Consider the following 144179-nt stretch of genomic DNA (forward strand, 5'->3'; position numbering starts at 1 on the left):
CCAGTCACTATTCTGTGACTTTAGCATATGAATAGGGAACATTTTAACAAACAGTCTGATTTAATCTTGGAAATAACTTTACATTACTTTTATTAATTATTAAAAAGAGAAAATGTTTGTATAGATGACATTTACCAGTCGTTAAATTACTAATTCGCTTGTTATCCTTAATTCTCTAATGTCCAAGTCAGTGATGAGCCCAATAATAAACATAAGTCTATCAGAATATGTATGTTAAAGTTTTCACCTACGACAAAGACAGCGAGGACTGTTATTATTATATTTATTTATTTTACAGCAGTCAGCTGTTCCTTGTCTTGCTTCTGTTACGCACACCAGAGAGTACACATTGAACAAAGAATAGACACTCAAAAAAAGGCCTTGAAACAGCCCCACAGGGACACTGTTTGTGGTAAATGTGACACATTGGTTCAGTATAGACTAATGATTTACTGCAGACGTATTATTCCGTGAGTAGATCCAGCATGAGCAGCAACATTAAGACGGTTGATTAGTGTCTAAAAATGATGACTAAAACTTTTAGTAATGAAGACTTGTATTTGTAAAGGAGTATTTTAGAATGGATTGAAATAATCCAAATAATCTTCCACCATTAGTTGCAGTGGGCGAGAAAGATACGAGACAGACATTTCAAGATTTTGCAAATATTTTCATGTTAACCACTTGCATTTATGACATAAAAGAAACCTATTTTGTGAAAAACTAGTGAGTTTTCTTTACATTAAAACATATTTGCTGTTAAAAATGATTATGACTGATATACTAAGCACTAGCAGGTTTACCAATGGTCACACACACACACGCACACACACACACACACACACACACACACACACACGTACCGCTTACTTGAAGGTATCCATTAGAAAAGGGCTTTTAAAATCTCACAGTCGTAAGCACTTAAAACCATAGTGACTCTGTAGTTTGGATAAAGCACTTTAATAGCAGATGAATATTAGAAAGAAGACATGGCAATGCATGACAACAGTTAGTGTGTTACTTACATGAGCAACATTTGACACTCAGATTAAACTCAAAATTTGATATGTTTCTCTTCAAAAGCACTCTTCCCTGACACAACACTCAAGATTTCAAAAATAAAATCCCTTCCCCGGTATTGCAATTAAATAAATACCTAACACAAGCTAATGTAAGGAGCTGAGCTGGGCACTTCATTTGACCAGAAAAGAATCAATCACTCAAAACACATTTATGATAATGTTGTCATTCATTTCTTATATCAGGTCAGTTGACAAACCCCATTTCCCATCCTCATGCATGCCTTAAGAGTTATACACCATGGCAGACAGATAAATCTGATATATATCCAGTATATGTTTACATACATGTTACAGTATGTTAGTTGGCAAGTTGATCGATTTACGGTCCAGAAAGTCGAGCAAAGCTTGAATGTATAGCTTTATTACTGTACGCAACAATACTTTCAAACAACAAACATACAAAGAGTTAACTCTCTAGCTGAGAATATATAATACAGTTAGAGTATTGACTTTAAAATCAAACAAAACCTCTCTTGTTCAGCTTACGTCTGCTGCAGTTATGTGAAGCTTAGTCTGCAAGGATTTATTTTGTTCAAAAAAAAAGAAAAAGAAAAAAGATGATTCTCTCAGCTGCATCCTCCTGACTGGTTTAATGATCCTTTTCAGAAGTCAAAAATAGCTTATAAAAATAATTGTATTTATTTTGTTTTTTTCATGTGAGTGCACGTCACCCTAGCAATGCAGCATGTTTGACATGTTTGTACACCCTGAAACCTTCTGTATTCTACCCCTCCTTTTCTTCCTCTCGCTGACTGTGATTCAGAGTTGTGGCTGCTATCCAGCCCCTGGCTACTCTATCTGGGCTGATTTATGAGAGGCTTGCGTGAGATATGGAGCCACATTCAAATGTACCAGAGCACGCATATCAAAACTATGTAGCCAACTTCTCTGATTGAATAGAACAAGAAGGAAAACCAAAAGCAAAAGATGATGAGGTGGTTTTTGACAGTTTTGAAGTAAAACATCACATATTTTTTGTTTTTTTTTATCCCTGTCTTTGACCTTGACATGCTTGAACAGTGAATGTCTACAGTCTCTTCACTGTCCTAATGTAATGGCAAGGGTGTAAAAATGAACTGTCTTGAATATGTAACAGTAACCTATTGCAAGGAGCAGACACAGCAAGAGAGAAAAGGCAGCGCAGCAAACAGGTGATATGTAGAAAGAGACAAGATGGCAAAACCTCACAAAGAGAAAACAAACTCTGTACAGAAACAGAAACAAGTCAATACTGAGATTAAAAGAAGGTGCACATAAAACATTCCAAACCACAGAAACCTGGAGGAAGGCCTGCATGAGAATTGGAAAAAGCTGTTGTTTTTTTATGGAGTATGAAAGCACTGGCATATGGGAGGGTCAGGGGTCGATGCAAAAACCACATAGGAGGCAAGGAGCATCAGCACAGGCCATGCAAACACAGCTCCTCAATCTCCATAAGGTTGTCAGTCAAACATTTGGACCACACTGCATACAAAAAGCTATAGATGCCCGCCGCAGCTTTGTGAAACTGTGCCCTCGCAGGGTTCCTCTGTGGCTTCACAGGCATGGCGTTTTAGAGGTGGAGAGTAGGAAGAAGGAGTATCACGGTGGTGCATATATAGATATTTCCGATGGGGCTTTTTTTTGTATTTTGTTTTCTTCCCGATACTTTTTGAGATTTTGTTTAGCATTGTTTTTCTGTCTAAAAAAGGCGTGCCTTCTTCTTCATGTCATTCTTCTTCCAGAGAGCCAGGCGGTCAAACTGCTCCAGGGTCATGCCGAACACTTGGTGAAAGTCCTCTGGAGATAGATGTCTCTGGATTAGGAAATTGTGGCAGAAAAAACATTGTTATTTAAGTGGACAACAGTAATACCAGCAGCTTCTTGTGAACCTTATAACCAAAGGAAACACTGGTGGTGGTTGGCGTTTTAATGATAAAGAAGCAAAGTGGGTGACAAGATGTTCAGACATATTGACCACAACTGTACTTTTATTTATTTTGTACCATAAAGATCTTTAAACTCAGCAAAATAGTTGTCATATATTTGTTTTTCATCAACAGTTTTCTTCCATTTGCACACTTTCTCTAAAATTATAAACTTTTTCTTTCAGAACGATACTGAAAAACTAGTTCATGCATATATTACTTCTAGCCTAGTGTATTCTAGGCTGTGTGGACATCACATTTTGGGTTATTTAGACCAAAATACTAAACCTTTCTCTACAGGGGCCTAATATCCACTTATGCGGACACTATACTGCTACTGTTCTATTGAAATTTTGAATGAATATCCTCATATGTGGCTCTGATTTTTCGTAGAAACAAAATTTAGGTAAAAAAAAAAAAATCTGGTAATTCGTTGTTTTTACATTCAACAGGTCCCAATCAGCCCAAATATCAAAGAGAAATTAATAATGCATGCCATGGAAGAGTTCGGGTCTTAGAAGGTTAAAATCACATAAAAAGTCTTGAATAATGAGAATAATCATCTTATCTTAAAGACCTTATAGTATCAATCATTCATTTTCAGACTGCAGAATTGTGGTTCAAAGGATATCTAAAAGTAGAATGGGACGCAGAGTCTTCTGCTTTCAGGTCTCTCTTCAGTGAAACTAGCTTCCAGTTGGGATCCAGTAAACAGACACCCTCTCTACTTTTAAAATTAGGCTTCAAACTTTCCTTTTTGCTAAAGCATATAGTTAGGGCTGGATCAGGTGACCCTGAATCCTTCCTTAGTTATGCTGTAATAGGTGTAGGCTGTTGGGTGACTCCCATGATGACCTTTTTTCACTTCCTGCAAAAAATAGAGTAACCTGTGTTGCTTGAACACATGTATCATTCAGAATTAAGGGTGCCTTCACAGCAGTGCAAGCTATGCAATGTGCTGCCATTGAGCTGCTCAAACTGATTAATCAATAGAACAATAAAGTAATTTCTAACTGAAGCAGTACTATCTGTGGATCTTGGCCAGCATAATTTTTATTAATCTGTATCAGCTTCATGTCTAAGCCTGGACGGATATATTAGATGGACATCCTGACATGTCTGTGTTGTGCACACACAGTAAACAGGCATAATATTGCCTTCTGTCTTGATGTTTAATACAGTATTTTGAATTTTATCCCTTATAAGTTCTTCCAACCAAAACTCCTATCCTAAAACCTCATGTTGCCAACACTCACTAAGTTCTCTCTAAAAAACAGACACAAAAAAAGCGTAACAAAAACTTGCATGGCATTGATTTAAACCCAGAAACAGAGCGTAGGTAGCTTTAATATAAAATGTTTCCTGCACTGTGCACTGCAGGTGTGTGTTTTTTGTGATCAAACGGTAAATGGCCTGTATTTGTATAGCGCTTTTCTAGTCCCTAAGGACCCCAAAACGCTTTACACAACCAGTCATCCACCCACTGGCAAGCTACATTGTAGCCACAGCCACCCTGGGGGGCACTGACAGAGGCGAGGCTGCCGGACACTGGCGCCAAGTGTCTTGCCCAAGGACACAATGACCGAGACTGTCCTAGCTGAGCTCGAACCGGCAATCTTCCGATTACAAGGCGAACTCCCAACTCTTGAACCACGATCGCCAACTATCAAGAGCTAGGTAAAGCTATTTCTGTGAAACAGCCAATCCCCTGGTTTATATCAGCAAACAGAAGGTTTGGTTTTCACCCCGAGGTAAAAATGTTCAGGTGCCTTAAATTTTTCACCTGCCAAATTGACAGGATAATGACACTGGTGGTATGAAAAAGGAGGATACTCTTCCCCATTTCATATCACAGTGTGTAACTGTAAAACCAATGACTCATGCCATTCAGTATGTTACACAACATGTTTTCTGTTAGCTGTCAGTAGCAAAACACCTGGTGTGACATCACTGAATGGTATTCTGCTAAAGAGGTTGAATCCAAAGACTTTCAGCTTTAATTCAACAACTTTAACACAAGTTTTGCTTCAACTGTTTCAAAATTACAGCCATTTTATACACATTCCCCCATTTCCAGAGGCTCAAGAGTAGCTGGACAACTGCAAGTAGTTTAATGGCCAAGTGAGGCCTATTTCCTTGTAATTGTATAACAAGATCGTATAATCTGGAGATTATGATGAGAATTGTATTTTGTAGCTTTTTGCTGAAATGTCAGTATGAGGTCCAAAGAAATGATTATGATGAAAGAGATGGAAGTTATCTTTTGGTGAAAAAACCAAATTCCACCTCTCAGAGAGGCTGCAAAAACTTTGGTTTTTAGAAAACATGAAGAAAAGAGAGAAACAGCTCATGATCTGAAACATACCACGTGATCTGTCAAACACAGTGGAGGTTATGGCATAGCCATGTATAGCTGCCAATGGAACCAGGAAATAGTATGTATTGATGACATGACTGCTGATAGAAGTAGCCAGATTATTCTGAGGTGTATAGGACTACACTCTCTGCCCAAGGATACTCTGGCATTTATACTGGAGCAGCATGAGATCAAACCAGACACCTTCCAATTACTGGCTGACCTACCTCCTGGGCTATAGCCACTCCAACATGGACCTAACTGTGCGGGTTTACACTTTAACGGGCATCCTTACAGAGGGTCACACACTAGCTAAATAACAGAGTCATCAGTGTTTATCCAGATAATACATGAGCAAATATATCTGGAGGCCTATTTGGGGTTGGCTTTGGCTTAGGAGGTGAAGTGAGTCGTCTGCTATTTGGAAGGTCAGTGGCTCGATCCCCCAGCTCCTCCAGTCTGCATTCTTCAGTTATGAGTGCTTAGGCATAAAAAAAAAATTACTTGCATGAATGTGTGGGTGAATTAGCTTTGAGTGCCCAAATGGAAAAGTGCTACTATCCATTTATTTACTATTTCAAAGACTTGGAACTCTTTTTTCTTGCATTTCTATAATTTTTATATAGCCTGGACTTCAGTTTGTGCTCCTAAATTTACATTTTTCCGTGGCACAAGAACTACATGCGGTGTGTACTTACATCTTTTACTTTTCATTAAGACTACAAGCAAAGTTAAATTAAATCAAAATAAATTTAAAGCAATTAAAAACCTGTCAGTTTGAGGTGTTGCATGGGTCAGGTAGCTTAATTGACCTAATCACAACAGGCTTATTGATGTGAGTTTGAGCCTTTAATTATGTGCAATATTTTTGTTAAATATATTTAACCTCCTAGGACCTGGCGTCCACATATGTGGACATCACATTTTGGGTTATTTAGACTAAAATACTCAATTTTGCTCTACACGGGCCTGATATCTACTTACGAGGACATTGTAGTGCTACTGTTTAATGAACATTTTAGATGAATATCCTCATATGTGGCTCTTATTTTTCTTAAAAACAAAAATAAGGTAAAAAAAAATAAATCTGGTAATTCTTTGTTTTTACATTCATCGGGCCCCAATCAGCCCAAATATCACAGAGAAATTAATAATGCATGTGTGGAAGAGTTCGGGTCTTAGGAGGTTAAAGAAAGAACATTAATATTCTTTACAATGATTCTCTGTATTTTCAGAAATAAATAAATGGAAAATACTTTAAATATTTGGCTACAATAATAGTAAAAGGTACTTAATATAGCAACCCAAGCTTCAAGAGACACTAGCCGAAAAGACACATTTTACAGGCAGTGTATGGTTTAAACGTGCATAAGAATAGTTTTCTTTGTTTTTTTTCCCTTTTCACTTTTATATGTTTCCATCATATAAAAATGGACTTTTTAGCTGCTGATTAGTATGGCTAAACCTAAAACAGTTTGGGGCCAAGGATCAAGATCAGTGGTGGGTAAAACGCAGGTCAAACAGTTTCTCTTCTGCACACACTTTTGACAATAGGACTCCAGTCTGGTATTTCCAACCACAGAGGGAATCTCTTGAGTATCCTCAGTAACCTCAATATGGTCAGACTCCACTTGGGACAATATTTCTGTTAACTGAAAGCCTCACAGTGAACTCTCATAGTGGGGTTACTGAAGACTGAAATGTTTCAGAGGATGTTTTTTAGACAAAACCTCTCTTCCGAGGACTGCAAAACATGAGCTCTGAACCCCAACACAAACCACAATTGGATTTTTTTTAAATGGGTTATTTTAGAGACAAAAACAGTTCATTTTTTTCAGCTGCTCAAACTTAATGAAAGTTTTGAATCTTTAAATGGGTTGTGTAATAATAACAGCAGCAGGAAATTGGTTATTCTGGGACATTAAGTCCAATTTCACTTTATTTCTTTATTATAGTTATAGGACATATATGTGTGTTAAACTTGCTGTGACCTGGCACCAAATTAAATTAAACTACTGCGATGTTGCAGATCTGTCTCCTCTGGTTTCTGATTTTTCACCAGATTTTAAAACCTATCAGCAGCCACAAAATCAAGGTCGGACTGTGCATGTCATTCGTCTTTTTCTCAGCCATACTGGCTCTGGCTTTGGCAGAGTGTTAATGACAGGCATGGCATGTTTGTTTCAAAGATTCATTTGTTTAATTCATCAGTCTTTATGTGTCTCTGTAGTAGTGTTCTGCTTCCTAGTTACCAAAAATAAAAAAAATATAGGTTGATGTTTAAAAAAAAAAAATCAAGAAAGAGGCATATATCCATATATTCCACTATTTCACAGATTTCTGTCTGCAGACATAGACTGTATATAAAACAAGACCTTAACCTGTTTCTAAAAGTCATCGCTGGTGATGTGCCCAGCCCTAACCGTATGTTTTAGAGAAAAGCAAAAAATTACTATTTTAGAAAAAGTATAACTAGTTTTTCTTCTGTGTCAATTACAACGATTACTTACTTTGTCTTGGAGAACAGTTTTACTCTCTGAGATCTATATCATCACTGATAAAGACTCTAATCTTCATCCCTATCATTCTAATGGACACAAATCAAAATCTACACATATTTTTTTTTCCAAAAGAGTAGTTTTTGGTTGTCTAAAAGAGGGTTAGTGTGAGTGTTTGAAGCTAGGATTTAGGTAATTATTGATCATGACTCGGACTCCAAAGAAGTAAATAAATACAATTATGTATCCTGATAGCAAATACACACACTTCATTTACCGTAAGTTACATTTTACTTCACTTCACTTCTAAGCGCCTTTTGTATTTTAGCATACAATGTGTATACTAAGAGAAATCCCAAAATAGTTTATTTATTGTTTATTCACCACTTAAGTGATTGAAGATGGCACCTCTATAAGCTTTTGCTGATACTTTTATCCCATTGGCTGAGCTGCCTAGCTCCTACCCAAACCACAAATTCTTGACTTGACAAAATTCTGTAAGCCAAAATTTCATATTTTCTCAGGTTTGTTAACGACCTACGGATAGAAGGAGGGAAACAACAGAGGGGAAAGTAAGATTAGAGCTCACCTCCAGTCTGGTGCGGTCTACATCTCTGGGAAGCTTCACTTTCACTCTATGCGTCACTGCCAGCATTTCATAAGGGTAGACCTGGCAACACAAAGTAAGCATTGTGGGAGATTTATTAGGGAATACAATTATAATCCAATGTCCTAACAGTGCTGCCAAGAATATGAAAGTATATTTGCAAAGTGGGAGCAAACTCTTACCTTGTACTCTGAGGAGGGAAAAGACAGAGACAGAAGAAATTACTCTGGTGGAACAGTTATCTTTTATTTGAATTCAGAGCTATTATAAAAGCTAGCATAAGTGAGCTTAAAAATAAATTACACTTGCAAACCCAAATCTCTTCAAAAATATTGGGTTTCAAAGGCGTCAAAAAGCATTAGAAATGGTCGCTCTGCTCACATACACAGACTGTTATGAGGTTGGAATACTTTCAACTCAATCTTTGCCTCAGATACAGCCAAGACCGTACACGCACGCACTGGTAAACACACAGCGCTAATTTTTCGAGCTGGAAAAATGACATCATCCTTCCTCGCTCTTACTTCTTGTAACTGATCTGGAGCCAAAGCAACAGGGCTCTGCATGCTTGATCGCAACATATATGTAATGTTATCGGGCATTGTAAAAATAACCTTGATCTGACTCATAGAAAGATGATATGGTCCATTTAGTGTCATTTTATAGCTTGGCTAATATTTTTTAGAAGGAAACATTCAGTTTTTGGGGATGGAGCCTGTGAGATTTTGCAACAGTGAATTAGCAACGTGAAAACTGCATTTAAAACAATCAGATAACACGCATTTAGTGGGGTTAGGTTAATTGGTTAACTTGTGAATAGTGATTGTCTGGCTGTCTGTATTAGCCCTGCAACAGACCCTGTTCAGGGTGTGACCTGCCTCTTGCCCTATGGAGGATGGGATAGGCTCCCAACAACCCCCACGTCCACTGTATCCACCTACATGCTGTTCTCATGTAAGAGAACAACTACAATACCGAAATTCTATTTTAGGTGAATCATCTAGTAATCAGATGACACTTCCTTAACACCTTTATTTAAAAAGTTTTTAAATTCCCAAAGCCAGGCTGTATTCAAAAGCAGATTTACAAGTTAAAGAATGCACTCTTTACAGGAAAGAAGATTTTGAATTTATTTCTAAATTAGTCCTCAAAGTTAAAATAGCAAGTTTCAGCTTCACTCAGATGTTATTAACTGTCAAAAACAGGGAAAATAAATTTTCATAAATTTGCCAGGATGACTCGCTGGTTGTTTTTCTCAAGCAAAACTCAGATAATTTATGTGGTTCCCCAAACTTAGAGGATAGAAAGCATATTAAACGTGTTAATGAACAGACTGAGAATACCAACAGAGACCAAGAGACACCTTGGTATTTTCCATGCTGATGCTAAGCTAGCCCTAGACTGTAAAGAGGATGTTGAGCTGTAGCCTGGTCAGAATGAGTAAGGTGAGAAAGGTGAGAGAACTGTCATACTACTAACCCCTTCCAGTATGGTAGTCTTGGTTGGTATATGATCGTGCATGGTTAAAAAAGACACTATAGACTGCACTGGGTGTAATGTGCTATGCTGTATATGAGTGTTTTGCTGATAAAACCTTTAAAAACTTGATGAGAACTGAAGATACATGTCCGCTCTCACCTCTCATGCCTCCCCAGCTCTGGGAGTCTGGGTCCACTTCATCCTCCATCATCTCAGCAGCCTGCGGGCACACACACATTAAACAAACACAGAGTTAGACCATAATTCAGATATTCTGTGTCATTCCGCCAAGAACACTGCTGCTCTTTATCAAAGCAAGGGTTCATCTGAAAGCCTTTTAGTAAAAGCTGTTGCCCTTGATTTGCTCACATTCTTTCAGAGTTAGCAACGGGAAGTGGATGTGACACGTCTGATAGGGAGTTTGGATTACATTGCTCAGAGAGACTGAAAGCCAACTGATGAGACAAGGAGGGACCGATATTGTAAAGTCTCTGCTGTTTGTCCAGTAATCCATTTTCTAGTGTTAAAACTAGTGAAAAACAAATACTATTCTTTAAAATAAGAAAAATAATTTTTGAAAATAAATCGGTATTCATGGAGCTGAACTGGCAGGGATATTGATATACGATATACACATAAGTGGTAACTGGTGTGAAATGTGAGTGTGAATGGTTGTCTATCTCACTGTAGTAGCCCTGCAACACACAAGCTAAGGGCAGACCACACCATCTAACATCTGACACAAGTAACTAGTTAATTAGCTATCTTGCCTGCCAGGAAGCTAATGGTTCCATGTTAAATTTGTCTCCATGCAACAACATGAAATGCAATATATGCCCTACCATCATGCTTGCAAAGTGGAAAAATATGGTATGGTAGCTAGAAAACTAATATACAGTGTACAGAGAATTTCTTGGTGTCTGTAACTAAACCAAGAGTCAGCCTAAACATCTGAGAAATCAAGCCAAGACAGTATTTCTTGAAGTATCTGGCAGTTCCTAAAATGACCAATTGAGACTCGCTCCAAAGCACAAAGTCTTAAAACTATCATTTAGGAATTATGGTCCAAGGAAAGAGACAAGCAGCCCAAGCATTTACTCAGCCTCTAAAGGTTCCCATCCTGATCTCATTGGGATGTGCCGTAAGACGCCTAATCTATCACTATTAGCTCCCTTGGTACCAGACATCAAAGGTCAACCTCTCCAGGTCTCAAGTTCATTCCTCAACAAGTCAGATCTATTTAGCTACATATGTAGTGTCCACATAATATTTGGCATGTAGCTTAGTTAAAGATCAGTCTTTTGTCTCATAAAAAACTCTACAGAGGAATATAAAAGCTATATTCCCATAATGCAACGTGCAGATGCCAAGATGCTTCTATCTTGCCAGGATATTGAAACTCCTTGGATGCTTAGCTTACTATGGTCTGTCAAAGATGATTAGAGTATGACAGGTAACTATTAAATATTCAGTATTGGAATTCCTATCCTCTCTCCTGAATGCTTTGATATCATGAAATCTTTCCTACTTATGTGTCACCTCTTCTATGTGCATTATGTTCCCGAGAGAGGTTTGTGTACAGTGAGCATTGTATCCCAGCTGTTCTCTACCAACAAGACGATATCATCATCAGAACAAACTTCATTGCCATTCTGTGATCCTGGGGTCACTAGTCTGTGTTAATGGTGTTATTACTATGATTGGCTGTTTATGCAACTGCAGGTAGTTCAGGTTTACCATCCCCAAGAGCCTCAACTACCTTTATTTCTGAGCTATCCGATCGTTCAGTCTGACGTCACTAGCCGTCTGGGCCTAAACTCTGCTGCAGGTCCATATATCAAATGATCACTGTGGCATTACTGAGAGTTAAAACACTGTCTAAAGTCTTTCATCTTTAATAAAATGATCAGCGTTCTGCTCTACCAGGTGTAACAACTGAGTTTAACATCCAGGCATCCATGAAAACGGAATTTATGACATTTAACGGAGTTAGAAGTTAGCAGGAAGTTAGCTCGCTAGCTTCCATCGAAATACAATATCGCATGTCCTGACTGCGGGTGTTATGGCCCTGTCCATAATTTGTTTTGGTGGCTGTTGTTGTCTGTGCCTTTAAGTCTTTGCAGGTCCCGGAGTGGATGAGCTGACGGCTGCTGATTGGTCCCCTGGCCATGTGATCTTCATTCAAATCCCTCACCAGCAGTTGTCCCGGGGCAGCCACTGACAGCAGCAGCAGACCTGACCCTGGCCTCCAAAACCTGAGACTTTTGTGCCTGTGACTTTGTGCGACTTTTTTGGAGTTTTGTATATAGTGTGTACATTAGTTTTCATTGTAAATAGCCTTGTAAATAGCACTGCAACAGAAGGGGTGAGCTGCCTTATTGTTTTTCCTTGCACTGTTTTCTCCTGTTTATTTCAGTTAGGGAGTTAGGTGTAGCGCTTGTCTTTTGTTTGATATTTGATTTCACATAGGGTTGTAGATAACACCTCCTCCTGACTTAGCTTGTTTTGTTTGTTATTTTGGCCTTTGTTCACCCCGGAGCTTCATTTTTGCAGTGCAGAAAAATAAATCACGATTCACTAAGAAATTGGTTTCCCTTTGTGTATGGTTTTGGGGACCAGGGCGGGGCAATTCTTTCAAACTTGTGTTGCGTTCCTGTACCCCTAGACTGGGGCGTAACATAAAGTGGGGGCTCGTCCGGGATTTTTTTTTTCCTTTGCCATCCTTTTTGCTCATTGTATTTTGTGGGTTGTCTGCAGTTTTTGGTTGGCAGTTTTCTTGTAGTGTTGGGGGTGGTCTAGTCACAATGACTTTTGATGTGGATGATTTTGCACTACAACCCACCGTGGATAAGTTGAATCGATGCACAAAGGCGGATTTGTTGTTGGTGGCAGATTTGTTTAATGTTAGTGTGCCTTTACATGCTAAAAAGGCAGAAATTAAGCAGTGCCTGACAGCTCAGCTGGTGGATAAGGGGGTATTTGCGAAGTCGAAACCTCGGCCGGTTGAGGCGGCTGGAGGTTTGGTGGTGGATGCGGGAGCAGAAGCTGCTGCAACCATCCCACAAGCTCCCAGTGGACGGGTGTCGCCAGGGGCGGAGGCTCCTGCTGCCATTCAGATCCCAAACGTTAGCCCAGCCGGACAATCAACAGGATTGGTTACGGAGGATCTTGGGCTCGCCCTTCGCCTGAAAGAGGTGGAGCTTGCGACTAAGTCCAAAGAAGTTGAGCTTATGCATCTCCGCATAAGGGCTATGGAGCTGGATCCTTCCCGGCAGCGCAATGTTACCTCTACCCCAGTGAGTAAAGTTGTGAGTAAATCTTCTGATTCACTCTCCTCTGACCAATTTGATGCTAGCAGGCAAATTGCTTTAGTGCCACCTTTCAGAGAAAGTGAGGTTGACTCTTACTTTAATGCCTTTGAACGCATCGCAACCACTTTGAAATGGCCCAAGGATGTGTGGAGTTTGTTGCTGCAGTGTAAATTGGTGGGGAAAGCACAGGAAGTGTGTGCGAGCTTGTCTATTGATGACAGCCTGGATTATGAAATTGTGAAATCCACTATTTTAAGGGCTTATGAGCTAGTTCCAGAGGCATATCGCCAGAGGTTTCGGTCGTGTGAAAAATCTGCCAACCAAACACATGTAGAGTTTGCCAGGGAGAAGACTCTCTTGTTTGATAAGTGGTTAGCTGCAAGTAAAGTGAAGGACTTTGCTCAGCTAAGAGAATTGGTCCTGCTGGAGGAATTCAAAACGTGTCTTCCAGAGAATTTTGTTGTATATATCAATGAGCAAAAGGTGGATTCGTTGTCTAAAGCTGCTGTTCTAGCAGATGAGTTTGTGTTGACCCATCGCGTTGCGTTTTCAGCTGTGCGCCATGAATGTGCCCCGTTGTCTAAACCTGCGAGGAGTTTGAGGGTTTCTCCCAAGCGTCAACCACGCCCTGATCAGGTCCCCATGACTGTCCGAGAATGCTTTTATTGCCATGATACTGGCCATCTCATTGCCAATTGTCCGTCGCTCCGTCGCAAAGAGCAATCTCACACATGGAAAAAGCCAAAAAGCATTGGTTTTGTTCAGTCAGTTTCTACTCCTAATCCCGTCAGTGATGAACCAGGGCGGGGCAGTCTTTTCAAACTTATGTTGCGTTCCTGTACCCCTAGACTGGGGCGTAACATAAACATAGCACTGCAACAGAAGGGGTGAGCTGCCTTATTGTTTTTCCTTGCACTGTTTTCTCCTGTTTATTTCAGTTAGGGAGTTAGGTGTAGCGCTTGTCTTTTGTTTGATATTTGATTTCACATAGGGTTGTAGATAACACCTCCTCCTGACTTAGCTTGTTTTGTTTGTTATTTTGGCCTTTGTTCACCCCGGAGCTTCATTTTTGCAGTGCAGAAAAATAAATCACGATTCACTAAGAAATTGGTTTCCCTTTGTGTATGGTTTTGGGGACCAGGGCGGGGCAATTGTTTCAAACTTGTGTTGCGTTCCTGTACCCCTAGACTGGGGCGTAACACAAGCGCCCACAAGCGTAAATATGGTGATGTTGACTTGTCTGACTCTTTTCTATGTTCTGAAGCTGTTCCTGAGAAAGCTGAACTGCCTGTGGAAAAAGCTGAAAAATGTGTGTCTGATAAAATGCTACCCGCTACACCTGACCTGTCTTTTGAGGTAAACAAAACAGATTTCATTCATGCGCAACAGAATGACCCGACTTTGGCCAAATGTTTACTCGCCGCGAATTCAAGCGATCAGAATCCCCGTGTCTACAACATTGAAAATGATGTGTTAATGTGCAAATGGCATCCTCCCTCATCTAGTGATCTTGGCTGGAATGTATTTCAACAAGTGGTTGTACCGCAAAAATTCCGACCCCAAGTGCTCAGCCTCGCACATGACAGTTTCTCTGGACATTTAGGAATTAGGAAAACTTACCATCGTATTCTGCGTCACTTTTTCTGGCCAGGTTTGAAGTCTGATGTGATCAAGTATTGCCGTTTTTGCCACGTTTGCCAGGTCAGTGGAAAACCCAACCAGGTTATTCCTCCCGCTCCATTGCATCCAATCCCGGCTTTAGGGGAACAGTTTGAGCACATAATCATCGATTGTGTAGGTCCGCTTCCAAAAACAAAGTCAGGACATCAGTACCTCTTGACTTTAATGTGCGCCGCCACACGCTTCCCCGAGGCTATTCCGTTACGCACTATCAAAGTCAAAGCCATTGTCAGAGCATTAGTAAACTTTTTCTCCCTTTTCGGTTTGCCTAAATCAGTTCAAACAGACCAAGGGTCTAACTTCATGTCCAAGATATTCGCTCAGGTCTTAAAATCGCTATCCATCAAGCATCAAAAATCCAGTGCATATCACCCCGAATCACAGGGTGCGCTTGAGCGTTTCCACCAGACTTTAAAAGCCATGATGAGGAAGTTCTGCCTCGAATCAGGAAGAGAGTGGGACGAAGGTCTGCCACTTCTCCTTCTAGCGGTGAGGGAGAGTGTGCAGGAGTCCACGGGTTTCAGTCCCGCAGAGCTGGTGTTTGGACACACAGTGCGTGGTCCCCTGCGGCTGCTTAAAGAGAGATATCTGTCCGACACAGCTACCCCCGAGCAGAACGTATTAGACTACGTAAGTTGTTTTAGGGAGCGTCTGCATAAAGCATGCGAAATTGCACGCGAGGCTCTTTCCACGTCTCAGGAAAAAATGAAAAGGAATTTTGATAAAAAGTCCGTGCAGAGAAAATTTGAAGTGGGTGACAAAGTGTTGACTCTCCTATCCGTTCCTGGATCCTCTCTCCAGGCAAAGTTCTGTGGGCCCTATACTGTCCAAGAGAAACTGAGTGACACAGATTATGTTATAGGTACCCCAGACCGTAGGAGAAAGCGTCGTGTGTGTCATGTTAATCTGATGAAGCCTTATTTTGTTCGTGATGCAGGTGTAAACTCCTCCTCATCCCCCGCTGCGCTGTCTGCCGTGTCGGTAGTTGTGCCAGCATCCCCGTCTCAGTATAGCCCAGAAAGTGATGGCTTAGCTTTCGTTTGTGCTGAGGGTTGCTCCCGACTCAGAAACTCTGAAATATTGGATAATTTGAAATCTCACCTAGGACATTTAGATGAGGCTGCCCAGACCGATGTGTGTTCTCTGATCAATAATTGCCCATCTCTGTTCGCTGACACTCCGTCTCGCACTACTGTCCTCGAACATGACATAGATGTAGGTGACCACCCTCCGATCAAACAACACGCTTATCGTGTGAACCCTACCAAACGTGCACTTTTTCAGCAAGATATTTCCTACCTGCTGGAAAATGGTCTTGCTGTCCCTAGTTCGAGTGCCTGGAGTTCCCCATGCCTTCTTGTGCCGAAGGAAGACAAAACTCCACGTTTTTGTAGTGATTTTCGCAAGGTGAACAGTGTGACCAAACCCGACTCCTACCCTCTTCCCCGCATGGAAGATTGTGTGGATAGGGTTGGCTCCGCAAAGTTTGTCACCAAACTGGACTTATTAAAGGGTTATTGGCAAGTTCCCCTCACTCCGCGTGCATCTGAAATTTCTGCTTTTGTCACTCCTGACCACTTCCTCCAATACACCGTCATGCCTTTTGGCCTTCGAAATGCCCCTGCCACATTCCAACGCCTTATGCACATTGTCTTAGGTGGTGTCACAAACTGTGAAGTGTACTTAGACGACATTGTAGCCTATTCAGAGACTTGGTCAGATCACCTTGGAACACTCACGGAGATTTTTGAAAGATTACAAGAGGCATCCCTTACCCTAAATCTTGCCAAATGTGACTTTGGTAAGGCCACTGTGACTTATCTAGGGAAGCAGGTGGGTCAGGGACAGGTGCGCCCCCTGCTGGCTAAAATCCAGGCTATCCTAGATTTCCCTGTGCCTCGCACTAGACGTGAGCTTCGCCGGTTCCTTGGTATGGCCGGCTATTATCGTGGCTTCTGTAAGAATTTTGCAGATGTAGTTGCACCTCTCACCAGTCTCACAAGTGTATCAAAACCATTCGTATGGTCCCCCACCTGCCAGAATGCTTTTGAATCTGCCAAAGCTCTCCTCTGCAGCACACCAGTACTTGCCGCTCCTGTTTTCACACATCCGTTTAAACTTGAGGTGGATGCCAGCGCCAACGGTGCAGGTGCGGTACTGTTGCAGGAGGATAGGCAGGATGTTGATCACCCAATTGGTTACTTTTCGAAAAAATTCAACTCCCACCAACAGAAATACAGCACCATTGAAAAAGAAGCTCTCTCCCTATTGCTTGCTCTACAGCATTTCGAGGTCTATGTCGGTTCCAGTTCAGCACCTGTCATTGTTTACACAGACCACAACCCCCTCGTGTTTTTGACCCGAATGCGAAATTCTAACCAAAGGCTCATGAGATGGTCCCTCTTAGTACAGGATTTCAATCTGGAGATCCATCACAAGAAAGGGACAGAGAATGTACTGGCAGATGCGCTGTCACGTGGTTTTCGGAACCCCTAAGCGCCAAACATCTTTAGGGGAGATGTTTGGTCTTGGGAAGGGGGGTGTTATGGCCCTGTCCATAATCTGTTTTGGTGGCTGTTGTTGTCTGTGCCTTTAAGTCTTTGCAGGTCCCGGAGTGGATGAGCTGACGGCTGCTGATTGGTCCCCTGGCCATGTGATCTTCATTCAAATCCCTCACCAGCAGTTGTCCCGGGGCAGCCACTGACAGCAGCAGCAGACCTGACCCTGGCCTCCAAAACCTGAGACTTTTGTGCCTGTGACTTTGTGCGACTTTTTTGGAGTTTTGTATATAGTGTGTACATTAGTTTTCATTGTAAATAGCCTTGTAAATAGCACTGCAACAGAAGGGGTGAGCTGCCTTATTGTTTTTCCTTGCACTGTTTTCTCCTGTTTATTTCAGTTAGGGAGTTAGGTGTAGCGCTTGTCTTTTGTTTGATATTTGATTTCACATAGGGTTGTAGATAACACCTCCTCCTGACTTAGCTTGTTTTGTTTGTTATTTTGGCCTTTGTTCACCCCGGAGCTTCATTTTTGCAGTGCAGAAAAATAAATCACGATTCACTAAGAAATTGGTTTCCCTTTGTGTATGGTTTTGGGGACCAGGGCGGGGCAATTCTTTCAAACTTGTGTTGCGTTCCTGTACCCCTAGACTGGGGCGTAACAGCGGGGTTTTGGAAACAAATTAAAACGTACAGCTTTCTTATCACTTCCAACATAAATGAAGACAGAAAACTAAACAGCAGTGACGTTTGTAGGGTTACTGAAGTTTGGCTAGCTGGTATATAATGATGTGCTACGTGACCGCTAGCGACACAGCTATGTTAGCATAATATGAACAAGCTAACTTTTTTTCCACTCGATAAAAGTTAACGTGAGTGTTCTCGGTGGTCAGGAACAAATGTAATCGCATGGCAGGATGCTGTAAAAGGACCAAACTTCAGCCAGGAGAACAACTGAGATAATCCATCCACAATACGAGGTTAGTCATTCATATACTGCTGCATGGGCTGGGCTGTAGTTACATCCTAAGGTTTTAAAAACTGAGCTTAAATAAATGATTAGTGGTAATAAAAGCCGAGGGAGGTCAACGGTGATCACTGACTGTTTTTAGGAGCTTTTTGAGATTAAATAGAAGAAAATACAAAACATTAAACATGTTAACAACACAAAAGCCATATTAAACGCAGACTACTTTAGACCCGGAAGTAGGATTCGTCACATCATCACTTAATAATCGGATTCTTTGTCCCTTGTGTCCCTCTACACTCCTTGGGGATTGTCCATACTGACTCTCACAGCTCCCCCTTTTCTGCAGAATTTTTGTTACTGTTAGACTGCTTCAACATCACTCAGCATGTTAAAGACACCACGCTCGGACCAGAGTTAACTTCGTCAGACTTGCACTGTTGTTAACCCTGCCAGCTGCAATCATCATGCATTTTTTTCTCTGTTCTTATAACTCTGTGCAGGCAGTGTGTCAAGCGTACCATCTCATCCAAGTCTCTTTATACATCTGGCCTCACTGTGCACCACTAAACTCTCCAATCAGCCGATGATAGTAAGTCTCATTCACTTGATTGTACTTGTAGCACACTAGATCCACCATGTTAACAATAATTTCAGCATGTGAAAAATAGTTCAATATAGTTTGCCATGACTCTATTGTGGCTCTTGAGCTTTCATTTCCTCTTCTGTTCTGTTTTGTCTGCCTGTCCTCTATCCATCAACAAACACCGAGGGAGAGCAGCTATATTGCATCAGTGGCTCATAGACTACCCCCAAAGTCCTAAATAAACCAGAGCACTGCCTGTGTGGACTGAATGGTACTGACTGGCCCTGTGAAATTTGATACCAAAGCTGTGGGGAAAGGGAGGTTGATTTTTAAGGTAGAGCAAAACATTTAAATGGTTTATATCCTACTCTGAGGTTTCCTGAGTTGATTAGTAGTGAGTGGGAGGCTATACAAGGCTGGAAAGTGTTGGTTTGATAGAGCCATGGTGTTATCACATAGAAATGGAGACCCTGAATGGGAAACAGCACCAGCTAGTGGTCTAAATGGCAAAAGCTGTCAGATCCAGACATCTATTTGTTCTATATTTGCTCAATTAAACTATAGTAGAAACAGGATGGCAACTTCATTGCAAGTAGGAGCCATTGTTGGTACTGATTTGAATGCATTTTTTCAAATCTGGTCACTGATCACAAGTAGTTGTGGTGACTGCAATGTGAAGTGTTTGCCAGGTTGCCTGGTAGAAGGCAAGTTGTCTCTAAACAACTATGCTCCGACTTGAGCCGACTGCAGTCAGTATCAGAACCATTGACAAGGTTTTGAAAATTACTGCTTTAATTTAAAAACACAAACAGAATTCCAACACGTTATAGTTAATCTGAGTCATTCTGTGCCAGTAAGCGCAGCTTGTCTGTTTTACCTCTCTTTGCCAGAGGGGACTTGAGTCAGCTGGTATTCCTACATACAAGCAAAGTCTGTCATTTCACAGTTACTGTCACTATTTGTGAAGGAAATTCTGTTTCAGATCTGTGAAAATTTCACTGATCACTGAGCGTAAGTAGTTAATGTGAATTTGTGTGCATGAAATTTGCAACAGACGGTAAAATATTTGTGATTTTTGCTGATTTATCCCAGTCACCATGTTGAGGCACAAAAATAGCTTTGAAGACAGCAATGACTGCGAGTGGTCACAAACCTGGTCTCCATTTTCGAAGTAACCACTTGAAAGGCAACAAAACTGCAAGTGTATTGCACATTGCCACAGTAATTCTGGTCATGCTCCAGTCTCCAATCACTGTTTTCCCTAGTGCGACTGTAGCGTTAATGAAGCACCAAACTATGGTGAGGACATCTCATCTGTAAATGTGAATTGGTTTGGTGCTAGGCATCAACCGTTAACTGTTCAGTGTTCGGAGTTTCCAGTGCTAAGTCTCAGTAACACAGGTCCTGTTAAAAAATTAAACCTGACTTTCTTAGACACTTTTAAAATAAGATCTTTGGCTGATCTACCAAAGATCTGAGATTGTGCATCTTGATGGCAATTCTATATCAGAATCTGTCTGCTCACCTTGTAGATGCCGTTTCTTCCATAGCCAGGTAAAGATGCAGACTTATTGTAAGGGAAATCTAAAAAAAAAAGCAAAGACAATTATTTTCATTTATGTCAGCTCTAGTTCAGCATCTAGCTTGTTAATAGATACTCACTAGGTTGGGAAGTGTCAGTGGGCAGACTGCAGGTTGATTTGCGGGGGTCGATGTCGATCTGACCATCAATCTCACTCTTCAAAATCATCCAACTGGTCCTCTACAAGGAGAAAGTAAGAGACAGAGAGAAAAGGACAGAAAGATGGAAAGAGGTGATGGATGATGGCATAGTATGAGTTAGTAAATTAGTGAATGGATGTACAACATTTGTAAAGTTTAAGAAAATGACTTGAAGAGAGACAGATATGGAAAGACGGATAAAGACAGAAACTGTACACACAGACCCACCTTGCTATCCTCACCATCCTGCCAAGATGTTCTAGAAGCTGTAAAACAGTCAGATGTTACATGACGTGACAGTTGTGCTGGATTATCTCTCTCTCGGCTCCCTTGTGCTGCACTATTAACACCAATAGTAATCCCTGGACCCCTTTGCATGACATCATCGGCCACAGAGAGCATCCACAGGGAGCTCCACAAGCACAATGTTACAAAAATGGAGAAAATTCATACTTTAACTAAAGGATTACACTGTACACCGTGGGACATTGGCTTGTTGACCATCTACAAGTCTAGTCACCATAAAACTCTGTATGTATATCCCTTGTCTCATGAGGATAGATAGAAATGGCTAGATCTGACCCCCCAAAAGCATTTCTTTTACATTTATAACCAGTTTGCTAAATGACAGATGACCATGAACTCTCCTGTGAATCATTACTGTGCCAGAAGAGAATCGTAATGTTGCTTTGACAATCTATCTTACTCAAGAACCAAACTTCAGCTTTCAAATTTATGTGTCAATGGCCGAGGGCAACAATTTCCTCTAAAGAATCAACTCTTTGTATTTGGTGAATTAAATTTTCCAGTCCTGTAGTTAATACTGAAATAAATAAACCATCATCTGGAAGCAAAACACAAAGTGCAACATTATTTTATTACTTTTACTTATAAGTAATAGTATTGTTATATACTTATCCTTAATCTCTCTGTTAACGATTTCACAATTCTGAAAAAAGCAACACCGAATAGCAAAACTTTCAACATGACCTCTGTCAGAAAGGGCTTGGGACCAATTGGCAACCTCCTGGCAATCACAGATTGCTTGGGAAAAATATCTATTGGAGAATAGTTAGTGGAGGCTGCTGTTAGAGACTCAAAAACAGGTGCAACACAAACCAGAATCAAAAGAACTTCGCAGTAAAAGTTAAAACTGTGACGCACAACTTTTACTCTAAAGGCAAACATTCTCTTTTTATTATTTGCGTCACACTTATTATCTCTGCGCTAGTGTTTTCATAAAATTTCATCTTGGTTGGCAGGGCCATAAAAGATGGTATCTAAGCCAGTGTGACTGAGGTCATAGTGAGGAACAGGCTAGTAGCTGTTTTATTAGAATGCATTGCAACACAAGACAATTTCAGGAGTATAGGCACTTGATAGCCCAATGCAGTGTTAATTAATGTACATCTTCAGGTTGTGGGGCCAAGAGAAACTAAATCTTAAAATGTGTTGGTCACAGCCTTGTTGTAAACTTATCATATTAGCATGTGGAGCTATTTGTGATGTTTCTGACATACTGACATTATGATGTTATGTGAATTCATACGCAAGAGTGTGTAAAACATTAAACTTTAGAGATGAGCCCTAAAAAAACTGGATCCAATTCCCACAAAGTAGGTGTAGCCCACTGAAAATGAACTTAAGCTAAAACACATCACAATTTTAAAGGCAGTTAGGAGATCAGTAAAGTTGTTTTTCTTTTTTTGGCAAACAGTACACTTTGGAAGCATTCAAGCAGACATTAGATCACTGACAATCTAGCTGTCAAAAGCCAGCTCAGTTGATTTACATGTCACTGTTACTTGTTGATAGTGATGATGATATCCTTGTGTGGTAGTGGTGACATTAGCTCCTTGGAGTCCCGTGTTCATGCATTTTGGGTGACCCTGTGAAGTTAGACTAGATTTCTTAAAGTATGCAACATAGTCTAGGGTTACTAGAAGTGTAGACCAAAAATATAATTTAGGTACACAACACAATGATTAGGGTAGAGACACACAGAGACACGTCACCATACTAACCGAACAGACTAACACAACATGATTCATGTGCCTGACCATTCACAGTGTACACACAGTTACAGCATCACCAATGAAACCAACCAATGAGCTGGTGGAATGAGTGCACACATGCAGGAACAGGATGAGCAAAAAACACCCATGGGCCCAAATCCCAAACAGCTCCACTCCCACATAGTTTGGATTAGGAAGATGAATAATCAATGTTTCACTGTGTGAGATATTGAAATTAGGGGTATTTCTAAAATTGGTAAAAAAAAAAAAAATTATAACATTGTGAAACAATGTTACCTACAGACCCCAAACGAGAGATAACCTGACATATACTGAACAATGTTGATTTAGCAAATGTGTATATATGTTTGATCGGGACTCCCCGATATTTAACCAGAGATGGGCAGTAACGCGTAACCCAATTACTTTTTTCAAGTAACGAGTAAAGTAAGGGATTACTACTACTGTTACTTTCCCCTAAGCATGCTGCATTACTGCGTCACTAAACTGTGAGTTTGTTTGTGAGAGTGTCTCATGACAATGATGCACGAACATGCAACGTCCGTGGTAACAGACGTGCGCAGATCAACAATGGAGTGCGTGGAAGTACTGATATTACTTTGAGTTTGATTTCGTGAAAAGTGACAAAAACATTAGTGTACACTCTGCGTGGGAAGAAAACCTCTTTCTACAGCGAAATATTAAACTTCAAATCTGAGCGAGGACCAAGCACGCTGCCACGGGAATGTGAAATTCAGAGAGAAATCCCCGGATCCCCCCACTGACATGACTCCTGCTAAACAGCCACCGCTGGGGTGGCTGTAGCTCAGGTGGCAGAGCAGGTCAGCCACTAATCAGAAGGTCGGTGGTTCGATCCCAGGCTGCATCCTGGCTGCATGCCAAATATCCTTGGGCAAGATACTAACCCCATGTTTGCCTACTGGTGGTGGTCAGAGGGCCCGGTGGCGCCTGTGTCCGGCAGCCTCGCCTCTGTCAGTGCGCCCCAGGGCAGCTGTGGCTACAATGTAGCTTGCCATCGCCAGTGTGTGAATGTGTGTGTGAATGGGTGGATGACTGAATGTAGTATAAAGCGCTTTGGGGTCCTATGGACTAGAAAAGCGCTATACAAATGCAGGCCATTTACCATTTAAACAGATGAAAATTGATTTAGGAGCGACAGGACTCTTTGATTGATTTATTTTTTTGCTGTGTTTTACTTGCATCTATTTGAAAGAGTGAGTATAAACATAAAAAATTATTTTATTTTATATGTTGTAATATGCAGAAAATAGGTTTAAATGTTAAACTAATTTCTTCCAGTCAAAGACTGTTGATTATATTTTTTTCTTAATGCAATGTGCATAAAGTTAAAAGATTAAAACTAATAAAACAATTTTTAAAAATACATTTTTTTATTTGACTCCGTTATATATGATGGATTATGTAGAGAAAGTAGAATTGGGCTGAAAGGTCTTTTGCTTTATTACCTATTCAGAGTGTCTTTTTTTTAAAGTAACTAAGTAAGTAAATAAGTAGTAAAGTAACTAATCACTTTTTTCAAGTAACTTGACCAACACTGTATTTAACATACTCTATCCTTTAGGTGCCAGTACCATCATTAAATGGGATAGTTCCCAAAAGCCTGCGGTAAATGATTTCGTTAACAGTGAACACAAGTCATAGAAGTTTTTAAGCAATTTTAGGCAAACATGTTAGCATTTTCTGAAACGCTGGCTAACATAGAGAGGTACATTAAATACTTGTTTCTCCTTAAAGGAACAAAAAGTAACAGAATAATGGAGAAAGGCATTCAAACTATATAGAAACTAAACAGTAAATATCCAGAATAATAAATTATCCTAAATCATACATTTCATTTTTTGTTTGACATTTCAGCAGGAATTTTATCTGTTGTGTTGCAATGAAATGCAAACTGCATTGTTCGTGACCAGAGATGGGCAGTAACGCGTTACTGTAATCTGATTACTTTTTTCAAGTAACGAGTAAAGTAAGGGATTACTATTGCAAAAACAGTAATTAGATTACCGTTACTTTCCCGTAGGAACGCTGCGTTACTGCGTTACTAAAAACATGATTTTTTGCGAGAATGTCTCACGACAGTGACGTAAGCGAGTGCGCTGTTAGTGACAACAGCTGTGTGCAGATCAACAATGGATCACATATCGATTGTGGGAGAGAGTATGAGGGTGCAGCGTTTAAAGCGTGGAAGTACTGACCTTACCTTAAGTTTGATTACATAAAAAGTGACAAAAACATTAGCGTCCATCGTGCGTGGGAAGAAAACTTCTTTTTACAGTGAAAAAAACCCCTAAACTTCCAAGCAAGCACTGAGTGCGCAATGACGTAATGGGAAACTCACAGAGAAACTCGCGGATTGTTCCACTGACCGCTGCGGCACACCTGCACCAGGGTAAACCTCCGCCTACCCAACTCCTGCTTTATAGGTGAACATAGAGCAACAGGACTGCTGAGTCTTTGACTTTATTTATTTTCTGCTGTGTTTTACTTGCATCTATTTGAAAGACTGAGTGTAAACACAAAAAATATTTTATTTTATGTGCTGGAATGTGCAGAAAATAGGTTTAAATGTTAAACTAATTTATTCAAGTCAGAGAATGTTGCATATAATTAAATTTTTGCTTGATGCATAAAGTTAAAAGATTAAAACTAATAAAACAAGTTTTAAAAAAGGAGACTTTTCCATTTGATTACATTTTGTATGATGGGTTATGTAGAAAAAGTAGAATTGGGCTGAAAGATCTATCGCTTTATCACCTCTTCAGGTTGTAAATCGTGTTTTTAAAAAGTAACTAAGTAACTAAGTAATTAATTACTTTTGAAAATAAGTAATCAGTAAAGTAACGGGATTACTTTTTGGGGAAGTAATCAGTAATTAGTTACTGATTACTTTTTTCAAGTAACTTGACCAACACTGTTCATGACACACTGCTTGGATTACAGGAATTCTCTGGGATCCACTGCAATATTCTGCATCTGTAAGCCTTTAAACTAAGAGACGTGTCATCCACACCTTTACACTGCAGAATATCCGATTGGGTTTTAGTAAAAGCAAGGCCATCTGCTCTCAGAGAAGGGTCATACTGTAGGTAGCATCATGTAACTCACACCTAAAATGTTTGATCAGAAACTTTGAGGGTTTTTTAAAATTATTATTATATTTTGTTGTTAAATTGCCATAGCATTGCCCACCATCCAATTGTTCAACAATCATGGATTCTGGGTGAAGTACACCAGTTCTATGCATGTAGATCCATAGAGCCTTCTAGACAAGCGCAGTTCTTAGAACATAAAGGAGGAGAACTGGAATGAATGACATGACTGACGGGCAGCATGCAACACATCGTGCAGAGACCAGACCAGATAAAGAAGCGTTAAGGACGAAGTGGACTGTACCATGCTGTTTGTAGATGGGGGGTTTTCTATAGATATTATCTTTGACCATAGGCTCTGAAGATGGGAACAGAGCAGAAGAAAGAAAATGGAAGAAGCCAACATGGGCAGGGTAGAGAAAGAAAGAGAAAATGGAGAAAAAGAAGCATGAGTTAGCAGTTATTGCGGGATGAGATATATTTAAGAAGCAAACGGGGGAACAGGAAAGCTGATTCAACACAAGTCATTTGTCATTTTCATTTTGGCACCTCAAATAAATCAGCAATTTTAAATTCATGCAACATATTCAAAACACATAAATTTATTGGGAATGGCGGGTCATTTGATGCAGAACAATTGAATGATACTAAAAGATTAAAATCAGCAGCCACACATAATCCTCTGGCATCAAAAAGTCCACTTGTATTAGCAGATTTGAGAAAATGTCAAATAAAATCATTAAAAAAATGGCATCTAAATTAATAACATAAACATTAAACATAAGCCCAAAGTTGAAGGTTTGTTCAAGAATTGTTGCAAACACTGCAGTGCTCGATAAAGGACCTCTGCAGAATGATGAGGACTGTGTGTTATCCCCTAAAGCTGATCTAATCCATCTTAGTGTCAGTGAACCTGTCTAGGCCTCTGATGGAGATGCTTAGTAACGACTGTCACACATTAAGACACGGCAGAAACAGGACTCACAATAAAACAACAGATGCTGGTCATTTCTCTGGATTGTTTCAGTGCCTGTCAGCATTTGAAACAATATCCATATAAAAGCAATGACTGTGAAAGCCATGAAGTGGATAACTTGCTTCCAGCATGAGGGGTTTTTCCCCCTTCTCCATGACTGACAGTATAATTGACAATGGGAATTATTTTTCCATTTCCCTCTTTGAGAAACAGCGAAGACAACACAGTTAAAATGTTACTGCTTTTCCAAATGTTGGGCTCTTGTGTCACTGCTGTTTGATTACCGTATTTTCACGACCATAAGACGCACTGTGCTAAAAGGCGCAGTCTCAGTTATGTGTGCCATTACTGTATTTAACACACACATAAGGCGCACTGGATCATAGGGCGTGTCATAAGGCGTGTCTCTTTGCCATTTTCAGGGTTGTTAAAACAACGATGTCCTGCATAACGCACATACCTGTTCTTTTATACAGGTATGTGCAATAAAGTCAACGCACACACTTCACCCTTTAGCGTTCTCATGGTGTTCTCTACTACGTCCTCCTTACAACACACAGGGCGCACTGCGCTATAGGGCGCGCCGCACTTTTTGAAGAAAATCTAAGACTTTTAAGTGCGCCTTATGGTTGTGAAAATACGGTATTTCTGTGCAGTTATTCTGAAATTAGTAAACAGTAAGAACACTGTGAATTAAAGTCCAAGAGCCTAACAGAACATAAAGAAGTAATGTGCTAAAATAGTCTGCATGAAAAAACCATAATAATCCTGTGAAAATTATAATTAGTGTCTCTCTTATGAGTAAGAAGAATCTTGCCAATGTTACCAATTGCCTGGTCCTCAAAGCCTTCCGTCCAGGTAAAGACAAACTTTCCTCTGCTGTGATGGCATAGTTATTTACTGGTGGCATTCATCAAGCTGATTCGGGCCATTTAGAAGAACCCACTGGCTTAATAGAGACACTGACACTTGTTCAAATAATAATTGAGCTCTATGTCTTTGATCTTCTTAATAGTGTCAAAAGCTTTTCTGTGCAAATTACTGGAAAGAAATTGCATCAATTAATTTCATTTTATATAACTAAATAAATAAATAAATGAATAAGACAAACTAGACACCCAAAGTGTGTGAATTCCACTGGCTGAGATTTTAACTTTGCTGCAGTTAATCTAACCTGCACCTAAGTTCACAACAGATTATTACAGCAAGTTTAGTTTAGTTTAGTTTGATCAGGATTCTATAATGGCTACAGTTAATGATGGCCTATTGTTTAAAGCGGTATGATGTGAAAATTGTAGGCTGAGCTGTGAGCTAAGCAGTCCTGTATGGCCTACCTGGTATGTGGAAATGCCGGGGAGCAGCCACGTATGTAGAAGTAGATGAGGGAGATTTGCCATCGGAATAGGTGGATAAGCTGGGGGTACTCCGACCGCTTTCACTACCTCCAAACGTGGAGGGCATTGAGTATGGAAGGCAAAGGGGAAAGGTTTTGGGAAAGGAAGGGGAAAAAAAGGGAAGGGGGGGGGGGGGGGCAGAAAACAGTATTATGGTAAGGTTACTTATACAGCTCAGACATGCAGCTATTACTATAATACCTTATCCAGTGACTTGATAACCCAGCCATTTACAGTGTCTGTATTCATTATATCCTGAATAATCAAATTTTTGTGGGATGTTATTTGGGTCTTCTACCTGCTAAGTGATGAGATTTATAAATAATTCTTGCTAGCACTTTAATGTTAAATAATCTTACACTATGTTGTTCATCAGCCCAAATGAGATATTTTTAGATATTTACTGGGATTCCCAGGCACAGGAAGACATGTCTGTCGCCTAGTGTACTTTCCTTTCAAAGTATCATTAAGAAGCTAAATGCAAAGTAGAGTTTCAGATGCTCATTTATCTTAGGCCACTTACATCTCAGCCTGTAGGATTCAGATTGGCATTTTCTATTACTCTTTTTTCAGTCTTACTGCCAGCTTTACGCTACATGTCAAATTTACCTAGCATAAAGACATTAATACAAAACTTTATTAATTCAAGAGTTTTCTTTAAAGTATGTCAACGTATGAGGCCAGTTTAAAAGTACCAATTGTGGGATGTCCACAGAGTTCTTTACATGTCTGCCATGTCAGAGGGCTCGCACATTAAGATAGAAAAGGCCTCTTGCAACTCTGCACAGGACAGCAGGAACTTGTTTTTAGTTTGTTTATTCTGATGCCGTAGAAGTCATTATTGAAAACCAATCAAGCGATTTACTTGGAACATATAAAGCCGTCGGAGTTGTCAACCCTATGCTACTCTGTGGTTTCAGAAAGTCCTCCGAAATGTTTGGAAACAGCTGTTGAAAAGCTTCTACCACACATCTACTACAAATCTTTGTTTGAATTATAAGTGCCTTATTATTGTAGGGTCTTTACCTTATAATATAAATGTAAAAAAGACAAAAGTCAGTATCATAGCCTGAAGGGCGGATGACCTCTCATCACGTAACATTTTCCATGTGCTAAGTGTAACAATGTGACATGCATTTTGCTGACTGCATGCATATGGGTGCTGCGTAACCAGGGCACACCCACTGTTACAACACAAGCAGGCTGGGTGATGGAGTCACTGACAACAGTGAAGCCAAAAGTAATAAACACTCTACATCCAGAGCTTTGAGGAAGAACTGAGACTGTGTCTCTGTGTGAGAGTGTTAGCTGACTGAACACACACACTCATCTCCCCTTAGACACAGAGGAATTATCGTCAGGGATCTGGATGCAAGTGGATGAGATCACTGTCACGCAAGTCTAAGTGGATCCCCTTCACACACTTAAACACACACATACACACAATAGTACTGTTAGTGCGGGTCTAAATGTAGGGCAGAACATCCATACAAACATCTGGAGCTAAGAGACGAGGCTAAGAGAGTTTGGGAGGAGATGCATTACAGTTTATCTGAACAGATTACACAATGGCAAAGTCATTCATTAATCAAAAACCAATAACACAAAACAAGATATAAAAGATGGCTTGGGATCATTAACAAGGAATCTGGGGATTAAAACGAAAACATGCATTTTTCATCCTTACAAGGTTCTTTCCTAAATATCCTTCATCAGTGTCACTTCATTTCAAAACACTTTTTGCCCCATAGGGGCCAATCTACAGAGCAAAAACTTCTGGATAACTTGAGTGCAGCTGACAGCAAGTCTTAATACTACAATAAAACATCATTAAAACACAAGTCTGTTGCATAAAGACAAACAGCAGTTCTAAGGCAACACTACGCTGCATGCCACTGCAACTGAAAACCAGATCCCAAATTACAGATCAGTCTGCTTGGTCTGTTTCATTTCTGTGTTACTCCTCTCTTTCATCTTCCCCATAAAAGAGTTCCCATCTCAGCCTCTTCACCCCACTGTGAAAAAAAAAACCACAGCCCAAGTGCTCGTGATTTTCTGTGCAAAATGTGTCTCCACCTCTTAAATCACTCTACAAGTAATCTTCAAATTGCATTAAAAATTAAAACTACTAAGCAAATATTTGAGCTTAATAGTCCTTGTGCAGCCTTTTGAAGGAGTGGGCATTTGTGACCTTGCATGCCCTTCAGCCATCAGTAAACTAGGCTCTCTCTGATAGTGCTAAATGCTGAAACGACTGGAAAGGTCAAACTCATAATGCCATTTTACAAGAGTTTTCTCAAGCTTAAATTTATATAGTTCTAAAAAATTATTAGCAGCTTATCTAATTACCCATTAATTTACCCATTAAACCAATATGGATGTGCTCATAAAACTACGTTTAAAACAGCAGCCAAATGCAGCCCAAGGCACAAGCAGACAACACTGCTAACATGAGTTTTAATGTTCATATTATTGGGTGGAGCAGGTACAGTAGGGCAAAACTGAAATGGTAAGTTAAGTGGTATATTAATATCAATTCATATATTATTATCTATTGTGGGTGATACATCTTTTTATACACGTGTATGATTGCCTGAAAGTGTCAGGGTGGGAATATCTCTAGACTCCACATTCACTGTGCACTAGTTTGTGTTTATGGTTTTATTGCTGAATCAACTGATTACTGGTGGTATTAAGTCAAGTGTTTTTTTAAAACCGTGTCATGGAACATTTTATTGGGTCCTGTTGCGGAAAAATTGACAACATCTGCAGATGCAATGATATGAAAAAGAAAGTTTTCACAGGGCCTGATGCAGTCCTGTGAAAAACTGAACACACACATGAGCACATGAGCACTTTATCACTATCTCGCATTATTAAGAAAAATGTTCTTCTGCTTCTCTTCACCACTGCTTCTGCTCATTGATGTTTGTGGGCATTTGTTCATGCACAGCTCTCTTAAGATATCTAACAGTTTGAGGTCTGGACTTTCACTGGGCCACTGCAACACCTTGGTTCTTTTCTCTTTCAGCCAATCTGTTGGGATCATTTTCCTGTTGCATGCTGTCCATTATGGCCAGCATCTCCACGTTGATCTCATCTGTCCAAACAATATTGTTCCGGAAGTCTTGTGGTTTGTTCACATGCAACTTTGCAAACCCAAGCCATGCTGGCCTGTTCTTTTTAGAACATCCTTCCAAACAAGCCATACTTGTTTAGTGTTTTCTTATTGTACTATTATGAACTTCAACATGTAACATGTTAAGCAAGACCTATAGAGTCTGTGATGTAGCTCCTGGTGTGTGCGCTCCTTCCACTCCCAGATTGTGGTATTGTGTTAACATATACCTGAATACTACTGAACAATAAACTGCCAGAGCTTTGAGTTTTGGACACACTTGCCAATGACCAACTATTCAAGTGTACGGCATTTGATTAGCAAGCACCAAGCTGCTACTTATCCTCTTAATCCTCTCTGACACAATGTAGATCTCTGACGTACACAATAGACTTTTCCAATGATTCTGTGTTAGGAATTTACCCTTTGTCAATCATCAAGTAAGAAAACCTACATTGTCTTCAAGATTTATATCAAATTCACGGTGATAAAGACTGTATTATGACAATGACAATCATTCAAGAAAAATAGCAGACTAGATCTAAGATCAAAGCTAGGCAGAACAGACAAGTGCAAAGATGAAATCGCCCTTAACCATTCTCTAAAAGTTAATACCAGATGTATCAGGGTCACAAACAGGTCTACAAGGAGTTAAACCATGCACAACAATAACCACATTCACAGACACAAGTGAACAGGGCAAGCAGAATGAGAAAAAAGGAGCAGTCCTAAAAATATGCCTTGATGCATCCCATGAAACCTGTTAACACCACAATACCAGAACACAACATCACAAAACCTGCTATCCATTCCACTACAGGGAGAGGAAACACAGAGAACAGAACTGCTATTGTCTTTACCGTTAGGAGGAGGTAAACTGAGATGCAGGGATGTCCTAGGTTTAGGGTCAGGTAGGGGGTCCTGTTTGAACCCTGAGAGGTGAGGGAGATCAGGGGATGAAGGAAAGCGAGCTTGTTGAATAAGCCCCCGGGCAGGGGTTACATTATGCGAGGGAAATGTGAAAGGTACTGGTTTGTGATGTTGATTTCAGGGATGTGTGACACTGAAAACCGCATCAGTGGTTTCATGGCTTTAGTTCAAGAATCAGTGAGAATACAGAATGAAAATAAAGTTTCATGAGTGACCCAAAGTTTACAGCAGTTCACACCAGTATAGTCTATTATGGCTCATAAGTCTATGGTAAATCCAGGTCCTCAAAGACACACAGTGAGAGTTTACAGCACACGGTTAAACTGTTGGTAAACCCATGCGAAGTTGGGTCATTGGTCACAGCACTCCATTCTGTAAGACCTTAGATCTTAGTCGAATACAGAGAGGACTGGTTTGCTGCTGAATCACCAGGTTTCTATGCTTCTTTTCGGGCATCTTGGAAACCAGCTTTTGGGACACGTTAAAGCCTCTTTTAAATATTTAAATATATAGATTTTTAGTTGGCTTTTATTATTTTTCTCTTTTTAAAATTTTAGCAGGAATGATTCTAGCAAGTAGTCCATTGTCTGCATTGGACCATGTCTTTAGTCACTAATACCTCTAAAGTAAGGGATATAGTTGTGCTGCTGCAGCATAGCCAGGGTGGTGGGATTTAGGTGTAAAGACAAGCCTGCACTACCACCTGTTGGTGTAGGTGAGTACTTGCCACAACTACCACCACCACCACTGCTCCCTTCAGCCCCACCAGAATAGTACATGGGTGGGGAGGATGTGTTCCTGGCCCAGGTGGAGGGGTACTTAATGCCCCCCATGAGGGCTGGGGGTAAAGCTTGGCTGCTGTGTCTACCGGCAAGGTATATCTCTGGTCCTAGGTATCCAAGCAAATCACAGGAGAGTACAAAGCATATGATAAACTTATTAGGATACGAAGTTTCTTTAAAGCCTTTAAATCTGTTTGGAAAAGGGGTAAGAAACCACAAAGTAATATATATATATATATATATATATATATATATATATATATATATACACACACACAAAAAAAAAAACAGGCCCGATATACATATACATTACAGAACACAGAAGAAAACAGTTCCTAGGCTTATCTTATCAGACACCTGCAACTACGCTAAACATATGTAATGATTTGATGAAGAGCATACAGGTGGACGCTGGGGTGGTGGAGGGGCTCAAATAGCAAGCAGTGATGCTGTGCAGCAGCATTAACATGTAAGAAAGATGTGTAGCTTAAACAGACCACCAAGTTGGGAGAGTGTGTTTGGTCTATGACGAGAGTAAAGCATGTTACATGTATATGATACAGCGCAGCTTGAGATGTTTGACTAAACTAGCTTGGAGGCTTTGATTTTCTAAATAATAAATAAATTTGGTATTTCTGTCAAGTTCTGTCAAGACTATCCCTGCAGTTTTAATGCACTTGTACTTTACTTGATAATGGTGCAAATGCAAGTTTTGTATTGGGACTTTACTTAATTCTGCGTCGACCGAGTGAAAACAGTGGCACTCTGCAACTTTATTTTTATATAGTAATACAACCAAAAACAACCATTTATAAATTAAAAATAAAAAAGTAATGCACTCAGTGAGCACCCTCTGTCCTATTATTAGTCTAGTGTGACTGAGCCATAAACTGTTGGATCTAATACAGGTTAAACCTGGACATAATTGGAAAGTAAGACCTTTCAGCTTTTCATAAGGCCACAGTGATGTATGGATTATGGGGTTTTGCTAATACCTGGTCGGCTGTAGTTCTGAGGGGAACGAGACGGGGTGTACCGCCCATAGCCCCCCAGGGAGCTGTTAGAGCTGGGGCTCGATGGCCTCCGTTGACGGGGTGATTTTTCCCCATCACCCTGAATACACAAACACAGAAGATAAAAACAGAGTGAGTACATTCTATGCACTCAGGCCTTAATTTCAACATCAGAGAAAAAATTTCTAAAATATTAATAGTGAGGCAGCTGAGTTATGTTGCACAAGTCACACCAAGGAGCGAAGATAACATAACGTCAACATAACAGGAGTGAGGAGAAATGTGTGCGCTTATTGTTATGATTAAGAGCAGAACTCATTTCAAATATGTATCAACAAATGGAGCCAATGGTTTGGATGTTTTTCAAACTTTCAAAACAACATGCATGTTCTATTTTAAAAACAATCTGATTACATATATTTTTATTGCTTGTGCTGTTATACTAATCCATCAAGAACTGAAACTGAAAAACTGTGACTCTAAGAAAATGAATCCTGCACTACTGATATTAGCCTTTGGCAGGGAAACTAAAGAGCATGCTTTACTCCAGGCCTCAGGGACCAGTGTCCTGCAGCTTTTAGATGTGTCCTTCATCCAACACAGCTGATTTACCCCCTCAACACATAGTATAATGTTATCATATCTGCACATAATCCAAAAATTAAAACACATCCCACAAACCATTTAAAACTGTCAATTACCCTAGAAAACTCTTATGTCCCAAATATGGCAAACAACTTGTTTGTGTCCACAAACACATACACTCACACACAAGCACACAAGAAGGCACTGATGAAGTATGATTTACATCCACATTGAGACACAGTGCATCACATTACCTCAGTAGGAGTAGGAGAAAGCAGCTGGGGAGACTGCAAATGAAAATGGGGAAAGAGCCAATGATTAGGAAAAACTCATATGTGAGAATATATGAGTTAACCAACCAGCAATGAGAGTGGGAGTGAGCAATGATGTCCAAATGCAAGGACATTGCTGATGAGTGAATGAGGAAGTTTACAGTTCGGCTTATAAGGCCAGGGCTGTGAAGCTGTGGCTGAACTGCAAAGGATTGCGTCAGTGTGGCATTAATGAATGACTTCACTGCGATGATGGAGGATGAGGAAGGTGAAGAATAAAACGAAAAGACAGGGAAGAAGCGACACAAGGAAGGTTTCTCGCTCAAATTGCATTCATTCACTGGAGTGAGACAGAAAGAAACCTGTGAACAAATCAGTTCTTTAGAGATAAAAGGATGATTGGATGTATTAAATCGTTAGAAAAAAAGACACATTCCTCTGGTTTTCAGTTTAAGTCTGGATATATGCTGCATACATTCAAATTCACCTTAACAAAAAATATCAGGACAGAAACACTTGCTCCATATCGCCCATATTTGGCTAGTCTCTGGCTGACACTCATTAACAGTTAAGCAGGTAAGAATGTGTGTAGTGAATTCCATTTACTCTTGTTACTGTACCAAAGTTATGTTTACTTGCTTTCTGAGCCATTTAAAACCCCTTTAGTTACAATTTTACTGAAACTTAAATTTGTTTTATAGAAGTATTGTTCTACTCTCATAACGGAGTCATGACAAACCATAAGAATTACTAGTGACAAACTTCATCACAGCAGCGAATGAAAATGGAGTCGGAGTTACCTCTCCATAGTGCCTCTCGTCAGATGGGTAGCTGACATAGGGAGAGTAAGACAACATGTCAGGCCTATCTATGTTATAGATGGCCTTGGTCTTTGGAAGGGCTGCCAGGTCCTTGTAGTCCAGCATCTCCTCTCCTAGCTTGGCCTGGCAGCAGACAGGAGACAGATTTAGTTTTTATTTGCATCCTACTGACACTTGGAGGAGCACAGAGGTACAAAAGTCATCTGTTGCTCCCTTAAGGGTGAATAGAGGTGATGCAGTCTTACATAGATGACTCTGCTGGGAGAGCCCGAGGCGCTGGATGCCGGGACTGAGGTGATGCTCTCTGATGAAGTCCGGGTCACCTGGAACACACACACACACACACACACACACACACACACACACACACACACACACACACACACACACACACACACACACACAGCAGTTTTAAACACACTGAATTATGACAGGTTAAGAAAGGTGGCATTCATGTAATTACTGCCATCCATTCAAACTCATGCGTAGTAAGATATTATTAGAGATGGCACGATGCCACTTTTTTATGTCCGATACCGATATCATAAATTGGGATATCTGCAGATACCGATATGAATCCGATATAGTGTGTTTTTTAATCAATAAAACTGTTTTTTTAATATCTTGCTGCTTTTTATATAAGTTCATACTCAAGTAAAAAAAACAAACAAAAAACCCCCCACTAAAGCTATTCTGTTATACCTGTATGCAAAAAATACACTGCACCCAAAATATTTCATAGTTCAGCAACACTGATCAATCTAATAAACTTAAACCTGCACCATCCTCCCTATTCTGGTATTTTAAAGAGTAAGCAACCTAACGAATAGGGTTCTAAACCCCCCCCCCCCAAAATAGGGAACCATCCCCCACCCTCCACCTCATGATGCTTAATTGACGTAATCAACTTTAATTTGATGCAGTGTGAAAAAAAATGCACAGAAATCAATTATTTTTGAAGAATAATTAAATAGATTCAACATATTTCTATGTACTATAGCTTACTAGGGTATATTAGACTTAATAGTTACTATATACAGTAATGGACTTCTATACATTTTACATCAGATTAAATCTTTGGGTGTAAGATTCGGATAATTATTTATTAAAAGCTAGACATTTTAAATGAGAATAAGAAAGAAAAGTATGTCTTTGCCCCCTTTTCCTTGTTCATGCCCTATCGGCCCCCCTGGCTAAACTTTGCTAGATCCGCCCCTGCACAGTTACCAGCCGTCAGCTACGTAGAAAAGGATCCTGGTGTAGAAAGTAATATTAAATAAATTCTAACAACAGATTATCAAGCTTAAACGTGCTGCTGTTGTTCAGCCGCTGGTTTCCTCTTTCTGGCGAGAAGCACACAAACAAGAGAGACGGACTCGCGACAGAAAAGCCGATCAGCTGATCATTAATCAGTTTCATGATTGAAGTAGCAGCAGGAGAGGGAGGGAGAGAGGCAGTCGCTCCATATATCGTTGTTAAGCTTAACGCTGGAATTCTTTATAAACATTCAGAGATGAACTTACACATTTGCTTTACTTCTCTCTGGGATAACTTCCTCGGAGATGAAATGCCGGATTGTTAGCGAGGCTACAAATACGCACAGCTGCTCTATCACGTGACGCACACTGCTGCCACGTGCTACGGTTATGAGCAGAGTTACGCCATGTCGCAAGTTTTGTGAGGTGCTTTTTTGATATTTAATGGATCGGATTACATTTTTTATTTCTCTCCGATATCCGATCCAGTAATTTACGTCAGTATCAGACCGATACCCATATGTATACGTATATCATATACATTTTTTTATTATTCAAAGCTGCCCTTTCTTTTCTTTAGGGTAGTAATGTAACAACACAGAAAATCCTATAAACGTCTTATCCTGAATGGCTGCTTCAACTGCTGCACGTTTTTTCATCATTATTGATAAAAAATAGTAAAAACAATCGTCTTCCCAGAGAAGTGTCCTCTTAAACTCAAACCCCAAAAGTTTTGCATTCACAGTGAAATAAGTCAAGCTAGACCACAGTCGTATCACAGTCATGTTTTAAAAAGTACAGCTTTAAACCTTAACATTGTAATAATAAAAAACAGAATTAAAGTCAAAGTCCAATTATATGTCAACTCGCCCATCCATCCAGATCACCTCTCTACAAAAACTGTGCTCCTTTAAGGTTAGAGTTATGCCCAGCTGTGGACATGGACAAGCAGAAAACAGGGATTACTATTCATTCCTGTTATACTTTTCTCAAGTCTTCTTTAAATCCATCCAACAGCCAATCAGATCCAAGATAAGACTACTCTCCAAGAGAAACCATAACATCTGTAGAATTACATCATGTTAGTCCTGCTTTGTGCCCGTCATAATTTCCATGACCACTAGGGGACACTGTCGTGTCATTATACCGTTGACTAACTGTTACTCTTCAAGTTGCTTGTAATTTGTAAACAGATGGAAATAAGCTCCTCCTTAAACTACCTTTGGGGAACATTTTGTTCGTTTGTTTGATGTACATGGCGTTTACCGTATTGCTGCATTATTGTTCATGCCTTAACAGTCCCAATGGCTTTATATAAATATTGCAAACACTCAAACTTAAAAAACACACTTGAAAGTATAACTGAAAAGATAATATGTGTTAGACACAATATCTAGAAGATGGCAACAAGAGGGAACTAAACCATGGAGAAGGACGACAGTAATGTTAACCCAATGCTGAATATTTAGCAGACAAATGGTGAACTGTAATTCTCCAACACTGTTTTCATGACAATCAACCTGGTTAAGCCGTATCATACACGAGTGTACGTAAATTGTAACAGTTAGCGTTGATGTTATGATCACACTTCAGACTCAGCCGGTTAGCCTAGCTTAGCATAAAAACTCAAAGCAGGAGTAAAAAGTAAAAAGTTCAGAAATATGCTAAGTATCACTTCTAAAGGTTCTATCAATTTTATTTATATAAAAAGACAGTTTGAGGTGAGTTTGCTAGAGAATCTAAATCTTCTCATCTCCCTTTTTAATTCCACTTCTGCATAACTAAATTTTTCTGTTATTACAGGGGCATTTTGTTTAACACAAACAATACAAGAACACATTTTAATTCCTCAAAAATTCAAACAGCAAATACCTACTTAACACAGAGAGCGCAGTGCCTGTATTAGTGAAGCTGTACTGGGATCAGTACCGATGATGTTTAAGTCACAAGTTGAATGAGAGAGAGTGAACTTTCCATCATACGGCAAATTAAATATTTGGAGAATCGTAACAGTTGTGTTTGATATTTTTAGCACGCTGAAACAAGACAGAAGCATCCACTCTGTCTGGCCAAGCTGTGTGAGTGTTGCCCTCTATGGATGGCAACACTCACACTGCCACATCAATCCTAATCATAACTGCCCAGGGGACCATTCTGGGTACATGCGCAGACAGATCCTCAGCTTCTTTAGTCACATATGTCAGCTCTGCATAGCACCAGAGTAAGTAACACATGTAACTTTAACACTTTGTGTTGCTGTGACTGCTTCTCAGCATGAAGAAAATGCAGCACTAAGTTGTGAGTTCTAAACAACCCATGCAGCAGATGGTTGTTAGGCGAGGGGAACTGAGTGGGGTTTTGGTTGCGGGGACGTACAGGAGCACCGACCTTCTCCTCGAGGCCATCATTGAGCTGTATCCGGACCTGCTTCTGGGAAGGAGAGGGGTGACGATGAGGAATGAGGAAGGGAGATGGAGGAAGGGCAGACAATGGCTGATGCAATGCTCAAACCAGAACCTTTTTTTTTTTTACTGACTCAATTACATTTTTCTTTATTTAACTTCAGCTTCACACAGTTTTCTTTTGATGGTGATTCTTGTTATGCATTGTTGTTGGTGACATTTTTGTGTCTGTTATTACTCTATAGTCTGTATAAATTGTTGTACCACTTTAATGACTGAAAGGGACCAGCAACAACAAAAGGAATGACATGAAAATATTCATAGGAATGTTCTTACTGATGAACATTTTTATTTACAATGAAACAAATTATGAAATGTTCAAGTTTAGAAAGCTAAATGAAAAAATGCCAGATGAGTTGCAAAAATGTTCTAAATTATTAATGTTGTTGTTTTTTATTTCAGTAACTATTGCAGTGGACGCTGGGATGTGTTGGTACCTCTACTTTAGGTATTGGGTCTATTTAGGGAAAAAAAAAAAACTTTAAAAACAAAAAAGAACCTTTTAACAAATATTTGTAATAAAGATTGAACTGTGAACTGCGTAGCTTGTAGGGATTAAAAAAAAGGCAAAAAGCTCCTGAAACTGCAGTTCAGCAGTTCATGTTAAGAACTCGAAAGAAACCTCAGTGACTGTCTAACACAGACCCAAATTTTTCTCCTGCTCATTTCATGTACACAAGAAGGGTGGAGACCTCCATTATAATTTCCTGCAACTATGAAAAATTCAGTTTTTGAAACTGTTTTTTGGGCTCATTGTGATATTCCACTTTCTGTATTAAAAGCAGCTAAACTCATCCACTGACTGTGCTATATTCAGAGGTTTTTCAAACTCTTCCTTTTTAACTTCTGAGGAATTCATGACAAGGGAGTATCAGAGCTTTATCTCTTCTGTCAGATATTTACACACATATATATATATCTGTCAGGACTGCCTTTACCACCCACCTTACTCTTCTCCTCCTGCTTGGCTGCTTGTCTGCATGGAGGATGCCAGATAGACGATCCTGAAGACACAGAGACAGACAGCACCATTTGCACTTTCATGTTGTTGAAAGTGGGTCAAATATTACAAAAATGGTTTAGTTTAATGAACTATTTGATTGATTTAAATCATACAGTATGTCACGACTATAAAATGCCCTGATGAGTCACAGCAGGACTTTGCATGAGAACAGCCAGATCCATGGTGGCTGCAGGCTAAAACCCTCAGACCCAAACGATCTGCTGCCAATAACTTGGTACCTGACATCATAGGACACCCCAACAAATCCCGTCTCACAAGCAGAGCCTTCACAATAATAGGCTAGTATTGTGGCTGAGAAGCACATATGCATAACTCATTACTTCATAAACTGGAGTGACATGTTTTATGCTTTTTAAATCAGAAATAATTGAATTAATTTACTGTCTGCCTTGTGTTAATCACAGCAGCAGCTGACAGAATCTCTGTTACTAAACTAATGTGACTCAAGCACACATGTGCCTGATTTATTCACCAACACACACTGGGTTTATGAAACAGAGTAAAAGAGAAAAGAGAACGTGGTGAACCAAAAAGTGATGTCGCGACTAGACAATTAGCTCTTATTGCCTAAGAATAGAAAGTAATGTGCTTTAGTCTAATAATAGATCATGAGTTTTAGCACTGGATCCTCTGTGGTTAGGCAGGAAAAACTACACTGCCTATCCTGACAGGTAGGAGCTATAATAAGAGATATGAAGGCTGCTTCTACCTTGCAGGTACATTTCCTCTCCCTCTGCAAACATCTGCTCACACCGGACACAGCGTGCACATGTGGGGTGGTAATGCTTCTCGCCAGCCTGTTGAAGAATGAAAACACATTAGCACACTGCAGCAGTTACAATTTATAATGTCTCCTAAGAAATGCAGACCAAAAAGACACCTTCTAACAAAGCAGACGAGGAATCAATACATTGCTTTCAGATGGCAACCAGTATGCTTTCAAGCCTGCAGTTTAAATGTTCTTTTCATTCAATGAACGATGTGATTTATTCCCTATGCCTAACACATTCATTGAAAGACCTCTGTGTTAGCATCTATGTTTATATACATAAGCTCTCTTAGAAAATGCATAATTACCTCATAAATTAGTTGCAAAATGAACATTGAGTTTCAGGAGTGTTGCTGAGCTAAAGCTAAATGAGGGACAAAGGGAAACTTAGACTACAAAACTTAGGTTGTTTTATCATTTAGCCACAAGGTGGAGACATTGCCATTCAGACAGAGCACTGCAGGAGTAACACATAAAGTCCTTTTGACAAAAAGGATTTAAAATACATTCATGACATTCGGCTTAATCCTGTATTTATACAAATTCACCCAATACGTTTTCCCCATAAGCACTGTGTATGATGGCCTGTGTGTTAAGCATGGAGCTCCTTGTGTGTTTAGTATGGAGGCAACATGTTATCTCCAGAGCTTGTCAGAATCCACAAAGCGGTGTGATGGGAGGGAGTTGTCACAGTGAGGATGAATGAGTCTGTGATATTGATTTTGAGGCATAGTGTGGATTGTTTTCTTGACTTGTGAAACTGCTAGTCTATATGTGACCTGGTCAAGTGTTGGGGACTGTCTGGGTTCATTTTTGGCTGTGGAAGCTGATTTGACTGATGCTGACACTGTGTGCATTGAATCGTTTGGGTAAGTTGTCTGCTTTCTACTTCCATCCTTAAGAGCAAATATTACATTTGGTCAGTGGCTTCCTCAGCAGGAACTCAGAGGGAGTTTTCCTTTTCTTGACAGATTTTTCAAGCTGTTTCATGGATTCAAACTAGCAAACCTTAAAAAGCATCCCATTCTCTTAAGTTCCACAGTCTTTTGGGTGATTTTCTTAATACCAGATCCTTATTCTGTCTTTTTTCATGGCAACAAAAACCACCATTACTGAAAGTGAGCAGAATTGTCTCATTCTTGGCAGTTTTTCTTGTCCTAAAACACGTGTGATTTATGGACTCAGTAATAAACAAAACAAGGTGGTTTATTGCAATTGAGTCATTCTTTTGCTCTCCATGCAAAGAGATTTCATCTTGCTGTAACAGCAGTTTGATTACGTACAACACCTCTGAGGCTCCTCCACTTTGCTGCGTCATTCTAATAGGGTAGGATACCAGAAAACAGGATGTCAACATCATATTTCTTGGCTAACACCCTGCTTAATGCTTGTCTCAACCAAATGGACAGCAGATGGAAAGAGGAGGCAACCAGGCACAGAAATGTACTTAAAAAAAGCAAGAAGACTCCAAGTCTAGGTGTTACTGACAGAAAAACAAAAGGCCATCTGTTTAAAAACTGGTAGACGGTGCAGATGCTATGCCAGAAGTTCATATTTGAACTGAAACTGAGAGAAAAGAGGAAGCTGACATAGGAACTCAAAGAACTAAGAAGATAAAAGGCTGGAACAGGATTGAAATTCAAACATGGAAAGTATGAGAGAGGCGGAAAGGAGATAGAACTGCTATCAAATCCTTCCTTTCTCAGCACAGGGAGGAGAATGATCGTATTCAGGATCCTGCAGGACTGGCATATCAAGGAAGAAGAGGGGGGCTCAGGAATGGTTTGGAGGGAAGTTGAGACTGAAAGAGCCTAATTTGATTTTTACTTAGGAATGAGGCTGTAGCTGGTCAGCCAGGGTTGAAGTTTGTGGCTGAATCTCATGCAGAGTATGGCTTTAGATAATGGGAGAGCTGCTTTTTATATCTTTGCTACCTACAGTCCATATGTTTTCTCAAAATTATCCTACCTCTAATGCTCTCTCCATTTGCTCATCTCGCAATTCCAGGAACCAGTCAGGTGAGGAATGTGATTCATTTAGAAGGCTGGAATAAATTTGTGGCAGTATGAACACACAGACACACAAACATGGTCTATGGTCTGCAATCCAGTTGATTGCACATACATCAAGCTCTGTGTTGCATCACAAGTTATTAGAACACAACAGCAATGGGATCTATATGCAGCTCATGATTTTACAGCTCAAAATACTGTAAGAGAAAAGTACTGGCACGAATGCTGCGTCATCTGATACTGAAATCAAAAGTTTACCTCAGAATATATTCAACTTTAAAGTAAATGGACTGACATCCCAGTCTTACCGACCACTCAAAGTGCTTTAGAATACAAGCACTTCTCATCTACTCATTCATTCAAATACAGAACCTTATTAAAAAGTGACATTCATATCTCCACTGCACCACAAAGTGATCTTGAACACTGAAACCAAATGGTTAAAAAATACTGAAGCCTTGTTTCTGATGTTGAAGGTGTTTCAAACTAACACTGAACTTAATAGTCAGTATGAACAGTGACAGAAATAAAAAAGCCAATGAAGCAAATTAGGCAATGATCAGTAGCACAGATGCTTGGCTGACAGCAGAAATACTTAATCTCATCAGGTATAGTTTGGGTGTTACATATTGTTTTCCCTCAGCTCAGTAAGTTTAAACCTTTCAATAATGTTTGTGTAGGTTCTTAATCATCCAGGTCATGGCAAGTGCTTAAGTCAAATGAGCTGAACTACCTTGGGCTGCTCATCCAAAATGTTTCTTCATTTCATGTCCTTTCATATTCCTGCATCGGCTAAAGATGCAGAATACAAGACAATATGTCTGCCATCCTGGTTACATATGTTTCAAGTGCTTGACTCAAAGGCATCTAGACTTCTTTTAGGTTCTTGGTTCTTCTTCATCTTTTTGTTTTACTATTCCCAGTATTTCCAGTTACACATCACAGTGTCTACTCTCACTGTTTCACTGACAAAGTGACTGACTGACTAACATCTTGGATGAGAAATAAATGCCATGGCAAAAGGAACACCGGGCAACAATAAACATAGCTTCAATTCCATTGCTGCTATCTGCAGTTACTGACTCAGTGCAGTATGACCTCTGTGTGCTCTTTGATCTCAACCAAATGTCACGGCATTTTGAAAGAACAGTCTTTCAGTTACTATTTCAAAGTGCAGCCTTGCACAGCTAGCATGAGACAGCATCATCATTCAACCCTGAATGTTGATGATAAGACAGTAATAGCCCAGCTAACTATTAGCTAGCTGAAGTTGTCTTTCTATGGTAGATCCTATGGACATTTATAACTTTATTTGCAATTCCACCTCATGCTGCTAACTCTAGCAAAGGTGTTAAAATAAGGATCACAAATGCCATTGTTCTGTCCCACATATCTGATGACACACTTTAAAACATGCACTGCGTCATCACGCTCACCGATGAAGATGAACCAATGGTTTCAGTCAAAGAAAGTGATCATTTGAGGACACTGAGGTGAGAGGCAGGTGACAGTGTGCAATCTGTGCTATAGCTCCATTTCTAAAACATGAGACTCAGTCAGACTGCACTGAATATTCAACAACAGAGCAGATCCTGGCTGCGTGATTCTCTGCCACTATTCTTTTATTTGTTATTGCCGTGTTCCTTCTTCCAGAATGGGGATCATTCCTTCAGCACTTATCAACGCACGCACCATCTGCATCTGCTGTTGCAATGTCATTAACTTGTGTTACATCATATCACCCCGGAGATTCAACTCCCTGTAGTTTTCATGCAACAATCAGAAGTCTAAGCTTTGGCAAACATTTTATTCTGATATGGGTGTTTGTTTTTGCTGGAGTTATGAAGCTTGTTATGGAACCACAAAAGCAGCACTTCACTTTAGACTACGTGCAGTTCAACCTGGATATTAAGTATATGTTTCCTGGAAAGAGACGCACCCTTAACAACTATATGCTCAGTAAATTGTATGCTCAGTAAACACCAGCAATTACAAGAAAACTAACACACAAAATACCTTTGGCTGTTTTAAGGTATGTGGTGTTACTGTAAACCCCCATGACAAGAGGTAATGTATTTGCATTTGCAAATATGATGAATTTTTAATGGTCTCTTTGGGGAAATGAGGTCAGTCCTGGAATCAATTAAGTGGAAATATGAGCATGAGAAACATGTAAAATGCAACTCGCTGTGTTTTTCTGTAGCCTCTTTCTCTGTCTCCGATCACATACTTACCCACTCTGTTTTAAGCTTATAGGGCGTCGATGGACTGCTGGGGGTTTCTCTCTTTTATATTATAAAACGCACAATAAAGCATCATGAGGCAACTGTTGTTTAAATAAAAGTGAACTGAAATGCACTGAATTCTGCGGGTAAATGAGCTTCCTCCAAAGGGTGACTGGCCTCTCCCTATGAGGAGTTCAGCCATTTGGGAGGGGCTCAGAGTAGAGCCGCTGCTTGATCTGCCTCCTCACCTCAACTGGCTCAGTTGAGGTGAGGAGGCAGATCAAGGACACACTGGAGAGATAATATCTCTTGGCTGGCCTGGGAACGCCTTGGTGTTCCCCCAGACAAGCTGGAGGAAGTGGCCGGGAAGAGGGAGGATGCTGCCCCTGCGACCTGGCCCCGGATAAGCGGAAGAAGATGGATGGATGAATGAGTTAAACTGATCTGAATTGAAAACCAGTCTAAGTAAGCCATTTAATGATGACTTTCTATTAATAATTCTTTAGCTTGTGTACAGGTTCACTGTCTCATACTGAACTTTATCTTAAATATGTGCCCTATGACAGAACTACCCAACAGAAACATCACTACAATGACCTGCAGAATCATATCCTCCAGTTCACACTGGCATACAAACACTGATATCACTCATTTAGATGGCAGTTGTGATTAAGTTGTACTGTCAACTAGAAGCTTATTTAATAAATTAATTGTCGGGTCACTGAGAATTAGACAAGAAGCGTTTGAACAAAGTAGGAAAAAATACTGCAAGCAATCTGATTTTAAAAAATGAAGGTTATCAGCACATCAGTGCTGTATGGTTGGCCAAGAGAAGGAATGGCCAAGTCTGAGGTTTAACTTCCTATAGCTGTCCTAGAAATACCACCTTACTGATGATTTAACTACTGTGTAAACCAAACACTGAATAAACTGAACCAACATTCTTGGATTAAGTGGGATTATCGATTCAGATTATTCAGTGTTTTCAACAGTTATTCCTTTTGTGCATTTATATTTACTGTAATTCCATTATTCTTCTCCCTGTGCATGTTCATATAGAGTAGACAACAAGTAAGTTGAACCACATGCTACATGCTAACAGCCAAAAAAGGTTTTGTTCTTAATGGAAGCCAGCAGTGCTGTACCTCAAGGACTTTCCCTGTAATGTACTTCTTACAGCTCTCACACTGGATGCCAAACATGGCGTGGTAGTCCATTTCACAGTAGGGGATCCCGTCCCTGTAAAAATGACACAAGACAAACAAGCAGGTTAGAGACAGGCGCAAGCATCTAGATTAAATCTAAATAACAGCATTAATGAAGTATTATGATAATGAAAGTATATTCAGCCAGACGTACTTGCTGATGTACTCGGCATTGAGCACCTTGTTGCAGACTTTACACTTGAAGCAGCCCAGGTGCCAGTGCTTGTCCAGTGCCACGAGTGACTGTTCATTCTTAAATTCCTTTCCACAGCCACAGCAGTCTGTACAGAGAACAAAATAACAAAGACTAGGTCAAATTCAAACACTAGAGTTTGCTTTCTTTTAGTGGAAAAGTTCTTTGATTTAACTGAGTTGAAGGGCAAAAGAAACTTTGGACATTTTGTTTTCTATGAGGAAAACACAATTTAGGAAAGTGCCAATTTAAGTGAAGGAACAAACAATCCGAAGTTTACTTATGGCATGAGTTATGCTTTCAAACAGGCAAACAGAGGAGAAAAGCACTGACTGTGGACAGCCTGTATGGGTGCAGGGCTGTTGGCGGGAAGAGGCTGGGTACACTTTTGGCAGATACACTCTTTCCCATTAAATGTCACTCGGTCACCGGCTGGAAATGGCTGTCTACAAACAAAGAGAAAAACAGTAGATGATCAGAGGGGTTTGACAGATACATTACAGTTTGTTCTACTCTGAAATGAAATTTGGTCCATCAGGGTGCATAAAAGGCTCCTCAGAAGGCCCTACAGACCAATCAGTAATATCCTCCAACCCCTGAAAGTATTTTTATGCTGATGACTTTCACCTGTAAGGAGGATCTGTCATCATATCTTTCACAAGAAATGCCAGAGAGCGCTCTAGAAAGTTAGAAATGCTGAGGTCATAAGCCCAAGCTCTAAGCCTACTACTCAAAATATGTAACTAATTATTGTTACATGTTCTGATATAACTTAATGTATTTATTTACTCTTCTCTGCTATTATGACTAAATGCAATCCCCTGAAGACTGATGTAAAACTGGTTTAATAGCCATTAAAAGGAAAACCTAAATCTTTCAAAAGAATTGTTTATATATTAAGCTTGTCAGCTGTTGTTGGATATTTTTATTGGTTATTTACATCAGGTTCAGTCGTTAACGCATATATTTAGAGACTTAAGTCTCTAAAAACCTGCTGTATTTTCTTTGCCACTATTTACTTAAACAGGTTCTGCCTGACACAGTGGAGATCCTCAAATCCCAGTCATCATGCAGTAATCCAAGGGAATTTAAGAACAAATGAGAAACAAAATAATTGCGATCTCTCAGGCTGGAAAAGGTTATAAAGCCATTTCTAAAGCTGTGGGACTCCATTATCTACAAATGGCGAAAACATGGAACAATGGTGAACGTTCCCAGGAGTGCAGTGACGACTCATCCAAAAGGACGCGACCCCAGAACAGCATCCAAAGAACTGCAGGCCTCACTTTCCTCAGTTAAGGTCAGTGTTCATGACTCCACCATAGGAAAGAGACTGGGCAAAAATGGCTCCAAGACGAAAACCACTGCTGAGCAAAAGGAACCTAAAAGCTCGTCGCAGTTTTGCCAGAAAGCATCTCGATGATCCCCAAGACTTCTGGGAAAATACTCAAATGACGAGACAAAAGTTAAACTTTTTGGAAAGTGTGTGTCCCATTACATCTGGTGTAAAAGTAACAGCATTTCAGGAAAGGAACATCATTCCAACAGTAAAATATGGTGCTAGTAGTGTGATGGTCTGGCAGCTGTTTTGCTGCCTCAGGACCTGAAAGACTTGTTGTGATAAATGGAACCATGAATTCATGAATTTTAGACCTCTCTGCATTTAATCACACTTGTTATTAATCTCTGTCTCTCTTCCACAGCATGTCTTTTGTTCTGTCTTCTTTCTCTCACCCCAACCGGTCGCAGCATATTGGCCCCGCCCCTCCCTGAGCCTGGTTCTGCCGGAGGTTTCTTCCTGTTAAAAGGGAGTTTTTCCTTCTCACTGTCGCCAAAGTGCTCGTCCATAGGGGCTGATATGACTGTTGGCTTTTTTTCTGTATGTATTATTGTGGGGACTATCTTGCAATATAAAGCACTTTGAGGTGCATGTTGTTGTGATTTGGTGCTGCATAAATAGAATTAAATTAAATTCTGCTGTCTACCTAAACATCCTGAAGGAGAATGACGGGATATCTGTTCATGACCTTAAGCTGAAGTGTACTTGGGTTCTTTTTAGGAGCACTATCCAACACCTACGGGATAAAGTGGAACAGTGACTGAGTACCAGGACTTATCACCTAAACGACAGCCTTGAATCCCACTAATGCTGATGTGTCTGAATGTGGATAAATCCCTGCAGTCATGTTTAAGCATGTGCTGGAAAGACACCAGAAGCCCAAAACCTGTAACAGTGGGCTGTCAGTGCATTGGTTTTGGATGGAGATCTTTGTTTTGACATCTCATGTTCAAATCTTTAAATTTCTACTTTTTCTTGTTTGTAATATCTAGTAGGAAATGAAAGAGGTGCAACACGGACACTGGCTTCACTTACAAGCCAAAGACAAATGCCATTATACAGCTAAAGAGTTATTGCAATGACAATGAAACAATGTTAATGTCTGCTGGCTGTTTGTGCAGTCTGCTTCACAAACAGCTGCCGTCGTCATCGAGTCAAATGCAGAAGGAATGATGGATCCTTGGCAGAGCTGGGCTCTGACTTTCTGCCACGTGCAGCTTCCTACAGCTCTGAAATGTGATATTAGGAGCTGCTGTCACACTGACACAGCCAGCTACTGAGGGAGGAAGACATCCTGGCAGACTGTGAATGGCTGAGATTAAAGATGACTCATGCATAAATAGACAAAAAGTTATGTCTTCAAACCTGACATTGTGAGTTTTTGTAAGTCTTGCTTACAGTTTAATTCTTGGTATTAGGTTGATGGAAGCATAAAATCTGAAACCCATCAACCCATTTTCCCTCATTGCTATTGGTTTATTACTGCATTAATGTCATCATATTACCATGTTTATGTTAAAATATTACACAAATATCATTTTATCATTTTATTGGTAGCAGGTTACTGTCTAAAATACACTATTTTAGTGACACTATTTGTAAATGGTTTTGACTCATATGTAATTTTAACTGCCATTCATCCACACCAGCAATGCTTTTTTTTACTCATCATTATATGTTTGAACAGGAGAGTAGCATTTTGTGAGTTTTATTTACAAGATGCAAAGACTACCTGCTTACAATACCAGACTGCAGGACATTATTTTAACATTAGCTGCACCTCCTGTTCACACTCACCTTGGAAAAACTCCAATATAAACACTTAGCTGCCCACATTAAACTTTTAAACCGTTGCATGTGGAGAGACACAGACACATAAAGAAAATCCAGACAGCAAAATGAAAAACAGCTCGATTACTAAATAACTGCCTTTCACTGTGACATACATACGAAAAATATACTAATCACAATATGATGTCTCATTTCAAGCAGCACTTGTCCTATTAGCCTCATTTTTATATTGCTCACAAAAGGCCCGTGTGATTTACTATCACAAAGGCACCATTTGTTGTAAGGGAACTCCAAATACCACACTGGAACATTCTGATCTCAGGTTCAGCAACGGGATGACCAAAGTATGATCGGATGAACACACACACACACACACACACACACACACACACACACACACACACACACACACACACACACACACACACACACACAGAAAACCCACCCCCAGCTCAAAAGACACTTTACACTAGCTGTGGGAATGGGCAAAGTGGCTGCACTGACTGACCACACACTTAAAATTCCTGCCTGCGAGAGGCTTCCATTACCTTTCAGGGCCTGGAAAACAACACTCTCACACAGACACACTATACAGGAGACGCATGCACGTAGATTGAAAAAGGTGAGTGCAACTGTTTGGTGTGCAGTGACACGTGTGTCCTATATTTATACACGTATGTCTATTATAGCTTTATGTGCTTGTGAATGACACCAAGAGAGATGTGCGAAACATACTTATGAGATGTCTCCATCTGTAAAGATCGATTTTGAGTTCTCTTTATAATGGGAGAGTGGAATTCTGAAACACAATATTTCTCCAGTAAATAAGATTTAAAAGTAGTTGACCTGTGGGTACGGTGGATTTGTAGGGCTAAACATTTATTAATTTTTTATTAGTCCTTTTTTTATCCAGGTAAAAAAAAAATCTCATTGAGATTAAAAATCTCATTTCCAAGAGAGACCTGGCATCATGGCAACAAAAGTCAAAATACATTTACCACGTAAGTATATAACATTTAAAACAAATACAATATCCCATACCAACATGTGTAAAATATACAATAACAGATCAAATTAAGAGTACATTAAAAACTATCACACTGAGTAAAAGAGTTATTCTCTCGTTCCTTTAAGACAGACTTCAACTCTCCCAAGGTAACCAATTCTGATCATTTCATTTCCTTCTGCAGATTATTCCAGGAAGCAGGGGCAGCGTTTTAAAAGCCTTTTCCCCCAATTCTGTTCTGATTTTTGGGACAATCAATTGTATGATATTGTGAGAACGAAGGCTGTATTGGTTGTGGTTTTCCCCATTACCAACATAATGGGGAAAAAGGTCCTCTTACCTTAAGAGTATGTAAAAAGGTAAGTGTCTTCAAAAGGGTGGGACTGACCTAAATATGTGTGTCATATATTCATCATGTGCATGAATGTCATGGCAATTTGGAGCTTTTAATGATTTCTCTGAATGGTTCAATTTTTTTTAAAGTTTCCAGTTCTTGGCAGGCTTGAGCCTTGGGTTGTTCCTGAACACCCTAACCAATTTCCTCTCATTTCAGGAAACAGTTTTGGGTTTTCTTCTAGATTTTTGGCAAAGTGTGGACATATACAAATAACTTGTATTTGTAACCAGTTGAAATGAATTGAGCCAAAGATCAGAATTTACAGATGTTTAGAAATGACACCAAGAGACCTTCCCAAATGGGAAGTAAACTTACAGTTCTACGTCTTAGATTTTCAACGAGTTACTTGGACTTTCCTCTTGTTCTGCATATTGGTCAACCCAGCGACTGCTATCAAACCAATCCTTTATATGCTAGCAAAAAGAAACTACCGGTTGTATTCACTCATCGCCACTAAGAAATGAGCACTTGTCCCTGTCAAATTAGAAGATATTGTAGAACCTTTAATCTACTGAAAGCTAAGAAGCAATTAAATAACTTAAAACTGCAACACTGAAGAAAGAAATATGTTAAACAGTCTTGTTACTGCATACTGTATTGTGCTGAGTACATTAATAATTCGTCACATTAAAGGCTGACGGTCTTCACTCTTTATCACTTTGTATTTGTTTTGGGTTTGAAAACTAAGAAAAAACCTGTCTGTATATAAACATATGTCCATCCATCTCTTCCTTAGCAAACTCCACATCTGCGCTTGCTATTCACAACATTACAGATTCTTTAGTCATTTGGTTGAACTATTCTCATGTTTTTGCTAAAAAACAATCTTTGTTCCCCTAGACTGACTTGGCCCCTACTTGGGGAGAGGGACATACACATGCACTGAAATGCTTGGAAGGACACTCATTGCAGTTCATGCAATCTTAAGCGTCTTAAAGTTTAATCACCACAAATCCTTATACTAAACCTAGCAAAACCTAGTTCGTCACTGCCTTTGACTTAAGCGCTAACTCATTATCCACTTGTCACCTACATCCAACGCTTAAAACAACAAATCCTTAAGAAGTATTTGATTGAATGTTTTTAAAGCACCATTTTTATATAAACTGTTCTGGTCAAATGACTTTGCTTATGTTAAGTCAAGGCCTCTGATGATGCACCAGAATGTGCAGGACACCTTTTCACGTTATTGTATGCTTTCAAAAACACATCTCAGTTGCAAAGTCTCAAAAATTTGGTTGCTTTTGTCAATTTTCTGTTAATGTCATGAAAGTCAGCAGAACTGCAAAGTTCCTTTTTTAAGTGCCGCAGGCCCGATTTATTGACACATGGCTTAGTGGTGCTTAGAAGGTCACAGTATATTAATGGCAGCGACTTTATGTGCTTAATGAATAAGCTGCTCTCAAAGCCATGTTTCTCCCACTTGCTAGTTTTAGGAAATACCAAAGTAAAAAATGAAATCTGTTATTTGCATTCTGCTCCACATGCTAATTTCTTACTTGCATGAGGTGCAAACAAAGCAGCGTGGGTGGTAGGTCTTGCCCAGCGCGGACACGACCTCCCCTTCGATGAAGTCCTGGCAGCTGAAGCAGCGAGTTCCATACAGCCGCTGGTAGTCCAGAGTACAGATGTAGTCACCCTGCCGCACAAAGAATCCTCCCTGGGCCAGCTCACAGCCACATACTGGAAAAAGAGAGAGAGGAACAAAATGCTATCGAGTTAGCAGGACGCCACACACACCGAGCCGACAGGCTAGCAGATGACTCCGGCAAGACCAGAGGTGGAGGTTTGTGCATTTATATTAACAATGCTTGGTGCATGAACTCCACTACTACTGAGAGTCACTGCTCACCTAATGCGGAGTTTTTAATGGTCAAATGCAGACCTTATTATCTCCCCAGAGAACTCACTTCGATCATACTCACTGCCGTGTATATCCCCCCCGACGCTAATGCTAGGTTGGCCATGAAAGAACTTTCTGCAGCCATTAACAAACACCAGAATAAACACCCCGAGGCTGCTTTTATTGTTGCTGGCGACTTCAACCACACCAACTTAAAGACAGTCCTCCCCAGATTCCACCAACATGTCTCCTGCCACACCAGAGGAGACAAGACTTTAGACCATGTGTATTCCAACCTGGCTGGAGCCTACAAAGCCACACCCCTCCCCCACATTGGACAATCGGACCATCTCTCCCTGTTCCTCACACCTCGGTATTCACCACTCATCCAACGTGTGAAACCTGCTGTGAGGACAATTAAAGTGTGGCCAGAGGGGACAGACGCAGTGCTCCAGGACAGATTTAAAAACACAGACTGGAATATGTTCACCCACACAGACCTGGACCAGTACGCCTCATCTGTACTGGATTACATCTCCGAAACCACAGACAGTGTCACCACCCAGAAACGGATCACCATGTACCCCAACCAGAAGCCTTGGATGAACCGGGATGTTCGTCTCCTCCTGAAGGCCCGCAACACTGCCTTTAGGTCAGGAGATGCACACGCCTACAGTACAGCCAGGGCTAATCTAAAGAAGGGCATCAAAAAAGCCAAACACCATTACAAAAAGAAGGTAGAAGAACACTTCTCCAACTCCAACCCCCGACGCATGTGGCAAGGACTCCAGACCATCACAAACTACAGGACCACCAAACCCTCCCCCGCATCCTCTGATGTCTCCTTCCTCAACGAGCTCAACAACTTTTATGCTCGTTTTGAGCGAGGGAACCCCACAACCACAACCAAAGCAGATGTGACGCCAGACCACCAACCTCTGACTCTCTCCCCCACCGATGTAGGAGCGGTGCTGAGCAGGATCAATGTCCACAAGGCTGCAGGCCCTGATGGCATCCCCGGGCGTGTTCTCAGAGCGTGTTCTGGGGAGCTTGCAGGAGTGCTCACAGACATATTCAATCTGTCCTTGGCCCACGCTGTGGTACCGGCCTGCTTCAAATCCACCTCCATCGTCCCGATACCCAAAAACTCCAACCCATCTTGCCTCAATGATTACCGCCCAGTAGCACTCACCCCCATCATCACTAAGTGCTTAGAGCGACTGGTCCTAGCACACTTCAAATCCTGTCTCCCCCCCACCCTGGACCCCCACCAATTCGCATACCGCCAGAACAGGAGCACAGAGGATGCAGTCTCCATCGCAATGCACTCTGTCCTCTCACACCTGGACAACAACAACACCTACGCCAGAATGCTGTTTATAGACTTCAGTTCAGCATTCAATACAATCCACCCCTCACAACTCATCAGGAAACTGACAGATCTGGGCATCAGTTCCCTCATCTGCAAATGGTTACTGGACTTCCTGACCAACCGCCCCCAACATGTCCGGCTGGATAACCACTGCTCATCTACCATCACAATGAACACCGGTGTACCACAAGGCTGTGTGATGATCCCTTTCCTCTACTCCCTCTTCACCCACGACTGCAGACCTGCTGATGGTTCCAACACCATCATTAAGTTTGCAGATGACACCACGGTGATTGGCCTCATCAGTGACAACGATGAGGCCGCCTACAGGGAGGAGGTGGATCGTCTGGCTGAGTGGTGCGACAGTAACAACCTGCTGCTTAACACCGAGAAGACCAAGGAGCTCATCGTGGACTACAGGAGGAATGCTGACCCACATCCACCCATCCACATTAAGGGGACGGCTGTGGAGCGTGTGAGCAGCTTCAAGTTCCTGGGAGTCCACATCTCCGAGGATCTCACCTGGACGACCAACTGCTCCAAGCTGGTCAAGAAGGCTCACCAGCGCCTCTTCCTTAATTATCAGTTTTTAAAAGCAAGCCAAATGAATATATAGTGTATAGGTTTAATTCAACAGACATAGGACTGTATAGTAAACAAAACAAAGATATGAAAAACAAATGAATTTTATACTAGAATTTTATTGCTCACAGTGAAAGAGGCAGAAGATATTGCCTTGTTATCCCTTGGCTATTTATTTAAAAATAACTTAACCTCAGTTAGTAACAGCTCCACAAAAGGCCAAAATAAACAACCGTGGAAACTTTGGATGATAGTGAATGAATTTGCATTTTTCAGAGATCTAAAACAACATATCAGAAACCTGTTAGGCATCCACTTTATTAAATGCTACACCCTAGAAATACAAGAAATGTGGAGAAAACAAAGTAGGGGAATTAACTTTAAAAAAACCACCTCACTGGGAAAATACACATCAGTCACATGCAACACACCCACCAATCAGCTGATTCACAACCTGTGAACAACCCAGCAATGAAATTAGGGCGCATAAAAAAAACAAAAAAACAAAATCATCCAAACTGGTGGTGGATGCAACACAAAGTCTTCCTAACTTCAAAATGTATGCTCTATGCTCAATGACAAATCTGCATGCACCATTAGAATGGGAACTCCACAAGTTAGTTTAAGAGACGAGGGTAAAGTTTTAATCTAAATCTAGACAGCCACTTCTATACTTTTATAATTAATCTCTTTTATATTACTTTTATAAAACAAAGTCAGAAAAATCCACAGAGTTTAAAGTAAAAGAAAGACACGGTATTGTGGTACGCAGAGCCAGTTTGAGACGTCTGATTGTTTTCTTCAGTAGGGTCACGTGAGCATGGGTGTGTTATTAGCCCGTGTGCAAATAATGAACCGTGTCTGTTTGTCTGCCTTTGAACAAAACATGACAGGATCTCACCCTGATTACACACAGCAAACATAGCAACCATATGACATCACAGAGCTGCTATGCCCTGAGGGAAAGCTTTGCTTTGTTTTTTCTCTCCATTAGCAAAAACAAAACCCCTCCTGCCTTTCCCCCCAATTCTTTCTTTCTGGAAAAAACAACAGGAAAGACACATGATAGAAGTTTGTGCTGCTTTGTGTCATGCCTGGACACTGCTCAGTGAACCTTTACACACTTAAACTTGCAGGGATGTCCAAAAGTTCACTATATGGACAAAAGTGCCACACCTCTTTATCTTTGAATTAAGGTGTTTTGTAAATTCCATTGCAACAAAAGAATGTGAAAGAATGTTTGGTACTAAAGAGCTCACTGAACTCGAGCGTGCCACTATAATAGCAAGTCAGTTTGTGAAATTTCTTCCCTCCCGGATATTCCATCATCAATTGTAAGCAGCATTGATGCAAAGTGAAAGCTTTTAAGGACCAAGTGGCAGACCACGTAAAGTTGTAGAGTGATGTTGCTGAGTACAGAGGGACATAGTGGATGAGAAATAGCTAATGCTCTGCTGACTTAATAACTTCTTCTGCTCTTAACATCAGCACAAAAACTGTGAACCAGGAGCTTCATTGCATGAGTATTCATGGCTGTGCTTTTGTCCATGTCTCTAGCGCATGCTCTTAGCACAAATTCACACACATACTTGCATGAACATTGGAAGATGTGTGTCAGCAAACTTGCATAAAAACAGTGTTGATGAGTTTTTCCAGTGGTAATTAAGATCCATTTCACTGGTAGACAGGTCAAACCAGTAAATTTAACCAAGCCTAAGTTTCTGTCATTAACTGGTTAATGACCAGCGTCCCTCATGTGCTCAAATCAGTATATGTTTTTTATTGTTATCACATAAATTTAATCAAAATAAACATATTAAACAAAAAAATGTCTGCATTCATTTTGCTTTTTAAAAACATTAACAAAAAGAAAAAAGTATCCTCTGTAAATCGCCACCTTAGTGTGGTAGAGGTGTGTCCAAGTGCTACTAGGGGCTTTTTGTGGGGTCTCTCAAGGCAACTTTGTCAAAAAAAAACAAAACAAAAGAAGACTTTTTCACATGACCCTCTACGTAAATATCAAAGGATCCAGGAACAGGGATACCAGGGTCCCACTCTGGAACCAGGCCTGGGGATGAGCTTGAAAGGAGGTTTAGCCCACTGGGTACAGCAATAATTTTCTTCACTGACATACATTAAACTAAAACTACAACCTTTTACTGTGATTCTGATTCTGAATGATACGTTGGATAACTTTTGTGGAGCATTTGCACAATTTCTCTTTTTTTCATCAAGCTCTACCAGGGCTTATGATGTGCTAATAAAACAACAATACAAGCAGGAATGTTTTCGCAGGAAGACAAACTTTTCCAGCAGCTGCAATCAATTCCCTTTCATCCGGTTCAGAAATTTGGCAACCTGTCTACAATGAGATAATGCTCAGATTTGATGGAATAAACACCACTACATGGTAACTCTGAGTGGATGGATAGGTGGAGTCATGTTTCGAGGAATAAAATATAACCACAGAAACAATAATTCAGCAAAGCCTCTTTTGAAATGCTCTGAGACAGTCAGTATAAAATTTGGAAGCCAAGTGCCCACAAAGACACTACACAAGGAGCTTTTGTCCTTTTCGTCCAACACCAAAAGGACAACAGGACTCAAGTAATTCTACGAACATTAGGATTTAGAACAGGTTTCGTGTGATTCAGTTAAATTGGGAAAGAACAGCTAAGAGACTGTTTATAAATGACTTAAGACTGCTTTTAAAAGACTTCGGACTTGAGTCTTCAGAAATGATGTGGACTTCTATGAGACATTTAAGGTTTAGGAACTCAGAATCGTTGAGACTTAATGTAAATGTCCTTTAATACACATGAGGCTTGATTCAGAATTTTTTCAAATGACATAAGTCTTGAAGTAAGACTTTAGACTGACAGACTTGAGACTGTGAGAGAAAATAAAACAAGAAAACAGCTTTGCTATTAAGCAACATAGAAAGAGACATAGTGGGCAGAAACCTATAGAGAAACAGACGTCCTCACTCAGTCCTAAATGCTGTTTCCCATCAGCTCATCTTTCAATCCCTGTGTATTTATACCTACACTGCCAGTTGGCACACAGGCTTTTCTCCTCTCTGTATCATAACTTTTTTGCTTAAGCAGCTCAACACTTGAGTCTTTATGAGCTCATCCTTCATGGATAACTCTTCCACAAAACATTAAAGGTGACAGCACACTAAATCGTTGTATGTTATTTGTTTAATGGGAAGCAGAGTAACATAGTTCATATATTGCAGATTACTCAAAGTTACTGTAAACTTGCCTCTAATGCAGATCAAAAGGTTTTTGCCTGACTACATGACATACCGTCTCATTGCAAACTGGAATGTGTATTACGAATGCAGGGGGTGGGGCATATGTTGAAAGCCAAATAAAGTTGAATAAACTCAGTAGACATGGAAATAAAAATCAGTAAACTGATTTGTCCATATTTAGAATTCTAACATCAGTGGTGTACTTGGTAAAACTGTAACTTGTTATAAAGTAATACAGAAATGCTTTCCATCTTTTTCCATGGAGTTAAAGAAAAACTGGTGTTTTAATTGATGTGACCAAAAATGTAAAAAAAACAAGAAAGTGTTAACAGCCACATGAAAGTGTCAGAATTAGCCTTGAACTCTGAACTCTGAACTCAGAAGAACAAAAATGGTGTCATTTTAGAATCATCTAATCTCCATGACAACAGAAGGTGAGTTTGTGGGTGTTTTCACTGGACTCGGACCAAAGAAGACGAGATCACGATGCATCTTATTAGACACGTTGTCCTGAGACTCAGCTGATAAGAACAGAACATGTCCGGGCGCTGAACTGCAAAAACAAAAAACTGCAACAAATACAAGAGGTTTTCAACTTTTTAGCTCGGGCTACACAGAAGTGCGTCTGTTTGCACATTAATCCTTTTAATCCTCTGACACACCACACACCATAAGCATGGAATATCTATGTCATAATTAGAAGCAATAACAACATCAAGAAAGCTACCTGCTCTCAATATGTCAGCGTGATGTAGGTTTACGGGTTACACTACAGTAGAAAGATGCTTACAATGTCTTCTGGCTGACAGATATTACTTTACAAAAACAAGACTGTTTCTGTCTCTGAAGGCTTATCTCATGCACAGTGAAGGCACTTGCGTAACTCCAAATGACTTGAGAGGAATTCAGTGTGTTGTGAATGTGCTTCCCTCATGCTAAATGAGGTCTGTTTAGCTTTTCCTCGAACGGAATGGATGGATGTACAACCAACTTACCCTGTTGTGGTCTATAAATAAAATATGGTGCATCTGTTTTCTCATGTACAAGTGAGGTCTAGTGAGAGAGAAAAGTAACAGATTTAAAACTCTGGAGAAGAAACCAAGTCAAAAATAATGCTGGGTATCCTAAAAATATCCTACTAAAAATATTAAAAATGTCCTAAATATATTTAATTTTGACACAACGAAATAAAAGACGGCTAGCAATGGCAAACTGACTCGCTAATCAGATTGTGGTCTTTTTTTGACTCACTTCTGATTTGAAGCTGCATTGTTGATATAGATATGAAATAACATTCTGCTTATCTCCAAAGTTGATTCTGTTCATCTGGACGTAGTGTTTTCAGTGGGAGAAACGTTTCGTCACCCATCCTATGGACTTCTTCAGTCTCAGCTGACTGCAGGTTTCCCCAATCTTATAAACAGTACATTTTGTATGTGTGTGAATGGGTGAATGACTGAATGTAGTGTAAAGCGCTTTGGGGTCCTTAGGGACTAAGTAAAGCGCTATACAAATACATGCCATTTACCATTTTACATTTGCATAATGACTGAAACCAGCCCACTGAATGAACAAAGCGACTGTTTAAATCTTTACAGATTTTACAGTTTTGTAAGGCAACTTTAACCTTAACCTTTGTTGGCTCATCGTTTAGTTGTTCAGCCCAACTCCCCACTGTTTTGGTTCACCGGCTAGCAACAGCCGCCTCCTAATTAAGTACAAAAAGCTAAGCTGCATGCCACAAAGTAAAAGATAAAAGAAAGAGTTAACAACTACCATAAAATCTTAGCTGTATATAGTGCAGCTAAGAAGGCAGATATTTTTCTCAAAGGAAAAACAAACAAAGCTAACATTTATGTGTCAAGAGCACCTGGCTGCAGCCACTATGGAGCTCCACAGTGGCAATAACAGGTGTGGACCTCCACACACAGTATGGTTAGGGTTCCATGTTGGTTTTTTTGGGCTTTTTACAGCTTTATTTGAAACGGTAAATTGAAAAATGACAGGAAAGCTGAGGGAGTGAGAGCAGGGAACACAGACGGCCATAGGTTGGATTCGAACCCAAGATAGCTGCTCTCAGCCATGCAGCATATGGCTGACTCTGTCCTAGCCTTTACGATAGACTTGCGCGATTTCCACTGTATCTATTCAGGTCACATGTTTCTGCCTACTATGGAGCTCCAGATTGGCTGCAACCCTTCTCTTATGTGTTCTGGATATACTCATGAACTCTTCAGCAATCGGTAAACTAACATTGAAAACACTAAGCTTACAAGACCTGTAATCTTTTGATAATTTGTGGTTTGTGTTATTTCAATGAAGCTCAAAATAGTATCAGAAAAGATAGCTTTCAGTCAAGATTGCATCCACTTATTGCATTCACCCACAATATTTTTTACAGTTTGAATTAAGACCAGTTTCAAGAAAATCCGTTTTCAAATGTTCACAAGTAATGTACCCAAGTACTGTTTTGGGATTTTGTGTGTGTGTTTTTCCAAAAAAAATTAAGATGTTCTATCTTTATACATCCTTCATCCTCAGAGGCCCTATATACTGACATGCTGTGTCGTTACAAGAAGGTGACCTTGACTCTTTGTGTGTGATCAGGGTTAAATATACATGTGGCATGTGCTCGCTGCTATAAATGTAAGACCCTGACTGCAGCTTGTGTTTTACAATGAATCACCACTCAATTCAACTTTATTTATATATAGCGCCAAATCACAACAACTGTTGCCTCAAGGCGCTTCATGCACACGTGTGGGGTGGGATCGTTGGGGTGTGGGTAGGACATTGTCAATACCAATCCATTTCACAACCTTAACTATAGCATCTTCAGTCTGCTTACACTGATTTTTTTGCAGGCTAATTGAATTGTACTTGGGAAAGAAAATCCAAGGTTGATTATTCTAATACGTTAAATGCTTGCTGTACAGACGAGGGAGGTCTATTTTCTACTTGAAGGTGAACACTTCCACACCGTCCGTCCACCCTCCCAATAGCACCCCTAATACACATGTGCTTGAGGTCAGCTCCCCCAGCCATTGGGCCGGTCATTGAACTGATGCACACACACGCACACACTTCCCCTAAATATGTTCTGGTTAGTTGGCTTCCAAGAAGGAGACAATTCAATAGCCAACACCCAACTGAGAACATCACAACCATCTGCTATTATAACATCAATGACTGGACTGCGAGGACCTTAACATGTGGCCAGCACCGTCTATTTACTTCCAGGAAGAAGCACAGACTGGTTGGGTAATTGTACAAAAAAAACAATGCAGTCCATAAATATGTCAAAACACTCTGCGTAAAGGCTGTAATTGCATACAACACAGAGTGGAAACCCCATTGTAACCTGCTTCTTAATGACTTTGGACTCGGTTTATTTATTCAAATAATGATATTGGTAAGCAAGTAGTTCATTTTTGTAGTAATAGCCGGAGCTAGCTATATGATAACCCGACGGGCGCTGCTGAGATAGATTTTCGTCGCCCGACCGGAGATATCGCTAGCTCCGGGACGTCGGGGTAGCGATTTTGCGATCCCTGCTGTTGGTTTATTCTGTAAATCGAATCTTTCACTAAGTTCTATGTTGTATACGACTAATACTATTTAAATTGTGTGTGTTAGACAACACAATGCACACTTGAGGGCATTCTCATTCCCAGTGCATAACATACCAACAATTTGTCACATCCCGAGGTGTCTTATAGTTCCTATGACACGCTCCAGATTGTGGATGGAATCCAACAGAATGACACTTGTGGTGGTAACACACGCTCCAGCCGTGTATTTCAGCCCTAACCCTAACCTTAACCATAACCGTAACCGTATCTCATAGTGTTTTCCAAAGCGATTGATGATCAGAATGTAAAATAAATGTAGATCTCTAGGTTCATTCCAAACGGTTCTCATGTCTCTGAATAAATAACGTGCAGACATTTTGTCCGCCGAAAGCGTAACATACCAACGATTTGTCACATAGTGTCGGTATGTTACGTTTTGGGATGAGAACATGTTGGCACACATTGGGACAATTCGCAGTATATGCTGGGAAACTATATACTACACAGGAGGTAAAATAGACCCTAAAAGGAAGAACTGCAATGGGCCTTAGCTCTTGCAGATTTGATACAGAAAAAAGGGAGAAATATATTTAACATTTACTAGAACTATGAAAAAGTTTGAAAAAAATGTTCTGAAGCTACTGAATGGCATAATTTAAAGCAAAAAAAAATTTCCTGTAAAGCACATGTTCAGTTTCCCTCTGTTTCTTAGCTGCGGACTTCCTAACACTTCTCATTTATCTGTTTTAGGGTGTGTCCACATATTTTCACATTTGAGTATTCCCCGCTGTATTCAAATGCTGTTTGGATGATGTGATGGCCATTCAAGCGAGTAAAAACAGAAAGGGGATAAATGTCTGTCTGAGCTGTTCGGCCAGGTCGTATTGTCTGCAGCTGTCTGCTGTTGATGGGGTCTCACTGCTAGATTAAAGATATATGAGACACAGACAAAACAGGATATACAGAAGGCCACAGTCTTCACACTTCCTCAAGCACACACTTAGGTGTTGCTGGAAGCTACAATAAAAACACCAATTAGTGCTCATCACTAATGAAGGGGGTGGGTGGTTGGGATGTTTGTCAAATGTTTATAATAAAATAAGAAAGACAAAGTCCTTTTCTTTCTTTAAAAATATATTTAAGACGATTAAAGTTCTATGTGGGACTTTATCCCACATATGCCACATATGATTTTCAATGATTCATCTTCAACTTGGAGGGTTACGTGAATCCAGTGAAGTGTTTCAGAAAATTAGCTTATCTGGTCCAACCGCATTCAATTTATTTATATAGCAACAAATTACAGTTTCCTCAATGCGGTAAAGACTCCATAATAATACAGAAAAAAGACTACCCCAATCAGCCAGCACTTGACGATAATGGGAAGGAAAAACTTTAGTTTAATTCTTACAAATTTTAACAAGAAGAAACCTCCAGCAGATTTAGGCATTGGGAGGGGCATCTATCACCAGCTTGGGTTGAGGGGAGAGAGACAGATCCAATATGAGACACAGATTTCAATTCAGTTCTTATTTTGTTTCTAATATTTTTCTGTTTTTAGTCTAATGCAGTCCCCAGAAGTTGTTATATTTTTTCTATGTCAGTTGTTAATAATATTTTGATGTTGATATCTCAAAAAGTATATTTTTTATATGCTGTCAGTTGGTTTCTATCAGTGAGTGATGCCACATGGTTCTGGTTATCTTCTCATTCATTACCCTTTGAGGCTTTTGCAGATGTTTCCTTTTATGTAATGAAAGCTCTTGTTTGTGATTGGCATTTGGGCCTCACCTGGTTTCTATATATTGTCACTCCTCTTTGTTTCAAATTACACTGATGATGTCTTATCTTTGAAACCCGTCTAAATATAGTGAAATACATTCATTAGAAGGTACTTGTACTGTCTTAATCACTTTAGTAAGTAACTGCTGTCACTTGAAAGCACACTGTCAGTTGTATATGTTGAATATATGTTACTACTATGTATATTATGATAAACATGCAGAAATCTTGATATATTAAATAGAGCTAGCTGAGCTTTGAGGTTTCCTTGCTTCAGATCTGGCCACTGTTAACCTCTTGGCTAACACCCAGGCTAAAGGCAACTGATGATAATACTGTAATAAAATCAGGGGCCATGATTCTCTTCCATGAAGCATGCACTGAGAGAAAAACCTAAAATCTTAATGAGCATTACACTTTGTTGAATTAAGCTGCTACCACTCCTTTGGGTGTCTCCTCTTTTCTTTGATGTTAAATTTCCAACTGCGGATTGACAAGCGCCATTGCCACTAAGCCTGCTATGGTTTATTTTATTGGCATACTCAAACGTTTCAAACTCCTATCATTCCACATCTGGAAGTTTTAATAACTAACCGAACCTGACTCCCCACCTAGGGCTCACAATGCTGGGATAATCAGCACATTTAACAGGCCAGATTCGTTGGAAATCGAATTACTGTGGTCATGCTTTAGATTTATAGATGGGAGGAACCGCCAAGCACTTTTGGGTGGGGTAAAGAGAACCCTTACATAGCTCCTCTGACTGTTGTGTGTTGGTATTAGCATACTCACTGAATACTTGGCATGAATCACCTCAATTTGCTCATTTTTTTCAAACCAATCATAAAAGCTCTTCATGAAGGAACAGCTCAATCAGTAAAGCGTGACAGCTTAATAGATGCTGTCATTATTGACAAATCAGACTTTTTAAATTAATAGCCACAAAGATGACATTTTTATTAACTATTTTGTGCCATACAGGCTATAAATACAGTAGTCTGTAGCATGCACCATAATATGCAGTGTTGGTCTACACAACAATAATGGCCAAAACTATGCTACAACTAAATGCTAAATCTAAGCTACAACTTGCAATAAAAAGGAATCATCTGTTAAGTTAAACAGTGCAGTACACTTATAATCTTGTGATGGCACTGCAAACACTGCCACTTTATCACCTGATAACAGAGTTAAAGATGGAGGTAGTGGTAATGGCGGGGCGTAAATGTACAGACAGGGAGTCTGCTGGTCAGTGTAAGATTAAACTCCAGGAAGCTGCCGACACTTTAGCGACCCCAACCATTGCCTAGCAACCGGAGCGTGTGTTGACAACAACAGCAGTCTGACATAAGAATCGAGCTGGGAGTCTGGCCTGGGAGTGGTGAAAATACACACTCAAAGTCACATGTGAAAAGAAAAAACAAAAACATCCACCACCCACCCACAAGCACACACATACACACAAATGGAACATGCTCACATTTCAAGTTTCTGACACTTGCAGCTACCCTCCCAGATTATATGTACAAAGAAAAAATCCCCTCACTCCCACCCTACCCCTCAATTACACACACACACACACACACACACACACACACACACACACACACACACACCCCCACAGCTGGTTAGCTTTGACCAATCCATTAATAATGACTGTATTGCTCAACTGTAGATGTGCTATCACAGTACATAGAAAAACGATAAACCAATGCTTTTTTATTCAGTCCTCTAAATCTCAGCCACACGGTGTCTAACTAGATACTATTGCTGGCATTACCCTGGCCTCCAGTAATGCTGTGAGGATTCTTGGAGTGACTATTGACCAGGATATGTGCTGCAATATGCACATTAACACACACAATATTGCAAAAACATTTTTGTAACATCCCATCTCATTGTGCAGTTCATGCATCTGCATTATGTCTTGGCTGTGGCTCTGATTTGGTGTTACATACCTTTGCAGATGAAACACTTAATGTGAAAGTGTTTATTCTGAACTCGGAGTGCCTCCCCTTTGCAGGGCTTTCGACAGTTCTGGCAGGCGACAGGTCCTCCACTGCTACCCTGCTTCTGTTTCTGCTTCTGTTGCTCCAGAGGGCTGTGGACAGCCTGCTGCTGAAACACTGGAGGGGGCACACACAGGGACACAGAAAACGATATTAGATTATACTGTAGAAGATATGTGTTTGGAGTAATACTCCTAATATATGGTAGAAAACTGCTTATAAGGTTGATAAAATCCAAAGTGATTTGTTTAATTTCTATGAGCCCTTTATTCATATCTTATACTTGTATCTCATGACTAATAAACACCTAAAAATCTTATGTGCAATGTCAGATTTCATTGCTAAAATAGAAAACAGTGCTTTGATCCAAAAATATCCAACTCAACACTCTGACTGTGACACAAAGATATAAATATAACATTCTCATTTGTTTTTCTTTGTTCTGAGTCTCAACGCTGAAACAGGTTTTAAATTCATAATTTCCTGGCAGGTAGGATTGTCTTCTTACTCTACTCTCTATTGAGCCATTTGCTATCTTGAGCAATATGAGGGCATACAATTCAGTGTTTCAAATCATCAAACAAATCATATTAGAGTACTACAACCTGAGTCAATACTAACAGGGACTTCATGTATTAAGGGGGAATAAAATCCAAACCTACCTGGCCCTATCTGAAAAAGTCATTTTGTGATCTTATTGGTCAGCAGTGGTTTTAACCTTGGAATGCTTCCATAAATGCAATTTTTGCTTGGTCTCTTTGTTGTTGCTGAATCATGAACACTGACACCAAATGAGGCAAGTGAAGACTGCAGTTCTTTAGATGTTTTGGGTTCTTTTGTGACCTTGTCAATGGGTTGCCAATGCAACATAATAATGGCAGGCCAACCACTCTCGGGAAGGTTCACAACTGACCACAGGTTGTTCCAAGTTTCCTCAACTTGAGGATAATAGCTCCAAAACCTTAGAAGTGGCTTTGTAACCCGTTCCAGACTAATATCAATAACTCTGTTTCTCAGCAGTTTCTTTAGACTATGTCATGATGTGTTGCTTTTAGCCTACTTTTAGCCTACTTTTAGCCTACTTCAACTTGATCTAATAGATCTGCCAGTAATCAGGCCTGAAAAACTACTATTAGTATGTCGGATGGGACAAATATTCCTTCATGGCATGTTTTGCTAACAGGCACACAGTAGAAATCATAGAAAGTCTAAATAAACCCTATAATAAATGGACTTTACAACTTCTTTCTTCTCTTTGTTTGTTCCACACAGGAAGGAGGGAGTGAATCAAGAGATTTGACACCAGCAAAGAAAAACATCAAACCAGCCACAGTAACAAAAACCAAAACACAGACACACACACATTGTAAGACCCTGACATGTCCATCCCAACAGTTCTATCAATACACCTCACCCCTTTGCCCTTTCATCGTAAGCCTAGCAGAACAGGCTCGCATGCTGATCTGCCTTTCAGTACTGACTGGGAGATCAGCTAAACAAAAGGCCCTTTGTGTTCTCAGGAAACATTTGTGTCGTCAGACCGGTTTCATCAGGCCTCCATGGTTACCAATAATTGGGCTCCGAAAGGGGAGTTCATCAAATGAATTGATTCAGAGAAAGAGAAACAGAAGAAAGGTCACGGATAATAACAGTGAGCCACGCAGAGCTACTTTTTGGAAGCTAACCAAGAACTTGTTGCTGGTAAACATTATCGTTCATCCCACTTTACTCACTTCATTGGATGTTAATTAGTTGTTCTATTGGGATAATGTTGTATTAATGCTACAGTGCTTTTTAGTTCAACTTAACTGTGTAATCTAGTAAAATGAAGCCAGAAAAAAACATTTCCATAGAAAGTCAAAAGAAAACTTTTCAGTCGAATCCAAATAATTCATTTTCTGTCATTCTTTATTGATCTAATAAAAAACTCTAAATAATTAACTTTGAGAATGACATGAGAAGATTAATCTGCTTGCTGATAAATATGAGGCTCGTATCAAACACACAAAGTAAGTATGGCACTGTCTTATAAAAGACAACCATTTATGTGATAAGAAGCTTGTCTATATGACTAAATCTTTATGAACACATTTGTACATCTGTCAAGTACTGCTAACAAATTAGTAGACTGCAAGCTAGAGTTAGGCATTGTTCAGTAAAAGTCACAGACATTAAAATATAAAATCTCTTAAATCTTACTGAGACATCAAGAAACAAATCAAGCAACTTTCATCTAAGTTGAGTGGGGATCGAAAACTACTTGGCTAGAATTAAGAAAAGATCATTGGTTTATTAGGATTAAAATACAACCTTTGGCTTCAAAAGCCCTTTGGTTTAGGTCAAGCACACCTTCTGCAGCATTAGTTGGTACAGAAGTGTACCCAAGCGCCATTACTATAGGGATGATTATCACTTTTAACAACCAATTAATGGCCAGATATCATCTATAGCAGTGTGTGTGTGGACTTACAGTAGTGCTAAATGTGAGCAATAGGACATCCTAGACACTAACCATTTCTTCTTAGTTTAAAGAAAGGACATTCTTTAACTGGATCGCTAACTTGAAAATGTGCTGACACCCAAAATGAATAATGGGAATACTAGAGATTTTTAAAATGTTGTCATGTGCAGGAAGTGGGACTTTATTGAAGCTACCATGCAGAGCATATATGGGCATGGCAACCAATAAAGACAAGAATTTAGGAGGGGAAACTCTTGAGTCTTTGTTTGAAAAAATACATAAAAAGGTCCAGGACCATGCTAATTGGAACCATCTGGAAAAGACAACAGCCCAAAAGTGAGAAAGTGTCGGGAGGAGGGAGGGCAATAGGGATTTGCCATAACAGGGAAGCCTGGAGGGGTTCTGCCTTCTGATCTGACCTGGCATGTGCTGCTGAACCCTTGCACCTGTTGGGAGGGATCCAGTGTCCAGTGTCACTACTTCCTATTCAAATAGCAAACAGAAGAGGAAGGCAGGGGTGAGGAAGAGACAGGAGCTGATCATTTTTACCAGATGTAAAATCTGGCAAGTTGAACCAGGCATTCAGGCTGTCAGAAGACATTTGTAGCGGTATGTGATAAGGGTTCAATATTCTGTCTGTGCAGGGATTGAGCAATTTACTGTTTATATTTGATGCAGTTAGCTGACAAAAATAAATAAAGAGTGGTCTGCTCCATCCATGTTAAATAACTGCTAAGATCCTTGATCGGTTGCTATTTTCATCTTCGTGTTTAAAAATGCCAAATAATCAATCTAACAATTAATCATCAGTTGTTTTGCAGTAATTCTATTTAGCCCAGTTTGATAGCATGACTGCCAGGAGATACTACCATTTTTTGTAAAAATGAAAATGAAACTATTTCTCAGAATGGACCACATAATCCCTCATTTAACATCACCCAATGATTAAATGAAAAATAAATCTTAAAAAGAAATTCACAAAGTGCACTCGTATATATTTCTGACCAAGTCATTTCTGTCCCTGCAAGTAACAACCACTGCAGAGGTTAAAGGTTGAGAGTGGAAGTACGGGGATTTTGAAATAATTCATTTGTGAAAATGTAATAAATTTCTATTCTGTGAAGGAAGACAGAAAGTTACTATGCTGTGAGTGGAGAGTCTTCCCCAGGAGTCCGCTACTCCTGCCAGTATCTGATCTTCTCCAGGGGGCCAGTTGTCCCCATCATCAATCAGTTAGTGAAACTGATTGATGATGGGGACAACTGGCCAGTGAGGTGCCTGCGTTGGCTGACAGGCGCTACTGATGCTGTTATCCCAAAGGTCGCGGTCGGGTAGGAAACACTATCTGTGCAATGCAACACACACTATATATATATATATATATATATATATATATATATATATATATATACATACATACATACATGCATACATACATACAAGCTTTTCTTTGGCTGTCACTTCTTCACCCTGACCTGTCTTATTTGGCTCAGCAGAACTGAAATGCTTTTACACACTCACTCACATAAGCTCAGCGATTCTCTGCGCGATCAACCTCTCACATGTTTAAGCTTGCTGCGGGAGATTTCACTTGTCATGTTTGCATAGTAAGCTAACGATTAATAAGACGATGTCAGAGGAATTGGTGCACAAATTATCATCACTCACAGATCAGTGCTGTCGCTCTCTATACACAGTTCGCACGATTGCAAAGTGAAAGCAAAAAAACAAGCGCAAATTCAAACGCGACTTCAATATGTCACATATTGACAGTGGCTCACCGATGCCAATGACATAATTACCCAGCTACATTTCCGAAAGAATGCAAAAGCATTGACATATATTTTTCCTACAATAGCCCGACGGGCAGGGAAGAGATAGATTTTGGTAGCCCGACTGAAAAAATCGCTAGCTCCGGGACGTTGGGCTAGCGATATTGCAAGCCCTGTATCTGATTGAGGAATCACTCATCTTTGGAAAAGAGAGTTTATTACAGAGAAATGTCTCTTTCCAAAATAAAAGCTATACTATCCGCTTCTTCTGGGCTATATTCTCAGCAGCATAAGGAGAATCATGTGCTAACAGCTGTCTAAATGACTCGGCTAAAGTTAGTAGCATGCTTGCTTTTTTTTGTCTGCTTCCACTTGTCTTTGCACTACGATGATGTCGGTGTAAATGTGCAGTCATATTCGTTGTGTTCCCACTAGTGCTTTCAGGTTAATCTCGTTGAAATTACCTTAACGCCACAACACGGCAAATCTCCATTAACGAGCTACCGCCGATCACTCCATGCATGGGGCTAGACGGCCAACACGTTAACGAGCTAACTGCGCTAACACACTAGTTCACACCAATGTAATTGAGCATTGCATGGCACATTCAACATACTGTTTTACTTTAGTCCATGACTCGCTCATACGTCACATGAAAACCAAAATAATTCCAAACGCCAGATCTGAATGACGTTCAATTTGCCTGTTGCAAGGAGAGCTTAACTTCTGTCTCGCTAGCTTGCCCTGCGCTCTTCCTTCTGACTATGCTGTCTGTGTTGAGCGCTCAGTGGATCTGCGCTCGACAGTGCAGCCTAGGCGGAGTAGTCGAACACAGATTCACTGAGCGGCCAACACAGACAGCATCGTCAGAAGGAAAATTGATAAAATAAATTACAAATGTTGTATTGTTCGATACATATGCGTACCGAACCGAAAGCACTGTATCGAACGGTTCAATATCGATACGAATATCGTTGCACCCCTTATATATACACATACACTATATATATAAATAGATATCGATATATTTAATATGTGTGTATAATACGCAGAGGCCATTGCTGCCACATATAAGCGCCTTATCTCTAATGCCTTTTCAAGAAGCCATGGTCCAGCTCCTAAAAATAGTGCTCCCTCACACTCACAGGGATCCCATGATGCTCTGCAGCATTCCTTGTGTGAACCATCTGCAGAGGCAGCAGGGGTGGGCAGGAGATCATTATGTTCACAGAACCACAGCAGTAGTACTTTGAGGTTGCTGAGCTGCTGACCTTGGGGACTTTTCATTTTCTTCTTCACACATTTGAAAATCTTTGTAAAATCTTTGTAAAAAGCATGAAAGGATCAATGAAAATTCTTTCAACTATTACTGTCACGGTCCTGGGTCATTTTGACCCAGCATTTTCAGTTCTTATATTCCTTTGTATTATGGTTTGTATTCTGATCCTTTTGTCATGCTTTGTTTATTAGTATTATTCTATGTGTCAGTTATTCTTTGTGAGGGATTAGTTCTTAGGTTGTGTCTCTCGTTTAGTATAAGTTCAGTTCAGTGTCAAGTCTGTGTCTGTTTCTTGTTTCCCGTTTTATTGTGAAAGGTTGTGCCTCATCTCAGCGGGTCTAGCTTTGCTCCCCATGTCTCGTTAGCCCAAACCCTCCCAGCTGTGTCTCCCTCCTGTTTTCCATTCCCTGATTACTCCCTGTGTATATAAGCCCTGTGTTTTCCTGTGTTCCCTGTCGCATCGTACCCTCAACTAGCTGTGTTTTGTCTCCTGCGTTTCGTCTCCTGCTCCAATTTAGTATTTCTTTTCCAGTGTTTCAGTCCTCGGTTCCTCTGTTCAGACTTTTGTTTGTCTTTTGGTGAGTTTAGTTAGTACGAGGTTTTTTCCAGCAATAAAGCTGTGCTTTAAGTTTCACTTCCGTGTCTGAGTTCTGCATTTTGGGTCCACCACTCCTGCTTGCCTGCCTGCCACACAGCCATGACAATTACTTTAAATTGTTAGAACATGCTAAAATGTACTTAGGATGCTGCAACGCATCTTCTAGAAAATCTACGTAGCTACCCAGGTGTTCACAGATTGACAGTGTTTTTTTAGGTGGAATATCACGGTGTCAATAAACTACGTTTCTTTAATGAATGTGGAACATTTCTGAAGTAATACAAAATCAACTTTGCATGACAACAGAGGTTTAAGAACACTAGTGATTGTTACCAGATTATTTCTTTTAGTATTTGAATAAAACATTGACTATGTCAGAATAGTCTCTGCACCAGAGGTCTAAGTGTCAAATTTCTGACCAAAGTGGTAAGTGCTCAGAAAATCCAGAATAGCCCGGAATGTTTAGGAAACCTATTAAACTAAATTCTGGAATTCAAATACTTTTATTGGGTGTATTCACATCCTCTTAAAGTTACATGCCTAAATAATATGATCAACAACATGTGAGATTTTCTACGGGCTGCTGACACCTTGCTTTACTTTGAAATTGCCATTACTTCATTGCTAAAGAGTTTCCTGTCCTTCACCCTAACAGAACACTCCCTCCATTATCTCACCCTTGTTAGAAGCCAAGAAAAAGACGCAAGGCAAGCGTCATTGGCAAAGTTCACTGAATACAACCCCAGTGGTAAAAAGAGGAACATGCAGTTTTTTTGAATTTAGTCAGACATTATGATTTAGGATTTTCCCTGCTTTAAGCCGTCACATCCACCTTTGCAATGGTGCCTGCAACCTGACCCATGCGGCAGTGGATCTCTGACCATGAGGTCAAACACTACAAAAAGCAGACCTTCAACCTCTCTGGCAGATGACACCAGAATACTTTTGCTGGCTTAGTTAAGGCAAACAGAAAAGTACAAGTGCTGACTACCAGTTTTCATAATGCTATGTATTATTCAAGTAACCAGAATAACCACCAGGACATTATTTAAGCAGTCATAAACCACCATAATGGCACAAAGCAGAGCAAGAATAGGCAACTACTATGCTTTCGTCTGAATGTGGCCTTTGTGTGAGAGCATATGATTCTTTGCCCTTCCTGTGACAGCTGGCTTATTCCACGTGGATGACACAACCCACCGATATGATCCCATGTGTTACTGCAGGAGGCTGCACTGTAATATGTCCATGAATTTGCCTCATTATAAAACAGTGCAAGGTAACGAGCACACTGTGTGTAAACTATATGTAAGCTTTATAGCGTACCTCCAGCTTGTCCAAAGGTTCCATCTCCCATTTCATGACTTTGACCTTAAACAGCTGAGGTCAGTTTTCTTGCCCTCACATGTCTTCAGTATGAACCTGAAGGCTATTGAAGTTGAATAAAAAAGTTCTTAAAGAGGAATATCTCACAGAGTCAGTGAATAATCTACTGCCTCTTTTTTGATGGTATTTTATTATATTTTTAGAAAATTTTAGAAAATATGTCATTATTGATAACAGAAGGGATCCTTGATTGGCAGACAACCTGCTGGTCTTCTAATCCAGAGACACTGTCTTCGATTCCCATTCAATTCTGTAGAGGCAATCAAGACAGTGCGTCAACATCCAGAGCCTTGAGGAACTCGAGAATCTCATCCATCCTAATGGTCCAGCCACTGGAGAGCTTTTTGATCACTTCAGCAGTCACTAAACTGCTCAGCACATCACCATATAGGTGTACACAGTATACTCATATGTTAACTCTGGAAGGAAACTCTGGACAGGATGAAAGACTTGGGATAAAGGAAGGATAAATTATGGTCACAGCTTGAAGATGTGTTTGAGAGGGGAGCAGTAGTTGGGCTCAAACCTGTTATCACAATCCACAGGACAACTCTACATTGAACTGCACGAATGTAAACATAGTCACTGAGTGTGCACACTGATCTCAATCACACATGATTCGCCTGTTACTATACAATTTCATTGTAACGGAATTTAAAAGCACTAATTGCCATAGTTGACCATGTGTTGAGTGAAACAACAATTTAAAACCAATACTTAATATTTCTTTGATAACACTGACCAGACGGGGTCTATTGAGAATGAAAGAACATAAAGTACACCGACTCTATCGTTTTATTAACACCCCCTTGCAGAAGGTACCAAACAGGACAGGATTTTTTTTTTAAAGAACATTGAGTAAAATCAAAAACCTTCTAGAACCAATCAAGAAACAGTCTGACAACTCAGCAGCCATTATGGATCGAATCTGAAAAGCTACTTTTAGACCACCATTCAAAGGAGAGAGCTATAACTTTAATTTCAAGGGTCACTGAGACACACAAACTGTATGTTTAAAGTGAAGTGAGACTGATCACTGTTTTAGTCTGTGCTTTTATGGCACACTTACTTAAACATAGAAGACTAATTTTTAGCTAAAGAATCAGATCTTTTCTCGGGGACTTGGTGGAGACCAAATCCAAACTAAAAGTAGATTTAAGCAATTTTTTTTTCAAGTAGAAAAAAAACATACAGAGTGAATGCTAATACTGTTTCCTAAGTACTAGGAAACAGTAATAGTGCTACAAGTAATACTTCTGATCAGTATTTAGTTGGCATCAACAGACCGAATAAAAGAAAAAACACTGACTTTTAATAAGAAATGCAGATTTATATTTTTACCAATGACTTAAACTTTGCACTTATGTTTATCTAAGGCCCATGTGATAGAGCTCCATTGTTGGAGTGAGTCACATCCCACATACACCATACTAGCTGACTACATTTATATTTATACACAGCTGAAAACAGTCTTCAATAAATGTGCTATTTTCCACTTGTTATATAAAAGTAGTAAGCCTTTTTAAAAAATGCACATTTTGACACATTTAACAGATTTATATTTTCAACAGGAACCAGTGAGGTTTAGAGTGATTTGCACATACTGGTTACTAACATGTGAGGCGCTAGGGTCAGGGCAGATTGTGACAGAACAGAAAAGAATAACACCAGCTTTATTTGACCTTTGTAATTTCTGGTTTTATTTCTTATTATGAAATGTCATAGTAGTGCTAGTAAAGCGACCAGCACACAGATGGTTTGTTTACTGGCAAGTCTGGAATAGTGACAGGCGTCGTTGTGACTGCTGAGAGCAAGCCAACCATTACATCACACATCCAGGATACACTGTCCTTGGTGGGGACTGAGACACAGCCTAGAGTGGAGTGTATGTCTGTTCCTACTGACTCAGTGTTTACCTCTCATATCTGTAGTGCATTCTTGTGTACATGTCTTCTACATATATGCATCAATGTAGAAATGGAAGTGTATGTGTGTGTGTGTGTGTGTGTGTGTGTGTGTGTGTGTGTGTGTGTACCCTCACCATCAAACTTAACAAGCTTTGTCACATTGTGATGGCAATGCAGCTCTATACAAAAAAGTAGTGCCTCTGAGTTAACAAAGCAACACGCTTTAGCTGAATTTGGAAAAGAAGGCAGTGGAGAGCAGGAGACATTTACAGGGTGTTTATGAGGAATGGCAGTAAGGCTTCTCTTTACAGCCAATTGGGTGGAGGTCAGTAATGAAAACTATATTTACTCCAGTACTTAAGCTTTGTTGTACTGAGATACTGTAGTAGTATTTTATGTTTTTGCATCATATTTTAACTTCATGACATTTATGTGATAGGTATAGCTACAAGTCAGTCAAAATTAATCAAAAACACGAACAAACAAAATATTCTAGTCATGTCATATTACCTTACATAATAACATACAGTATCAGGTTTAAATTGGCTTAAACTCAACAAGCCAGTTACAGGGAGCCAAAATCTTGATGCTGTTTCAGAGCTGGCCACGCTTATAACGAGTTCTGTTTTTGTTTTTTTGTAAATAAAACTTCTCAAAATGTGACATGTTTCCGATGCTTGTTATTAAAAGATAAATATGTAGCACTTATTACTTGAATTTAACCAATTTTATATAAAATCCTGGAGCTCCCATCTCAATATCCATAATGATATCTTCAAGTTTGTCTGATATATTAGGTTGTAGTAAAATCAGCTGAATTGCTCTGTTTTACCTGCGTCTGAAATAGCCACTTGGCTCACTATTCTCATTCTTTTGATTTAGATCCATTTAACCAGTGACTGTGTAATGTTTATGTTTTTTGATAACAGCAGATAAAACTGTAAATGTGATATAGCTAAGGTCATGGTACACTTCCTCACCATGGGCAGGTGAGGAAGTGTACATGTCTTTTTACCCTGTAGGTACTAGCTTTTCTTAAGAGATACTAGCGGCATCTTTTTTGGTGAAAAAACCTTTAACGCTGCAAAAATGGGCATTGACTCAGCTTTGAGCTAACTGAGGTGCACACGAATGAGAGTGAAGCTGTCACTTGCATGTATGTATGCATGCTATACATTTAAAATGACCAAGAAAAGGCACACAATGTAAGCTCACTTTCTTTCATTGAACTCAACAATGAATAAGAAGCTTCTTTAGCTCCTTTTTCTTTACTGCTAAATTTTAAACTTTATATATTCAAATCTACTATTAATATAAACATGTGTAATTTATCATACTACTTGCAGATAAGCTTGTTTTGAACTCTCACTGCAAACTATAAGTCATCATAGAGACATGGGAATATTAGTAGATGATTTACACAATAAAACATAAAACAACACAAAAGATGACAACTCTATAATTTGGTATAATACCAAAAACACTGTAAATACGTATTGGAATTATTATAGGGATTTCTTCTTAGCAACCTGCCCTCAGACCTTTGTAAGCAGCCCAAATGGCTAATGTCCCAGAGCTTGAGATGCGGGAAATGGACCAAAACAACAGTGTTGTTGCCAGGGATGTTGCAGGCAGGCTGCATATCAACCTGCAGTATAAGCATTCAGCTTGCTGCCACAGGCTTGTTGTCGTTCACATTCACATTCAAAGAGAAAGTGCCCTAAGCTCCAGACCAGGATTGCATAACATGAGGGCGGCTTGGTTGTATTCAAAGTTCATTTTAATAGAAGCACACAAACACCCTGTATCGAGAACTAACTTAAAAATTATGTTCTAATGTCTGAGTTGCTGTTATTAAAGTAAAAAAACCCCGATAGTATTTAGTATGTGAGTGATGAGTCCGCATTCCAGTGGTTGTAAAAGGTAAGTGATTATTAAATACAATCAATTCTGGTACCGGCAGGTGAACGCATCACAAACGGCTCATTTAAGGATATTAAAGGTCATTATTACCTTTCTCCTCTGGCATTGTCCTCCAGCTGTCAGCCCAAATGCAATATACTGTTACGTCCTTTGCTGATAATAATTACAGACAAAATCCCAGAAATCTGTTCAGAGTACACTGACAGTGTTGCAACACATCCTCTGAACACGCTGCAGCTCTGGTGAAATTACAGATGGAAGCACAGAGTGAGCGTGCTGCCCGTCACTATCTGTGGAATGAGCAGTAGGTCATATGACTCTCTCTCTCTCCCTCTCTTTCTCACCTCTCTGAGGTATTGCAGCTATCTGTTATAAATAGATGTGGAGGTTTAAGAGAATGACACCTCTGAATGGTAATCTGTCACTGGGTGTGTCCCAGTCTTTCCAGTACACACCAAAATAACTTCTCACAGCTCAGTGATAAGCTAACTGGTTTTCAGTCTGTTCGGTGGTAAAAGATGACGTTTAACAAAACAGTATTTATTATTATATCATTATATTGTTCCCCACATATTTTTAGGTTGGTGATGCAAAGGTTCAGAATATTTTCTATAACTGCTCCTGCAGATTAAACTAACACTTACTTAGTTGTTGTTAGTTATATTTGGAAACTGTCTTTAACTCCCCCAGTTAATCTGACCTGGTATCTAAACAATATCCAAATAAGGTTTTATTGCTGTCGATTCAAACCTGCTTTATAGACAGACACATAGGGACAGATCTAATGTACTGTACAGAGAGATAAATGGATAAATAATGTAAACATAGCATTTAGCTAGCAATATTGCTAATTAAGGACAACTTAGATGAAATGTATTTAGTTGGTGATCTGCAACTTTTACCTGCCTGACTTGCATAAACACTTTTTAATGACTGACGACGTGTAGCGTGACTTAACTCTCTGAATGATGCTTCATGACTCCATAAACAATACTTTACTGCCAAAGCAAAATAGTTGCGTGATATAACTGAACAATGTATGCACAGTGTAAAGAAACAATGAGGTCATTCTTTATTCAGCAGGTGTAGGGTCACCTTAGGGTAATGGTAAGGATTTTGGATCCTCTCCATGTTTTGGGCCTCCATAAAACAATGGCCACTTCCTCAGTGGTTAAGTAATTACTCATTAGGTACTAAGCCAGGCGTTTATAATACAACTGAACCACCAGACGATTTGAGAGGAATATTCTGCCATTATCATAATAACTTTTACTCTGGATGGAATTACCTGGGCCTCCGGTAACACTGTGAGGAATCTTGGAGTTGTTTTTTATCAGGACGTGTACACTACGTGTACACATATAGGGTTTTGAATAATCAGGTCCTATCTTATCTTAAAAACCTCATATTACTGCATCACTCCATTAAAGCACTACACTCACGCCCAACTAGTCGCGGACGCCGCTCCCTGAGCGTAGTTCTGTTGGAGATTTCATTCTGTTGAAAGGGAGTTTTTCCTTCCCACTGTAACCAAAGTGCCTGCTCATAGGTGGTCATATGATTGTTGGGTTTTTCTCTGTTTTATTTGTATTATTATAGGGTTTTTACCTTACAATATAAAGCACATTGAGACAGTTGCTGTTGTGATTTAGTGTTACATAAATAAAACTGAAATTTAATAATACATTTTCTTAAGTTAACATTTCTTAAGAGTTTAATGAATGTTTGGCAAAACATCTCAACATCTTGCATCTGAGTTCTTAATTTGCAATAGTGACAGGCATTTTTAAAGGTTTGAGTTTTCTCTGGCGATCTCCTAGACTTTACATATTTGCAACATCGAAAAGTCAGGATAAAATGTTCTGAGTGAAATGCTGTGACAGTTAGCAACATTAATGGTTCTCCTATAATGAATCAGTGTGACTTTTTTTGGCATTGGACCGAGTTTATGATTGCAACCTGCTAACCAAGCTAACTGGCATTAGCTGATAACTTAAAGTTATCGCTTTTATCCTAAATACTGGCTTCAAGTAACCAACATGGTAACACCAAAAACTAATGTTAAAGCTTCAAAATTAGGAGTCCAACAGCACAATGGGTGATGTCACAGTGGAACAATGAAATTGTACAATTTGTGCCTATGAAGGTACTGTATTCATGAACAGTGCACAAATTAAATGAAATAAAAATGTTAGTTCAGTTCACCAGAAGAACTCTCATTATTACCTCTGCTTTTACAGCTACAACAGCACCGTAGAGTTTTACTCTATGGTGCTGCGGTCACTCTTCTGACCTGAGGACATTATCTAACCCAACGGTCCCCAACCTTTTTTGCGCCACGGACCGGTTTATGCCCGACAATATTTTCAGGGACCGGCTTTTAAGGTGTCGCGGATAAATACAAAAAAATAAAACTAGTACCGGTACCGAAAAAAGAAGATTTACTGATAACACACGTGAAAAGACCCAGGAAAACCAAATTAACGATAAAAACGATAACAAAATAACGCTGAAAACCGATAAAAACCCTGAAAACCACACATTTCACACCTGAGCCTCAACTCTCGCGGCCTGGTACCAAATGACTCACGGACCGGTACCGGTCCGAGGCCCGGGGGTTGGGGACCGCTGATCTAACCCCTCTGGTTGATGACATAATACTTGCAAAACTGACAGCATTCCCATGAGCATCATGTGAAGTGCTAATTAACAAAGTTAGCACACTAACATGTTATGGCCACATGGTGAACATTCTCAAGATCTTGCTAACATCACCCAGCATGTTAGAACTAGCCCATGGTCTCCTGCTTGATCAACCTTTTAAGAGTATTCAGCATTAGCTTAAAAACAATGAATATCACTTGAACTCTGGTACAATTAGGACAAGCACAGCATGCATTCAAATCCTTGACATGACAGGTGAATGCCTGTCAAACAGGACCAGCTTGAGCCCATAGAGGAGGTTATTAAAAAAAGTACCAAAAATAAAAGACCGGATGTACCAGAGGACTGCGTAACAACTGAGCTGACTGTCAGTGAGCAGAGGCATATGCCAGAAATACTGAGCATTTAGTGTGGCCTCATTTCTTCTCTAACATTGGCTTTATTGTTTCTCACATATCTTTTAAAGGTGCCTTCTTTCTTTCCCTGACTTTTGAAGCTGTGATGGGTCATCACTGGAGCTCAGTAAATGGTAGAAAGCTTCAGGGCAACAGTGTGTATGGTGGACTGTGCCATGTGACTCAGCAGCAGGCACTGTGTGTCTGTGTTTATGCGAGAAAATACACAACATCTGCATTGCAAATTATCCAGTACTGCCTCTGCCAAGTGGCATCTACAACAAATTCAAAGGGAGACCAAGACAGAAAGTGGTGCTGTGCAAGTACACAAATCCTTCAAGCTATGAAAGATGCATTTCATAAACTTTTACATTCTGCAGTGGGTTCAATGAAAATCTTCACATAACAGAAGTTATAACAGCAAGAGAAATCCATTTCTTTGGATTTGCTTAAGCTCAACTCTTTCTGCTAACCAACTGCACTGAAGTCTATCTTTGGCTTCTTAATGACTAATTACTTGCCTCAGGACTGCTAATGAGAACGCACTGAGTATGATCAATAAAGCTGGACATTCTTTTGGGGCCTTTGAATCCAGTTTATCATACCCGGGGTAGAGCAGGGTGATATAACCAAAAATATTTGTCACGATATACATTTGAAAATTTGCGATAACAATATAACTGACGATATAATTGACACTAGACAAAATACTTTACAACTCCACAACTTTATTAGTGCAAAAAAACCCCCATCAATGTATTTTCACTTAAACAAGCAGCTGTTTTTTAAGTGCATTAAACTTATATAAAAATGAACAGTGCAAATGCAAATTCCTTGCTGACAGTTTAACCAAAGGCATTTCCAGTGGAAATTGGCCGACATATCCTCAGCATAACCACGTATAATATCCACAAAACCTAAATACAATACGGTAATATTATGTTGAAGCACAGTACGTATCACTCCGCGAGGCTCCTGCCTACGGTAGCCGTAATGCTCCGACAATCCATCAAGGAGTGGGTTTGTAGCTTAGCAAAGTCGTACTGAAACATTTGACAGATTTTCGAGCGCCGTGAACATAAAATCATTTCGAGGTCAGTAAACACAACCAGAATTCATACATAAGGCACACGGGATTATAGGGGCACTGTCGATTTTCAGAAAAATCAAAGGATTGATTTTAAGTGTGCCGTATTTTCCAAAAAACACGGTAATAACGACGGCCCGCTAGCATGTGCTACCAAAAATAGTGCTTTGTTGTGTATCTGACGGACGAAAGCCAACCCAGTTCCACACCACTGAAGTTGCAGCATTTTTACAAACCAATCCTGGTTCATCTGTTTCATTCAACGATCCACTTTCACCCTTCTCATTCTCCATTGCCGCCATGCTTTTTCCGCCATGTGCGTATGAAAGCAAAGGCACTACGCATGTGCGTTTTACCCATATTTTATCGCGATACTTCATTTTCTTATCGTTGCCCAACATTATACCAGTATTAACGTGAACGGTATGATATGGCCCAGCCCTAACCTGGGGTATCTGATATCTGTTATCGCCTACCTACCCTATCCTGATTGCAATCAGCAATCAGGATAAGCAGTCACACAAAGCTTTTTATCATTTCACTAAAATAGCCGAGGGTTTCCCCTGCAGGCTTACATGAATATGATCAATCACAATTATGGATAGGATTGCTGGAAGCAGAGTCGCTAATTTTACAAAGAAAGATAAAACCATATTAGAAAAATGGCAAGCAGTAAAACACAGAATACAGGTTTGAAAGCAATACAGCTGCTATAGACAAAGGAGCAGTGTCAGTGTGTGTGAGGGGAAAAGTACTATAGAGTAGTTTAGTATTAAAACCGCTGGTTGAACTTGTTTGTGCACTACAGCCCCATTGCTTGGTAAGAGTGAAAAAGACATTGACCTAGGACCTCACCATGAAACTTCGAGGGTTCAAAGTTCAGTTGGTTGACTTCACTGGGATATATGCATTTTTATGCCACTCACAGTCTGTGTATATAATAATATTAATAATGTAATAATGTAATAATGTATACTTTTTGGATCCCCGTGGGGAAATTCATCTCTGCATTTAACCCATTTACTCAGTGAAGCAGTGAATATATAAAGTTGCTACAAACAAGTTACTAAAATGTAGTAATACACAAGAGCCACTCTTTGACAGCAGGTACGCAGATAAGATATGGGAAGAACTGAGACCTTGACCTTGACTTTAACTTTCTGCATTTTCCTAGATTTGTAACCAATTATATCACATATGAACAAGTATTTAATACTCTATGCTGCAGTTCTGTAACTCTCATAGGAAAGGTTAATACCTGACTAGCTCACAGCACTAAAGTGAACTGTGCTATCATAAAGAGCTTCACATCAAAGGTTTAGATGACTATAAAACTGGGGGTACTGGAGGGGCAAATAAAGGATAATGCCACAAGAAAGCCCATTGAGGGATCATAGAACCTCCTTCTTTCTGTCTGCAAATATGTGTGTAAGCACCCGTGTGTGTGTGTGCCTCTGCAATGCACCATCTCCCATTTATAAAGAAGAGTTAAACTGCACTAAGCAAAAAGTAGTTCCCCTTTAGAAACCCAAAACATGTCCTTCCCTCCAAGATGCAAGACATTAAGACAAATGTGTGGTCAGTTTGTGGGGACAAGATGAAAGGAGAAAAAACAAACAAACACAAGAAATATGGCATACTACAAGGATGATCTTGACTTCAGCAATAGTCAAAGCTCTGCAGCTGTTTTAAATTGTTTTAATGTGTAACATCTCGAGGAAGTGTCAAGTTTCACTAGACAGGGGCTTAACAGGAAACGTCGGGGAAAACAGCTGAAAATGTTCTGAGTGCGTTGTAGGGCTGGGCCATATCATACTGTTCACGGTAATACCGGTATAATGCTGGGCAACGATAAGAAAATGAAGTATCGCGATAGAATATGTGTAAAACGTGCATGCACATGGCCTTTGTTTTCATATGCACATGGCGGAAAAAGCATGGCGGCGACGCAGAATGAGAAGGGCGAAAGCGGATCGTTGAATGAAACGGATGAACCAGAATTGGTTTGTAAAAATGCTGCAACTTCAGTGGTGTGGAACTGGGTTAGCTTTCATCCATCAGATACACAACAAAGCACTATTTTTGGTAGCACATGCTAGCGGGCCGTCGTTATTACTTAAACACAATCCTTTGATTTTTCTGAAAATCGACAGTGCCCCTTATAATCCCGTGTGCCTTATGTATGAATTCTGGTTGTGTTTACTGACCTCGAAACGATTTTATGTACACGGCGCTCGAAAATCTGTCAAATGTTTCAGTACAACTTTGCTAAGCTACAAACCCACTCCTTGATGGATTGTCGGAGTATTACGGGTACCGTAGGCAGGAGCCTTGCTGAGTGATACGTACTGTGCTTCAACATAATATTACCGTATTGTGTGTGTATAACCTCTTTTTAGGTTTTGTGGATATTATACATGGTTATGCTGAGGATATGTCGGCCAATTTCCACTGGAAATGCCTTCTGGTTAAACTGTCAGCAAGGAATTTGCATTTGCACTGTTAAATTTTATATAACTTTAATGCGCATAAAAAAACAGCTGCTTGTTTAAATGAAAATACATTGATGGGGTTTTTTGCACTAATAAAGTTGTGGAGTTGTAAAGTATTTTGTCTAGTGTCAATTATATCGTCAGTTATATCGTTATCGCAAATTTTCAAATGTATATCGTGACAAATATTTTTGGTCATCTCTAGTGCGTTGTCGTTTTAGCGTGACACATGATGAACAAACTTAAATGATAAGTTTTCAAATTTTATAAACGATTGAAGGTTTAAGTTTTAACATGTTGCTATGGACCTCCCTCTGTCCAGTCCAGCTAAAGAAATGGTGTCACTCCCTAGTGGGCAAAGTTTTTATTTCAATGTCTTGTAAGACACAAAAACTTTAGTACGACAAACTGAAAATGTGCATGCCGATGTACAAATACTCTGCAAACCCAATTGAAAATCCTGGTGAATACAAAACTGGCATTTAAAGTTCATGAATCCAAATTCCAGTGCAGATAGTTAGAAATCTGTGGGCTTCAAACCCAAGCCAAAATCCCTAATCAGGATCAGGGGTTTTCACAGACTGTAATAATCCATAGTTAGCGTTTAGTGCCTGTTAAGATTTCCCATTGAATTTTAGTTTTAAATCAAGCCTTCCTGGATACAGCATACAAGGTAACACAATATTTATTATTTTGTGTATCTGTATATTGGAATTTAGAGACCTATAGTCTGTATCTGTTAAAGTGGATGAATGGGCAGAAATTTAGCGATACCATTTAGCATCTTAATTTCCAAGGTCACAATTTCTCTAATCTGGGTTGCAGGGTTGTTCAGCACTCTCTTTGTGAGCCTGTAGATAGATTTGTGTTCAACTGACACGCCGAGTCAACAGTATATCAGTGATATTTAGTTCTGCAACCGAAATGTAATAAACAGTGCAGGAGACAATATAAACTGAAACCTCCACTGATGGAAAGCTGCTGTTTGTAGTGTACACTTGTGTGTCTTAGTGCATCTAAACATGTGGAAACACCCATCAGATTATATATCCGGACAGATGAAGGCCAGAGGAGGATCTAAAACCAGCTCACTACAGCAAATGTTTCTTGACCTCTTTTTCTTCCCTGCTTTAATAACCACACAAGAGCTGCTACTGGCACTAACATAGAGGAGGCAAACCCTGTTTAAGGGCAATAAAGCCATGTTATACTTATCAATTTGCTGTATCAAGGTTCTCCTTTTTAAAATAAATATTCTTTCCGTTTACTAAGTGCGGTCATTCTAACTGCTTTTTTTCTTTTCCTTTTTTGTTAGCATGAAGTTACAATGATAGTCAACACTATTTGTTTAAGGCTTTTAATCTTAAATGTCTTCATATACTTTTTGACTTTTCTTAAATGATAGAACAAACACAAGATATGCTTTGGGATCAGAGCTGTGACATGATTGATTGTGGCAATGGGTCACACTTTCAATTCATCACACAGGGATGCTTGACTTCACTTTGAAATGAAGCAGGTATGAATTATTTTTCAACATGGAGGGTTAATGTTGTGAGGAGCAGCTAAACCCAACCAAGTAGTTGGTAAGAGGCCAATTTAAAGCAAAATAACAAAGTAAGAGAAACTGAACCAATTCAAGATATAGATGATTCCCTAAGACTGATCTTAACCAAGCAAAGTCCAACCTTTGCATTTACCATTGCAATACGACAGTGAAAATCTGTAAAGGTAACAAGTGAAATGTGCACAAAGGTGCACATTATAAATACAAAGTCAAATTGCAGATATATTAAAATACCCTCTCTCTGGATATTGAGATTGAACCAGACTCTGTATTAGGGTTAAAATATATAAAAGACCTTGATTATGATCTTACTTAACATCTTGTATTTATTGGGCTGCATTTCAGAAATGTATAAACACTCAGTTTAATTTACTGTATGTAAGTACTCTGTGCCTGTATAAGTTTAAGTTTAATAAAGAGTTTAATGAAGAAAACACTCAAATAGAAGAATGTTGTGAATATACACTGACGAGTGTATAATTACATCTTCAAACAAACTGAAAGAATTCTCATAAATGTAATTAATTAATTAGAAATACATATCAGCAGGTATGTATTAGTGGAAGCAGCCATGTTGCCGTACCATCTTAAATACAGTGGCTAAGATGGACCAACATGACAAGATGCTAACGCTAATAGTGTTTTATGTAAATGGCGACTATATATGCAGCATGCCTTATGAGTTACATTTAAATTAAATGTTACATTAAATTAAATGTATGACAGATTTTTTTAGGTAACTCTGGGGTAAAAAATATCAAATACCACAAAATCTTTAACTGACAAATGTCTGTCTTTTATTACTAATTTATTTACTAAGTAATGATATTATTCAAATATGTTAAAATATATTGTAAACAATATGTAATATGTAATAATTTATAAGTGCAATATATACAAACAACTGTAGAAACAGACTGCCTGGGTACAGCTGTTGTGAGGAAATGGAAAGCAGCTTGCCATGAGCCTTATGAAGTACAGTCTAAATTTAACGTTTTTGATCACTCTTGGCTGACTAAAACACGTTATGTCTGTTCTCAGTCATCAAGGTCATCGTAGTCTAAGGAGCTTGGAAAGAAACGCGTCCGGTCTTCTTTCAGTTGTTTGAAGACGCAACTTAAAGAAGTCCAGATGCTTTTCTTTCCAAGCTCCTTAGATCTGACTAAAACACGTTTGTCCTAGAGCAGCCACCATAGCTGGGATTATGCATTTTAATTGGGAGGCATAAAAACCTATTTTCTTACACCTTTTCTTCTTTTCTAACAAATAGAATAAGAAATAAAATAGAACAATAGCCCTTTATTGTCCTTGCACATATACAATGAAATTACGGATGCTCCACGCCAACTGTGCAGGAGTAAAATATAATTAGTTAGACAGTTAGATAGTCAGGAGGACTATTTACTGCACCCTAATACAAAGAAACCAGTTGACTGCAATCTACCGAGATCTAACTGTGAGATTTTACACACTGTACCTTTCAAGCTTTATTTTAATTCATATCGTTGGTTAAAATAAATAATTTTGAATAGAAGGCATACATTTTTATTACCTTGGCTCTTTGTGTTTGTATATTTTTTTATTGTTAAAATATATGCATATTAATAGCATAAACATCCTCCAGTTTAAGGCCACCCCATGTAGGGCTGCCACGATTTGTCGACTAGTCACGATTACGTCGACTATCAAAATCGTCGACGACTGATTTAATAGTCGACGCGTCATTTGAAGCTTTGTAAGATCACAAAAGACGCAGGAATAAGTGGCAGGATTTAAGAGTGTAATAACGGACTGAAACAGAAGATGGCAGCATTGCATGTACAAGGATGTCAGCTACCGTTAAACCGCGAAGAAGAAGAAGAAGCAGCTGTGTCCCAGAATTCATAGCGCGGCCCAGCGCAGTTTCCAACAATGGCAGCAGCTAGTTAGTTTTAATGTTACTCTTATTATTCTTTCTGGGTCACAAAATAAACGTTTAACATATTTTCAGGCGAGAATGTAGCTGTGTAAACCTCAAATATCTGCTCAGTTTATCAGGACACCACATATTTTCAAAAGCGCTCCGACGTTTTCGGAGACATCTGTTACCCACTAGCTCGTTAGCGAGCCGGGGGCTAGGCTCACTAGCGCCGTGAGAACACCGGACTCCCCGCAAATCGTTTTCAAACCCACCGCCGTCTTTCACTACTCAGGTTAAATATATATGAGTCACTTAGATAACTTAAAATGTTATTGTTTGGCTTTTTTTTTTAGTATTTTATTTGTTCCTGAGTAAATCAGTTTGTCTGAGATTAAAGTTATAGTTTTTACACAGCTGAATAAACGTCAAGCAGACAGCTGATTATCAGAAGTGTGAGATGCTGGAGAATATACTCCAGTGTCCTGTTATATTTTAGATAGCAAGGAGTTCATTAAACTTCACCGAAACAATCTGCACATTTAATTAGAATTCAATTAACTATCATCTTGTCTTTATTTTTAGTTAGCACAGACCTTAAACACTTAAAGCTGTAAGCTAATGATAGTTATATAAGAGCAGATGCTGCTGGTGCAATAAGCTGTACTTTTACGTCCAATGGATGATGATCTGATTAGTCGACTAATCGCAAAAATAATCGGTGACTAGTCGACTATCAAAATGATCGTTTGTGGCAGCCCTAACCCCATGCAATTAGGGGTGGGGTTATTTAGCATAGCAATATTTAGATCTTAAGTGAGTACATTGCTATCCAAGTGTGGTCCTCATGATCACACCCAGTAGAGCTCAGACAAAGACAAAGCACTGCACCCTAATGCTGATGTTCAGGATTAGTGATCCCCACAGAAGTGCAACTTGAAGAAAATCTCTTTCATCACAGTATTTTTCCTCCAGTCTACAGCAGAGAATTGCCAGCAGACAAAAAAATCACTAATCTAACCCATTTAAGGTCCTCCTTTGAAACTTCTTCAGAAAAGCATGACCCATAATGCGAGTCTGGTTAATTAGTTCAGTCAAGGTGGAGTCTGAGAGATACAAAGGAAATGGAAGAAGAGAGAAAGGGAAAGAAAAGAAAGGGGGAGAAAATAGAACATGTGAAATAAACAGACTGAAAAGGTAGGAAGTAGACAAGTCAAGAAGGACATGAAGGAGATAAGTGGTAAAAGGAGGATGGAGGAGACATGAGGAAATGACATCAAACAGACAAAAGAGGGCAAAAGGGTTAAAGGAGAAGAAGGGGCAGAGGAGCAAAGGAAGTAAAGAAACAAGAGAGAGGGTAAAGGAAAGGAAGGGAGAAGGGAAACAAGGATATAAAAACAGGAAGAGAGAGGGTGGAGTTAGTTTTTTGATGCTGCTGAAGAAACAGTTGGGACAGGAATAAAAACATTTTGTTTTTCTTCAGCTTGCGCACAAAGATACTGCAGACCCTGTTAAAGTATATTTTATATCCATTCACAGAAATGTGACCAACATTTGTCAGCCAGCAATCCAGCAATGATCAATCACAGCATAGCACAACACCACACACACACACAAAGGTGAAAGTGAATTGATCTTTGTCTTTCTCCCGACATAGCAGTAATCCAATCCAGGACTTTGGCATCTAGGTTAATACACACAAGTGCAACACACCCAAGTATGTGCCTGGACAGAGCACACACAAGGAAGCACACAATGTGCATTTGTTAGCTGTAAAAGCATCAGAATATTAGCAGGAATCTTCTGGCAATGTGACTGTATTGGATATTTGCTTGGTTGCATACAACGCTGGGTGCTGAATACGCAGTGCATATGTGAAAACACATTTTCTACAGTGCACTAAAAGTATTGAAAGTCACAGTTGTCTATAGTGCCCTAAATAATTCAGTGGTATGGACAATACCAAGTTCACTTAGTCACTAATGGGATAGTAAGTTAACACAACTTATTCTGAAGACAGTACAAATGCATCCTGTCTCTTAATTGTCTGCAAATTGTGGATTTTTTTTGGAGCATCCCACACTTGGCAGAGTAGTGTTTCATAATAGTAAAACTTGCAAGCTCCTCTGTTTGGGGTCAGCACGACATGGTTTGCTAAAAAAAGGCTTTCATTGATTTCCTTTAACCCATTGAAGAGATGTGGAGTAACCCACCAATGATGACAGTCGAGAGTTTTCCTACATTTTCTGCCACTTCCAAAGAAAATAGTAAAAGATTCTAGACTGTAGATTTGCTAAATGAATTTCAAAAAAATGTCTTGTATAGCAAGAAGGTCCTGAGTTCAATTTCATCATCAGGCCGGGGTTTTTCTGTGTGGAGTTTGCATGTTCTCCCCGTGTTTGCGTGGGTTCCCTCCGGGTACTCCGGCTTGCCCATAGGTGTGAATGTGAGCATGAATGGTTTCCATGTGTTAGCCCTGCGACAGACTGGCGACCTGTCCAGGGTGTACCCCGCCTCTTGCCCTATGACAGCTGGGATAGGTTCCAGCTCCTGCGACCCTGAAAAGGATAAGTGGAAGCAAACGGATGGATGGATGGATATCATACAAGGACCATACATCCACAATGGAGAACTGACACAGTGACTGTCACCACAAGATTATCCACTGCTGAGGTAAATCTAATCAAATCCACTGCAGATCTGCGATTTACAACTTTTTAACTTTTACAATTTGTTAGTTTAAAGTTGAACAAAAATAAAGTTTGCATCTTGTCACAAATGAGAGTAAAATGAAGAATCCTGACTATGTGGCTTGGCATGCTGTCTGCAGAGGTCATGCTGGCCTCCTAAGGGGGAAAAAGTCAGTCTTTTACTGATACTGTAAATCTTTGCAAGGGTGCTAGTTTCCTTTCAAATAAAAAGTCACTTTACGGTTGCAGTTGTATACAGCAGCTCTCTTCTACAGACTTCACAAGTGTTGTTTTGTTTCTCGATTCCAAGATAAACTGAGATTAATATTTTCATTTGTCTTTTCTCTCCAGGTACTCGGGCTTCCTTACACAGTCCAAAGACATGCAATTAGTGGGGTTGGGTTCATTAGTGATTCTAAATTGCCTATAAGTGTGATTGTGAGTGTGAATGGTTGTCTGTCTCTCTGTGTTAGTCTGCCATCAGACTGGTGACCTGCCAATGGTGTTCCTTCTCGCCCTATGGTAACTGGAATAGACTCCAGCATCTAATATAATACAATATAATACATTTCATAGAACAATTTTAAGTATTTATCCAAAGTAAAAAATCCCCTCCCTTAGAGATAGGGTGAGAAGTGAGCCAACTAGAAGGGGCTCAGAGTAGAGCCACTGCTCCTCCACATTGAAAGGAGCCAGAGATGGTTCGGGCATCTGACAAGGATGCCTCCTGGTCAACTCCTGGGTAGGGATGGGTACCGGTGTCCGGTGCCATGATGGCACCGGTTCTGACATAAACGGTAGTAACCAGACCGAAAAGCAGCGCACATTTCGGTGCTTTATTTCGGTGCTTTTTTTTCCTGAGCTGTGATACACTTCTAGCCAATCATTTTACGTTTCCGAGGATAGTAGGCGGGTCCAGGTACGTACGTTCTTTTAGAGCAGAGCTACAGATTAAAAATGCCCAAGGCGAAGCGGTCAAAAGTCTGGCTGTACTTCACAGCAAAATATGCAAACTCAGCAGCCTGCAACAAGTGCTTTAAGCTGATACTGTCAAAGGAGGTAACACCTCAAATCCGATGAAACACCTGGCGACGCATAGCGGTTTTTTTAAAAGCCCAGAAATGCGCCGTATTTGATAGCTTGCTGCGAGACCTCACACCGAGCGCATCTACTGTGCGTGGGTTGCCTGTTATCTGACCCGGAGTTAGCAATATTCCCCAAAACCCCCGAAGAGGAGAGTCCTGGCCCGTAGCCCTGCCAGTGTAGCAGAAATGATGATGGATGATGATGGCAGCAGTAGCCGTTCTTCTCTGTGTGAGTAGCTTAATGTTGTTCGTGTGTAATTTACGTTGAGTAGGCTAACCACGTTATTACATTAATGCATGTAAGGTGAACTAGCAAACATCATCATAGCTACATGCGGCTGTCTTCTTGTTTGATGGCAGATACTCCCTTCACCCTGGCCAAAAAGGCTAAAATGACCAAAGAAAAAGTGGAAAACAGTTAAACATGAGAGGTTTTGGACAAAGTTTGTGTTTTTTCCATTGTTTAAGCACTGCTTCCAGCCAAGAGTGATACCATATATGCCCCATAGCTGCAGAAAAGGCTAACATTTTTATCTTTTTACAAAAAACCAGCTGAACATGAGAGGTTTTTGGACCAATTTTGTGTTCTCCATTCTTTAAGCACCGGTTTGAGCACCGTTTGAGCACCGGCACCGTTTCAAAAGTACCGATTTGGCACCGGTATCGGATAAAACCTAAACGATACCCATCCCTACTCCTGGATGAGGTGTTCTGGGCCCCGGAGCAGATCCAGGACACGCTGGAGAGATTATATCTCTTGGTTGGCCTGGGAATGCCTTGGTGTCCACCCGGACAACTGGAAGAGGTGGCTGGGGAGAAAGACATCTGGGCTTCCCTGCTTAGGCTGCTGCCCCTGCAACCCGGCCCCGGATAAACGGAAGAAGATGGATGAATAGATAAATAGATAAAAAAGGCCAGGGCTAACTTGGCTAGCTATCTGATCAAGTTTGCATTTGGTCCAAATCTATCTGTGTTCACTCTATTTCACTTTTCACCTTGAAACTAAATAAAGTTGTGGAATTGTTCCTACTGAAGTACAAGAGTAATTTTTACAGATGTAATATTTGCGCTTCGATCCGAAACACTGAACTAAATGTCTGTAGAGTCACACGGAATAAACAACCAGCCATTCCTGCCTTCATCAAAGGCCCACGTAAAACAGCAGGCTGCAGAGAAATGCCACAAGCTAACACCACACTGCAAGTTTAATCACTGCTCTGAAGCCCCAGGTCAGGGGTTTAGCACCAAGGAGTTCAGCCAGTATTTATCCCAGTAAGAAGAGCTATGGTGTCTCTCTAGATCAGCAACACAGTTGCTGGGTCAACTGCTTTTTCATCCAGCACTTCTGGGTCACCATTGTAGCAGCAAGAGCATGACCACAAGCGATCTTTCCCAAAACACATAAAAGGCTATTGCAGATTTGTTACAGTTACATTTTGTTACAGGTGACATAACTGTATAAAGCTGCTTCAGTATCACTTGAAAAGCTCAGAGCCATTACTTATGTTGTTAGTAACATCTGTAATCTTCGTACAGATGTGAAAAGGGTCTGAGACATGTTTGTGGACTACAGCTTTGATCATGATTTACAATCCACCATGAGCTGTTCTAAATACTGCTCAGTGGTCCCTCTTTACTGTTCTCTGCAATGGCAACAGTTTTTGTGAGGAAGTGAACTTTCTGATCATTTAACAATACTAATTTGGTGATTATAAAAAAATTAGATTCAATGATAATTATTTAATTATCATTATTGCGATCTATCACAGTAACTAAATCAGTTACTGACCTATACTGACTCATATCCCAGATGAAACAAATTGTTCCTATTTATATAAACACATATGCATGCTTGTGTATCATCTCCACATATTAAAACACTTTCTTCTTCTCCACTTGCAGAGGAAAAAACTTACTGAAAGAAAAAATGATATCCCCATTCTCGACACACAAACAATAAACTGCACACACACACACACACCCTGGAGGCACATGCCTCAGAGGGCAGAAAGCACAAAACAATGCTGCACCTCCTGTCTTGCGAGACACATTATTTAACTGCACAGAGGAAGGCGGAAGCAACGTTTCTGCAAAACTGTGACTAATGCCAAAAATTATAATTACACATGTTTGCTCATTAGCTTGTACTCAAAGTTTCCTGCGCCTTAGCTGGTGCCAATGTTATTTTTCAGTGGTAAGAAGATTTTGAAATATTCTGCAATGATGCACAGTGTTAGGTGTGCAACAGCATCAGTTTGCATGAGTTTGTGGAGATTAAAAAATAAAATAAAACATGTAAATAAACTGAAACAAAATGTTATCCATGTTGCCACTCCCACATAATTTGGTCATAGACACAATGGTAACCTCTGTTACAAGCAGGGCTGCAGACAGACACACAGCTCCTCAACTCATTAACAGCTCAAGTAGTTAATGTTCATGTACACCAAGCATGACTTTAGGAGGAGTTTCATAGGTCAGGTTTCAACAACCTGGCCTGTGCACACATTAATGTTAGCCACTTAACTATTAGTAATTACCCGACAGCCACCTGTTACCCATGTGTTACCATGAACATAGCGGCTAGTATACTGTAGTTGGAATGACAGAGCAGATTACAGACACAGAGTGTGGAGAACTAATCTGAGCAAAGAATAGAGCAAATCTGGAGCAGAGCAGCCAAATCAGATGGGTGAAGCTGAAGAGCTGAGCTGCAAAGAGCAGAAGACTGAAGTGGAGCAATGTGAACTGTGGATGAGGGACATTCTGCAGGCAGATGTGGATAAATGATGAACTGTTTTTCATTGTTGTAGCCAACTTTATCCGAAGGTTCCTGGTAGCGTTTCCACAATGCTCTTCTTCTACAATTATGAAATTATTTAGATATTATGTATTGTGTTGTTTGTTATACTCTTTGTTTATTCGTAGGTTCTAAATGTTTAAAATTTATAATAATTTTTTTTTTTTTTTATTGTAAAACCACTAAACTTGAACTGAAATGCTGAATTTTGTTAAACCTAACTTATAGTTGGGGAAATATATTGGAAACAGACCCAAAGAAAAACTCTTACTAAAACAAAAACAATTGAATATTTTTCTAAAAGATTTTTAGTTTATCAAGTCTTGGAAAAAATCCTGCTATTTAAAGGGAAAAGCAGCTAGCTCTGTAGGCTAAATGTAGCTTAGCAGCCTAGCTTACAGAGCGCAGCCCAGTGTAGCACAAACATCAGACTAACAAGGATCTAACTCTGAAACAAAAAATAGGTTAATTCATGAAATACAGAACGATCTCACTAAATTCCGCTATAACTAAAGTTAAAGTGCCAGAAGGCTTTCCCGATTTGGTTTTCTAATTTGTCAAGGGTGGTGCTGAAAAGACACTTGGTTTTGAGCCTGTGTAGACTGTGGTCATAGTTAGGGTCACTAAAATCAGTGAAAGTTCAGCCTAGAAGCAATTTCCACTAGCCATAATGTGTTTTGATAGGACTATTTCCATAAACTTGTTTTAGGTTCTGAACATTTGGCCTTGAGGATATCATTAAGAGGTCAGCAGGTTCATATTAGGAGAAAACTGTAAGAAACAGTATTGATTAGACCTCTCTTCATGTGACCTGTGGCGTAATCTGAGCTGTAATTAACAGGCAAATTCACCGATGTTCCATCCCTCTTTGTCACTGATTCCCCTGTGGTTAGGGGGATCAGTGCTGTCAATGTGTTCCAGCTTAGGAAATACCTTGATTACAAGGCCTGGAAATAACCTAATCTACTGTAACTCTGAACCTACTGTACCTCCTTCATGCATCTACTTGTATTTTTATGGAACTGAAAGAACGCAGACTGATCTGAAAACGAAAGACTTTCTGTCAGGGTATATTCATCATCTCTAAGAGGTTTATTTTAACTTGGTCATATCCCGAGCCCAAGAATCTTCATAGTGTCAAATTCAAGTGTTACTAGTAGGGCTGGGCCATATCATACCGTTCACGTTAATACCGGTGTAATGCTGGGCAACGATAAGAAAATGAAATATCGCGATAGAATATGTGTAAAATACGCATGCGCAGTGCCTTTGTTTACATACGCACATGGCGGCGACGAAGAATGAGAAGAGCGAAAGTGGATCGTTGAATGAAACGGATGAACCAGGATTGGTTTGTAAAAATGTTGCAACTTCAGTGGTGTGGAACTGGTTTGGCTTTCATCCGTCAGATACACAACAAAGCACTATTTTTGGTAGAGCATGCTAGCGGGCCGTCGTTATTACCGTGTTTTTTGGAAAATACGGCACACTTAAAATCAATCCTTTGATTTTTCTGAAAATCGACAGTGCCCCTTATAATCCCGTGTGCCTTATGTATGAATTCTGGTTGTGTTTACTGACCTCGAAACGGTTTTATGTACACGGCGCTCGAAAATCTGTCAAATGTTTTAGTATGACTTTGCTAAGCTATGAAGCCGCACCGCTTGATGGATTGTCGGAGCATTACGGCTATCGCAGGCGGAGCCTCGCGGAGTGATACGTACTGTGCTTCAACATAATATTACCGTATTGTGTGTGTATAACCTCTTTTTAGGTTTTGTGGATATTATACATGGTTATGCTGAGGATATGTCGGCCAGTTTCCACTGGAAATGCCTTTTGGTTAAACTGTCAGCAAGGAATTTGCATTTGCACTGTTAAATTTTTATATAACTTTAATGCACTTAAAAAAGCTGCTTGCTTAAGTGAAAATACATTGATGGGTTTTTTTTTGTTTGTTTGTTTTTGCACTAATAAAGTTTATTTATAATAAAGAGTATTTTGTCTAGTTTCAATTATATCGTCAGTTATATCGTTATCGCAAATTTTCAAATGTAAATCGTGATAAATATTTTTGGTCATATCGCCCTGCTCTAGTTACTAGACAACCGCACTGTGGATCTCTCTTTCCTTAGTTCTTTATTTTTTCTTAAGAACATTACCTGAATTGAGGCCTGGAACTTCATCTATGAACAGTCCCATTGGGTCACACTGGTTCTGGAAGGACAGTGTGGTTTGAGATAAAGAATGAATCAGGTTTGTCTGTTTCACTGTTTGGTGAAATGTGACCAGTACCTCAGGATAAAAGAGTCAAAAATGCTAAACATACATATGTAATTAACACATTAAAGCTGGATTATGATCTTACAGCTGAAGGACATTTAAATATGTTGCCTATTGAGATCTGCTATTTGGCAGCTGCAATCCCACACACACACAAGAAGCAAGAAAACTAGAGAACTATTCCTGAAAATTAGTTAAAGAAGAATAAATGTGGTCATACCAAGACTTGTACAAACCCTGGTTTTGCCTTCTGTACTGTGTTTCCAATGATATTTGCACATGGCTCAAGAAATTGTTGCACTTATCACTTATTTTCCCAGAAAAATATGAAAAAATGAGGATTGGCTTGAGACTTTTGCACAGTAATGTAGGACTATGGCAGGGCCAGATAGTAGACTTGGAATTCTTAACATTATTTTACAATGAGATTAAGATAAGGGGAAAAGTCAGAACAGGACAGTAACGGGATTGTGATCTGGAAAATATCAAAAATCAACTTAATCCAGTGAAAGGAAAATATCTCAAAACATAACTTTCGTTTTCCAATAACATGCTCAATCATCAAAACAAGCTGCCAGTGCTCCAAGCTTCCTTGTTTTCAGAAACACCCTCTGTAAAGATTAATGAACACATCTCTTCGAAATAGACTTTTTTTGCTAGCTAAACACACTGAAATACAACAGCACCTCTTCAACAGATAAAGCTGTTTATCAGAAGCATACTGATCCTGTGTGTGCAGACCAGCTGTCAGCATGCTTAGGTAGAGATCTGAATCCCTAATCACATATTTTACCAACATTCTTCATCAGCTAAAAAGTTACATCTATCAAAATGCATCACACAGAAAGGTGACAAAGTCGCAGAGTAATGCCATCTCAGGGTTGTCTCTTTCTCCATCAGATTATAATGGTGTGCACACTGCAGCACTCTCATTAATGCCTCCAACAGCCACGGTTTCCTCATTGAAGCTGAGGACAGTCCATTTTCCTGTCTTGAAGAACCCAATCTCTTTCCCTACTAATACTCACATTTCTACTTGTTTTGGATTGGACAGCCTCAGATTCCAAGTTTTAAAATCTGACATCTGGTAAAAGACATCAGGAAACAGAAATGGCGGGGAAACATGTATGCATCATCAAACGTGCATCTTACTAGAGTCTCAAAATAATAATTATTTATACTGGCCCTTGGTGCAGCTCCTCATTTCATCAAGAGTCATAAAGTGAGCAATTTTAGCTCCTTTCTCTTAAAGGCCAGTCTCCCTCCCTCTTTCCTCTGATTGTCTTTGCCCCCACAAACAGTGTTTGAACAACAGCTGGGTGGGACTGCTGTGCTTACAGCCTTTCACTGACATAATTAAAATCCAAAAGTAGAAAAAATATGTTGTAGTCTGAATCCTAAGTGTTTACTCATTTCTTTAAACAATTTTTAACATGAGTACACATCTGCAATGATACTAACTCACTGGCCACTTTGTGAGGTACAGCAGTTTAGCTACTCATTATGGCAAATACACACACATGGCAGACAGTTCATATGATCACAATGACCTGCTGAGGTTCAGGCCAAGCATCAGAATGAAGGAAAGGTGCTTTGAAGTAACGTTAAACATGTCATGGTTGTTGGTGCCAGATGGGCTGGTCTCAGTATTTTAGGAACTGCTGATCTACTGGGGTTTCCCTTAACAACCAGGGTTTACGGAGAATGGTCCAAAAAAGTGAAAATAGCCTGTGAGCGACCTTGGCCATAGGTCAGAGGACAGCTTTGAGCTGATAGGAGGGCTACAGTCATTAAAATAACCACTCGTTGCAGCCAAGAGCATCTCTGAATGCAACACAAATTATGAACCAGATATGCTGCAGCAGCACAGGCGTTACTCCTGCCAGCTAACAACAGGAAACTACAGTTCACACAGCCTCACAAACTTCAACAAAAGAGGAAAAAAACATTTGGATGATAGGGTCAGGATGGAGCCGTCCTGCTGGCATCAATGGCTCATGCTGTGGAGGCTGAGCTGAGTTTGAACACCACTGCCTACCTGAGCATTGTTGATGACCTTGTCCATCCCTTTATGAGACTGCCTACTCATCTTCTGTGTGTTATTTGTGAGCTATAACACATCCATTTGTAATTTACCCTTAAGCAAATTTATGTCTTAACAACATTTTATTTACTGCCACACCTCATGCCGAGGAGCTTTCTCGCATTAGGAACTTATTATTGTGGAACTTGTGTTGCAAGTTTAGCCCTTGGATTTATTTGCACAAGCAAACCAGAATGGCACTTAACTGCCTAGTTGACACGACACACAGATTTCAAATAACGATCAACCTTTTTGTGCCACAGCTGGCAGCACCTCACCAGAAGTCAGGCCTGCTGTAGACACAGAGGCATACAGTCAATGCAGAGCCACATGATGAAAAGAGCCACCAAAGCCACTGTGGGTGTAGCTGCAACCTAATTAACCCACATAATATCATTTCTCAAAGGGATTAAAGCTGAAGCTTTGTCTAAACTTCAGATTCTAGTCTTTAATGTAGAATCTGTTATCTAGGTGCGTTCTGGTGCCCCTTTTGCAGCAAAGAGAGGGAATGAACTATTTTTATGTTTTAACCGATTATAAATACACTTTAACCATATATTCCACACCTGATCACATAATAACAAACAAAAACAAAAAAGCACCATTACCTGAGACAAAGAAGAAAAGACACAGTATTGATCAGCTAACTGGATTTTATGATGATCCTTTTAAAAGATATTATAGAAGATATTATTGGAATGTTTCTATTAATACTAAAACATTTGCGTTTGTGTAGTTAAAAAACCGCAGTGTTTAATGTAAAATAGTCTAATCGGTCTTACCCGTGCTGCTCATGGTGCCAGTCAGATATATTCTCCAGTCAGATGATGCACAGTAAACAAGTCACTATCCACATTAACAGTACATGGATGCAAAGCGCGCAAGCTTCAGTGGCAGCCAGCCGAATGAATGACAGAGAGATGTTTACACGGGAAAGTGCAGCAGAGAGTCCGGCTGTGCCTGGCTGCTGACGCCGCACAGATTTCCACAAACAGCTGCACCGTGAGGACAATGTCCTGCACACACTGCAGAACTGCGCTGCCTCTCCGTACAGCAGACGGTGCAGGTTGGGTGTGGGCGCACGGTGCAGAAACGCTAATGTCAAACTCGAAAGAAGAAGGGATTGAGCAGTGTCCGGTGCGTCATTTCAAAATAAATGTCAGTTTGAACGCTGACGGTTAAGTAGCGTATCTGTGCTCTATGTTATAAAATGTAGCAGAAATGCGACCTTTATATCTGGGCTACTGGGAATCCCAAAGCTACTTTTTACTCTCTGTTTGTGCGAATTTGATCTGAAAATATAATAAATATATGGAATATATGTATAACAAATAAATACTGGCAAATGTTTTTGTTGGAACTTGTTATTCTGTTTAGATTTTAGGGGTAAGCGTCTCGGGAGAGTTTTTCCATCACTCAAATAAAAGAAAACATTTGGAGAGGATCGATTCCTTCTTATTTCACTAAAATGTATTTTACTTTGAAGACATAAACTGCAAGCTTCCTGTTTGGATTTAGGTAACAGCGGCCGTGTTGTCTCTTGAAGCTTCAGCATCCAGCTGACAGCGCCACTGCGCTCATGGCTCGGAATTTATGGGAATTGTATTTTTCTTAAAGAAAACCCGCCGTGTAATGACAGAGTATCCAGCGGTGGACTACATTCCTCCTGGTATAAAGAAACCTCATTGTAAAAGTCGTCTTTGTTTTTGAATACTTATTTCACAAAAATTCATTCTAATTTGAAAGAAATCTATTGCTAAATATACAGGTAAGGAAAGGGTTCTGTGGTTCAACACTAATATATTTAATGATTTTTTTTAAACTACTGCTCCTTGGACAATCAATGTCCAATTAATTATAAAATAAATTATGATTTTGCATGTGAATTAAAGTCACTCCATACAATAGCATAAATTCCTAAAATATATCGATAACACATCGGATTTTATCATGATCTTACTCCTATTAACCACTACCAATACAATTAACCCCACACAACTGAAATTCGTAAATTTTGACAACAATTTCAGTCATCATCAAAGTAAACTGGACCAATGAGCTTATTTCAGCTTTTGTTTTGCCTTCTGCGACAACGTGGTTGTGACGTCATATCTCCGCGACAAGAAAAGGGCTTCATGGGCACGCCATCATGTTGAAAGGTTTAAAGCTAAACTTTGTTGTTGCATAAAATCGACAGAATGGATGTAAACGAGGAATATGGCAACAGTTACGGAATAGAAGTTATTCTCGGTGAGGGCGGGAAAACAGCCCCGTGTTGTTCTCATGGTAAGTTTACTTAGAGTAAGCCAAACTGAGTTTGATGTCTTATTTTAAAGTTGCTTAGCCTTTTTATTGATATACTTAGAACAAGATTGTCTGTGATGATATTATACATGTAATCAAGGTATTTTAATATATCCTGCCTATAGTAGCTAGCAGTAATAGGGGTGTATTTCTGAAAATGAAATCTACTACATGTGTACATGTGTATATAGTACACACGCTTACAGGTGTCGTGCCAAGGAAGGCATCTCCGACAGAGTTTGTTTACCCTTCGTCTCCAGCATCCACTGGGTTGTCCAAATCACGGACAAACGGTATCTCTCATTCTTCATTTTTAGTTCACAAACACTTCTTATAATGACTAACTACTCCTGAAATTTTGGAGATGTTAGCTCTTTATACAGCAAAGTTACAGCTCCCCACGCTGGGGGAACAAATTCCGTCGTGGATACGTACCTTGGTACGACCGGTTTGGACTTTCTTTTTCAGTGATCAGTGGTTGTTGATCAATGGTCACGAGAATTTGCATAATTATGACCTTTGTTCCTTCAGTGGGCTGGTTTCAGTCATTATGCAAATGTACTGTTTAAGTCTGGGGAAACCTGCAGTCAGCTGAGACGGAAGACGTCACTTGGATGATGACGAAACGTTTCTCCCACTGAAAACGCTCCGTCCAGATGAACAGAATCAACTTTATGGGACTTTCTTTTCCCTTTAAAATTGCTTTGATTCTTTGTGCCACACATACTGCAGGGTGCAGAACAGGGCCGTGCAGAGAGGTTTAAAGGGGCGGGTGCTCAAAGTTAAAAAGGGGCACATTGAACCAGGCTGAATAACAACAACACACATTCATCAAGAATCTAATATGGGAAGGGCAGGGCTGTGTTGATCTGAGACTGTAGACATTAAAAAGTCCATAGGAGAGATGGTAGCTGATTAAACAAGTGTCATGAGATAATAACAAAATGCAAAGATTGGTGACAGCGCTTGGAACCATAAGGCAACAAAAACTGTGAGAAATAATTTAGGCTCTGCCTGTGAATCACTCTTTGCTTCTCTTCTTCCTTCCATCCCATCATTTCATATATCACTCTGCACTTGCTGTCTATCTGAGAACAAGGCACAACTTGCTATTGCAATAAACTATAATCTAATTATCCACACCTAACAACTCCTGCACTTAATCTATAATAAAATGATGACAGAAAAATGTTATAGCCCTGCCTTTAGTAGCCTCACACAGCTCCTACTGTTTCCTCCTCATGTCCTTACCAGGCATGTCTGGACAATGTTAAAAATCCATATACATAAAACACACACATGCACACACAGTGACATTTTAGATCTTCTTCAGAATACTGTATATACTATGGGCATCACTGTGCTGATTCAGAATCCTTACATTATTATTTATTACTAGAGCTACAATAATAAAGCAATGAGGAGGGGGAAGTAATAAATATGAAATAATGTATTTATGATGATTCCATTTGTTTCACTATCCACTCTGTGCAGGGGCAAAGCTTATTACATTTTTAAAACTGTAGAGATACAATAATTTCACTACTGTAAAATCCAAATTTTGTCTTATTTAAAATATAAATCTAATATAATCTGCTTCTTAATGTATGTTCTTTAAAATACAGCTTGTGTTTTTAAATATATTATAATAATTATTATGTGGACATGCATATTAGATCGTTTTTTAGTGAAATATAATCCCTCCAGAAAGGCAGGAAAAGCTCTGTAACTTACTTTAAAACTAAATATGTTTCTAAATACTTTAAAACTAAATATGTTCTAAATACTTTAAAACTAAATATGTTCCCAAAAACGGTGACAGAGCTACAGACCCATGACAGCCTTACACAGGTAGCCAGCAGCTATGACCAGCACTACTTGTGCAGTTAATAAAAGGACAGGTAATGTTTGTCGCGCTGTTGCACACACAGCACGCTCGTTTGTTTCAGTTCGTCAGTTGCTACAAGACAGCTTACCAACGTGTACGTAATAAGCCAATACTCCTGGGTGCTATACACTACAGTGCACGCTGTACACCTACTTACTGGTTTTGTGGCATCAGTCTGTGTCTCTCCTACAGCTCCGGACAGCAGAGTGAAGCTGACCCCCCACCCACTTGAAACGTAAAGGCAAATAGGTGGAGCGGTTAGTGCTACGTTTGTGCAGATTTGTGCAGGTAAAATTAGCGTTTGTGCTGCTACGGTTTCCGAGATATTAAACTTTATTTTATAGGTCATTCAAAGGTCACCATCCCCTCAGACTGCTCCAAAACGGGCCAAAATGGTCTACTTTTTTAGTGCTACATTTGTGCTGATTTGTGCAGGTAAAATTAGCGTTTGTGCTGCTTCTGTTTTAAAGATATTAATGAAAATGAAAAGGTCAACCAGCCCCCCCACATTACCCAAATCCAACAAAAGTGGTATCAAACGTTTGTGCTACGTTTGTGCTGGTTTGTGCTGCAAAGATTTTCGTTTGTGCTGCTATCATTTTAAAGATATTAATAACAATTTCTAGAGGTCATCAGAGGTCAACCAGCCCCCCCACATTAATTAAATCAAACAAAATGGCTGTCAATCAACTGTGCTACGTTTGTGCTGGTTTGTGCTGCTAAAATTTTCGTTTGTGCTGCTTCTGTTTTAAAGATATTAATGAAAATGTAAAGGTCAAAAGGTCAACCAGCCCCCCCACATTACCCAAATCAAACAAAAGTGGTATCAAATGTTTGTGCTACGTTTGTGCTGGTTTGTGCTGCAGAAATTTTTGTTTGTGCCGTTATTATTTTAAAGATATTAACAAAAATTTCTAGAGGTCAACCAGCCCCCCCATATTAATGGAATCAAACAAAATTGATGTCAAACGTTTGTGCTGGTTTGTGCTGCTAACATTTTAAAATTTTTAATAAAATAAGGTCTTGATGCGTGCTTAATCATCCAGGTAAGTAAATCCCAAAAGGTTGATTCTGTTCATCTGGACATTTTCAGTTGGAGAAACGTTTCGTCACTCATCCAAGTGACTTCTTCAGTCTCAGCTGACTGCAGGTTTCCCCAACCTTATAAACACCCGTGAGTGAAGTTGCCCCCCCTACCTTCTTCAAATCGAACAAAATTGATGTCAAACATTTGTCCTGCAAATTATTTTGTTTGTGCAGGTTATGTTTCCCTAATTTTATAAACAGTACATGTACAGTGAGAGAGAGATGTTACATCTGTCTTCACTTGCATCCCAGTTGGAGGTCATTCATAAGAGATTACAGGATCATCCCAACCTCAGCAACAGGACCACTCTCGGCACTGATCAGTTGTGTTTGCTTTTGGAACTGTGTCTTAATTCCACCTATTTTGCATAAGGGTCAGTACAGGCAGAAATCTAGGTGTGCCATGGGTTCCCACAGGCCCCTGCTCAAAGTCAACAAACCAGTTCGTAAGCAGGTACAGGTGTGGCCAGAAGGGTCCTCAGAGGGACTGCTTTTCCACCACAGGCCGCCACACACGACAACACCACAGACTTTCAGGAATATACAGAAACTGTCACTGCCTACATCCCAAAATGCGTCGATGATGTCACAGAGACCAGGACTATCACTGTCTGGGCCAATCAGAAACCATGGCTCACAGGTCAGGTTTAAATGCTCCTAAAGTTGAAAAATGCAAGCCTTCAGAGCCGGAATTAGGTGAGTCTAAGAACAGCAAGGGCAAACCTGTCACGTGGCATCAGTTACAGCAAAGCTTCAGCGACAGCAGAGATACTTGGAGGCAGTGGCAAGGAATACAAACCATCACAGACTACAAGCCCACTCTACAGACCGTGGTGACACAATCCCCAGACAGTGTGTGGAGATCCCTCCACCATCATTACTGAACCCAAGAAGTCATCTATCTCCTGCTTTAAGGACTACCGTCCTGTCAAACTCACCTCCATCATTATTAAGTTAAGTGCTTTGAACGGTTAGTCATGCATCAAATCAAATTATTGCTTTCCCCCAACCTGGATCCATTTCAGTTCGCATACCGGTCAAAACGCTCAACCGATGATGGAATTTCAACTGCCCCTCACTCAGCTCTCACACATCTGAACCCACGACGAGATCTACTACAGGGGTGAAGTTAACCATCTGCCAGAGTGGTACAGCAACAACAACCTGTCCCTGAATGTGGAGAAGACCAACAGCGACTCTACTTCCTCTGCAAACTGAGAAGCACAAGAGATTCAACCCCCATTATGAGCACCTTTTACAGAGGCACAGTTGAGAGTATCCTCACCAGCTGCATCACTGTGTGGTATGACTCCTGCATTGGGTTCTGCAGGAAAAAATGACAACGGGTAGTGAGAGCAGCTGAGAGCATTGTGGGGACCTCTCTTGCCTCCCTCCCCAGGAGATCTACTGCACCTGCCTAATCTGGAAGTTCGTCTCCATTACAGGTGACTCCACTCATCCCTTCAACAGCGTCTTCAGTTTGCTGCCATCAGGAAGGATACTGAAGAGCCTCCGGGCCAGAACCAGCAGACTGAGAGACAGCTTCGTCCATCGGGCTGTCAGGATGCCGACCATCTCTGAATCGAGAAGGGGGGCCCAAGGGTACATCTTTCGCCATCCTACAATGCTGTGATTGCAGCCATTCCCCAACTCTCTGTGAATGGTACTCATGGCCATTGATCAATAGGCTTTGATTAGTTGTCATTGATCAATGGTCATAAGAATTTGCATACTAACAATCATGGAATTAACCCCCCGGCACATTGTTCATTCAGTGGCGCTAGTTTCCTTCACTATGCAAATGTACTGTTTATATGGTTGGGGAAACCTGCAGTCAGCTGAGACTGAAGAAGTCACTTGGATGAGTGACGAAACGTTTCTCCAACTGAAAATGTCCAGATGAACAGAATCAACCTTTTGGGATTTACTTACCTGGATGATTAAGCACGCATCAAGACGTTATTTTATTAAAAATTTTAAAATGTTAGCAGCACAAACAAGCATTTTTGCAGGACAAACCAGCACAAATGTTTGACATCAATTTTGTTTGATTCCATTAATATGGGGGGGCTGGTTGACCTCTAGAAATTTTTGTTAATATCTTTAAAATAATAACGGCACAAACAAAAATTTCTGCAGCACAAACGTAGCACAAACGTTTGATACCACTTTTGTTTGATTTGGGTAATGTGGGGGGGCTGGTTGACCTTTTGACCTTTACATTTTCATTAATATCTTTAAAACAGAAGCAGCACAAACGAAAATTTTAGCAGCACAAACCAGCACAAACGTAGCACAGTTGATTGACAGCCATTTTGTTTGATTTAATTAATGTGGGGGGGCTGGTTGACCTCTGATGACCTCTAGAAATTGTTATTAATATCTTTAAAATGATAGCAGCACAAACGAAAATCTTTGCAGCACAAACCAGCACAAACGTAGCACAAACGTTTGATACCACTTTTGTTGGATTTGGGTAATGTGGGGGGGCTGGTTGACCTTTTCATTTTCATTAATATCTTTAAAACAGAAGCAGCACAAACGCTAATTTTACCTGCACAAATCAGCACAAACGTAGCACTAAAAAAGTAGACCATTTTGGCCCGTTTTGGAGCAGTCTGGGGGGATGGTGACCTTTGAATGACCTATAAAATAAAGTTTAATATCTCGGAAACCGTAGCAGCACAAACGCTAATTTTACCTGCACAAATCTGCACAAACGTAGCACTAACCGCTCCGCCTATTTGCCTTTACGTTTCAAGTGGGTGGGGGGTCAGCTTCACTCTGCTGCTCCGGACCGCTAAAAATGCGCGTGCTCTTTGTGAGCTCGTTCCCGGCTCGTAACCAGCGCGTTCTGCCGTCAAGGGCGATCATTGGTTAAATGTGATCATGTGACTGATGCAAGCCAGATCCTTTTATTTAGCAAAACTGTGATTAATAGTTAAATATTATTGTTGAGGGGCACAGACAGGACTCCGCACGCACACACACACACATAAAAAAATAATAATAATAATTTTTTTTTAAAAAAGTTGCCTCAACAAAAGGGCACTTTGGGCACCCATCAGGAAAGGGGCGGGTGCTCAAGCCCCTCTAGCCCCCCCCCCCCCCCCCCCCTGCTCGTGCCTGGTGCAGAAAACATTTCTCACATATTTTGGTTGCAGTCGCAGTTGTCTGCTATACATCGTTTGACCACATCTCTATGGTGCTCTCGGGCCATTTGAGTAGACTGAACTCATTGTGAGGTTCAAGAAACCAGTTTGAGATTATCCAAACTTTGTGACACGGCTCGCTATCCTGCTGGGAGCAGCCATAAGAGAATGGACAAGGTGGCAGAACTGGAGTAGGCTGTGGTGTTTAAATTATCAGCTGGTACTAGGGAGCCCAAGTGTGCCAAGAAAATAAGCTCCCACATCATAACAGCAGCAGCTCCCTGAACTGTTGATACAAAGCACATACACCCATCACTTCATGTTACTTACACCAAATTTTGCTGTCCAAACATCGCTGTAGAATTCTTAAGTCATCAGACCAGCCAATGTTTTTCCAAATTTGTGAGACCATGCTCAAAGTTTTGTAGACTCACTTACCTGTTCTTAGCTGAAAGGAGAGGCACCTGCTGAGGTATTATGTTGTGCATTCAGACATGCTCTTTTGCATGCCACGGTCAGCTAAAAGCAGATTAACTATTCTTCTCTGGCTTCAACGCCATCAGGGAAGCAGTTTGGCACAAAGCACTGACCGTTTTCTGTAAACCCTAGAGATGGTTGTCTCAGTGGGAACACCAACTATGCTACATTCAAAGTGACTTAAATTACTTTTCTTTACGATTTTTATGCTCAGTTTGAATTTCAAAACTTTAAATACATTTAGTTACTGCCATGCTATTGGGCGATTAAATATTTCTGTTTAATGAACAGGTGAGCTGAAGACTTTAGCCCATGTTTGTGTGACCTTCCGGGGTTAGAAATGACCCATATTATTCTTCTCTGTGGAATATAACAAACTTTTAACAACTTTGTATATTTTGTCAGGTCCTACCTTGCTGTTTGAGAAGGTTTGTAAAGGAGGAGAAAAAAGTCGGAGGTTTTATGCATGTTCGGCCTGTCGAGATAGAAAAGACTGCAACTTCTTTCAGTGGGAAGATGAAAAGGTAGGCTTACTGGAAAATTCCAGAGCTCATGATAAAACGATGTAAGACATCGATCAGTTTGTTTCAATTCACTTGCGTCAAAGGTTTCAGAAGCCAGGCTGCTGGCCAGAGAAGCAGAGAGCCAGTCAACGAGGCCCCCTTTCCCCCATAAGGAGTACTGCAGCAGGTGAGATTTTATACTCATTTTGCTTATCTTAGGCTGTTTATAAAGCTTCATTTTATTTATTTAATGCTGATTTTGTATGGGATGACTTTTAGGATATTTGTATCTTGTCCTTCAGATTTCAAAAGTTTGTCTCGCTCCCTCTGGACGAGAAGAAGTTCTGTCAGGACTGTCAGATTCTGCTCCTGCCAGACGAGCACAGCCTTCACTCTGCTCACATATCCACTCCCATTACTGCAGCACAGCTGAGGAGGCCCAGTGCACTGTTGCGTCCCCTGAACAACAAGAAGAGCAACGCACAGTACCTTTTCACGGACCGCAGTGCAAACTTTCTCTTGGATACTTTAGCAGGTCTGGGATACAGGAAAATACTGTGTGTGGGCACACCCAGGTGAGACAGACACAAGTGTGACCTTTGAATGTATCAGAAAATTTGTCTCGGTTATAGTGAAGCATCTTGTCTGAACTGCCTCGATGAATCAGTTCATCTGGTGACTTAAAGCAGAAATGGAGCCATTATGTAACCTAAGGTTTCTAATTTGACTGTGACGAGCTCAACTATGATGATGGAAACACACTAACCAAGTCCTCTCTGCTAATGTACATCTTTCTGTACAACTACACTTTGTGATCTCTACACCCTTGGAAAAACACTACCTTCTGTTACATCACATTCTCAAGAAAGTGGCAATGTAGGATTTTGAAATTCATACCATAGGTGCATCTACTTAATTTTGGAGAAGTCTCTCTGTCTATTCCCACTGCAGCATGATTTTGCCTTCACCGTGGGTCACTGTAGGTATGGCATTTGACAGGTGATACATCAATTATGTGTAACTGTCATATACTGAAGGCTAAATATTTTGATTAGTCAAATCTCAGTTAAATGCTTTAAATGTTTAACGCTTACAGATGTGTTTTTCATCAGTAATGAGATTGTTGCCTTTTGGGTCAGACTGCAGGAGCTGATCAAGCTGCAAAATCTGGAGCAAAAGCTTGAGCCAATAAAGAGTCTCTTGCTGGACATTGACTTTAGGTAAGTTTGCTAATTTATGCATCAGTTGCTGCTTTCCTGTATATAATAAAGCGTTCCAGGTGTTTGCACATAGGCTATTTTGTGTATATAAAATCAAGGTGAGAATGAATTAGACTGCATTTCACTGAGTCTAACATGTTTATTCTGCAAACCCTCTTTGTGCATTTCAAAGAATGATAACTGAGCAGAACATGGTGGCATTTGAAACCGATGCTAATGTTTCATAATGAGAGAAGATTTCAGGACTGACTGAACGAATATATATGGACTGGCAGTACGTTTCATGACATTACAACCTGATCATCAAGGCCAATTCCAGCTGTCATCAGCCAGTTGAGTAGTGTAGCTTTAGTTACTATGTCTCAGTCTAAATTCTGCTATGTAGCTTTTCAAGGTACTTGTATGAAAGGTTGTGTGTTGCTTTATGGAGAAGTTACCACTATGCTTCTGTGGAGGAGGATGTGGGAATCTGAAGTTTAGCCATTCTTGAAATACTGTTGAATGACAGCCAGTTGTTGACTATATACAGATACCATTACAACTATTTGGCTACTTGAGAAATACTGGTTTTGTTTAATTGGACCTCCTTAAATTTTAATTGAATACCTCTGGGCTAGATGTTCCACATTGTTATAGTGGTGTGGTCAGACTTTTTCATGTTCTTATCATGGGCATTGAATGTCAGGGTACTTTTTAAAAAAGATTTTATCGATCTTTTCTCAGTGTGAAACCATTGTAGAAGATACATTTTTACCCCTTAATGCCTAGTGTATCATATGTGATACAAATTAAAACTCATATGTTCAAATAAATATTTCATTTTTTTATTGCCAAAAGATTAAATAAACACTCCATAAATCTTTTTAAAAAAATTAGCAGTTATTTCATGGATCAGGCTTCAAAGGTCAAAAGCATATATACAGGCACAAATATGTACTTGTGTATATTTGAGCCGATGACCCTGGAATCAGATTTGGGGATGATTTCATCAGACTTTCTGAACTTGTGTAAATCTATAATCCTTTGTAGAACCTACAGTTCCAAGTTTTCCATTGTTCTAAGTTTTGGTCTCATGAGTGCTGTCAAGAGAATCCTTTTTTTATGCTGGCAAAGATAAACTACCAGTTGTAGTCAATTGATCAAATTATTTACAGGCCCTGTCAAGGTAAAAATAATTTCAGTGCCATCTGTTAAAAGACTTAAGTGTATATTTGAGCCTTTAGTCATTAAAGCTTTTATGCTGTACAATCGTTCTACGTAGCTCAAAGATATAGCATTCATAGCATTCATCACAATGATGAGCATATGTAAACTTCTAAGCACAACTTTATGTAGAATATGATAATGGTATCACAGAAACTTCTGGGAACAAAACTCCAAGTGGTTTGGCCAGACCTGATTGTCCGGTGGTCTCAGGAAGCGTATGGCGGGGTACAGGGGTTGAGTGAACTGGTGATGAGCTCTGTCGAACACCGGTGTCATGGCTGCTGAGAACTTTTGCAGGACAACCATGTTTTTTGCATCGTAAAATATCAGCTGGCCTTTATCATAATTAACCCACACTCCCACTTTTCTAATTGGAGTCTGCCCCACTCCTTGACATGATATGTGCCGGTTGTTGTGCCACGCGGTCAGATTGCGGTTCTGAAACTCTACGCACCATGAGTTCCTGTTTCGGCCCAGCTTGGCGCCCTTGTCATTGCCCTTTCTCTCAAGGGTGTCATAGGCTACACCCACAGCCCAGGCTGAGCAGCAGCGGACATTTACCTCCCAGTAACTCTGACCTGCTGTGATGGGAGAGGACCCCAGAGCACAGCATACCTTATCAAACTGAAGGGGATGTTCTGGAGCTGGGCAAGCAGAGCCAGAGAAGGACATGCCCCGCCCCTCTGATGTCACTCTGATCAGATTATGGCAAGACTGCCTGTCGATCATTATGGGGAAAGAATCTGAAAAGAATGAAATAATTTGTTAATGAGATTTTGATCTTTTGTTATTATCAGAGTTACTGTAAACAAATTGTAAACAAATGTATTATTACTCGTGATTGTAGCAGATGGCACCGCATATTTGATTTGACAGGTTATTAGTGTTACAGGGTGGGGATGGGGGGAGAGGTCAAATTGCTTAGGAAGTGGGCTACTGGAGCACAGCATACATGGAAATGGACTGACAATATGGAATTGATGGAATGCTTCTAATGAGAGAAGACCAATGCATGTGGGAACTATGGATAAGTAGAAAGCCAACATCCACACTTATTAAGAAGCACCTGGTGGCTCAGTGCATTAGCATCAACAGCTCAGCAAACAGCTGATATTGGCTATTTGGATCTACTAAGTTGAGAGTTGATGGATTTGATGCCATGATCATCAATACCTATAGTTTGACCTAAACACCATCCAACCATTTTTTCACACAATGACTGATTTATTTGTATATGCAGCAAATGAGTAATCTGGAGCAGACATTTACTGTAGATTGCAGGGGTTTGGTGTTATTTTAACCAGATAAAGCATCCCTTGGTTGGCCTACTTTGTTCTGTCATGCTCCCAAAGTACACCTAACTTCACTCACTCTGCTGCTGTAAATGAGTTAGCCTGATAGCATGTAGATGTAAGCATCTTAGTACCTAAGAGTAGAGTCTTCCTCTGCAGCCTGGCCTTGAGGTTTTTGGAGATGGAGGAGAGTGTTTTTAGAAGCCTCTCGAATCTCTCTTCATTCAGCCTGATTTCCTTCTCAGACGTGTCTGGCTTCTTAAGGCTGGAGGAGTGGTGACAAAGATCAAAGTGAGGCACAGAGGTGTGATTTAGACCTGTACGGGGATGAAGCAGCAAAGGTAAAAGGTGCAGCGATTTACCTTGCAGTCTCAGAGTGACCCTTGAGATGAGACATAAGCAGAAATACTGGTTAAAATAAAAGAACACTACTTATAGCTTTGTTATTGAGCTGTATGTAAATCAGACCTGCTCGCCTTCCTTCGCTGTGGTGCTTTTACTCAACGTTCTCTGTATGCTGCTCATGCTCTTGGTGACCTGGTCGTGGTAGTTATCCCACTTCTTTAGAACCTGGTCCAGCTTGGTCCTTGTATGCCTCAGGTCCAGCTCCAGGGAGTCCAGGATCACCTGTTCATCCTGCTTCAAAATGCACCGCATGTTCTCAAAGTGCTCTCGAACCTGCTGCTTCATGACCTCTGTGGTCCTCTTCAGTAAGGAGCGTGATTAAGAGGACATGTTATTAGGGATTTATTATATATCATTGCTCTGTTTGCAGTCCTTGGACTTGGTGGTCAGAAATGTATTAGGTAATTTTTCAGTGCTGGTAGTTTTAGGTTTTTACTTACAGAGAGATCGGCCTTGCGTTTCTTCAGAGACTGGATGCGCGCCTTAGTCTTGGACGTTTCAGCCTGCAGCTCCTGGATACGTCTGGTTAACTGCTCCTGCAGACAACAGGACACTTTTTGTATCATAAATGATCTAAATGATCGGTCTTTGGCACCTGATGATTCTATGATCTATCTATCCCGTCATACTTGTTAATCAGTTCCTGCTGTTCTTTAAAGAGTTCGACACTAAACTGAGATTTATATGACAGTATTCCTTTTCTTTTTTTGGGGCTGCTGGTTGCTGAGCTCTCGAATAAAGAAAAGTTTTATAGAGAGAAAATGCACAGTGTTGCCTTGATTAGGTCACAGTCATTATGGCCTATGACCCATGAGTAGATAGTGGTAAAATCTCTAAAGTCTGTGTGTAAGAATCACACAGTAAATACTTCATGCAGCATTGCATTCGCGCCCTGGAGTTCCCCCACCCCTGACCTACAAGATGTTAATCCACAAGCCGGGTTTATGTAGATTGGCAGCACTAGAGCGACTTATTAATATTTAGCAGCTAGTTTTAATGCTATAGCCGATTGGTGTATGTTCCAGCCAATCAAAACATCTGTACCTGAGAGGGTTGTGCGGTTTTGGCAGCCTTACGCTGTAGTTTGGGTGAACGAGAAAAAGGTTGAATAGTGCCGTCACTGCTGGCGTCCAGTGGAGTGAAGCTCAGCCCGTCTTGCAGTAGGCTGTGGATGCCTTCAGAGGGCGCTAAAAGATTAGTGTAAACGGCTGTTGACGTTCCATTACCGAGGGAGCACGACTCTCTTTCTGCCATTTCTGAGGACTGAACAAAACAATAAAAACAGATTACATTTCTACATAAGTCATTCTCTCATTTACCTTTTATTTAAAAAAGCACTTTCTTGGAATTAGCTTCTGCTGTGTATTTGTGTGTGTATAGATTAAATTAACTCGTCAGGGCTATGAAAAGTTCGAGAAAACCTGTCATTTCATGCCAAGCCTTTACCAAAAATCTATTCCAGATCAGAGTTCCAAGTCTGACCTACTGTAATAATTTAAATAAAATAATAATAATTAAATCCAATGTTTGTTTTTTTTATTCAAGTTTCAAAGAGACGAGTCTGTTCTGTTGTGTACTGTTTAATAAGGCAGCATATCTGGACTAAAGGATATTCTTTAACCATTATCAAATAATGTTGTTTTAAGAACTTCTTACCTGAGTTCGCTGCTGTTTGTTTCTGTAACGTTGTGCTAGAAGTGCAGGATGGGTATGTTCCTGGGTAACAAGCTTCAGCTTGCAGCACATAGTCAGACACCTTATCCTTCCCTGCTGTGTTGTTACCTAATGTGCTGTATACCAGTCGTCAATAGGCTCAAACTTGTTCTCTTTTTTTTTTAACCAGCGTCCGGAAGCACTGAACAGTCTGTTGCATAATAAAAAGCCAAACAAAATCTTTCTGTTTCAGGTATGCTCAGTTCTACAGTCAAGATGAGTTCTGTCATTACAACATGTTTAACCATCACTTCTTTGGTGGAGAGGTAGGAGTTGAGCTGATGTCCTGCTAGTTCAGTCAAACTTTCCATCAACAGCCGAGTTTGATAAAGCCTTCTCTCTTATCAGTCATCCATTGCAACCCTGAAGAACTTCCTCAGAGAGTCTGACGGGGAGAAGGTGGCAATGGTAGCCGACCCTCCGTTTGGTGGTCTGGTGAAGCCCCTGGCCAACAGTTTCTCTCTGCTATCTCACACATGGAAGAAGTTGCAGAGCTCTGGTCAGCACCGCTGTGGAACTTTCAGAATTAATTGTTTCTTTTTATATTTATGACTTGTGTCTTTTTTTTAATAGGTATAAGATGCAAAAACAAAACTTTATGCTAAAATGTTATCATAATTTAAAGTTGATATGGCTAACATGTTAGCAGACACACAAAGTGGAGCAGCATTAAGATACATTTAGAAGCTCTATTGGGTGTTGGAAAGGAGGTTGGTTGAGAAGTGTAAGACTTTAAATTATACAGACTAACAGCAAAACGAGCTAAAAGAAGCAAAGACTGTAGATTTGCTTACAATCCTTTTCTCTGCAGGTTAGGGTTAAGCTAAAGTTATAGTAGCAGCAAGTCATTGCATGGCTCAAGGAAAGAGACTTTTTGTTTACTATTAGAACTATTACTTTAAATGAAGAAATCTAGTGTTTGACTGTAGCATGCATGTTGTGTTTGTGTGTGCAGACAGCAGTAATGCTAACATGCCCATGATCTGGGTCTTCCCTTATTTCTTTGAGCCTCGGATACTGGAGTGTTTCCCATCATTCAGCATGTTGGATTACCAGGTAACAGCAAGGCAGCAGTTTAGAGTCATCAGCTAATATTACTCTCTGCGTACGTATAGCTTTAGGTTTTTCTAAACTAATAACATTAAGTGATGCGCTATAATATTTACTTGCATAGACACTCATAATTTTGTCGAATGAAAAGTTCCACTGACTCGTACTCTACCCCTTATTATTTATGTTTATCAATCAAATGTGACATAGAGACAACAATTTATGCGCATTCTTAAATTGAAGTTATTTAAAATGTGTTTTTGGCTCCTGCTTCAGCTGCAGCATGCTGACTCACACATAGTTACTGTTATTAGACTACAAACCGAATCAAGGCTATGCTTTTTATCAATGCTCCACTTTCCCTAGATCCTCGAGCTTACTTTATTTATTAAATATTTCAGTGCACTTTACAGTGGAATATTATGGCCACAAAAACAAATAAAAGATTTAGAACTAGAAGTAATGAAATTTCAGTTTTAAAATTTTCAGTTTTTCTTTTGAACCAGGTGGACTATGACAACCATCCTCTGTATAAACATGGAAAGATGGGCAGAAAACAGTCTCCTGTCAGACTCTTCACTAATCTTTCACCCAGAGACATCATCCTTCCCAAAGAGGAAGGTTACAGGTTACTACATGTTCACTCAGTTAAATTCAGACGTGTTCAGAAATAATGTTGGAGATGAGAATGTCTTAAAGTATATGTGATAAAACATTTGAATAGATTGTTATCGGTTTGTGATTTGATGTTAACTAAAAGGGCTTGAGCATAGACTGACCAAAGTCATGTTTTTGGTTAACTGTGGAGAATAAAAATCATCTGTTAATTTTCTCAACTGTAAGAAAATCATCGCCATAAAAAGGGCAAAGTTATGAGCTACATTTAAAAGTGTTTAATTAAAGATATCACATTTAGCACAAAGTTAAGAAGGCAGTTTAATGGGGAAACTAATGGATGCATGAATTCATTGGTGTTATTTGTCATTAATCCCTCAGCTTCATTTTAAAAATGGGGTTGGCGTTTTTATTTTGGTATTTTCAAGACTTTCATATGTGAAGAAATGAACAGCTCATACCGCCAACTCCAGGTTTTCCTTGTGCAGTTAATAAAATGCATAAACACATGAGAGTTTTGTGAAACACAAACTGTCAGACGTCTGTCTGTCTTTTGTGTGTATTTAAGCAACTCTGCACATTTGAATTTAAAGTGTTTAATTTGTGAATGACCCTCTCGTTTTTAGATTTTGCCCTTTATGTGAGAGATATGTCTCATCCCTGAACAAACACTGTGCGAAATGCAACCTCTGCCCATCCAAGGTACGAAACTCGTGTGACTGCATTTTATTTTTAAACTGAAAAGGCACTGCATCAAGTTTCCGTTGAATCTTTGCATGTCACAACCTGTATTTTCTGTGTTTGCAGGACGGCCGAGAATGGAAGCACTGCTCAACCTGTGTGAAATGTGTGAAACCGTGTAGGTCGATTAATCACAGATGCAAACTGATGTGCAGTTACTGATTTCACGTCACACTTCCCATATATTTCTTGTGAATTTATTTAAATATCTTTCCTGTAAGCCTGGGAGCACTGCCAGTCCTGTGGCCGTTGTGCCCTGCCAGACCACCCATGTACCACCCGTGAAGGGAAGGAGGGCTGCTTTAACTGCGGAAGCCCAGAGCACAAACGTAAAGACTGCTCTGTCAAACACACACACAGGTTCAACAGGTGAGCCAGGGATCTGTTCCTGTTAAGGGATAAATCTTGTCACTCCACTCTACCCGTAAGATTTAATATTTACACGTCTTAACTTGCTCGTCTGTGTTTTACTACTCCAGACATCGGACCAAAGCCAAAGTTGGAGGAAAAAAAGGATCCCCCCAGTCCCTCCTCAGACTTAAAGCAAAGAGGAAGTCTGGTGCAGCTCGCAGAGCAAAGTTGTTGGCTGGAAAGTCTCTGTGACTTCAGTAGTCAGGCAGTACCTTCTCAGCTGTGCAATCCAAAGCAATATTTTTTTCCTTTTCAGCATGGTTTTTTTTGGCAGTGGTTTAAAGTGTTGTAACAGAATAAAACTTGAAGGGAGAGTTTGGTTTGTACTTTTCTTTAAATGCTGAACTGACAAGTAAAGCTTTCTGTGGAGGTTTCCAGGTCCACAGCTAAATTTCACATCCACATAATATGGCTTTGTATTCAAGTGTTCTCAAAATACTAGCTTATCACCTTCAGCCAGTACAGAAACAAAGAGCAGTAATCAGTCCTTTTTGATCTGTAACGCTGCAGGTTTTTCCAGGGCCAGCTAGTGTACAGTGCAACCTATAGGTGCAACTAAAGCTTTTTGCATTGATTGCCCATATAATGTAGATTGCACCTGTTTATCATTTTGACTTAGTCTAATTCAGACCAATTTCATTTACAACTTAATTTCCTACAAAATTAAGAAAGACCCCAACAATCAGACAGTCAACAAGATGCATTTAGCATGTTGGGTGATTTAAAAACTCCCTTTTAACAGGAAGAGACCAGCACCAGGCTTAGAGAGGAGCAGCTATTGGCTCAAATACACCTCCTGAAAGACGTGAAAACCCAAGAGCAGCAGCAAAATGGATAGAGAATATGCTGCAGTTCACTAAAATACGTGTCCTTGTGTTCACTATAGGAAAAATGGCTTTTCTCAAGTTTTTCAGAGCTCTGGACTTAAACCTGTAGGCTTGTTTCTGCCCTGTTATTCCCTTTTCACAAGCTCTTCCTGTGAGAGTATTCTGACATTAAAGATTTTATGGCTCAAAAAATTTCAGTGCTCTTCTGAGTATTTCAGCAATTTTGTAATTGCAGTTAAGAATGGCTTTATAATAGGTTTACAGTCCTTGGCAGGTGTCTTTGCACATTATAACCACTTTCTAAGAATGAACAGCAGGATCTTATGCATTTAATAGATCATCACTAGCATAGTTTAATTTTTCCTGTAGTTTAATTTTATAGCATTCTACTGTTGCACCACATCTTGAGTTCATGTTTGGCCAGCTGATGGCAGCATTGTTGAGGTTTACTTAAAAATCTTTCCCACCAATCATTACATTTCTTTAAGTGTGATTTCTCCACACTGCAAGTCGGAGTACAGATATAGACATTGTTTGGGCAAGCTCTAATAGAACAGGGTATACAGCACATCCTGCCAAAATTATGCACTGAACCTGACAGTAATGGTTCTGGTGATGATGAAAAAAAGACAGGAGTCTGACACTGCTGCTCTCAGTGATGTTTACCCGGTTCAAGCAGTGAAGGCTTCCAGACCCAAGAGCACTTCCCTCTTCACGGTGGATGTAAACAGTGACTGATTTTATGCTTTTATTCTGACAGCCACCTTTGATGGAATGATCCTGTGAAGCCAAAGTGATTCTTTATGTATCTTACTGTAGACTCACTGCTGAACATAGTTGGGCTCATACGATGTAATTCCTAATCACCCAGCAATCAAGTGGCTAGTTTTGTTATTCTGTATAAAACCAGAAGTCCAGGTAGGGGGAGTCCTCAATTAAATTAGTTAGAAACTGTAGGATATACTGATGATGACAGGTCAGAAAAGAAAAATAACACCGGGTACATTAAATAAAAACAGGCTTATGTTGCTGTCTAAGTGAGGAGAGTCAGATTTGGTGTCGAATGAAAGAGTGTCAAAAGTGAAAAGCTGGTATGTGCCAGGATGACTGTTTACCTTTTTTTGGCTTCTCTGTGTAAAATGCCATCACATTCGCAAAATTAACTTTATACTTGTAATTACCAGTTTTCAGTTTTCTTTGCTGACCCTGTTTTGTTTTTTTCAAAAAGTGAAAGAAATCATCAACTAGAGAAGAAAGGTGGGAAGTTAAAGCAGAAAGGGGCAAAGGTCAGCGCAGGATTTAAAGCTGCTAAGCACTGCTGTGTGATTCAAATGCTAAGCAGGCAGAGAAAGACTTTTTTCTGATAGCCTTCCTCTATGAAATGTAAATTAGATGGAAAACAAGGGGGGGAATCTAAAAAAAATAGAAGCTTCCCTCATCTGTTCCCATGTATTTTAAATTCACACATCAAAACAGTAGACCAGGAAGGTAATGATGCAGGTATATGATGAAGCAAAGGAGCAGGGCTGTTGTTCATAAAAATGAGCTTCACATATGCACTAAAACTTATTTCCTTCTTATATTATTTTATTAAATGATCAAATCAATTTAAACTTCATAATATAATGATATTAAACATTTTGTATCATGTCAGAGGCGAATAAACATTGCACATTGTTTCTTACAGAGAGATGCATTCTGTGATAATACCAACATTTGTGTTCAGCAGATTAGCTTAAATTGTAAACTTAATTTAAAGGGGGTGTTTTAGTTGATGAACCATAGACTGTATGAAAGAATGAATGTAGCCTCCTGGTCTGAAAAATGGAGCCAATGGAAAAGTGTCATAAACTCGCCTGCAATGTAATACCCAAAAGTTGAGCTGGATTGCTCACTTAATATGTATGTCTATATGTCTATCAGCACTATTATTCGATTTACCACACGTCACTATTCTGTAGTGGGCTATTTATCATTATTTAGTACTTTAATACTGCTTTTTGATTGCATTACGTTTTATTGAGTTTATTGAGTCATACAGCTACAATCCTAATTTCAAATACAAATAAAAATAGTAAATACATTAATCCATATTTTATTCACAATAGCACATATAAAACATATTAAATGCTTTGATTAATAATTGGCAGAGGTTCACTAATCTGCAAATTAGCAATCTGAAGACTGAATATGTCATCATCTATATGATATTATCAAAAGATTCTGAGACTCTGGAAAAATATTCATCAGTGCCTCAGGAATTGGCAGCTTGCACATCTGGAAAGGCGCTATCACTGCTGAAAGGTATATACAGGTTTTAGAACAGCATATGCTCCCATCCAATTAGAATCACCCAGCCTAACCTCACTAACTGCATTTACTGGTTATGCTAAATTGGATGTAGGTGTGTATGACTGTCAGTCTCTATGTTAGCCCAGTGACAGACTGGTGACCTGTCCAGTGTGTACCCCACCTCTTGCCCTTTGGTATCTGGGATAGGCTCCCAGATACCAGATACCTGGAAAGCCTGAATTGGCTAAGCAGTAGAAAACAGAGATCACAAGTGATCACCACAGGATGAAGCGCTGCATGTTTGATTTGGCAGAGTTTAATTACCGGATTTCCTTCAGGACACAACCCGAAGGGGATTATTTATGGCCTCAATTAAATTCAGTATATTCAGGCAAAACTAATATCTGGTGGTAAACACGAGCCAAAAGCTTCTTGAACTACTCTCCTTCATCCCAGTATACTGATATACTGGTTTGCGGAGTGGCCAAACTTTCCTGACTACACTAAATCCCTCGACAGGGTTTTTCCAGTGTGGCATTCAGCGTGCTTGAAAAATACTGAGATACTTCACATGCTCCGAGGATCAAATTTTTCCTACAGGAACAGGTATGCTGTTTGCATTGCTTCTTTTCTTGACAGATTTTTTTTAAAATGTATGGAAGTGTAGGCATTGCAAAAGAAGAAAAAGAAAAAGAAAAAAGAAAGAATTACTGTATAAAAATGGTGGGAACAAAAGGCCCGCTTAAAAATAAGCCTAAATCTGATATTTAATGCCAACCTCCTCTAAAGGAACAGTTGGCATCTGATGTAGGCTATTACAGTGCTGTGGTTAATTTACCTGCTTTTGTCTGGACTGTTCTGACATGTATTGGGTTACAGTGTGTCCAATCTTATGGGTATCCCCTCAGAAGGAATTATGTATCTAATAATAATAATAATAATAAATTTTATTTATGAGCGCCTTTCAAGTCACCCAAGGACACTTTACAATAGGATAAAACACTTAGTAAAAACAATGGCAGAATAAGAACAATAAAATAAAGCACAAGATAAAATGAACAAACAGTGGATTCACAGTGAATATGCAGATTTGAACAGATGAGTTTTGAGTTGGGATTTAAACTGGGGGAGAGAACCAATATTTCTTATTTCAGGGGGCAGAGAGTTCCACAGCCTGGGAGCAGAGCAGCTGAAAGCTCTGCTTCTCATGGTGGTGAGGCGGAAGGAAGGTACAGTAAGCTGGACAGAAGAAGAAGAACAAAGTGAACGGGCAGAACAAGTGGTGGTTAACAGGTCAGAAAGGTAAGAAGGAGCGAGGTTATGAATGGCCTTGAAGGTGAGCAGAAGAAGTTTGAAAATTATCCGGAATTTCACAGGGAGCCAGTGAAGTTCCTGAAGAACAGGGGTGATGTGCTGGTAGGAGGGGGTTCTGGTGATAATGCGAGCAGCAGAGTTCTGAACCAGTTGAAGCTTATGGAGGGATTTTTGGGGGAGACCATGCAGAAGAGAATTGCAGTAGTCAATACGGGAGGTAACAAGACTATGTACAAGAATGGACGTAGACTGGGTGGAAAGAGAAGGAAGCAATCTGTTAATGTTACGTAGATGGAAGTAGGCAGAACGGGTGAGGTTATTGATGTGTGATTTATAAGAAAGTGTACTGTCTAGGATGACACCAAGGCTCTTAACCTGAGGAGAAGGGAAAACTGTGGAGTTATCGATGGTAAGTGAGAAATGGTTTGCCTTCAAAAGGTTGGATTTGGTGCCAATAAGGAGGATCTCAGTTTTATCCTCATTGAGCTTTAGAAAATTAGAGGTAAACCAGGATTTTAACTTGGATAGACATTCTGTAAGGGAAGAAGGTGGGAGGGAGGAATCAGGTTTGCAAGAGAGATATAACTGGGTGTCATCAGCAAAACAGTGAAACTGAAGATCAAATTTGCGGAAGATGGTACCTAGAGGGAGGATGTATATTATAAAGAGAAGAGGGCCTAAAACTGAGCCTTGGGGTACACCAGAGGTGACGGGGAATAGGCGAGAGCGGAATGATCTTAGTTGAATAAACTGGGAACGGTCGAGGAGATATGATTGAAACCAGGCGAGGGGTGTGTCAGAGATGCCGAGAGAAGAAAGTTTGCTTAGAAGGACAGAGTGAGAAATGGTGTCAAAGGCAGAGCTCAGATCTAAAAGGACGAGAATGGTGAGAAGACCAGAGTCAGCTCCGATTAAGAGATCGTTAGTGACTTTAAGTAGAGCAGTTTCGGTACTGTGACATGAGCGAAAACCAGATTAAAATCTCTCATAGATGTTATTATTAACCAGGTGTAAATGAAGTTGAGCTATCTGTAGTATTGCATTTAGTACATATTAGCATTCTGTTTTTAGATTAACCTACATTATTGGTAGTGAGCTCAAAGGTGCTTTAGGAATGGCTCACCGATTAACCAGCTGACAGCTCTGGCAGGATCAATGCTGCACATCCACATGGATGCCCAGCCAATAAAGTTAGGCCACTATTCACTCCACAGTTTCACTATACCCCATATGGCCAGCCATCGGGTGGTAATGAGCCACCAACAACTGGGTGTTTTCCAGCTACCCTCACCTACCTACTCTAGCTTTGAAGTCCAATTATTGGAGATGACTGCATCCACGACCACACTCTGCGTGGTGGTTTATCGACCGCCTAAATATAGCAAATATTTTATCACGGACTTTGCTGATCTCCTAGGCTCCGTTCTTTTTAAGTATGGTTGTGTTCTCATTGTCGGTGATTTTAACATACACACTTGCTGTAAGGATGACTCATTTGCTAAAGACTTCCTTGCCTTAACGGACTCTTTTAACCTGGCTCAGTGGGTTAATGACCCAACGCATGTTAAAGGACATACTTTGGACTTGGTTTTCTCATATGGTCTGGACATTTGTATCAAGGATATAAGTGACGCTGGGATCTCGGATCATTTCCCAGTTATATTTGATACTGGCTTATGCACTAATGAACTACATCCTGCGGTTCCCCTTCGCCCGCTACGTGTAATTAATGCTGAAGCGATGTCAAACTTCTCTATGTCTTTCTTGGATTCTGCATCTGTCACTCTCGACTGTTGTTCTTTTCACTCGGTTGATGACTGTGCTAATTCCTTCCTATCGCTGATTTCTTCAATCCTTGATACTGTTGCCCCCATTAAGATGAAGCACCCTAGAACCTACTCTCAGTGTTGGCTTAATGACACACGCGCGCCTTACGTCGCGTGTGTCGGCGCGCTGAGAGAAGGTGGAAAAAAGATAAACTTCAGGTTTCCCATGACATGCTACGGACTAGCCGCTTAAAATTCCAAAGTGCTGCTTAAACGGCCAAAGCGTCCTTCTTGTCCAAAATCATCCTGGACAATGACCATAACCCCCGTACCTTATTTAAAATTTTTAACTCTGTGGTTAACCCTTCTCCGGACATGCCTTTAATTCATTCTCAGGGTCTTTGTGAGCGATTTCAAACTCACTTTTTAAAAAAGGTCTCATCTCTTAAGTCCTCCCTTCCCCCTGCTTTATATCCTCTCCCCATTTCTGAGTGCATTTCAACTTTCCACCAGTTTGAGCCTGTGTCACTTTTGACTCTTAAGCGGCTAGTTGCTCAAATGAATAACACCAATACTGTGCTTGACATTCTTCCATCTTGTTTAGCTAAGGACTGTTTTGATGTAATCGGACCTAGTATCCTATTTCTTATGAACTTTTCCTTGCTCTCAGGCTGTGTTCCTTTGTCCTTTAAGCATGCTGTAGTCCACCCGATTCTTAAAAAAAGAAATTCTGACTGTTATGACCTTTCAAACTATAGACCGATCTCTAAGCTTTCGTTCTTGTCCAAGATCCTGGAGAGACTAGTTCTCTCCCAGCTCCAGGCATACTTGGACACGAACAATATTGCTGAGAAATTTCAATCTGCCTTTAAGCCATTGCATAGCACTGAAACAGCATTGGTTAGAGTTCTTAATGATATTCTTGTAATCACTGATACTGGACGCTCTATGGTCCTAGTTTTACTGGACCTCTCTTCGGCCTTTGATATGGTAGACCATAACATTTTATTACTAAGACTTGAGCACACTGTGGGTATTAGAGGCACTGCCCTCGACTGGTTTAAATCATACTTCGCTGATAGATCCTTATCAGTTCACTTAGGCACCTTCTCCTCTTCCTCCGCTCCGGTCTGTTGTGGTGTGCCTCAACGATCAGTTTTAGGCCCTATTCTCTTCTCATTGTATTTGCTCCCTCTAGGTGCAATCTTTGAAAAATACAATATCGCCTTCCACTGTTATGCCGATGACATACAGATCTATTTTGAACTTACTGACGACCTTGCTGTGTCCCTGCACTACTTTCAAGAATGCATGCGGGAGGTCAAAGAATGGTTCCTGAGTAATTCCCTCGTTTTAAATGATAAGAAGACTGAGATTGTGGTGTTCAACAGTAAAATCCCTCGTGCCCAACTCTGTGCTGCCCTGGGTTCCTTTGCTAGTTTTTCTTGTGACTATGTCAGTAACTTGGGTGTACTGCTGGATAGCTCGCTCAAACTTGATAAGCAAGTGTCTGCTGTAGTGAGATCTAGCTTCCACCAACTGCGCCTTATCTCTAAGGCTAGGCATTATATTCCACATGAGGACCTGGAGAAGCTTATTCACGCTTTTGTGACCTCCAGGTTGGATTATTGTAACTCCTTGTACTATGGTCGTCCTTCTTCTCTTCTTCTTAGACTGCAAACAGTCCAAAATGCAGCAGCCCGCCTTTTAACTGGTACCAGGAAATGTTGCCATATTACCCCTGTCCTAGCTAGCCTGCATTGGCTGCCCATAAAGTACCGTATTCAATTTAAAATATTACTTCTTACTTTCAAAACTATTAATAAATTAGCGCCAAGTTATCTTAGTGAACTTCTCAAACCACATACTCCTGCTAGAACACTCAGATCTGCCATTCAACTACTTCTGACCCAACCCAGATCTCGACTGAAGTCTCGGGGTGACCGTGCGTTTGCTCTGGCTGCCCCGGTACTGTGGAACACCCTTCCTCTCGACCTCCGCGCATCTGATTCCATTCCACTGTTCAAATCACGATTAAAAACCCACTTATTCAATCTTGCCTTTCCCTCTAGTTAATATTTCTTTTATGATTTTATATCATGCACTTTTATGCTCATTTAAATTCTTGTTTGCTCTGTACCTGTTGCTTTCCTATGTATTAGTGACAGTTATCTGCTTGCATATTTAGTACTTGCTTTGGTCCTATTTCTATTATCCTCCTCCTATACTCTATTTTACTTGTTAAGCACCTTGGCATACCCTTGGTTTTTAAGTGTGCTTTATAAATAAAGTTTATTATTTATTATTATTATTCCAAACTGATACTGGCCATTGCTAATCAATACAAAATATAGGTAGGTCAGTGTTGTATCAGGGCACATCATGTGACCATCAGTTTTTTTCATTTGGTCAAAGGTTGAGTATAGGGTGCCATCCCAAAACTGCTCTAGTGGCTGACCCTCACAAGAAGGTCCTGCAGTCTCCTCCTCCTCAGAGTCATAATCGGATGACCTCGCCTCCCCACTGTGTGCAGCACAGACACTACATGCCATTATCAGTTGTGAACGCATCCGCACACAGTGCCCCAACAGGTTATTAAACCTCGCACAATCTGTCCCCAGAGGAGGCTCTTTACCACCATGGCACCCCAGAGCCTCCTCCACAAAGCTGGAATGGGCCGGCTCACAGCTGGGGGTGGCAGCTGCCTGCTACCTCCTTTGGATGCTCTGACAGGTACCCCTGGCCAAGGTCATGGCCAAGCTGATGAGCTGCTGGCTTTGGACTCACTTTGTGGTTTCTGCAGGGAGCTATGTCAACGATGTGAACTTCCCCTCTTGTATGGGTTCGGGTCCACATGGCTGCATCAAAGAGCAACCTGGTGAAAGGCCGGTTCTCCAGCCCCATCTATCACTGTGGGAAATGCCAGTGATAATCCTCTGGCATGAGGCACAATTGACATCACTCTTTTAGTCACTTCTGTTTTAATATCCTAGTCAGTGTTGTTCATATTCATCTGTCCAGTGGATTAAAATAGACAGCCATGGTGAATCATAGTATCGCACACTTAACTGAGGGTGAACATACTTATAGTTGATTGAACTTACTTTAATAAGCTGTTCTGGAAGACAAAGCTCAGAGTTGCTGATCTCAAGGACAATAAAATAGAAGCCAACCCAGTGAGGTCATAAGCAATGCAAATGGAAACTATGGATGAGGAGAAACCCGACATACATACCGACCAAGAAGCAGCTAGGATCTCAATACAATAACATCAAGAGGAGACAGCTACTATCAAAGTGTTAGAGGCAAAGAGTTAGAGGTTACAATACAGTGGGAACAGTAATGAGCAATATGGAAATAATCTGAGAGTAATGAGACAGGACTGCACCTGCACCAGAGTCTGAAGTATGGACATCAATGAACTGTAGTTTGGGGTCAGACTGCATGAAACGCCTATGAAATGTACATTTTTTTTCAACCTTTCAACATATAACTCATTCTCAAGGAGTCTTTGACGGATCTAGCAGACACAACAGCGATGCTCCTTTGGGTTCTTAGAAAAAATCAAAATGGCATCAAGGTAGATGAACAAACAAATTTGGGAAATCTCTGAGCACATCATTCACAAGGGCTGGAAACACTGCTGGAAATATGGACCCACTGGGGCAGAAAAGGGATGACTGATTCAGGCTGCCAGGAACTCCCAGATGTATGTCTCCATAATTTCTCATTCTAGACGGGAGATGTTGTACAGCTGGCTGGTGGCTCCTGGGAGAAGATCTATGGCCCCCAACATAGGGGCAGTGTTGGGGGGGGAGAGAGAGCTTTGTCTTTATTGAATATTTGGTGAAGGTCATGATTCTCAGTGGTAACAGAGGAAAGGTCAGGTGAGTGTAAGGTTATTTTTATTTATATAGCAGGAAATCACAACAACAGGTGCTTTATTTTGTAAGGTAAAGACCCTACAATAATACAGAATATGCGTCTAGCTTAGCATCTGAAAGAGTTTACGCTGATCTGAAATCTGTCAAAGGTGGGCCCAGAGGCCAGTACAAACTCAAGTTACACAGGTTTTTATTACGAAACACACAGGTGGAAACAGTACATGAGGGGAAATGTGCGTGGAATACTCGAGCGCAAAACTAGTAACAAAGGGAATGAGCGTGGTGTGCAGAAACTCAAGCATGGGTCTCTGAAACAGAGGGCGAGAAGAATTAGAAGGGACCATGGAAACTGGGGACAAGAGGTAATAATGCAGTCAGATCTTATATGCCTTACTTTGCAGGCAGGTGGAAAGCATCTAGGAAGGTAGCTGTATTTGGCTGGGTGAGCATCCAGAATAAAAGAGTGTGAGCTGTGAGTCCAGCCTGAAATGATCCAGCGATCCAGGATAGCAGTGGCAGGAAGGCCTGCAGATAAGGAGTTATGACCCCGTGATTACAACTAGCAAACAGGCTTTTCCAGGGAATGACAGCATCCAGGTGAGTAGAAATGCAAACTGCAAATGTTGAGTATGGTGAATCTTTATTTAACCAGGGAAAAAAATGATTAAGATTAGAAAATCTCTTTTACAAGGATGTCCTGGCCAAAATGGTAAACAAGTGCAACAATGTATAAAATTATTCACATTCACCACAAAATATGAGGCAGTGGATAGAAAGTGGACCCAAATCCTTCACTGATGTTGAACACATGGGACCTCTAGCTCACCTTCACTGATGAAGAGAAGAGGAGGTTGATACCCCAGGGATGCCTCGAATGGTGAGACTGCGGTGGGCGTCGACATACTGGGATTATGTGTGTAGTCCACACATGCCACCTGGTCACTCCATGTGGTTTGGTTGGAGGAGGCGATACGGTGAAGAACGGCTTCCAGTTCTTGGTTGGCTCTCTCAGCTTGGCCATTCGTTTGAGGGTGAAACCCCGAAGACAGACTCACTTACCCTCCCAGCTGGAGCAGACGCCTTCTAAACCTGAGACGTGAACTGGGGCCCGTGATCGGAGACGATGTCCTGAAACATGTTGAGTTAGTAGTAGTATTAGTCTCCGAGGCAGTGGGCAGCTTGGGTAATTCCACAAAGTGGGTTGCCTTGGAAAACCTGTCTATTATGTTGAGAAATGTGTAGAATTGTGGTGTTACCTGACGACGGCAGGAAAGCCCGTCACAAAGTCCAAGGCTATGTGTGACCATGGCCACCTAGGGACTGGTAGCAGTCGGGGCAGGCCCACAGCAGAGGTGTTCACGACCTTCTTCGGGGCACACACTGGACAGACCGCCACATACTCCTGGGTGTCTTTGCTGAGAGAAGGCCACCAGAACAGATGTTGTAAGAATTGAACTGTTCGATTCTTACCCAGATGGCACGAGAACCTGGCCGTGTGGGCCCAGTGGAGTATCTTCCCGTGGACCGTTGTGGGAACATATAATCGACCAGTGGGCCCTGTCCCTGGGTGAGGTTCCTGTTGATAAGCTTCCCGGATTAACCTCTAAACTTGAGTGCCCCCACAACAGACGTGGGCGGCAGAAGAGTTCTATACCTTTCTTCGGGTTCTTGAGCTGGAGCAACATGGTGAGATTACCAGAGGTAATTAGTGAGACGGGTTCAGTTTGATGTGGGAAAACGCTTGTTTGTTTAGGGCCTTAGCTTGGATGGAAAGTTTGAGCACAAGGAGCGGAATGTGTAGCTGTTTAGCTAATCCTATATCAATGAGGTTGTGCTCGGCACCGGAATCTACGACAACCTGAAGTGGGTGAGTGATCTGGCTGGCATACTATGACACAGGTAGCAAAATGGGGCTTAGCACCCACCCATACCCCTGAGCTTACTGGCAGGCGGAGCCTTTTGGCTGTTTGGGACAGAACGCTACAAAAGTGACCTTAGAGCTGCTAAAATTGTCATTTCTGCTGCTTCTGTTTTAAAGATATTAATGAAAATTTAAAGGTCAAAAGGTCAACCAGCCTCCCACATTACCCAAATCAAACAAAATTGATGTCAAATGTTTGTGCTACGTTTGTGCTGCAAAATATTTTGTTTGTGCTGCTATCATTTTAAAAATATTAATAAAATAAGGTCTTGATGTGTGCTTAATCATCCAGGTAAATAAATCCTAAAAGGTTGATTCTGTTCATCTGGATGTAGCGTTTTCAGTGGGAGAAACTTCTTCAGTCTCAGCTGACTGCAGGTTTCCCCAATCTTATAAACAGTACATGTACAGTGAAGAGAGATGATACATCTGTCCTCACTTGCATCCCAGTCACGGAAACATTGGAGGTAGTCCGTAAGAGATTTCAGGATCACCCCAACCTCAGCAACAGGACCACTCTCAGCACTAATCAATTGTGTTTGCTTTTGGAACTGTGTCTTAATTCCACTTATTTTGCATAAGGCTCAGTTGTACAGGCAGAAACGTGGGTGTGCCATGGGTTCCCCAGTTTCACCCATTGTGGCCAATTTGTACATGGAAGAAATGGAAAACTGGGCTTTGTTGTCTGTCACGGCAGGTTACGCGAATGTGTTTGGAAACAGGACACAAAAGCAGATGCTCAACTTAAACCAAAAGAGAGCCTTTATTAGGCTGATGAAAGAAAAAAAAAAACACATACCATGAACGCTGAGGTAAAAACAGAAACTAACTACTAAACTGAGAACAGGCTATGACAACTATGAAACTGTGACCAAACTATAAAAACTATGAGACTATGGTGTAGCAAAACAGACCACCTGACAATAAAACACAGAAAACAGAGGACTTAAATACACAAGAGGTAATCAGGGGAAGTGAGAACACATGGGGAAACAGGTGACTGAAATTTAAAATAATGATGTAACAGGGAAGTGAACTAAACACTGACAAAAACACACCAGACTCTTTCAGAATAAAACAGGAAACAAAGAAAAATACAATAATCAGTGAAATAAAACAAAAATACACAAAACACTGAGTCTTAGACCCAGTACCGTGACAGTTATCCTACTCTGGAACACCACCAAGTCATTGGTTCAGGTATGTGGATGACACCTGGGTGAAAATCAAATCTCAGGACATACGAAAATTTATGGATCACATTAAATCGGTGGACCAACACATCAAATTCACCAGGGAGGATATGAAAAGCAGCAGGTTAGCCTTCTTAGACTGTGAGATTTCCATCATTAATAGGGGACATCTAAAAGCTGATGTGTACCATAAACCTACGCATACAGATCAGTATCTCATCATCAACTGGGTGTCATCAGGACGCTACACACAGAGCAAGCACCATCTCCACAGACACAGCGGCCAAGGAAGCAGAAGAACATCACATCAAGAAGGCCCTGAGTAAATGTGGTTATCCCAGCTGGTCTTTTTTCAAAGCTGGGAAGGCTCCTAAAGAAAGCTCCAGCTGATCCAGGAGAGAAGGACAACCGCTGCCTAAGCGAAAAACCGTAGTGATCCCGTTGTCATGGTACTGGGTCTATGACCCAGTGTTTTGTGTGTTCTAGTTTTATTCTTTGCTTACTGTTATTTTCTCAGTGTTTCTTGGTTTATTTTGAAAGAGTCTTGAGTGTGTTTTTCGATGTGTTTAGTTTCTCTTTCCCTGTGGTGTCATTATGTTAATTTGTGTCATTGTTTTTTGGATAATGTTTTCACCACCCAGAGAGGAGATTACAAAGGCCTCTCCCTCCCCCACCTTGGTGCCTCTGATCACATCACTGTTATGCTAATGACAGCATACAGGCCCCTGGTCAAAGTCACCAAACCTGTTTGTAAGCAGGTACGTGTGTGGTCAGAAGGGTCCTCAGAGGCACTGCAAGACTGCTTTTCCACCACAGACTGGGAGATCTTTAAACAGACCATCATACATGACAACACCACAGACTTTCAGGAATATACAGAAACTGTCATTGCCTACATCCCAAAATGCATCGATGATGTCACAGAGACCAGGACTATCACTGCCCCGGCCAATCAGAAACCATGGCTCACAGGTGAGGTCTAAAGGCTCCTAAGGTTGAGAAATGCAGCCTTCAGAGTCGGGGATGAGGTGAGCCTAATGACAGCAAGGGCAAACCTGTCACCTGGAATCAGAGACGAAAAGGCAGTACTCCAGGAGGGAGTAGCGACAGGAGAGATACTCAGAGGCAGTGGCAAGGAATATAAACCACCACAGACTACAAGCCCACTCTGCAGACCGTGGTGACACAATCCCCAGACAGTGTGTGGAGATCCCTTGCCAAAATCAATACACGCAAAGTTCCAGGTGCTGATAACATCCTTGGACGAGCACTGACGGACTATGCTGTGGAACTCACAAATGTCTTCACAGACATCTTTAACACATCATTAGGGTCAGGCTGTCGTTCCCACATGCGTTGAAGCCTCCACCATCATTACTGTACCGAAGAAGTCATCTACCTCCTGCTTTAACGACTACTGTCTGGTTGCACTCACCTCCATCATTATGAAGTGCTTTGAACGATTAGTCATGTATCAAATCAAATTATCTCTTTCCCTCAACCTGGATCCATTTGAGTTCACATACAAGTCAAACCGCTCGACCAATGAGGCAATTTCACCTGGCAAGATGGCGCTGGTGTGTGTGGCTGCTCGTCTGTCACTGCCAAGTTTGTTCCTGTTTATGTTATTTTTAATTTGTGTCATCCATGAAACAAAGTCTCTGCTGAGGTATGATCGCCAGACACTATTGGACCTCAAACCTGTGGTCCAAAATATTGTGTCCTTTGGAGCTGGTGGGCAGCAACCCCTGCCCCCATTTGCATCGGAAACCCCGGGTTACCTGTACCGGGTTCCCACGCTACCTTCCCGGCGAAAGCGTCCTCGTCGCCGGGGTAAACGAAGCGGTCGCCTGGTGAAGCTAAAGGTTTACCTAAAGAATTATTCTGCTGTTTTCCGACCAGTGCATGGATTCTTGCCAAGGTTGTTTGCGTCTCTGCGTTTTCTGGATCCTGTTGATGCCTGTTTGGTGCCTGTGGTCGGCTTTGATGATGATGCTCCTCGGCCTCGCTGCCCATGCCCTCCCAGGCTAAACCTCCGCTGTCAACATTATCGGAATCTGAGATCGCTGCGGCGGGTTTCTGGACCTCCTGAACCCCGAGCGCCAACTCCAGCTCCCGCTAGGATTGGCCTGGTGAACGCCAGATCACTTTTAAACAAAACTTTTATTCTTCGGGACTTCTTCAGTTCCCGTGATCTGGATTTTCTGTGTGTGACTGAGACGTGGCTGAGTGTTGGTGAGTCCAGTGTTCTATCTGAACTTTTACCTGTGGATTGTTGCTATTTTAACTCGCCACGGACGTCAGGCAGAGGTGGAGGCACAGTGACTGTTTACAAAAAGGATTTTAAATGTAAGCAGTGTTTTCTACAGCCTTCGTTCTCCAGCTTTGAACTTACCTCATTTGAGGTGAGTCGTACAAACCCGATTTTCTGCGCTGTCATCTATCGCCCCCCGAAATACAATAAGAACTTCATAAACGACTTTTCTGATTTTTTAGCTGGGATTATGCCCAACTATGATAGTGTTCTTATTGTTGGAGATTTTAATATACATGTATGCTGTCCTGATAAGCCACTGGTAAAGGACTTTTTAAGCCTTACTGACTCTTTTAGCCTGGTACAGTCCGTACGTGGCCCTACACATGAGCACGGACACACACTGGACCTTGTTCTGTCATATGGTCTGCCTGTCACTGACTTGGAGATTTGTGACTGTGCACTCTCAGATCATATGCCTGTGTTATTCAACGTTGGTTTGACATATACCGCAGTTAAACCTGGCGCTGCTACTCGGTGCTGTCGGGTTATTAACCCCGCCACTGCTGCGCAGTTTTCTGCTGCTTTTAATCAGCTCGGCGGGCCTTCTGACTTTGTTTCCTCTGACACAGAAGACCTACATTCCTGGTTTAATTCTTGCTGTCAAAAAATCATGGACTCTGTGGCTCCTTTAAAAACCAGGCAGCTTAAGGCTAAACCTGAGCCTTGGTTTAATGAGAGCAGTCGTGCTGTTAAGAGGGAATGTCGTCGAGCAGAACGGAGGTGGAAAAAGGATAAACTGCATGTATCATTTCAAATTCTCAAAGACTGCTGGCATCGCTACCAGAACACTGTTAAAGAGGCAAAAAGGGAATATTTTGCAAATATTATTTCTTCCAACTGTCATAACCCACGTGTGTTATTTAGGACCATTGACACTGTTCTTAATACTCCTTTGAATGTCTGTTTGGAAGTTTCTCCTGAGATTTGCAATGATTTTCTGAACTTTTTTATTGAAAAGGTTGTCACCATCAGGGCTCTTATCACAGCTCCTGACTCTGACCCCTCTGTCTCTGTCCCTTGCGCTGCTGTTTTCACTCAGTTTGAGCTTGTGACGCTCTCCTCTTTAGAGGATGTGGTTCGCCATATTAAGCCCACAGGTTCCCCACGGGATCCTGTCCCTCCACAATTCTTTAAAGAAATTTTTCCTAGTATACAACAGTATGTCCTTGACATTATTAACAGCAGTCTGTCTTCTGGTGTGGTTCCTGCAAATTTCAAACATGCAGTAGTACAGCCACTGCTTAAGAAACCTGGCCTTGATCACACAGTTTTAGCGAACTATAGGCCTATTTCCAAGCTGCCTTTAGTCTCCAAGGTTTTAGAGAAAATTGTTTTTAGTCAACTGAAAGATTTTCTAGATGAAAATGGAATCTTTGAGGTTTTTCAGTCAGGTTTTAAAACCCTTCACAGCACAGAATCTGCATTACTAAGGGTTTTTAATGACATCCTTCTGGCATGTGATTCTGGTAACCATGTTGTTCTTGTCTTGCTTGACCTAACTGCTGCCTTTGACACAGTAGACCACAATATTTTAATTTCTCGATTACATGATGTAGTGGGTATTGGTGGCACTGCACTCAATTGGTTTAGGTCTTATTTGTCAGATAGAACTTTCTCTGTCAGCCTTCTCGGTTACAAATCGTCTTCTGCTCCTCTGTCATGTGGTGTCCCACAGGGCTCAATTTTAGGGCCACTGCTCTTTTCTCTGTATCTACTGCCTCTGGGTTCTATCCTTAGAAGGCATGGGATCTCATTTCACTGTTATGCCAAATTTATTTGACACTAAAACGCAAGGATGCCATCTCCATAAAACCTCTCTTGACATGTCTAGATGACATTAAAGCTTGGTTGGCTCGAAACTTTTTAAATTTTAATAAAAAGAAAACAGAAGTGTTGGTGTTTGGACCCAGTGGTCCCTGTGAGTCCTCCTCTGTTGTTTTAGGATCCCTGGAAGTCTATTTTAAATCTGTTGTTACTGACCTTGGTTTTAAGTTGGACAGTGATTTTAAATTGGACAACCAAATCAGAGCAGTGGTGAAGTCCAGTTTTTATCATTTAAGGCGACTGGCAAGACTAAAATCTTTTCTTTCGAGGCAGCACCTTGAAACAGTGATCCATGCTTTTATTTCTTCCCGCCTGGACTACTGTAACTCACTTTATGTGTGGGTCAGTCAGTCATTGCTCTCACGTCTGCAGCTGGTTCAAAATGCGGCTGCACGACTCCTAACAGGAACTCGAAAAAGAGAGCATATAACCCCCGCGCTGGCCTCTCTGCACTGGCTGCCTGTGTCTTTTAGAGTTAATTTTAAAATTCTTATGTTTGTTTTTAAATGCCTACACAGTCTTGCCCCGCCTTACCTCTCTGAGCTTCTTCATCCCCACATACCCTGTCGGTCTCTCAGGTCAGCTGACCAGCTGCTCCTGGAGGTACCGAGATCCAGGAGGAAGCTCAGAGGGGACAGGGCCTTCTCTATTGTGGCTCCAAAATTATGGAATAATTTGCCCATGCATGTTAGAGAGGCCCCTTCACTGTCCACTTTTAAATCACGTCTTAAAACCCACTTTTATTCCTTGGCTTTTAACCTCAGTGAGACTTAGTTTCTTTTTTTTAATGCAGTAGTTATTTAATTAATGATTTCACTCTTCTTTTATTTGTTTTTTATTTATATCTCATGTAATTTTATTTTACAGTTCCAATGTACAGCACTTTGTGTCAGCTGTGGTTGTTTTAAAGTGCTTTATAAATAAAGTTGATGATGATGATGATGATGATGACCTTCACTCAGCCCTCACACATCTGGACACTAGAGACTCATACGTTAGAAAGCTGTTCTTAGACTTCAGTTCAGCATTCAACACCATCATTACCTAGTAACTCATTCACAAACTGGATCTGCTGGGGATCAGCACCTCACTGTGTAACTGGCTGCTGGATTTCCTGACAGGAAGACAGCAGACAGTACGGGTCAGCAGCAACACCTCCAGCCCAATAACACTGAATACGGAGGCTCTCCAAAGATGTGTGTTGAGCCCCCTTCTCTTCACTCTGCTGACCCACGACTGCACACTATCACACAGCTCCAACTTTTTCATCAAGTTTGCAGACGAAACATCTGGGTAGGTCACATCAGCAATAATGATGAGATCTACTACAGGGGTGAAGTTAACCATCTGGCAGAGTGGTGCAGCAACAACAACCTGTCCATGAATGTGGAGAAGACCAACAGCGACTCCCTCCGCAAACTGAGAAGCGCAAGAGATTCAGCCCCCATTATGAGCACCTTCTACAGAAGCACCATTGAGAGTATCCTCACCAGCTGCATCACTGTATGGTATGACTCCTGCGCTGGGTCCTGCAGGAAAAAAATTACAACTGGTAGGGAGAGCAGCGGAGAGGATTGTGTCGACCTCTCTTCCCTCCCTCCCCAGGAGATCGTTTGCCTAATCCGGAAGGTCCTCTGCCTTACAGGTGACTCTTGATAGGTTTGTAGCTTGAACCCATCCGCTGGAACGTTGAAGACAATATAATTACACTGCAAAGCAAGACACAAGTAGGCAAGCTTCTTCATGTTTCTCGTGCACGGGAGAGAACCGGACAGGCACCGTTCCTTCGCTTGACCCCAGTTGCTCTCGTCCGTTCTCCCGTACCACTGTTCTTTTATTGAGGTTACATGAATATGCATAAGTTCATTAACATATGACGTCTACATACACACAAAGAGTACCTTGCCTGTGTGTGTGTGTGTGTGTGTGTGTGTGTGTGTGTGTGTGTGTGTGTGTGTGTGTGTGTGGACTGCTGATCAAAGGGTCAAACATCCTTGGTCAGGAAGAGGGTAGCCTCCCCCTCACCCTAGATGGTTCATCCTAGATAACACGGTGAGGAAGTCCTGCAGTTCATCTAAACAAAGAGCACTTAGACTAGAACAGACGCAACTACGTTAATCCTACCATAAAACAATAAGACACGGTATGACCTCTCATGCTCCCAAAGTGCTGTCTAATACACACAAAGTTTGCAGACTATCAAGGATCAAAACCTCTACCAATCTACAACTAATTACAAAACTCTAAGCATATATAAGTAAATATTTCTAAGCATAAATGACAATCAACAATACAAATCTAACAACTCTCCTCATCCCTTCAACAGCTTCTTCAGTTTACTGCCATCAGGAAGGATACTGAAGAGCCTCCGGGCCAGAACCAGCAGACTGAGAGACAGCTTTGTCCATCAGGCTGTCAGGAAGCTGACCATCTTTGAATTGAGAAGGGAGGCCCATCTTTCGCCATCTTACAATGCTGTGATTGCAGCCATTCCCCAACTCTCTGTGAATGGTACTCATGGCCATTGATCAGTAGGCTATGATTAGTAGTCGTTGATCAATGGTCATACGAATTTGCATATTAACAATCATGGAACTGACCTCCCAGCCCATTGTTCCTTCAGTGGTGCTAGTTTCAGTCACTCCACAAATTTACTGTTTATAAGATTTGGGGAAACCTGCAGTCAGCTGAGACTGAAGAAGTCACTTGGATGAGTGACGAAATGTTTCTCCCACTGAAAACGCTACGAACAGATGAACAGAATCAACCTTTTGAGATTTATTTACCTGGATGATTGAGCACGCATCAAGACCTTATTTTATTAATATCTTTAAAATGATAGCAGCACAAACAAAAATATTTTGCTTGTATGTGTATGTGTTAATGAGAACAAATTAAAATTTCATGGAGAATGATTGAAATTTGCAGTGGCACCGTGGATGCACCCTTTGACGAAAACTCAAAAGCAACACAATTTGCAAAATTACAACACCTGGAAATGGCAGACGTCTTGTTGGGTTAGTGTCAATGGGTCCCTGACCCTTTTTGCACTCTAGTTAAGTTGCACGGGTACAAAATTTCATAGATGTAGCTCAAACTATATGCCCCTAGTACTGCATAATATCCTGCACAGGTGGTGCTCTAGAGCCATTTTGAAACACTCATGTATGAATCGATTAAAATACAGAAAGTTTTGCCATACGATTACAGTAAGGCCTTCACACTGCGACTACGCTAACCCCCAAAAAACAGTGTCCAACAGACACATGTAGATTCAGAGCTGGTTTTGGTAACTTCTTTAAATATTGCACTTTCTAACCTTGGGGCAAATTTGCCATGGTTTCCAAATGAGTGCATCAGACCAGCAAACTTCCAGTTTTGCTTTTTAGTCACATTTGCTGTTAATCAGTTAATCAAGTACATATGATTAGCAGCATATGATTGTATATTCTTTTTTGCCTTTTGATCCCTGTCATACATGCATATGCCAGTAAAGTTTGCATTTTGATATCGAATAAAGACTCTGTTCTGGCAAGTGTTACTGCTTTAATAATTAAATAAAATGTTTTATGGTATTTACTCAATATGAACCTTGTTTAAAAACAAGCTTAAGAGCTTAAATACAATTTTTTTTTAAGTATAATTATTATTTTGGCTCCATGGTGGTGCGGTGGTTAGCACTATCACCTCGTAGCAAGAAGGTTCATGTGGAGTTTATAAGTCAATATTCCTCAGGGTACCCCGGCTTCTAGTCTAAAGACATGTCCTGTATGTTATGTTGGTATGTGAATTTGTCATGTATGGAAGGTATAAAAATACATCGATACTATGAATTCAATGAATGAATTCATACTAAAGAGAAACATCAGGAAATGTCAAACAGCAGAAAAATCTGTTTAGTATCTGAAATGATATATCTTCCTACAAAGGATGTTTCAAAAAGACCAGATGCTTTATTCTAGCTGAACTAAAGCTGTGTTCTCTCCCCCCAAAAAGGAGCTAAATTGAAAGAGGTGGTTGCTGGTTCCATTTCCTGTCTGAACCTTCACTGACCTTTTAAAGCAAAAGAGGGTTTGTTTTTTTTTTGCATCTGCTTTGATCTGCTGGGAACAAAGACAGAATGCTCCCAACCACTACAGCAAATGGCTAAACACACACAAACACACACATACAAACCTGTTGGACAGAAACAAACAGTAGACACTTGAAAGCTAAAGTAGATTTAGTTGATAGGTATCATACAAGAAATGCAAATCCTAACACACATTGCTGAATTTTTATTGTATTAATTTCCTTCATGCTCAACTTCAAAGCAAGTCTTCACCTCAAAATGTGTGATTCACCTTATTGTCCTTAGTTACAGCTATTACAACAGCTGTTCAAACAGACTCACAGGAGTGTGCACACAAAACAAAATAAAATAAAGGAATAATTACATGGAGCTTGGGTTCACCTGTAGCATGAATCCTGCTGCAGGTGAACCCAGTACAACACACATTATTACTTATTATGGTTATTGGATACGTGGTTTATTATAGAATTTTATTATATTTATTTTATTATTTTATTATAGAGTTTTTATTACAGAGTCTGAGCTGCTGTTATTTCAGCTTTGCCTAGCTTGTCCAGCTCTGCTCATACTTCACCCCTTGCCAGGTCTCAGTGTCCTAGTCAGATAGGGGAGGCATGATTAGATGATGATGATCTGCTGTGTTGGCCAGGCTCTCTGACACTGCTCCCTGAAAACAACCACTCCACCCCTCCCAAGCTGAGCCACTGACCACAAACCTGCAACATCACCTTGAACTTGATCTGAACAGAGGGTGAATGGGAGTCACAGGGGGTTATAGCAAAGAGAGTCAACCATCCACCAAACACTCTTTTAACAGTGCTGTACTGGGCTTCCCGGTCTGACAGTTTCCTGCTGATGAACACAACCAGGCGGTTGGCCACTCCATATCTGCTGGAACAAAAGGCCCACAGCCCTCTGCTCGAGGCGTCAGTCTGCAGGATAGAAGGGAGGGAATGACTTTTCCCTCCCTTTTATCCTGCAGACTGACGTGTGAAGGAGTGTGAAGCAGGTGTGCTCCACAGAGGGCTTTCTGAACCTGTAGCACTGCTCTGGTCACTGGACCAGATTTGGGGCACATTTTTGGGTGCGGTCAGTTAAAGGGCAGGTCAGCTCAACGTAGTTCGGCATAAACTGGCACTAACAGCTGGCCAGTCCCAAAAATGGCCTTACCTCTGTTTTGGTCTTGTGATGTGGGCTGGATGTGGTGGCTGTTGTTTTGTCTGTCTGTGGGGGCACTTCCTCACCTCAAAGCGGTACCCCAGATACTGTACCTCTCTCCATCCATAAGTCTGTGAAGGTTCTCAGTCATCCAGGCCATCGTAGTCGGACTTCTTCAAGAAGTTAAGATGCTTTTCTTTCCAAGCCCTTCTCTGTCCATTAGCACACTTCTTTGGGTTTGCTGTGAGCGCTACCTCTACCTTGAGCCCGGCCTTGAAAGGTGACTGGGGCTCTGGACAAGCTGAACAGAAGTGTGATGAATTGGTAATTGGTATTTTTTTCCTTGGACTCTGGGGCAAGGGAATCTGCCAGTAGCCCTTGGCCAAAACCAGCACTGTGAAAAAGTGAGTCGTGTCTAACCAGTGCAGAGCAGAGCTCATCGACCCAGGGCATGTGGTAAGCGTCAAAATGTGACACCTCATTCACCTCACGGTAGTCAACACAAAACTGTCCTGACCCATCTTTCTTCACCACAAGAACTATGGGCTACACCATGCACTGTGCCACTCTTCTATCACCCTCATCTCCAACATAGCAACCAATTCTTTCTGAACTATTTGCCACTTATGTTCAGTTAATCTGTAGGGCTGTGAATGCACCATCACCCGTGGGTGGGTTTCAGAATGGTGCCCTATGAGAGTAGTGTAACTGGCAGGGCTAAATCCTGTTGCAATGCAGCAACATCCACTCTCTGGGCTGGTGTGAGATGGTCATCGCAAAGGAGCGAGAATGGAATATTAGAATTTGGCACCTCAGACCCCAACTTTTCTTGATCCGTAACCAGGTTCACCAGAAAAACAGGTTCAACCTCTCTCCACACTATCAGCAGTCAATACATTTGACAAGCTAATGAATACTTACAGATAACTGCCTGGGTGGGAATTAGTACAGTATACAAATCTTAGAATCTTTATGGCTGTAGAGTTCTTGGCTCCAGTCAAACTGTCCCCAGTGCTCTGGTTGCTTTTTGAAGCCTGTGGAACATTTTCTGGGAATGATGGAGTGAACTCAAGATAAGCCAAGTAGACTTATGTGTGCAAGCACATTACTTTCCAAAAGCCAAAGCAAAATGATGGAAAGAAGGGTGATTGGATATAACAATAAAGATTTTAAAAAATGTGAGGGTGGTACATGTGTGGTCAGGTGTGGATTGGGGGGAGAAATCAGCTCTGAGCCCCTTCTTGGTTGCAGTGGTGATGATCAGACAGACAACACTATGATCTGCAGTGAGTGTTTGGTGTTGACAGATGAGAATCTGTAGAGGTGGAGGCATGTTCTTAAGAGAAGATGAACGAGTCAATAGAAGCATGTACATGTATGCGAAGAAGACAGAGGCTGGTGTAATAGTTAAAGAGCAGAAAGAGTGAAAGCTGATTAGTTTAAATACCTGTGGTCAGCAAGGCACTGTGCACAACAGAGGTGAAGAAGAGAGTTTTTGAGAGAAGATTGTCGTGAAACGTACTATGATGTATGGTTTGGACATGGTGCTGCTGACTAAAGACAGGAAGTGAAGATTGAGGTGGCAGAAATGATGATTTTCATTGGGATTGACAGGAGGGACAAGATTAGAAATAACTATATCAGAGGGACAGGTCAGGCTGAGCAGTTTGAAGATAAACGTAGACGTAGCGTTTTCAGCGGGAGAAACATGTTGTCACTCATCCAAGTGACTTCCCGTTCTTTCCCCAATCTTATAAACAGCAACCTGCATATTAATGTTTAAGGAACTGACCTCCCAGCCCATTGTTCCTTCAGTGGGCTGGTTTCAGTCATTATGCAAATGTACTGTTTATAAGTCTGGGTAAACCTGCAGTCAGCTGGGACTGAAGAAGTCACTTGGATGAGTGACGAAATGTTTCTCCCACTGAAAACGCTACGTCCAGATGAACAGAATCAACTTTTGGGGATTTACTTACCTGAATGATTGAGCATGCATCAAGACGATTTGAAGGAGGAAAAGTAAAGGTTTGGTGGGGTGAACCAAGATCACAAAATTTCCGCTGGGAGGTGTGAAGGGCTGATAACTAAGGCCTTATTTTCCAAGTCATTTAGTTTTGAGAAGGCTTTAGCCCTCAATAACTGAAACTTATTCAAATCAACAAGAATTGAAGAATCCTTGATCACCAGGGTTCAATTAAAGATGTAGTGGAGTATTATCAACATTTTCATACCAGCATTTAATTTTATTTTCCAGTTAATTCCACTGTAAGTTGCATAATTAGGAGATAATTAGGAGATTTGCTAATGACGTCAAGGAAATATGAGATAATTTAGCGTTCAAAAGTTACTTTGAAGAGTCTAATAAAGGTTATCTTATCTTATCTTATCTTTTGATCAGTTCCCATGAACTATAAAATATAAGTAGTATTGTTGCCAGACAGTTGTAAGATTTAGTTGGAATATAGAAAAGCCATGAATGCTACAAAGGAAATGTGTTATTTTTTTATTGCTCAAACTTTTGTGGGTTTTAAAACTGCCGCAGTTTTGGGAAAACAAAGGACAGTGAGAGCCAAAGTCACTGGAGAATCCCTGTCACAGGATAAAATTGGAAAAGTGAGGGCAGCCTCTTTGTGGGCCTGCACAGTGTTCAAGCTGGAGCGAAGGAGGAGAAGGGAAGAAAAAAGAGGCACGTTTGGAAGGGATACTGGTGTCACAGTAAGGTCCCTGGCTTGGGACACTGTGAGAAAATATTTTGATCCTATTTCTACTTCCCTTGCTTGCTTTCTGACAATTTTATTATTCATTTTTTTTCTCTCTTCCCTAATTCCAAAATAGGATACAGCTGAAGCCAGAGAAAGGAGGGTGAAGATAAAAACAGTGGGAGAAACCAGCAAAGGAAACCCCCTGGTAGGCTCCATCAGTGCATGTGCATAAGAGTTTGAGACTGAGGTTGCTAAGTGGAGCCACAAAGACATCTTTCCACTGCCATGGGGTAAGTACAATGCATGAGTGAGGATGGGGGTTGCCCATTTAGACAGACCGCAGCCACATTGAACCATGGGAGAGTTCACTGTTTTGTGTGTGTTGAAGAGAGTGATGGAGGAAGGAGTGGTTTGTAAGGAAGTGGAAGAGTTTGTGTGCGACACTCTGTGGTGAAACAGAGCGCTCATGCTGTGTGTGACAGTTACTTGAATATACTTGTTACTATAATTGACTACATCATGGAACAATCTGAGTGTAACTCTTTCTGAGACATTTTTACAACACCCTGAAAGAAAAGTGGTTTTGGCATTTATTAAAAAACACAAAACTGCTGCCTCACAGCTGCAAAGGGGAATTTTAAGTACTGTCAGTAAGTCTTTCTTTCTTTCTTTCTTTCTTTCTTTCTTGTTCCAACTGTTTGTCCTCTAGTAGTGTGGCTTTAGTAGAGTGCCAGGCTGAGTCTGTCAGCTCTCACACTTTGACAGCCCCTCCTCTTGGATGATTTTTCATCTCTTACCGTAGCCGCCCACAGAAGCTAACATTAACAAACACATGCTGTCCCTTGAAAAAAAAGAAAGGTCTGTGCAAATCCCACAGTCCTGCGTCGTACGGCACCACTTCCAACGAGGTCGTGGGACTTCTGGGATGAATCTGAACTGAGTCCAGGGACTAGGGGACCAAGCTTGAAAGACAGCCAGGAAATCCTCACCTTTGACCCCCTTTCCCTTCTTTAAAGAGTGGACTACTATGATTGGAAATGGAGAGTCTGAAGGGAAGTGGAGAATTTGACTGGCTTACCGGTTGGTTTTATTTTTGTATTCTCCATCTGTCCCCTGTCTCTGTCCCCTCTGCTTTTGGTTTCTTTTTCACCATTTCAAGGTCACATTCTTTCTATCTTCTATAACTTAACACACATAAACACCAGACATCTTATTTTTTTTCCCACATTTTCCCCTCTTAGCCACTAAAATAAGTCATTAGTTCTGATAACTTATCACTGAGGTTAACAACACAAGTGTGCTGAGTTCTTAAAGTCAAGCATGAGTTTGTTCTGACTATATAAGGCCTCTGCTCCTGCTCCTCGTTCTGCAATTTGGCCTACTTAGTGGTGAAAATATCTCAAGAGGCCTTTTTGCTTTGGTTTTACTACACAAGACATTAATGCTTATCTGCTGAGATCTTTGATGCTCTTTTAGAGGTTTGTTTTTTTTAAAGTAGAGCATTGGGGTGGTTAGTGCTGAGTGTAGATTTGTGTACAGTGGAGATATATTAAGAATCGTGGCAAACAAGGCAAAGTGGAAACATTTTCAACCTCTAAAGTGATGGTTAGTATCCAGCTGAGCTGTTCAAAAGATTGAGAGCTTCATTTGAATTTGCTTCATTAACTAATTCGCAATACCACAACCACAAGATGAGAGTGACAGAACCACTTGTAACATTAATTTATGTATATATATATATATATATATGTGTATATGTATATACATATTACAACAGATGAAATAATACACCATACAAAATGTGGAGCATCTTGTTGTAAAATTGCCTGCTATCAGGTTTGCACAACATTATAGGATTGTAAACATCTTGCGGCTCTTTCCGCTCTCGTCTGCTGTTGCTCTGAACTACAAGGTAGCAAAGTTAGCAAAGAGAGAGACTATGAGTTAGAGAAAGTTGGTTATCTTGCAAGTATCCAGTAAACAATGCATGCTAAGAATCTTTATTTCCTGAGTAAAATCTGCATAATATTATTTTTTGCACCTCTATTAGACCAGGACTACAGCCTTTGTTGTCATGTTCACCAATAAACACTTAAGAGCAATGCTGATAAGTTTGTTAAGTGTAGTAATTTTACAGTAACAGTACATTCAGCAACTTGACAGTTCTGGTATGTGGTAAGCAGTGTTGGGTAAGTTACTTTAAATTAGTAACTTAGTTACATTACTAGTTACTTCTAGCAAAAGTAACTCAGTTACTTCAAGTTACTCGTTACTTTCAGAGTAACTAGTTACTAGGGAAAGTAACTTTGGTTTTACTCAGAATTCTCTTGTTAATGTGTTGCTTCCGTAACTGGATACCCAGCCAGACTGCCAGTCTTCTAGCTTGCTTACATGCCACAAGTGCACTGTGCCACCTACCAATAGAAAGGAAAGAATAATGTGCACATTTCCACGAGAGAAATCCCACACCTGATTCTATCCTAGCCTGCTTTTTACATCCAACACAAAAACTGCAGTCGTGGTGCTTTCGATTGTACTCAGAACTCGGAAATTCTGCCTTCTGAATAGGAAGATGTAGGTAACACCAGACTGCAGATGGACTGGGACAAAAAAATCGTCCCGGGCATTTTGACTAGAGGCCGGCCCACC

General features: G+C 40.4%; 3 protein-coding genes across 14 annotated transcripts; 1 reads left to right on the forward strand and 2 right to left on the reverse strand.

Moving 5' to 3' along the window:
* Positions 1-941: 941 nt before the first annotated feature.
* Positions 942-99280, reverse strand: ablim2 (actin binding LIM protein family, member 2). 12 transcript variants are annotated; one of them, XM_085451777.1, is made up of 24 exons: positions 77245-77444; positions 65778-65945; positions 52909-53092; positions 47210-47322; positions 46838-46964; positions 46624-46717; positions 41182-41269; positions 40394-40452; positions 39375-39416; positions 35976-36053; positions 35710-35853; positions 34892-34924; positions 34035-34152; positions 32877-33146; positions 32188-32259; positions 28150-28257; positions 26144-26197; positions 20922-20959; positions 20634-20733; positions 20497-20555; positions 10089-10149; positions 8633-8640; positions 8433-8513; positions 942-2877 (listed from the first exon to the last, which is right to left on the reverse strand). In XM_085451777.1, the coding sequence occupies exons 1-24, from the start codon at positions 77258-77260 to the stop codon at positions 2764-2766; spliced, it is 2229 nt and encodes a 742-aa protein (XP_085307903.1). In that variant the 5' UTR covers positions 77261-77444; the 3' UTR covers positions 942-2763. The 12 variants fall into 12 exon arrangements, with proteins under 12 accessions (XP_085307903.1, XP_085307892.1, XP_085307897.1 ...); XM_085451766.1 differs by lacking the exons at positions 942-2877; positions 32188-32259; positions 77245-77444 and adding an exon at positions 98980-99280 and having other exon boundaries at positions 8439-8640; positions 39363-39416; XM_085451771.1 differs by lacking the exons at positions 942-2877; positions 32188-32259 and having other exon boundaries at positions 8439-8640; positions 39375-39410; positions 77245-77446.
* A 1038-nt stretch (positions 99281-100318) lies between these two features.
* zcchc4 (zinc finger, CCHC domain containing 4) lies at positions 100319-116574 on the forward strand. Its single transcript, XM_085451778.1, has 13 exons — positions 100319-100483; positions 107510-107628; positions 107712-107794; positions 107910-108182; positions 108747-108827; positions 113637-113709; positions 113792-113942; positions 114399-114499; positions 115000-115121; positions 115735-115810; positions 115916-115967; positions 116071-116218; positions 116329-116574. Exons 1-13 carry the CDS (start codon positions 100396-100398, stop codon positions 116450-116452), a joined length of 1491 nt encoding a protein of 496 aa, XP_085307904.1. The 5' UTR covers positions 100319-100395; the 3' UTR covers positions 116453-116574.
* On the reverse strand, positions 109638-113481 carry LOC146715352 (E3 ubiquitin-protein ligase TRIM62). Its single transcript, XM_085451779.1, has 7 exons — positions 113387-113481; positions 112775-112993; positions 112171-112266; positions 111794-112030; positions 111688-111707; positions 111460-111590; positions 109638-110776 (listed from the first exon to the last, which is right to left on the reverse strand). The coding sequence occupies exons 1-7, from the start codon at positions 113474-113476 to the stop codon at positions 110178-110180; spliced, it is 1392 nt and encodes a 463-aa protein (XP_085307905.1). The 5' UTR covers positions 113477-113481; the 3' UTR covers positions 109638-110177.
* Positions 116575-144179: the final 27605 nt, after the last annotated feature.

This window comes from Copadichromis virginalis, linkage group LG3 (assembly GCF_057382275.1).
Source record: "Copadichromis virginalis isolate Kocher_CV1m ecotype Utaka linkage group LG3, C_Virginalis_male_GT1.1, whole genome shotgun sequence".
NCBI classification, from domain to species: domain Eukaryota; kingdom Metazoa; phylum Chordata; class Actinopteri; order Cichliformes; family Cichlidae; genus Copadichromis; species Copadichromis virginalis.

Coding starts and splice junctions, on each gene's coding strand:
- ablim2 (XM_085451777.1), bottom strand. Junction 39,417..40,393: donor AGCAGGAGGAGAAGAGTAAG/GTGGGTGGTAAA, acceptor TCTCCTTCCCAG/AAGCAGGTCCGGATACAGCT. Junction 32,260..32,876: donor CTATATCCCTTACTTTAGAG/GTATTAGTGACT, acceptor CTCACCTCTCAG/GGTTCAAACAGGACCCCCTA.
- zcchc4 (XM_085451778.1), top strand. CDS start 100,396: ATGGATGTAAACGAGGAATATGGCAACAGTTACGGAATAGAAGTTATT. Junction 108,828..113,636: donor TTGCTGGACATTGACTTTAG/GTAAGTTTGCTA, acceptor TTTCTGTTTCAG/GTATGCTCAGTTCTACAGTC. Junction 115,968..116,070: donor TGTGAAATGTGTGAAACCGT/GTAGGTCGATTA, acceptor CTTTCCTGTAAG/CCTGGGAGCACTGCCAGTCC.
- LOC146715352 (XM_085451779.1), bottom strand. CDS start 113,476: ATGTGCTGCAAGCTGAAGCTTGTTACCCAGGAACATACCCATCCTGCA. Junction 112,267..112,774: donor AAACCGCACAACCCTCTCAG/GTACAGATGTTT, acceptor TGTTGTCTGCAG/GAGCAGTTAACCAGACGTAT. Junction 112,031..112,170: donor AACGCAAGGCCGATCTCTCT/GTAAGTAAAAAC, acceptor TCCTTACTGAAG/AGGACCACAGAGGTCATGAA.